A 104,897-nucleotide genomic window follows, 5' to 3' on the forward strand; every position below is an offset into this window, starting at 1 on the left:
TTCACGTGGCTATTTACGTCATGGATATATAGTGTTATATATGGAAACGCGTGGCGAGAGAATATCATTTAGATTCTATCATCTTTTTAAGCGAAATAAATATTTTTTTCTCACGATTGGCAATTGAATTATTGATGAAAATTCTTTTACTATTACCTTTGAATGACTTATTTTTCGAATTTATTTTTGATTTTTAAATTGGAATAAAATATTTCGAAAAAAAGATAATTTATTTAACAATAATTGAAATAATTGAAAATTTTTTCAATTATATTTTTAGAATATTTTTAGAATATTTTTAGAATAATGTAAATAATATAAGAAGTATGAAATTTAATGGACAATGGTGAATGAAGATTTAATGTATACAAAGATACTACTATTAATTCACGTTTTCTACCTGCGTCTGACCATAGACGGGTACGCTCTACTGTGATGGTTCTGAGCGTAAATATTCGTGTAATCTATTTTATTCGTTTCGCGGTTATTGACTTTATATACTGTTAATTACTAATGAAATAATTTAATTAAATTTACAAATCCATTTCCGTTTCTTGAAACAAAATTCTTTTGGTAACTCAAGTTAAATCTTGATTTAATACATAGTAGATTTAAATACATTAGTTCCTATATGGTCTATGAAAAATTTATAAAAAATGAAAATATTGATTATATGAGCAATTTCATACTTGCAAATTAAATATAAATTGCAAAAATGAAAAATATTATGAAAATATTATAAACTTATAAAAAAATATATGTTAATGTTATTTTTATCATAAAAAATAGATAGAATAAAATTTTATTTGTTAAATTTATTAAATTTATTAAAATTTTTTAAGATTTGACAGAATTGATATAAAATGCATACTAATATTATTACAAAAATATTATGAAATAAAAAAATATTATGTTGAAATTTCTAAAATTTTCCTTTATATTTTAATTCTATATCGTTAATTTTTAATTTGTTAATAAAGTTTATGAAAGGTTAATAAAAGAAATAAAAGAAATGAAAGAATGCCATAAATTAATATCATTAATTAATGTCATTAATTATTATTGAAGCCATTCACTTATCACTTGATTCTTAATGAAATGAGCAATAAAATTTATGAAATATTGGAATTTTTTTTTTAAAAAGAATAAAAATAGTTTATACTGGAAAGTTTTCAAATATATAATTCTATAATGTAACTATAAATATCTTAAATTTTTAAAATTCTAATTCTCTCTTTATTATATTTTTCATTAAAATCTCATCGAATTAACATTTTTTCTTTGTATCTCTGAAATATATTAAAATTATTCTTACATTAGAATATATTATTTTAATGATCTCAAATTTTTCGCATATTTATATTTTATTTATGTATAATATACATAAAACTACTAAATGAAAAAATATTATCGATAATCATATTCAAAATTTGGATTCAAATTTTTAAAAATTTTTTTATATTACCAAAATCTTATATCCTTTTTTTAAATTAGAAATAATTTTAATATAAAACATGAAAAGATAACTAATATTATATTTATTCGACCAAATTTTATCAAATAAAAGAATATTATCAATACGATTTTTCGAAACGATAAATGTTTCTTTATACTTTTAACAAGTCTATATTATTATATAATTGCAAAGTTTTATAAGCAATCTCAGGAATATTTGCTCAAAATTACTCTTCATATTAGAATACATTATTTTAATGATTTCTCGCATATTTATTTTTTATACATGTATGATATATAATACAAAACATTATCTAACAAAAAAACATAATCAAATTTAAAATTTAAGGATTCAAATTCCAAAATATTTTACTTCATTTTATTTCATTATTATTTTTTTAATATTACTATCATATATCCTAATTTTCAATTTAGGAATAATTTTTTAATATAAAATAAGAAATGATAATTAACATATCTATTTGATAAAATTTTTATTTTATTTTATCTATTTGATGAAATTGTATCAAATGAAAGAATCGTTTCCAAAATTATATATTCTTTTTTTAAACCTTTATTAAATTCATACCGTAATTGCAAAATCTTTCCTTACAATCAATCCTTACAAATTTACTTTCGCTTAAAATTACCTTCTTTATAAAATACATTGCTGTCTCAAGCTCTTCACATAATTTATTTTCATATTAATTTTTCCTAGTCTTAACTGTCTATGAAAGAAGAAAATATTCCTGTTAAAGATGCCATAATAGTTCGTTTATTTACATAAGAAAATAAGATTTGTCGAAGAAACGAGCCAAGTTGTGAAACAATTTTCGTTTCGAAGAGTTCGTTCAGGGGTTGGAACGGATAATGGAGGGAGGGTGATGGTGACATAAATATTCGGAGGTTGCGCATCGTGGTCGACGTATCAGTTGCCGAGCCGAGGGAGGCGAGCAAGTAGTGGCGAAGGAATACGAGGAAACCCGGATTCGCGTGCAAACTCAGTGTGAATCGTGCTCCGCACGAGTGTTCGTCCAGTCTGGTCGGAAGGGTGGTGGAACTTAATCGCGGGAGAACATTGGGCGGTGAGTTTAAATCGAATCAATCTCCGTGGAATAATCCGTGATTGGATCAAATCTAGAACTTGAAGGAATGGTGGTATCTACGACGAGAAAAATTTTTTTGGAGTGATTTTGTGAATTTAGTTAGATTTTAATAGAAGAATTTATATGTATAAAATATAGAGTGGATATGATCAAATTATTTTCGTTATTGATGAAGTTGCCGAAATTTTTATTATATATATAGATTTTATTGTTAATATATAAATAATATAGTTTTGAAAAAGCTTTCAGATGAACGTATAATTTTTTTTTAAATGTGCTATTAATTCCAAAAGTATTCAGTTATATTAGATATTCGGTATATTTTATAGAAAATAAAAAAAAAATAGAATTTACAATGAAGAATGATATGTTAAAATGTAAGTACGAAATATTCAGATTGAATATTTTTAAGATTATGTACATACTACGTATATATTTTCTAAAAATAAATTTTCAAAGTTATATTCTCTTTCTTTATTAAATAAGAGAAATGTTTGTTTTTAAATTTCATCTCGATATTTGTTAACTGATAAATAAGAAGAGTTATGAGCTTAAAAAAAGTAAAAAAAATAATCTTGAACATTAATTAGATAAAAAAATGTAGAAAAAATCAAATATTATCTTTAAAGATTTTTTGATTGATCCATACTATATAATTAATCCATTTTATAAAATTCATTATGGAATACAAAATTCATTGAGGATTTTTAATTCATAAAAAAATTTTGCACATAAATCATGTTTTCTTAATAGCATTTTTCCACTCTTCCGCATTTTAAATCACTATAAATTTGTCTTAAATTTTAATTCATACGTTTTTGATGATTTGTTTTGCTTTTTTGATTATTTTTTCTTTTTTGTTATTTGGTTTCCGTCGTTTCGAAGATTCAAATGAAACTTGTTGCTTTAGGTGAATGAAAGATGAAATTCGGAATAGAAAAGTAAAATGAAAGTTTTTATTTTTGATTATATTTTACTTTCAAAAAAAACTTTGGAATATATCGATCATATTTATTGTTGGTTAACAAATATAACCAGAAAAAATGAAATTTTTGAAAATTTGTTTAAAATTTTGTGACAAAAAAATATTAATTTACAAAAACTTTTTTTTCCTTGTAATATAACTAATGATCTTGAAGATTATAAAAAAAATATTAATTATGTATATTATTCAATATTATAAGAATTTTATTTATTTCAAAATCAATGAATTTGTTTTTTTTTTGTATATTAATGAATTGATATACAAAATTATATAAAGTAAAAAATTAAAAATTACATTATGTATTAATTATTAAATATTATAAAATATTCATTGTCATATTTTATTGAAAATATATTTAATTGTCATCTAAACTTTATTTATCTTATTTCTATCTTAATATTTTAGCATAGTAATAAGACAATGCTTGTTAGGTATATAATAATTTCATGTGTTAAATATAATAATTCAGAATGAATAGAGTTCTCTCTTCGTTTTCTCTCTTTGTTTTCCTTCTTTGTTTCCTCACCTTCACTTTATGATGGCTTTTGCATCTATTATTCAAAACTTGCAGATTATCTTACATCTCTAATCAATTATATAATATTTTCCTACTTTTATTTGTCCATTATATTCATTATATTTTAAATCCCATAAAAATATAAAATAAATCTGAACAAATGATATTGTTTTCTAAATTAATTACAATAAAGTTTTCTGAATTAATTATTCTTTGCATTAAAATATTTTATTATATTCAAGAAATTTCTTTTCCTATATAAAATTTTTTTTATTGATAATCGATAAAAATTTAAATTATTAAAATATAATTTGATATATATATTTGAAAAATAAGTTTTTATATATTTTGTCAATAAATAAAATATATGGTAATAATAAATTATATAAAATAAAATTTTCTTAGAAATGAGATTTTAATTATGATTTAATTTATAAATAAAAATAAAAAAAAATTTTGTTTAAAAATTATTAAAATAAATAACAAAAATATAAAAACGAAATTTTATAAATTGATTATTTCTTACAATTTTATATATTTTATTAATGAATATTTTATAGTGCTAAAATTATTTTCTTAGATTAATTATTTTCTGAGTTTTCAATTATAGCTCAACTTATTAAATTTATTAAAAAAGAAAATAATAAAAAAAAATTTTTTTATTTTAAAATTATTTAAATGAATCAAAAAAAAGTTCGATGTATAAATTAATGATTTTCAAAAATTTTATATATATATTTTAAGAATAAATATATTTATTAGAATAATAAAAATATTATTTTATTTATATTTATTAGAGTAATAAAAATATTATTTTATTATGAACTTGAGTTTTCGATCATAATTTAATTTATCAATAGGAATAAAAAAAAAATTGCTTTGTTTAAAAATTATTTAAATAAATGACAAAAAAATAAGAATGGAGATGCGATATTTCGATTAATAATTTTCTAAAATTTCTTAGAAAATTGGATAAAAATAATTAGTTCTAATATTTCACGAATTCTTCTTTTAATATTCATAGTAAAGAAAGCGAGAAGAAAAAAGTCGAAATAGGTTGATGTGTGTAGCGGCATATTTTTTATTCATGTATTCATTTCAAAGTTACGTACCTCACCGATCAGATACAAGTTGATAACCCGTTTTTCGTCCTTTTATTTCTTTCGCTTATTTTTCTTTTTCTATTTTTCCGTCTCTTACACTTTTACGTTCGTTCTTTTTCTTTGGCTTGAATATTTTTCATGCAGCTCAGGCAATGATGAATTTCCTCGTCGTGAAATTAATAATACGAGGATAATAAAAATTTATAATGGTTAACGTTTTCATCAAAAACTTGTCCAAATTTAGCCTGTAAAAAAAATTTGAAATTATATGTTATATTTGTACTATATATTTTTTTATATTGTAATTTCTTTATATATTCTAAATAATTTATATTGTAATTTCTTATATATAATAGTTTTATATTTTAGAAAAAATAATATGAATTATATAATAATATTTATATATTTGAAATTATTGTTTTTTGAAGGGAATAATGCTTTATTAATAATGAAGATTTAATAATAAAGAATAATAAAAAATAATGTAAAATAAATCTAATATATTTTTAATTACTTAAATCTAATAGTTCTAACTAATATAAAATTCTGTAATATTAACTTTTATTAAAAGTGCATATATATGATAATTTAAATCTCTAAAATATCTTTTGGAATAGAATAAAATTATCAAAAAATATATATTTATGTAAAATCTAAAGATACAAATATATAAAAATATTTTTGGAGAATTAATTTTAAAAGTAAAAATAAACATAAAAGTTAGTATACAAAATCGGAGCTCAGTTATTAAGTTATAAACAATTGAAATTTATTGGATGAAGCAATATATTAAAAGAATCAAATTATTCTATCTCTATTACTCACCATGGTATTCTATTCCAATCTCACTTCATTTAATATAAATTTAATTTGCTTATAACTTAATAAGTCTCGATTAATTTATTTTTATATATCAATTTTTTGATCTCTAGAAATTTTTTATAATATTATTGAAAATATTAATATTTTATATGAAACATACATGTATAATATAAAAAAAAAATAATATAATATAATAAAATATAAAATTATGAAAATTTTGAATATTCAAATATTATACACGAAAATTAAATATACAGTAAAAATATTAAGAAAAAAATAACGTGTTAGTATTCTTAATTATCAACAGTTTATAAAAGAGCAATTAATTTTCAATTTTTATAAAATATTCAATAATATGAAGATTTAAACAATTGACTAATTTATTGAAAAATAAAAAAAAATAAAGACAAATATATGATAGAATTCTCAGATTTTATTATATTGGGTTGGCAACTAAGTAATTGCGGATTTCACTTATCGATATGATCACTCATAATCGATTCGGATCGTCACAGTACAACTCGTGAGATTGCAGAGAAGCTTCATGTATCACATACATGCATTGAAAACCACTTAAAACAACTTGGCTATGTTCAAAAACTCGATACATGGGTTCCTCACGAACTGAAAGAAAAGCATTTAACGCAACACATTAACAGCTGCGATTTGCTAAAGAAACGTAATGATAATGATCCATTTTTAAAACGACTAATAACTGACGATGAAAAATGGGTTGTTTACAACAATATCAAGCGGAAAAGATCGTGGAGCAGGCCACGTGAACCAGCTCAAACAACATCAAAAGCTGGTATTCATCAAAAGAAGGTTTTGTTATCAGTTTGGTGGGATTACAAAGGAATTGTCTATTTTGAACTCTTACCACCCAACCGAACGATCAATTCTGTTGTCTACATTGAACAACTAACGAAATTAAACAATGCAGTTGAAAAAAAGCGGCCCGAATTGACAAATCGAAAAGTGTTGTATTCCATCATGACAATGCAAGGCCACACACATCACTCGGCAAAAATTATTGGAGCTTGGTTGGGATGTTTTGCCACATCCACCATATAGTCCTGATCTTGCACCATCTGATTACTTTTTGTTTCGATCTTTACAAAACTCCTTGAATGGTAAAAATTTCAATAATGATGATGATATCAAATCGTACCTGATTCAGTTTTTTGCTAATAAAAACCAGAAGTTTTATGAACGTGGGATTATGATGCTGCCTGAAAGATGGCAAAAGATCATTGATCAAAATGGGCAACACATTAGAGAATAAAGTTATTTAGTTCCATGAAAAAATTGTCTTTGATTTTCTAAAAAAAATCCGCAATTACTTAGTTGCCAATCCAATAGAATATAGTTTTCAGAAATATTTACGACTTGTTCTCAAAAGATGAGGAATGAAACGAACATTGAAGAATAAGATTGAACGGATGAATCCGTGAAAAGTTCTTGTAGCAATCATGAATCATCTCGAAAGAATTGAAATATAAAGATCTTTATGACTTTTCTTCCCTCCAATATTTATGAATCGAATCCCAATTCATCAGATTAAAAAGCATTTATTCAATTTATCATTATCAAAAATTACAGAAAAATCAAAATTTTATTTTTAAATTATAATAATTTATAAAACTTGAATTCGAAATTTTGTAAAATTTTTTAAAATACTTATTTTTCTTTTTATTTTTTTTTTTCCTAAGAAATTTTAATAATCTTTTCTTTTCTGTTTGAAATTCTTCAAATTCAGATTAATAGACAATAAGTTAATAGTAATAATAATATTTATTTTTTTTATAAAAGTTAAATTTTTATTTTTATTTTTTCTTTATAAAAACTTTTTTGTATATATAAAATTGAATGAATTAAAAAAAATGAATAATTTAAATACAAAGATTGATTAATTAATTTATTACTAAGTAAAAATTAAGTAAAAATAAATTGTCATCTTACATATTACTAAAAATTTTAATTATTAAAAGTTTTGAGGTTTAAACGAAACTTTTAAATTTTCAAAAAATTTCAAAAGTTTCAAAATTTCAAATATTATATATCAAAAATTTTTTTTTAAAATTAGATAATAAATTTTAAGATATAATTTATTTTAAAATTAAAAATATAATTTTATCATTTTTATCTTTTACTCGAGAATTGATATATTTAAAAATTTCGTTTTTGCATTAATTTTATTCCAATCAAGAAAGCATTACAATATAATGCAGAGATTGAAACGCAATCCAATTTTGTAGACAGTACGTGTTTGTGATCAATATTAGATAATTTATTATCGAATAATAATAGTTGAATAAACTAGTCAGTGTCTGCCATCGATGATTAGCAAATCGATAATATGATGATAATTAAAATAAATGTTTCACATTAAAACAAATCTATTAAATCGATCTATTGAACATTCAAGTATAAAATATCTCATTTCATTTCGTTTAGAATCTATAAAGCGAAACTGTGGATGCTATATGTCTAAATTAATTCATTTTGTAAAAAATTTTATACAGAACATTCCATGTAATTGAATCGAATTTTATAAAATAAGGATAAAAGATAGAAAAAAATTTCATTTATCAAACAAAATTAAATTCAGTTTTTTGAATTGTAATACATATGTTTGTAAATGATAATCTGAGCTAAAGATGGAAAAGTTAAAAAAGTTTTAAAATCATTTTATTCTAATTTTTTTAAATATTTTATATTATTCTTTTTTAACGTTCAAAATATCAAATTTGTCAAAATGACAGATTTCAGTTTTCTTTTATTATAATTATTGAAAATATATAAGTATTTTTGACAAAATTAATGTCCATTTTAACTATTTTTTTTTCAAATGAAATTGATTTTTTTTGCAATTATTAAAAATTCGTTTTAACAAAATTAATATTCATATTTACTTCTAGCATTAATTATACATATAATAATTTCTATCATTTTCTTTCAATTGTGCTTCATTTTACTATTACAAAATTTAATCTATATTTCTAAAATATGTATAAAATTATAAATATATTATTAAAATATCAATTAATTAAATATCTAAAATAAAAGAAAAGAAAATAATTTTTTGATAAATTTTCTTTAATATTTATTATTATTATATATAATATATTATACATATATATTATGTATTTCTTACAAAAAAATTATTTTTCATGCAAATATTGTATTTACAATTTTATTATGGAATAATAAATTATTATGGAATACAGGCTAAAATATATATTATTTATATAATATTAAATATCATTGTGAAAAAAATAAAAAATATGATCAAAAGTGAAAAAAATATTAAAAAAACTAATTTAATTTTTTCATTCGATAAAAAAGAAAAGAAAAGAAGAAAGAAAGAAAGAAAGAAAGAAAGAAAGGAAAGAAATAGAAATATATATTATTATGAAGTGTTTTAATTTCGATCAAAAAATATTCAGATCTATATTCTTTTTTTTACGGAATAAAACTTCGTGTTATGCAAGCAGAGAATAGGAGAAAATATTACGCTTCGTGTCTTGGCTTCAAAGAAGTGAGATAACATATTATACTTTTAAGGAAAAAACTCATATAATTAATCTTCATTAGAAAATATTAAGAAAAAAACAAAATAAATTTTGTTACACTTGAATGATCAAATTTTTCAGAAAAAGAGATAGGTGGAGAAGCAAAGTTTCCTCGAGAGATTAAAAAGTGACCGAGAGAGGAATACAGTAATACTAAGCCTTTGTATCTCGATCTGTCTGGAAATTAATATAGCATTCAGCATTGATTTTGTATACATAACATGGAATTATCTTATGTTTGTTTATTGATTATGGATTATATGATGAATTTCTATTACTTTGAAATCATGAATTCATTATTTCGTTGAAATTTTGTATGTTATCAAAATGTTAAAATTGTTGAAATTATTGATATTTATATCTACAAGTTTGTATGTATCTTTTTTTTCTTCTAGTAGTATTATATAACGCAGCAATATTTTTCTGATAGTATTATATAATTATTATTATATAATTAGTATTATTTTGAAGGAATTTTCGTTTTTAAAAATATAATAAAAAACCAAAAAGATGCAATAAATTATTTAATAAAATTTTCATTTTTTTTTCATATAATATATATTTAAGTTTTATATATATTATGTTATTTCTTTCTTAATTATGTCTGTCATCTTATATTAGAATATTAATAATTTTTTATGAATCTATTTTTTTAGTTATTTTATTTTGGTAATAATAAATTTCGCAATAATTTAAAATAATTCGCAATTGATATATAATGATACTGATGAATTGAAAAGAAAAAATCGAAAAAAAAAAGAATTTTTTTTTGAACCTATAAAAATGAACAATATAATATTTTTATAAGTTGAGATATAATAATTTAAAATTTGTATAGATATAACAATTATAGTAAAAAGAAAGCAAAAAAAAGAGATAGCGAAGCATTTGATTTGAAGACAAAAAATATGCAACGAAAAAAGACAAATATAACTTATTTTATTAATTATAATATAAATTACATATGAACGGTTCAAAATCTGTATAAGTCAATAAACATTAAAATTCAAATAATTAAGATTTTTAGAAATTAATTAAAAGATATTAAAAGATACTAGTAGTAATGAAAATATAAAAGAATCTATTATTTATATTCACATCTATAATTTGATATTTTATATATTTTAAAATATGAAAAAATGAACATTATAATTCTAATATTAGTATTAATTAGTTGTTTGTATTCTAAAGAAATAATTATGTCTTATAATTGTCTATATTAATATTGTAATTTTATTATTAATTCTATTTTTTTGGTTTAGGATCAAGCAGTTAGAAAGACAACAATTATATATTACATAAATGAAGTAAATAGTATAATCTTATTAAAAAAAATAAATTATTTAATATATTATTATATTTACGAACAAAAAATATTACAATTAGAATAATAAATAGTTCATTAGACACATTTAAGTAAAAAAAATTTTTAATATAAAGAAAAATATAAATTGTTATAAATACTTTTATTGTTTCAAATTTTACAAAATTGTACAATATATGAAATAAATGAAAAAAATTATTATAAAAATAGAATAAATAAAATTTATTTAAAAATTCATAATATAATATTAAAAAAATTAATTTTAAACGTTAATAGATGAATAATCATATATCTAAAAATGGCAACTATCTGATTGATTTAATAAGAATTTAAATGTTTTAATGAAAATTACCAAATTTTATATATAATTTAATTATATATATAATTTTATATAATTTAAAAACTATCAGTTAAAGACAATTGTTTTTAAATATTGTAAAAAAATTATTATTATGTTCATCATATTCAAAATTATTATTATATTATCATATTCATCTTTTTATATACAACTTTTTGTATAATCTTTTTACAATACTCCTTTTACAATACAATACTTTATTAATGTTGATGATCAATATTTCGAATATAATATTTAAAAAAAAATTGATGTAATCGTGCTTTCGTGAATTTGCTTAATTTTATGTTATAGATTTTTTATATTATATATATCTTAGCTATCTGTTCAACATAATAAAAATAAATAACTATATAAACTTCGAATCTGCTAAATTATTTTATCTATAAAAAACATACCTATATCGATATGACTATACAATCATTATTTTTATATTAAACAATTTTTATTCAAAAATTTTTCTTTAATTATTAATTTTTTATTTAAAATTATTAATTTATTTAAAATATTTTTCAAAAAGATAATTTTCATTATATCATCTTATGTATGAGAATTTTGAATATATGTGAAAGTAAAGTGATTTTAGTAATTCGATGATTTGTCAAATAAAATTTTAATAATAAGATTTTTTATTTATTTTTAATTATGTTGAACATGTTTCGAGAATAAATTCGACTTATATTGCTACATAATTTTGATGAAATACCATCAATGAAAACTCAATAAATTTTTATTTACTTTATTGTTAAACTGATTATAATTCTACCAATTTCTTTCAGCTCGAAAGGATTTTCACATGATCGCCATTATATTTTATTGTATTATTTATCTGAAGATTAAAAAGTACTTCTGGACAATCGTATTAATTAAGGAAATTTGATGCAATTGATTGGCAATATTATTGTCTCAAAACATTGTCAATTATTGAATTGCTCGTTACGAAGTATTATATACGAATTATACGATAAGAAATTATAATATGATTAAAAATATAAAAATATGTATATATTATTATATGTATATGTAATAACATATAACGATTATTATTGATATAAAATAAATATGAAAATAAATATTAAGTAATAATTGTTGTATTAAGTAATAATTTGAAGAATAAATAGTAGGGTAATACAAAATGAGAAGAAATTTTTTAATTACTTTTAATTATTTTATTCTTTAATAAAATTCTATAATTAATGTCTAAATTTGATTAACAAATTTTTTATAGTATGTATAAATCACTACTTAGAAATTATTATTTTCATTGATTTAAAAAATATTTATTAATAATTTATAGTAACATTGAAAAAATAAATCGGAAAAAATAAAAATAAAATTTTTTAAGAATAAAATTCGATGTTTTATTTTCAAATAAAATAAGTTCGAAAAATTTCCAACTAAAACTAAAATTGCTTATTTCCGATTACATACAAATATATTATCGATAGTAATTAAATATATACGTAAAAAATATATACGTGAAAATAAATAAAAAAGATAGAAATAGATAAAATTTTAAGTTCCTAAATTTAAGTTTCTTTAAAGTTTTTTTTTAAAAAAAAATTGAATATATTTAATCAAAGAATCATATAATCAGCAAATTTTTAAGTTTTTTTAAAAATTAATTTTTAATTGAGAAAAATATTATTTTATATTTTTTGCTTATTTTTTTGCTAATTATTGTTTTTTTGCTTATTATTTGCTAAAGTAACTATCTATTGATAATTTATTCATATCTTATCCGGAAATAACCAATTTTAATTATATTTTTCAAACTTTTCCCTGAAAATGAAGTCATAAAAAATTTTATATTTTCGATTTATTTTTTCATAGAATCATTTTCAATTTAATTATACCAGTATTTCTACATATTTTTCGTTTATTTCAACTTATTAACTTAATCTAATACTTATCTAATTTAACTTAATCTAAAATTTTTTCTGCTTTTGAATTAGAATGAAAAAATTTTAAAGTTGTTTTATTCGAAAATGAAGTTTCAAATAAAAAAATTTTATTTCATATTTATTTCATATTGTATCACAAGTTTTAGGACATTTTATATATCTGAGGAAATTTATATTTTCAATTAATATTTCTTGTAATAGAAACATATCTTTCTCAAAAATAAATTATAATCCATCCATTTTTTGTAATCCATTCGCAAGATTTCATTGAAATTATCTTTAAAATTAATTCTATGATAGCTATCAACATTTGTAACTTTGTAATTCGACTAAATTTTGTAATGTATTTTAAACAAAATTTTTTCTTTCTTAATTTTTTCAATCTTTAATGAAATCAATGAAATTTTCACGGAAGAAAATGAAATTATTTTAAATAAGAAAAAAAAAAGTTTTTATTTGCTATTTTTTCTTATGATGTTTTCTAAAAACGTTAATTGGTGTGTGTTCATAAAATCATGGATAAAAATGTTAAATCTCTTATAGCTGCACAGCTTCATCATCGTCTAGCAACGGAAGTCGGTCGTCTTTGAAACAGTAATCTAGTTATCAAAACTTTGATTTTCGATTATTTTATATGATATCAAATACAAAACGATGCAATTCATCAAATAATTTCATCATAGCCTGGGTAATCTCAAATATTGATTATTGGAGAAAAATATAATTTTTCCATTCTATTTTATTTATTGACAAACGACAAATGAATATCGTAACTAAAAATTGAAGAATATTATTGCTATTATATTGAGATATTGAAATTAAAATTATTTTTAATTATTATCATTTAATATAGAAATTTCTTATTTCTATTATGTTCTTAATACAAATGTAATTATTTTTTGTTGATTAATTTAAATCTATCGATTGAGATTTTAATCATTCGAATTGTTTTAAAAATTATGAGTAAATTATAGATTTTTATAAATATATATTATATATGTTTTATATATTTTATAATGAATAATATAAATTAATATGTTATACATTTTTCTTCTATTAATTTTATTTATATAATAATGAATTTAAATATTATAAGAAAATTTAATTATATTCTAAATAAAAAAAATAATTTTTTACATATGATATTAAAAATTGGAAAAAATTTAAATAATTTAAATTTATATAAACAATGGAAAATATACACTATTAAAATAATAATATTTTATAGAAGAATTTTTTCAGCTTAATTTATTTTAAATTTTTTTTATTTTATTTTTATTTTAAATTTAATTTATTTTAAACAATAGTAATTTATTAAAAAATCATGAAAAAACTTTTAAATAGTATTATAATTTTATATAGATAAATCTATAAAGTTATCTAATAAAATCTAATAAAATTATTAATGTTTTGCAAATATGTAGCTTGACATATATTTTTAATAACATATTTTTTACATACTAACTGAATATTTGATTTAATATATAATAATATAATTATAACATAAAAATTCGCAATTTATCATAAGGCATAAACGATTATGATAAACAAAATATTTATAAATGAAAAATTAAAAAATAAAAAATTTTGATTGAATGATAGAATTAAAAATGGGTAAGAAAAGTTCTAACTATAAATATTCATGAACAGAAATATATATTTGCTATTATATGAAAACTATATGTATTTTTTTACAAAATTTTTAATTAAACTTTTTATTTATCTTGTATATTATATATATCACTTATTATTTTATCTTGTAAATACTGAATCTTTTATTGGTTCTTATTACTTTATTATTTTATTTTGAATTTTTAGAATTATTAATGATAATTCCAAATAGAAAATTATATTTAATTCAAAATAGAAAAGTACATTTTCTTTATAAATATAATTATTTTAATTTTCATTATTGCATATTTATTGTATTGAAACATTTTTAAAATAATGTTTTTATTAATAATTATAATAATATATTAAAATGTTATGTAATATATTTACAAATAATATCCAATTAAATTTCGTGTTACGAATTTATAAAAATATAATATTATATTTAAAAATATTAATATTATATCTGAATAAAACTCATCATAATTAATCATAAAAAAAAAAATATTAAATGAAAAAAAATAATATTTTAAAAATTATAATTATATAATTTTTTCAAAATTAGAAATTGTATTTATAATGCATGACATTTTGATATAAATTAAAGATTAATATCATTCTTTATTAATACCATTTTGAAGCAAAAAGAATTCAATTTCTTTCAACAAAATACTTTTTTTATGTACCAATATCAAAGAATCAATGTGACATTTAATATCTAATCGAAATTTTCATTATTTATTGAATCTTAGTTTATAATAAACTATTTATGTAGAATAAGCAATATTAATAATTGAAACGCTTGTGAAAATTTAAGTTATTACAAATTTTTATATTATCTTTGTATCAACATTATATCAATATCACATCAGTATTATTCAGAATTGCAATATGACACAATGATTTATAATTTTATTTCAAATCATTATATCCATATCAAAATAAATATAGATATAAAATATACTATATATGTATATATTGAGCAAACATTTTCTTTTTCATATATTTTTATTTTTTTTATTAAATCTTTTTCTATATTTTATTATGAATTTAAAATTAGTATTATTTATATCAATAATAATATTACTTATTCATTCGATAAATTTTTGACGAAAAAATTTTTTAAGATATTTTATTATTTTTTAGTTTTACTTTTATAAAACATTAATGAATCCAAACTTTTGATTGGTATAAGATCAGACTAATTCTTGATTTTCTAAAAGTTTGACTATATGCAAAATATAATAGATTACATACAATTATTTTTTTTAAAAGATTTATTTTTATACATTATTTTACACATCAAATTGAAAAATTTACGGTCATAATTAATATTAATTAGCAAGATTCATGCAAAGAAGCGTTTTGCCATTTCATTTACATAATCCGATCTTGGATCGGTTTACTTATTGTCGTATTTCTAACAATGTTTATCGGAAACTTAATCTCGATTAGTAATAGTAGAGAAATATCACAAATAGATTAGGTGTTTTATATTTTGAGATCCATTATAATTAATCGGATTAATTTTATTTTCTTTAGTCTAATAATTCATGATAATAGATTTTTAATGGTTTTGATGTTTGTAAAAACTAGAGAACATGTAAATGAATATATATTTTTGAAATTAAATTTTTTGAAATTTTTTTTTATCTCTTATTAGAAATGTTTGAAAGATTATGGAATCTAATGTTTTTAGAAAAATGAAAAATAAGAAATGGGAAAAGAATTTTAAATGATTTTTAGAAAATAACTTATGTAAACTATATGTATATATTATATGTATATGTATATGTTATATGTATATATTATAATTGAAATTTATAGATTCTATTTTCATTTTTTTTCTTCTTTTAAACAAAAAAGAATATTAGATAATGATTTAAAAATTGAAGAATACTAAAAAGTGAAAAAAAGAATTTCAGATGACTTTTTAATAAATATGATATATCATAATTGAAATACATATGAATATTATTGTGTTTTTCTTTTTAGATTTGTTTTCTTTCTAATTTCTTCGAAATGTTACAAAATTTTATAAAGAATTTATGAATTTCGGATGATCTTTAAAAAATATAATGTTTATTTATTATATTATAATTTGAATATATTATATATAATATGGAATATTGTTATATATAAGGAATTTTATTACTTTAAGAAACTTAGAATGAACCTGTAATTATTATAGTATACATTATATATAATAGTAATTATTAATAATATAAATTAATTATGATTTTAAAATTTTTACTTATAATTAAAATACGAATACATTGAAATTTTTTAATTTCTATTAATTAACAATATAAAATATATGTAAATATTATTATTCATTGTTTTTTATTTTGATTTGTCCATTCATTATCAATTAATGTTCATCATTACTATTAATGTAAAATTATTTAAAGAAATCTTTTCTTCTTCTTCTTCTTGTTCTTAGAAATTATTATTATAAAGTATCATATCATTATCAAAACTTATTATCTTACGTGATCTATCTTATATTTAAGAAACGAGACCATTAAATAAATAGAATTTGAAATTCCTATTTCTTAAATGGATGTTAATTACTCAGTTATTCAATATCATTTCCTTCGTAACAAGTTATTTGAAACTTAATTGTTTGCTTTGTGATATCAATTATATTATTGTATCTCTTATTGTAAATTATTATTTTAACTTTAACCCTATAGGTGAAAATCTAATTTATGAAAATAATCATTTTATCATGATCATTAATTTATTATACATAAAATACAATTTTAATATTGAGAATTGTTAAGAATTAAATAGATTTATTTATTAATAATGGAAAAGAAGAGATTTATTTAATTTAAAATTTAATAAATAAGAATTATTGTAAATAAATAACTTAGTGCTAACATAAAAGAATATAATAATACAATAATGTATAAAATAAAATTAAAAAAATATTTACATCTAAAATCATGAAGAATTAACAGTTAACTTTATACAGTAAAAAATAAAGAGATTTAAAATATCATATAATAATTTAAAAAAAAGAGAAAAATACTTAATCAGCGTACGTATAATACGTATAGCTTCGCATCTTATGTAAAATGAATAATATAAATACTTTTTACATATCAATACTTTTGTATATACAAGTAATTAATATTATAATTATAATATTTCTAGGAAATAATTAAGAGCAAGAAAAAAAAAACAAAAAAATGAAAATTTTAATATCAAAAGAAAATATCAACATTTTTTTATATAATTTCTCAGTTAAAAGTTTAAAATCATTTTTTCAATTGTGTTTATACACATCGAGTTTATTGCTAATTTTATTATTAATTTGAATTTTATTGTTAATATTAATATCAATTTTAATCTGATTTTTTTTTAATTTCTCGAATTCTAAATAATATTTTTAATAATTCCAAACATTTGATTGAAAATGTATTTTTTCTCACAAATTTTCTCCAATAATACATATTTATTATTGTACGAATGATTTGCCATTGCATCAATACTTCTTTCTCGATATATTCCAAAGGATCGTCTTCCATTTTATCCGTGTTTCGACTCGATACTTTTACTTTTTCATGCATTATTTCAATTATCAATTTATAATCACGCACTTAATTCAAAAAATAAACATACAAAAACATAAAACACGGAAATTGGATGTGTCAAAGTTAATTTTGATTATCAGTGAACACCAGGCAATGATTTCCAACTTATCTGCTCGCACACGTATTGATATCTCGGTAATACCCTCTTTTGTACATACGTAACACGCAATCTTCTCGTTATCCTCAAAACTGACCGGTCAGAGATCTATAGATGAGATTAAAATCCAATGATTATGGTTACGAAAGCGGCTTACGAGCATGTAAATTATGAGCTAGTTTCAAATAATACAATCAAAGATTACAGATAGATTTCTATTAAAATATTTATTTATAAAAAGTATTTTTATTTTCAATTAAGAATGATTTTCTTCAAAAAAAGAATTTTATTTATTTTAGCGAAATACTTAATCTAATTTATCAGTACTCAAAGAAAATTCTTCATTTTATTGTCACTTTTTAATATGAATCGAAAATAAATAAATTATTTTAAATTTGGTATTATAAATTATAAATCTTATCATCTTATAAACAACAATTCGATATTGAAAAATTTACTTTAATATGTTCGAAATATATATATAATGCAATATATACGTTATAGAAATTTCTTATTCTATGACAATTGATATATACAGTGAATTTTTAATACAGTGAAATATGAAAGATGAAAAAATTTGTCCACATATTCAGTTTTTTTTTCGAATACGTATTCTTCATAGAAGTGTTGTTATCAATGTAAACCATTTTGAATTTCGATATATTTTCGACATTTTATATTATTTTTTGTACTCATCGGAAATCAATACCTGCCATCGGGAACTTCCTTCGATTTTCTTAAATGTCTTAATATACAATTTAAAAAGCCAAACAAATTGCTGCAACTTACTTAAAACATAAGAATTACTAAATCATACAAGGACTGAGAATTATAACAATACATAAATTACATGAAAATTATTTTAAGAAATTCAAATTAATATTTAAGAAAAAAATTTTTCTTCATTATATTTTTACATTTTCCAGTTTTTATTATTAATGGTTGACTTGTTCATTGATGATTAATTTGTAATTAATATATTGAAATAATTTGTATTATTTAACTTAATTAGTTAATCTAAAATAATATTAGTTAATCTAAAATAATAAATGAATTTTGAGTCAATAATTTTATTATTGATTGAATTTTACATCATTATTCTTAATTATCTTTATTCTTAATTCTTTATATAAGATGTAACTTTCGATATTAGTTTTTATAAAAAAAAATCAATTAACATTAAATAATAAAAATAAAAAAAAATATTTTTTAAAAACAGAAATAATGTTCTCCAATTTTCTATTTTTCTTTCTCTTCTTTTTTTTCTTTTTTTTAAATTGTATTATCAAAAACTTATGTATTTTGAGAAATTTTATTTATATATTATATATCAAGAATTTTATTGGCTGTGTTTAATAATAAATCATTGATTTACGAATGGATGGGTTTATAATTTCACTATTATTTATTTATAATAAACAGAAATTCTTATGTATCTTTGGAGTATATTTTAATTGAAACTCGAATATTTTTTTCATTTTTTGTTAATAACTTTCTTTTAATAAAAGAATCGCATTTGTTCCTCTTTTATAACAATAAAAGTTTCTTTTAAAATTAAGTTTTAAATATTATATTTATTTTCATGCGTATCGCTAATATGCTAAATTTTCAAAATCAATATTTCAAAAATTGTCATCAAGATAAACATTTTTAGATTTACATTTAAATTATTATTATTTTAAAAGAATAAAGCAAAAATTTGTTTAAATACTTTTTATAAAATATTTTCTATGAAATATTTTTATGTAATGATTATGTTGATAATAATATTCGTTATAAACAAATAAAAATATAACTTTCTTAGATTATTAAACAAAAAATGAAAATTATTGATAGTGAATGAAATATATACATTTTATTGTATAATAAAATTGTACTTTTTTTGCAAATCATTTCTACAATAAAACAGATTAGATTAGGTTCGAGTTTATAAAATGTAAATTTTTTTTAGATATTGCCAATGTCATCATTCAGTATCTTTATTCTGATAAAATATATGTTATAAAATTGTGTTATAAAATTAACAAATTTCAAATCATAAAACAATATGTGAGTATAATTGATTTCCCAATATATTTCAATGTTCTATATTCGACATGTCGGATATTGATTAAATACAAAACAAGAAATCGATAATCGACATTTCAAATGACATGTAATGATTGTAAAAGACGCATAACTCGTTTTTCCACGGGAAATCAAATAAAACTTTCCGATTGAATGGTAGAAATAGAAGCAATAAAAATCGCATTGGATAGCAATAACAGCACAATCGATAACGATTGTCACAGTTAAATTAATATCAATTCTTCTCTATTTAATCTCTTTATTTCTTAAAATTTTATATCGAATATTTTTCGATTGTGAAAAGCGATATAAAAATGAAAAATAGAAATGAAAAAAAAAAAAAGAAAAATATGATGAAAAAATCAATTTATGTTACATTATAAAAAACAAATAGCGATACTAATCTCATTTTTCCTTTCGTTTTCTTCATTCCATCTTTTATTAATTTTTGCGGAACTTTGAATTTTTTTATCAAGAATATTAAAGAATATAATTATTCATTAAATAAAATGCGACAATCATAATAGAGATATTAATTTTAACATTAATACATGATAATTAATTTTGTGTCATAAAAAACATTTTGTCAAATATTAAATTACATAATATATGGAATGAGAAAAAGAAAAAGAAAAAGATATTTTTTTGCGTAATATAATTTTTTTAATATTTAAGTAATAGAAAGAAAGAAAATACTAATGTTTTCATATATTTTATCGCTTGAAGAATGCTATTGTTTCGATTACAGACACCATTTTATTCGATTAGAAAAATTCCTTTCCTTTAAATATTTGAATAATCCCTATCGAGTCATTAAAAAAAAAAGTTAGAAAATATAAAACAGATGAAAATTTAAAAAATGATACTAATAATTAAAATAAACTCAAAAATTAATATATAAAAATCTTGGAGTTTGTCTTATTATATTATTTAAAATTTATTATTAATATTATTTTTTAAATTATATTATAATTTAATTTTGCATTACATGAAAATCAGATAGTCTTCTTTCTATCTCGTTTTATTTAATGCAAAAGAAAAAATTATTTAAATGTGCTTGATAAATTTCAAATTAATGAATTTAGCAAATATATTAACTTTTGTATTTCTTTTAATTTTTAAAATCATCCTTTAAATTTTCTATCTAGTTTATTTTTAATTATCGATTATCAAAATATTATCGATAAATTATTGATAATTTTCAATAGATTGATTATATCATTAAGATATCGTATACAAATAGGATTTTTAATTTTTCTTTAAAGTTATTATATTAAAGTATAAAAAAATAATATATTCCAATAAAAATAAATAGAGTTGAAATTATATTATACTGCATTTCAGCTATTTTTGTATATTTATATTAGCTATATTTGTATTTTATGTCATTAATATATAAGGATATTTTAAACATATCAAAAATTCAATAAAATATCATTAATTTATAGATAATCGTTATATTATATATAATATATAATATATGATATATAATATATGACATATATATAATAACATTTCTAATAATAACTTTGAATAAGAAAAAATAAAAATTTTAATTATTTTTATCTGTTATCATTTTAACACAATATTATCAATATATCGAAATATCAATAACATATTATTGATATTTATAAATATATATATAATATATATATATATATATATATATATATATATATATATATATATATAATATATATATATATATATATATATATATAATAATATATTATATATATAATATATATATATATATTATATAATAATATATAATATAATAATAATATAATAATATATTATATATAATATAATATAAATTATATATAAATATTATTGATATTTATCAATAACGATATCAATAATATCTTTATAATATAAATATTTGTATTGAATTCGAAGAAATCGCATAAAATATTATTTTCAATAGTAAATAAATAATTCTATTTATTTTGAAGAATTTTGTAAATGAAATATTTTGATGTTTTAATTAAAATATGTTTTTAAAATTATTTAAAAATAAATAAAAGTATTTGAAAATAATATTTTATTTGAAAAATAAAATTAAATCATTTCAATTGTAATATTTATTTTAAATATTATTGTTGAAAAAATAATGATACGAATTCAATATATTTATAAATAAAAATAATTTTTTATTATATTATTATGTATTGAAAATCGTAATAAATTGATTGAATAATTTTCCTAAAATAATTTTTCTATTCTAAAATATTTTTAGAATACACTTTAGTTTCTTGTAATATCTTAATAATAGAAATTCTTAAATTTTAGAATGAATTAAATCACATCAATTCATCGTATTTGTGAATTCACCGATATTTTAAGAAAAATTAAAATTATTTTTTTAGAAATTTATTTTTTTTTTTATTAGATTATTATAATAAAATATTTTAGTTTGTTATTCAAATTTTTAAAATGAAAATATTTTAATTGTTGAAATTTTACATTCTATTTAAAATATCATTTTATTTAAGTTAAATGAGATCTAAGATATTAAATAGTATTTGAAAAATTTATTTTGCCAAAAATTACTAGCTCGAAGTAATAAATCACGACATAGAAGAAAAGGGATCACGTAAAGGAGAACTAGGTAGAATGAAAAATCTTTTGAAAGAGTGAAAAGCTCACAATCACCGAATTACTTGAAATCTTTTGTTTTTAGTGCTCGATTATTCCAGGAGATAGAAATTGCGAAGTGTCGAGGTCATTGTCCAATATTTTTAAGAGTATATTATCTCAAAATTTATGAAACTGAGCCGCGTGACTTTTATGACATATTCTCGTTGTAAATTTGTGTCAAATTTTTTAATACATTTGTAAATTTATGTATTGTAGAATCAGAAATAAGTAAAGTGAGGAATATTCTATAACTCGAAATAAAATGTAAAACAAAAATTTTATAATTGCATTGAATGTTTTGTTTTCCTGAAAAATATATAGTAAGGAATAAAATATTTTTTAAAACATATATAATAACTTTTTAAATTGAATTAAAATTAAATAACTGTTTAAAATTAAATCAAATAATTTGAATTTTTTGAAATATTAAAAGAATTAATTTATTAAATTATATTATATTTTATTTTTAAAAGATTTTTTAAAAATTGCTATTGGAATTGCAAAAAAAAATAAAAATAATTTTTTAATTTTTAATATCTTTTATGTTTTTTTAATTTGAATTTATAATAAAGATTTAGAACTTTTCTAAATCTAAATAAATTATATAAATATGTAAAATTCGAATTAAAATTAATTGATGGATAAAAAAAGAAAAAACTGTAAATATCGAAAAATATATAAATTTTCAAATCTATTATCAAATTATAGAGTGAGTGTCATAAAAAAATTTGAGCATTTTCGATTATTCACAATACAATTATTTATACAATACAGCATATAATAACAGAATTAATTCTGAAATTTTATGCATATATATTATTTATTTATATCTATCTAATTATATTAATTAATTATATTATTTAGATCTATAAAAAGTATGTTTTAAATCTTTATTTCATTTTAGATAAAAAAGTTAAAAATCGTGATCTTTATTTTTTTTTCTTCACAATTTCGATTAATTCGAATAATTTTTAAAAAATATTTTACATTATTTACTAAATTAATTTTTCTAATATCTCAAATAAATTTAAATCATTAAATTTAGTTTTAAAAAAATTATTGCATTTTTTAGCATGCAAATGTTTTTATTCTTTACTATATTTGAAAATTAATTATATAATATTATAAATTAACGATTAAATGTTATATATTTAAACTAATTATTAGTATTCATTTTTGTACAATGTCGTTTTTATTTAAAATTTGCAATGGTTAATTATTAACAGTATCAAAAGAATTCAATCATTTATAATTTTTTCTTATGATGATATCATTAAAAATGTTTTTAAAAGTTCAGATTGATAAAAATGTTATTACATTTTTCTTTTTAAGTTTTCCATTTTCATATCATTTTCGATAAATTGAAAAATCATTTCAATAAAAAATTTTCTTTTATTATTTCTAATATTTTACAGATTCGTTTTAAAAAAATAAACAAAAAGAATCGAATCGCTCAAATAGAAACTTTATCCAATGTTTCATTTATAATTTTCATCATATGTATCCTATTTTCGTTCCATTATTTCAGACAAATTAAAACTTCGTTTGAAAATTCTTCAAGTGAAATATATTTAAATTAATTAAAATTTCATATTTCATTTATTAATTACTGATGTATTTTTATTTCATTTTTTTGTTATTATTTTTAAATAGAATATTAATTTATTTATATATGTTATATATTTAAAATTATAAGGTATTTAAATTATATATATTAAAATTCTATTCTACAAGATTATCAAATTTTATTTATTTTATTAAATTTTAATTATTCTAATTATATAGAATTATTATAATATTGTTTTCAGCCTACACATAAGGAAAAATGACGGAAAGACAACCGCTTTATAAATTGATCTACTTTAACGCTCGTGGTCGTGCCGAACATATCCGCTACATATTTGCATATGCTGGCATTGATTATGTCGATGAGAGAATCCTCAAAGAATGCTGGCCTGAGTTAAAAAAATGTAAGTATGATATCGATTTTTTATTTTTTATAATATTAAAATATTTATGAGAGAAATTTATTATGTAATTCTAAACAAGACAATTCTTTAATTACTTTTCTTATGAAAATACATATTTTTTCTTATAAAAAAATGTTAAAAATTTCATTTTATAATTGCTTTTAATTCTTTATATCTATTTTTGATTTTTACAATAATTTTTAAATAATTATAATATTAATTATAAGTAGGAAAATATTCAAATTAGATTCGCTATTTTATAAATAATTTCTATCATTATTAATTAAATTATAGATTATGAATATATATAATAATTTTTTTCTAGGAAAGATTATTATCTTATCTTATAATGTTATATAAAGATCTTTTTAAAATATATATTCTATCTATGAACAATTATATGAACAATATATAGTTGATATATCTATAATATGAAATAAGGAATAATTTAAGATATAATAAATTAATATTAAAACTTTAATTATTGTTCAAAATGTTCCAAATTATTATATATATAATAATTTATATATAATTTTCTTCATTCTTTTGTATTAACTCACGCAAACAATTAATGCAATTATGCATTAATGAATAAAATTATCAAAAAAATTTCATGAATGAAAACTTATGTAATAATATAATATAATTTTCCTTTCATTTAAGAAAGCTAAATATGTTAAATTAAATTTGTATATTTCTCAGTCAATTTTTAAAAAAATAACTATTCTTTTTTAGAACAGACAGAGAGAACACTTCAAATTTTGTAATGGTATATTATTTTTTTCAATCAAATGGTACTGTATAGTGATGTCAGCTTACATACATTTATACCATGCGAAAAATTCTGAAGAATCATCGATATATTTTCAAATATTTACATAAGAGATTAAAAGAAACTACATAATTAAATATTAAAAAAAAGATTATATAAGTTTACATTTCCAATTGTATTACTGAATTAATAAAGGATTTCGCTGTATCATTGCAGAGGTCAAATTATCTTTCAATCATCTTTTCAAAAGAATAATATCTAATGTATATCTAAAGAAAAATATTTGAGAAATTTTGCAAATTTTATGTATCTATTTATATCAGAGAATAAAATACTATATATCTATATTTTAGAAGTAAACAGTAAAGAAGCATCTTATAAACGTAAAAAAAATCTGAAATAAAATCTTTACGATCAAATAATATAGCACAAAAAAATTATAATTAGAAACTTCCTAAACCATTCAAGTCACGCAATATTTCTAATATTCACCAAAAAATCATAAAAAAAAAAGAAAAGAAAAAAAAAGTACTGATAATATTTCGCGTCTTATTATTAGATTACATTACATACACATCTTATTATTGATTAAAACAGAGGTGATGGTTTTTTATCTTTTCTATTCAGAAGAATACAACATTTTGAAAATCAATGATGTTGAATTTCGATTGCTTGCCGATATTTTCTTATACATAGTTTTCATACGAATCCGTATTTGTTTTTAGCAATGCCTTATGGAATGCTGCCAGTGCTGGAGATAAATGGGAAACCGATAGCGCAGAGTAACGCGGTAGCAAGATACTTGGCGAGGAAACATAATCTAACCGGTAGGGACGAATGGGAGGCAATGATGTGCGATGTACTCGTCGACACTCTTGGAGATTTAAAGCAATGTGAGTCGGTGACAAGATGACTTTATCACATGAGAGGAGATAGTTTGTAGGATTCGTCGCGAATAATGGAGGCGGATGAAATGTGACGTTAAGAAGTCATAAATGTTGCGCGATTTGAAATAATAGATTTTGTTTTGATATTTTTAAGATATTTTAGGTATTTTGAATATTGTAGAATATCTCAGATTATGAATGCAAGAGAATATATGTAAAAATTCTTTTAATGAAATGTGACGTTAAAAAATCATATTGCTCGATTTAAAGTGATTGATTTTGTTTTGAATATTTTTGAAAGTATTTTAAATATTTCAAATATTGTGATATAAAATGTCTCAAGATAAAGATATAATATATGTAAGACAGAGATATATTATATGTATAAATTATTTTAATAAAATGTAATGTTTTATGACATTAAGAAGTTATATGCTTTTGCTCAATTTAAAATAATTGATTTTATTTTGAAGATTAACATTTGAATTTGTATAAGATATCTTAAGAATACAAGAATATATATATAAATTATTAATATGTACGTATATACATACATATTTGACATTATGGAAGAGTAGAAAGATAAGATAAACATAAAAGTTAGTATAAAAATATGAATCAATGTTTATTTATTAAGTTATAAAGTATTTTAAATTTGCATTAAATGAGACAGACTTGTCTTGCTTTCATAATACCATCTCGCTCTATTTTCGTTTTTATTTAAACTAAACTAAAATGTTTTTGTCTTTAAAATTACAAATATAATAACATTCTATAAAAGATAATGCAAAAAAAAATTGAGAAAGAAGAATAAAATTAAAAATTTAATTTTTGAATAAATCGGATTTAAAAACTTTCAAATAAATTTAATTTAATAAATAAATTTACTTAATGTCTGGAAATAATAAATGAATGATAGTAATAAATCATCAGTCAAAGATTATCAAAATTATCCTATTAATATGTAAAGAAATTGTATAATAAAATATTATAATTTCGTTATTCTAGAGAAAATTTTGTTATTTTTCTTAAAAAATCGATTTTAAAAATATACAATCAAGAAATTAAATTCGATATTTTCGAAATTTGTTATTAAATTGTTCTATTTACTTATTTTCATATATAGAAAATTCTCTGTTAATAATTTATTAATATTTCATCAGAATTATATTAAGAATTATATTAAATAATATTAATAATATTAATTACATTACAATAAGTAAATACATTTTACGAAAAATTTTTATATTCAATTTCTTAATGAAATTTCATATAAATTTTTTTTTTTTTAAATTTCTTTTTTTGAAAGAAATTTCTTTTTATAACTCTTTTTAAAATCATCTTCTATTATTATATTATTTATCTTAGAAAGCAAATCCTAAAAATGTATCATTTTTATATACCATATTATGTATTATATTATTTGATATAAATTTTGAAAAAAATTTAAAATATAATTAAATATTTAAGCATTTTCTAAAGTTTTTCTAAAATTATATTTTTTTGATATTTACTATTATTAATAAATACTTCAATCAATTTCATTCAATATAAATTTAAAAATAAACTTTCTATCATATAATTTTTGTTTCATATCATATTGCTTTTTTCTTTTTTTTAATAGCAACTTTAAAAATTTATCATTTTCATAAAATTGTTTCCTATTACATTTAAAGTTTTCTATTAAATTTAATATAACAAAGATATTCAACAAAAAATTTTATAGAAAATGTTAAAAATATTAGAAAAACATAAAAAGAAATTTCAATTGAGTATCAATTAAGTGAATATAAAATTTTTAGAAATTGCACAAAAAATCAGATAATTTCACTTGAAATATATAGTTGAAATATAAAAGATTTTCTTATAGAAATTAAGAAACTTGTTCTAAAAAATTTATCATTGATGAAATTAATTTCTATATTATGTGTATTTGTTTTGCTTCTTCAAAGTAAATATAGATAATCTTATCTGAATTGATTTTTAATCATAGAATTATGTCAATTTTTTAAATGTTGATAAAAAAAATAATAAAAAGAAATATTGTATCAATATATGAAACTTTTTGTTGAATTGAAAAAATTAATAAAATAGATGTGTAGAAAAAGTTTTAGTATAAAAATATTTGAAAATACAAAATAAAAAATTACAAAAAATTACAAATGAACTTAATGAATTAGTTAAGTGAATTTAAGTTTTTAAATTTTAAGCAAGGATTTTAAGTAACTAATTAAATTCAATAATTTCTAAATTTTATATTACTAACATTAATTTTAAAAATATCATGTTTTAAAAATGTTTATGCACAATATGATTTTATTTATTTCATATTTTTTAAAATTTCTTTTTATTTTCTTTGCTTATTCTATTATTTTCTATTAAAATAAAAATCTTGTTAATTTTTATGAAAAATATTATATATACATTATAATGTAAACTGCAAATTTTATAATTTTAATATTAAAATTATCAATTGCAGTTGATACAAATTCAAATATTCAATTAATATATAATATATTATGTTATTCAAAATATATATTAAACTTTATAATATTTGCAAAGTGTTAAGTTTATTATTTAGATTTATTATATTATTATTATATTTTAAATAGATTTTTTATTTGAAATTATAATATTATATAAAAAAATAAAAAAAATTTTATCACTTTTTAATAAATTGTTTATTTAAAAAAATTGAATTAAAAGAAAAATTGAAAAAGTATCATTCATATGATATATTGTTTTAATATTATATTGGACTGCTTCTATAAATAAACTATTCAGAATTTCTTTGACCTTGAATATCATTTAATTAATTTATAGCAGAAGTTTTATTTAGAATATATTTATAATTATTAATTATTGTTTATACTTTTTTTATAATTATTGTTTATAATTGTTAATAATTTATTTATAATTATTCTATTATTTTACAAATAAAATTAATATTAAAAATATATATATATAATATACTTATTCATATCATTTATGAAAAATATGCAAAATATATGTTATATGAAAAATATGTATTTGCATAAAAAACCACAATCTATTATATATTTATAATAATGTGTTAATTAAAACTATAAGAACTAATGTATTTTTCATCATTTTCTTTTTTTAAAATTTATCTTTCATTTAAACAATCATTATAAGATATTTATATGATATTACATTTATGTTTTTAGAAATTAAAAAAATAAAAAGTAGTAAACTTATAACGTTATAACATTTTTTGTTAACAAATCAATCATGATAATAATTTTATGAATATTAATTTCAAAAATAATGATTTTCAAATTTTTTTTCGTACAAATTTTTAAAAAATTAATTCATTATTATAATTTTCATATAAATAATTTCTTTTTAGAATAAATTTTTAATGTTTTTTTTTCTTCAAAATCAATAATATTATTATTGAATAAGCGTAGAAAAAGCGAAAAAAATAATATTACTCAATAATCAAATAAAGAAAGATATTAGTATGTAATAAAATTACTAATTTCTAATTATAATATGCGTGATTGTATAATGCATTAACTATATACAGATCATATAAATTGAATCATTCAAAACTTATGCAATTTATTTGCATAAATGTGAATAAATATGTATAATTTTGTGTTTTAATGTGTTTTTACACGTCTAACATAACATTGATAAAATTGAAAAATTATCATACCACAAAAAAAAAGCAAAAAAATCCAAGAAAATAGATTATCGACTCATTGAATAATAATGTAGATTGTTCTTTTAATTTTTGTTCTTTTATTTATTTATTTATTTTTTTTAATTTGAGGATCATTCATAAAAATATCGATATTATTTATAATTAAAATTCATTCGTTGATGATTCATGATTTGATGCACCTGAATAGGATATATCGCAAATTTTTCCACACGATAATATACGTGTTTTTGTTGGTCTGTTTTAAACTATACCGATTAACATAACGATCATCAATTAACGAACGATGTTGTAACATAACGATACGCCTACGCGATTCCTTATTTTCTTATTTTATCTTTTTTTTCTCTCTCTCTTTCTTTTATATATCATTAAATGATTACGAGATATATTAAGAAAATATAGAAAGATCGTGTAGAGTTTTCGATAAGTAAAATATTAATCATTGAGTGAGATATTAAAATAAGAAGCAATTATCAAAAATTTAATTTTGTTTTTATTTTAATTTTGTTTAATATCTAATTAAATTTTGTTTTTCTTTTTTTTTAATATTAATAAATTTTTTTTAATATTTTCATAATTTTGCTTTTTATAAGTTTTCTAAAATTTATTAATTATTCAAAGTAATTTTTCATAATCTCTCTTTTTATTTTCTTTAATCCTAATAGTTTCATTAAATAACTTAATAAATTATTTATTATAAATATAGATAATAAATTATTTAATTAAAAAAAAAATAAACTTTCAAATGAAACTAAAGGAATTTTATATTTTCTATTTCTCTTAATAATGAATCATCTTAAAAGATTTTTCAAATTTCTCCACAGTAATGAAACATTACTTACATTTTATGAAATATTTTATAAATATATAAAAACATATAAGAGCAAAGTTGAAGAAAATAGTGAAAAAAAGAAAATAGTGAAAAGTATACGAAATCATTTTTCTTTTTTTAGAATTTCGCATTTTTTCTTTTTTCCCTCTTCGTTGATATCAGAAGAGACAAATAAATGATAATGGTTACCTTCATATTCTTTTCAGTTATATCTCAATATCGTATCGAGGAGGATCTCTTCAAAAAAAAGGAGAAGAAAATGAAATTGCTGAAGGAAACAATACCATTTTATTTGAACAAGTTTGAACAGATTATCAGTGAAAATGGAAGTTACACCGTTGGCACGACCGTAAGTCATTATTTAGCTAGATTGGATATTAAAATTTTTTATATTAAAATCAATGTGTATCAAAAAATTCCATAGGAGATAACAAATTGAAGAAGATCTGTGATAAGTTTTTGATATAAAATTTCTGAAATATATTGATACGAAGAAAAAAACTTTAATTCACAAATACATCTATCTTTTAAATAAATCGCTATTAAATTATAATAATATCTAATAATAATATCTAATAACCTTATTAATATTTTAAATAATATATTTTAATAATAATATACATTTTAAATAAATCTTAATATTTTAATATCTTAATAATCTTAATGTAAATTCGTTTTGTGCATTTTTTTTCATCTTAAAATTTTAAAATTAACATCATCAAATGAAATTAAAATGAACATTTTTAAAATTAGTATTATGAATATAACTTTAACTAACTGATAACTTTTTGATTCTTACTTTCGAAATATTATTTTATTGAATAAATATAATTAAATGAAAAATATCTATTATTTATTAATATCATTTCATGAGATTAATTAAAATTAAAATATTTTATTTTATATATATTATGAATTATTATTATACATTATACATACATACATATATATATATATATATATATATATATATAACATTTTACAAGATATAATTCTATAAAAATTAAATTAATTTATTGCCTTTATTGCTTTAATGAAATAAGAAAAACATATATTTAATATAATATTAAACAATTATATAATATACATAAACAATTATATAATATATTACAATTTAATATAATATTTTAAAAATTATGATTAATACAATTTATAAGATAAAAAATAAGAAATTATATAATTTCATGTATAAATTTTTTCTATCAAATTATTCAAAGTTTTTCAAATTAATCCTATATATCCTCACAATATTTATACAATTCATTTTAATATAAAATATATTTATTTTATAAATTAAAAAAATACCTAAAATAAATTATTGAATTGAAACGAAATGCAAATTGAAACTTTTAAAAACTTTAAAATTAAAAAAATATTTATCTAAAATATATGTAAATTGTTTTTAAATTATTTTCCAGACGACATGGGCAGATTTTGTCTTCGCAGTAGCCCTTGAAAATTTCGAGAATATTTTTGGAACAATGGCTTTAGAAAATTATCCAGGTCTTCGTGCATTGAAAAAGAGAGTTCACGAAATACCTAGTATTGTTAATTGGCTATCTAAACGACCACACACGGAATTTTAAAAATATTTGAAATTACGCGAGGAAAATGGTGAATGATAATATGTCTATGTATATTTTGTGTATGTTTTGTCAAGTATTATTGTGTTGGTCAATATAAAATTACAAATACTTTTAACGAGTTTATTAACAAAATCGTTTATTTACACTGAAAGTTTAATACTATAAGACTATAAAATTTCGTAATTTTTGTTTCTTTGTAATTATAATAAATTATTTAAAATAAGTTAAAAAACACAAATAATAAATGTATATATATAATATAAAATATCTCAAGATAAAAATTATATGTGTTATTAGAACAAAAATTTATATATAAATAGATAAATTGTAAATAAAGTACATAATTATCATATTTCTTATTCATTCAAACTCTCTCTATTTTATTTATATGTTATTTCAAATTATATATTTTAAAGCCATGGAATATATTTCTTTATATCATATCTATCAAGATAAAATTTATTAAAAAGAAATATATAAAATAATTAAAATATCAGTTATATGAAAAGAAAGATAAGATGTTTTTGCTCAAAAATTAAAAACAATATATTAAAAATAAAGATATTATTTTTTATAATATTATTTCTAGTTTATATATTTATTACTTGGTCACTTTTTAAATGATGCTTATATCGAAATATTTTTTTTATTTTTTCGTGATCTATTTATTAAAATTATCTGTGTGTAAAAATAATATCTTTTCAAAAATAAAAATTTTAAATATTAATGAATAAATTATTTTAATTGTATTCATAACAACATAATTTATAGACAATGAAAAAAAATTTAAGGATAAAAAATTGATTTTTAAATGTTACAATATTAATTAATGCAAGATTCTAAATTAAATGTTATCAATTAACGTTATCAATAAATGTTACAAAACAAATAAATATGTACTGAATCGTTGTGATTGCAAAACTTTCGAATGATGCAATGAAATAATAATCTCATATAAAAAAATGAGCACGTTATTTTTTTCATTAATTTCTAATATTTTAATAATAATTTTAACATTGCAACATAATAATTTAATTTCATCAATATATATATTATATTATATAAATACAATATATAATATATATATATATATATATCATTTGAAGAATTTTTTATATGTTTCTGTTATATTTTTTTGTAAAATATTACTTCAATTATAGTATACATAATATATAATATTCCGTATGAGTAATTTTCCAATTTTACTTATCGACAGAAGTATACTTAACCACTGCCGATAAGAGTGATCATGATAAGAAACATTTAATCAATGCCATATAAATATGATTATGATTGATAAAAATATTAACTTTTATATGATATTATTATTATTTTAATCATCTAAATTATTATTAAAAATAAAATATTTCATTGTATATATGTTAATAAAAATCGAAGTTTATATTGTTTTTTTGTTTTCCGATCTTCAAATTTATATATTTTTCTATTACCATATTGTTTTTTCTTTTTTTTATATTCGATAATTGCAAATTTCATATCATTTAATTATAATATTTAAAAATTATTATTTTATATTATTTCAAACTTCGCGCTTTACTATCTTGTATAGCATATAGTTTATCGTTTTATTTGATGGCGCTGTTCACATTTATAAATTTTTCCTTTTTAATATTTTGCTTTTATGATATTTTATTGAATATTTTATATTTTCACGAATAATAAAAAATTTCAATTTTTATTTAGTAAAATTTATTAACATTAAAGCATAATATTTTCAATTTCAATTTAATCTTTCTAGATGTTTCTAAATGGAGATGAACATTCATTGTAGTTCCACCAATAAGATGTTAGTGGTATGTAGGTGCGATAGGAGATGCTATATAGGTGTTTGAAGATTTGATTTCGTCATAATACTTAACTTTCCGTTGACTGGCTCGGAAGAGTCCTGCTGTTATTTCATTTTACGAATCTCATTAGAAATTGTAAGTAAATAGCAAATAATATAAATTAGGATGTTTTTTAAAATGTTTATATAACATATTTTTATATATTTTTTTTTGTGATTCAAAATGAAAGTTTATATGACTACTAAAAGTTTTCAATACATTTTTGCCGGCTAAAGGAAAATAAAAAATATTGAAAAAAATAAATATTATTAAAATTTAATATGTAAGTGTAACTGTATATAGATTTTAGTATGTTTTTAAAAAATGTGTCACTGAAAATATATCATTGAAAAAACAATTTTAAATGTTTTATGATTACGAAAATTTTATTTGACTAAGAATAGTACTAAATTACTATTGAGGGAGCTTGAGTATATAGATCTATATATGTACATACATATATATGCTCAAGTTAATAGTAGAAATTAGTCCATGAATATAACTGACATTTTGAAAATACTAGTTGCGTGAATTCGTTGATTGTAAATTTATAATTATAAGTTTGGTTATTGACATATATGGTTAGTGATATAATATATACCGTATTTTTATTCATTTATTTTATTCATATTATTATTCATCGTATTAATTTATTCATAAAAATATTTATAAAACATTTTGATACATTTTTTTTATTCGAAAATATTTTTTTTTTATATCCGAACTATACTTGAATGAATAAGAATAAAAATGAAAAAATAAATAAAAAATTAATGTAGAAAATATAAAAATATTTTATTTTTACATTTACAAATTAAACCAATTTTTCTATATGTGTCATAAAGATTTGAAATTATTAGTGCTTTTACTTAATAAATTATTTTATCTTTTAGATTATAATTTACTATGTACAATACAATCTGTCTTTTTATGTTTATTTGTTAATTTCTTCTATTTCTTTTTTTCTTTTTTTTTTTATAAATAATTCTTTTATTTGACTTTATATAGTTTATCTTTACAGCAAAATGTCTACCTACAAATTGACTTACTTCCCAGTTAAAGGATTGGGTGAACCAATTCGTTTTCTCTTAAGCTATGCTGGAATTTCATTTGAAGATGAGCGTTTTGATAGAGATGACTGGCCAAAGATAAAGCCTAGTAAGTTTAAAATTTAAGTAAATCCATGCTTTTTAACCATTATTTTTTGTGATTTATTAAATAATATGAAAGATATAATATAGATTTTGTTTACTTTTTTTATTACTCTATAAGATACCTTTGACAACAATGGGCATTGTTAAGGAGACAATACCCTTTGTTCATTGATAAACTGTCAATAAACTAAAATTGCTTCTCTAAAGCAAATGATAACAAGCAACTGTTAGATATTTAAATATTTTATAATAATTTAATAAAACAGAAAATTAATTTTTTTAATCAATTGATAGTTTTTAATTTTATCAATAAATTTGAAAAATTAAAATAATTATTAAATAAAATATTTCGTTTCATCTATTTATTTTTTAGCTACTCCTTTTGGTCAAGTTCCTGTACTTGATGTTGATGGGAAAAAAATAGCTCAGTCAGTAGCTATTTCTCGTTATTTGGCAAAAAAATCTGGTTTAGCTGGAAAAGATGATTGGGAAGCTCTAGAAATTGATAGTATTGTTGATACTATTCATGATGTTCGTGCAAGTAAGTATTAATAAAAAATATTTATATATATATTCAATTAATTGAAATTAGTTGAAATTCAATTATAATTTAAATTTTATATACTGTATGCTGTATGCAAATAACTACTAAATTTTTTAAATTTTAGGACTTGCTGCTTTCCACTATGAAGAAAATGAAGAAATCAAAGCTGCGAAACGTAAAATTGCTGATGAAGTAGTACCATATTATTTGGAACGTTTAGATGCTCAAGTGAAGAATAATGGTGGCTACTTTGTTGGTGGTGCTCTTTCTTGGGCTGATTTATCATTTGTTGCTTTGCTCGACTATTTAAATTTTATGAATGGATCCGATCTCATCGAGAAATATGATAATCTGAAGCAGTTGAAAGAAAAAGTTCTCAATCTACCTGCTATTAAGAGCTGGCTTGATAAGCGTCCACATTCTGATTTCTAAATTTTTCATTTCTTGATTACTTTCTGTTCTATAAACATTTTAAGTTTGCGATCTAAATTTCTTAAAAAAAATGGATCGCTTCAATTGCTTTCATAAAAATGTTAATTCTTGTACGGAATATATGAAGATGCTTTTTTAACAGCTTAGTTTCAGTTATGAGCAACGTTTTTGTCAGTTAATTAGAGCTTTTTTTTTAGATCGCATCGTTAATAAATGGTTGATCCATTACAATAAAAAAATATATATTTGTATCTTTACAAAAATACATTATAAACTGTTTAAACTATGTGCTTTTGTATTACAAATAATATAAATAATAAAGAAGTTATTATATATTACGAAGTTTAATATGTAATAAAAAAATTATTGTATTTTTTTTTCTTAAATTCCTAGAAATCTAAAAATCCTAATTTTGTTATTTTAATATCATGCGTGTAAAAATATCAAATCTAAAAAAAATATTAAGAGTTGGTAAAAAATATACATGTAATACTTTTTTTATTTGAATATAGATAATTTTCTTTTAAAAAAGATACAGCCAATTAAACTTGAATATTATCTATTTAAATATAAATTAATGTACATATTAATTCTTGTAAAAACAAATTTTTTATCAAAACAATTATTGTTATTCTTTAAATATCATTTGAGTCAAATACAGACTTAATCTCATAAAAGAATTTATAATAAATAAGATAGAATCATATTTAAAATAATTAATTTATTAAATTCATTGTTAACTACAAAAAATATTTTTAAAAAAAATTATTAGTTCTGATTCTTAGAACATTATTTGCACTTTGAAAAAAGATAAATTTTCTAACTCATTCTATTTATTTTAATAGAATTAAATTCTTTTGATATTCTTGCTATATATAAAGATTTTCACAATATAGATATAGATATAAATATAGATATAGATAATCTTTGGTATAAAAATAAATCGTAAATGTAAAATAAAATCTTTTTTTATATTTTCGAAAAAATTAAATCTAAAAATTCATATGTATATTTTATGTACAATTTTTATAATCTCGTTAGTTTTTGCTTTTTTTATTTATATCTATAATATTTTATTTTTTTTAAATTTTGTGGATCAAATATTATATAACAAAAATCACTAATCTAAATTAAAAATCGATAGAATTTCTTAATTTTTCCTATATCTTTATTAAAAAATAATAATAATAATTTCACTTTTATATTCTTAACTTTAATTAATTAATGATTCTTTGTATTAATATCTACTTGAAACAAAAAACAAAACAATTATCCATGCAAATTTCAATGAAAATATTATACATAATTGATATTAAAAATATCAAATTTTTATGTTTGAATTTTAATTTTATTTTATCAAATTATATAAGATTCGTACTCATACAGAAAAAAGATGAAATTTATGAATTTAATAATTATAAATTAACGATAATTGCCAAATAATTAAAATTAAAATATCAAAGCTAAATTAATTCGAAAAATTTTTACAATTCATTTCTTTAAAAAAATTATGATTTTTTTCATAAATATTATTATCATAAAAATTTGAAAATATTTTATTATTTTATTATTTACTTTCTTTTAAAGATATAGATTATTTTTTGCATTATTTATATCACATTTTGATATTTTATTCAATTGTGTATTTTTAGGAGTTAAAAAAGATAATAATTTTTTTTTATTTTTTTATATATATTTCTTAAAATATCTCGACCTTGTAATGATTCGCAAGTGCATCGAATAATTTTTGAATTATTTAAGTTTCAATACTGATTTATAAAATTGTACAATCGATATTAAGTAATTTTTGTGATATTTGTTATCATATTTGCTTAGAGTTAACATTTTGATTTATATTGATATATAAAGTATAAACGTTTAAATATATAATACTTTTCCATTAAAAAATATACTTTCTATTACTTTCGATTTGTAATATAATATCAATCATTTTAACATAACATAATTTCTTTTAAAATAGTTTGCAAATTATATTTTACTTTGTCTAAATTTTATATATAATATTAACTTCAAATATTATAGCAGAATGATAAAGTTAAAATTGGATATTGCAAGAAAATGACTGTTCAAAATTTTTTATTGTTTTGCTGACTGCTGATTTAGCTTTTATCAAAATATTTTATAACTTTTTAAAAAAATTTATATAAATTTCATGTTTTATTTATTATAATATATTTTGTATATTATTATAAAATAATATTATTATAAAATAAAATAATTTTCTAAAAATATTTATTTCTTTTTAAACTCTTACTATGTCTTAATGTAATGTAATATCATGAATTTCTATTCTTATATCCTATCAAATCATGACTTGCAGAATTTTATAAAATATTCATCATCATATGATGATCTGACATGATTAAATTAGTCAATAAAGAATCAAATTCTAATAAATTTTATTATTTGTATTATTTGTATTTATATATAAAGGAATAATATAATTTTTAATTTTCCATTAAATTTTCCATTACTTTCGATTTGTAATATAACACTATTTTAACATAACATAATTTCTTTTAAAATAGTTTGCAAATTATATTTTATTTTGTCTAAATTTTATAGCAGAAGAGAAATAATATATCGAGAAATAAAATATTTATTTTTTTAAAACAATGATTTATAGACTATTAAATAATATAGTTACAATAAATAGTACTAGTCATATCACAAATCATTTAATACCTCAAAAAGATTTTTCAATTCATAGAATTTTTTTATAATACCCATTTACGAAGTAATTTATTTATTAACAAAGTTACTACAAAGGATATTATTCTATTAAAGAATTCTACTAGTTGATTCTAGTATATATATTATTATGATTTGTCACATCAATATGAATGAGTTTAGTGGGGGAATAAGATACTCGATTAGTGCAAAAGCTATAGGCAAGTCTAGATATATAAAACTTGTTAGTAATATAAAAGCAGTAGTCTGTGAAAGACCGTCTCGTTTGTTACATTAACACGTTCCAACGCATATCTTCGTAAGTTCATTAAAAATCTATTATTTAAAAAAAAAAAATTTTCGCCAAAATTTTTAATATACTTTTTATTATTAATAAGAAATAAAATTAAATAAAATTAAATAAATTTTTGTGTAATTATTTTTGTAATTTTTTTGGAAAATTTTATAATTTTTTCTAGTATATTAATAGTAGTGCGTTTACAATATAAATTTTTGTATTCATTAGAAATTAGAAATTCATTAGAATTTTATTAAATTTTTATTATTTTATTATTTTCTACTAAAAAGAATTTTCTTTAAATTTTAATATTACTTTTTTATTTTAATATTAATAAAACTTTTACTTTAATATTTTCTTAAAATCTTAATTTTATAATTTTTTTTAATTTTTTAAATTTTTATAATTCTTTTTATAATTCTAAAAATAGCAAAATAATATTTATTAAAATAAAATATGCAAAAATGTTTTTATTATTTTATTTCATAATATTTATGATAAAAAGACATTAAAGTAAAAATAAAATATTAATTAATATATATATATTCTTATTTGATTTTATTTAATATATTGCAACAATATTATATAACAATGATATCAGTGTAATAACGTGAATTTTTTTATCAAAATAGTTATCTACGATCTATATGATTAAGAATTAATGTTAGAACCTTAGTGTTAATCAATTTTAATGCGAATGCTAAATGTGAAATTCTATATAACAACTGAATTGAAAATTAGCTGAAGCTAACAATAAATTCCGTTTGGAACATTCTTGAATGTTGTTTTGATATTAAGCATACGAATAGGTAATTGATAATATTTGGCATTAACTTGTTTGCATAACCTTGAATATAAGCTTTATTTAATTTTACTATTTTTTCTTTTCTAAAATTTAATTTGAATTTTCAACTTTTAAATTTTTAAATTTTTTAATTATTAAATTTTTGAATATTTGAATTTATATATTTTTGAATATTTATCATCACTAAACTTATTACAATATTAATCACTAAATTTACGGATTTTTGAATTAATAAATTTTCGAATTTTTAATTTATTTTAGTTCTGAATTTTTAAAATTTAAAATTTTTTAATCTATAAGTTTTTAGCTTTATTTTTTAATCTACAATTTTTAGCTTTATAAGTTTCCAAATTTTCAAATTATATTATTTATATTACTACATAAATTTTCAATTTATGCAATTTTTAAGCTTTTGAAACTTCAAATTTTCTATAAATTTCTATAAATCTATAAATTTTTTATATTTTTTAATTAAATTTTTTCAAATTTCAATATTTTTAAATATTCAAAAATTAATAATTCTATTTTCAACAACATTATTAATTTATTAATTATCAATAATTTTCTAAATTGATTTCCATCATAATATATCACAACTGTCAATAAATGTATCAATAAATTTTATCAATGAAATTATTTTATAAATACTTATAATTTTTTAAAATTATATATAAATTTGAAGATAAAACAAAAAGAAAATAGCAATAGAAAATTTATAATAGAATAGAATATTAATATATAATATATATAATATATTTATATTTATATATATTATATTTAATTTATATTTGTATACAATGTACAATATACAATATACAATATACAATATATTTAATTAATTATAGAAAATGTCCACGTATAAATTGATTTATTTCAATATTCCTGGTCTTGCCGAACCAATTAGATTTCTTCTTCATCAAAGTGGAATTAAATTTGAAGATAAAAGAATTGATATCGAAGAATGGCCCAAGATTAAATCTGGTAATAATATTTAATTTATATAAAAAATAAATTAATAATAAATAATTATTTTTATGATTTAATTTTTTCAATTTATAATTTCAAATTATAATAATATATACGATTTTATATAATAATTCATTAATTAATTTGTATAATTTCTAATAACGTATACGTTATTATATTTTATTACGTATACGTTATTATATAATAATCTATTAATTATTTATTAATTATTATAAATTTTTTAGAAATGCCACTTGGACAAGTACCTATTTTGGAAATCGATGGTAAAGTTTATTATCAATCGAAGGCTATTTCTCGCTTGATCGCTAAGAGAAATAATTTTTACGGTTCCAATGATGAAGAAGCTTTCCTTGTTGATGCTACTGTTGAGACTATAGACGATTTAAGACAACGTAAGATCTTCATTTATTTTAAAAATAAAAAAAGAAAAAAATAAAGAATTTCAGATGAAATCTTAATAAAAAAATTATTTTTTAATCTATTAATTTCTTAATAAATTCCCAAAAAATTAAAAATAAACTATATCGATAATATGTAATGTTATATAACTATTACGATAATTTATAGCAATTACTCAACATTATTGGGAAAAGGATCATGCATTCAAGGCAAAATTGAAAATCAATGTTGATACCAAAGTTCCCTTGCTTCTGAACAAATTAGAAGAACAAGTAAAGAAGAACAAAGGATATTTTGTTAATGGAAAGGTAATTTTTTTTATTTATACAATTTATAAATTATATATAATATTATATATAATAATATATTATATATAAAATTAACCTAAGTTATAAATCTAAAAAATGAAATTAAATATGATTAATAAATTAAATAATTTTAAATTTTATATATAATATTTATAATTAATAATATATTGTAAAATAATTATAAATTAAATTGTTAAATGAATTTATGTAATTAAATAGAATTTCAATAATAATATAAATATGTGAGAATCTAAAAAAAGTGAAACAAGTAGAACAATTTTCAATTTGATAAAATTACGAATAAAGTTATAAATTTTAATAAAAAAATATGTATGTTTCCATATATTAAAATATATAATAATTAAATATTTAATTAATACAATTTTTTAAATGAATATTACGGTTTCCTATATTTATTTTTATGTTTGATCTTGCAAAAAAAGCACTTGTGTCATTTTTTCACTGAGATTCCATTTGTTTTCTGATATATAATTTGAGAACAAAGAAATAATTATTTTCCATTTTTAATCAAAATTCTCTTTTAATTAAATTGTTAATTCTCTGTTATAGTTGACGTGGGCAGATCTTTTCTACGCAGCAATAGAGGAATCTTTGACCGACATGCTTGGATACGATTTGAATAAAGATCATCCTGAACTGAAGAAGTTGTCTGAAAAAATAAAATCATTACCCAACATCAAAACATATTTGAAGAATCGACCCAAATCTATGGTCATACCTTAAATGTTATGATTTTTTGCATATATTATTGCTATATGAAAAAATTATAATTAAATTATGGTATTCTTAAGGACTCACTAGGATTCATTGATTTATTTTTATTTGCACATGTTTTACATTAAATCACGTTTGATATAAATTTTGCATTATATTTTCGTAAATATAGATAAAGTAAATTCCCTGTTTTATATACGCTTATCATGTATTATGCGAGTATAAAAATAAATAATATTTATATATATTTAAAGAATTTTTCTTATGATTCGAATTCTTCAGATGTATGAAAAATTTTTGTGAAAAGAATACAGAATGTAAAGATATAAGCAATTTATTGATAATAGCATTCAAAATTATTTGTAATAAATTTTTTTCAGTTTTATAATATATTATTTTTTTTTCAATTTTTTTAAATTCAATCGTGAATCGTAGCATTCATTAATTTGAATAAATAATCATGAATAATATTGTTCATTATATATAAAAATATATAAATTTTTATATATAATGAAAAGAAAGAAAATAATATTTTAAAAATAAAGAATCATTTAAATGAAAATTACTAATATAATGATAACATTATTATAATTTTTTTACATTATCACAAATAATCACATTCACGTTGTTGCATTTTTGAAGTATTCGTTTATTTTAATAAATTCTAAACAATCTATAGTATCGAAGAAGATATAGCATTGTTTAAATAAAATGTTCTTGAAATATTTTTAACTGTTAATAAACTATTTAATTATTTAAATATTTAACTTAACTGTTAAATAATGATTTCAAATAATTTTTCTTGAGAAAAATATTATTTTAAGCATATTTAATAATTTTGATTAGTGATAATCGCATCAATTATCTTATAGATTGAGATAATTTATTATAGATCTACAAATATTTTATAGAATTAGAATCACACTATAATTTTGAAATGATTTTCTCTGTTAATAATAAAATTTGATTGATTTTAGAATAATCTCAATTATTAAGAAGATATTTTCAATCTTTTATGATCTTCAAATAATTTTAACCAGTACAATATCACTATCTCAATTAATTTTTAGTTAATATTTAAATTAAATTGAAATTATTATTTATTTATATTATTCAAATTTTATTTGTTTTTATGCCTAGATAATTTTTATCGTTTTTAGTAATTTTCTCATCATAATTATTTCATTTTTTAGAATACACGAAAAAGATATTAATAATTACAATGGTTTAGATAAATAATATTAAGATTCATGAATTTTGCTAAATATGTCTTTTTTTTTTTAATGTGAACAATATCATACAAGATGTGTAAGATAAAATAGGTTTGAATATTTCAACTATTACTGATGATAAAAAAAGATATTTCAGATCAAACTTGTATGATACTAAATGCCATATATTTTTTTCTATTACTAATAACTGTCAAGATGTTTAAATGATTTATTTTAGGTATCTTATCTTATATATTGGAAATCTATATTTTATTTAATATTATTTATATTATTTTATTTGTAGATTTCCTGTTGTTTATAATAATACATTATAAGATAAATAAATACATTTCTTTTTGAAAGATGAATATTTATTTTTTCTTTTAATTTGAATTTTTCAATTTTCTTTATTTTTTTTTTTTATATTTTTATTTATTTTTTTGAATATATAAATTCTTATATCTGAGGTTCTTAACTTTGTAAATTCTTAGTTTTTTCGAGATATTTAGTACAACAATTTTTAATTATATTAAATACTTATATTAAATATTTATTCGATGGAGGAACGTTTCATTTTGAAGCGAATTAAGCGATTAAATCACAGTTTAATTCACCCATATATCGCGCCAATTCCATGCCATTGAATTCTGTTTCATCATAATCTTGTAAACTGGAATTGCTGATAGTATTTGCACTGTCGATACTTGGATGACTTTGAAATCTAGATGGCAAGACTGGCGTTGTCTCCAATTTCATCAGATTATTCTTGGTCTTCTGCTGAGATGAAAATAATTCTTTCGTTTCCAATCTCAATTTTTCGGCAAATATTCCTATTTAGAAAAAGAATATCGATTAATTATAATTTATAAAACTATTAACTTACATAAACATTGCAGATCAAAAATTTTTCTGTTTGAAACTTTGACCAAAAATTGATTTTTAATATGCAAAAATTTTTTGTTTTTAATGAATCCAATTATAAGTATAATTATAATTATAAGTGTTATTTGCTATAATATTTACTATAATATTTATTTCCATAAATTATATAATATATCAAATATGTAATTTTTAAAATATTATACAAGAAAAATATTAAGTAATTAGTTTTATTATATTTATTAATTATATTAGTATTAATTAAAAATTCATATAAATATAAAAATATTAATTAATTGTTTACACAAATAAATAATGAAATAAATATTATGAAATACTTATTGATCTTTTTTCTCTTTTGATATATTGAAAATTTTTACATATAATTGAGATAATCATTAGTCAAATGATATAATTTTACTTTTAAATTTTACAATTTTTAAATTGTATTAATATTTGTATTAATATTGCTTATTAATATTTATAACTATGTATTTAATGTTTTATAAGTAATTTACGATCTATTTCAAGGATTCCTTTTTAAAAAACATCATTTTTAAAAAATCAAATAACCTTCTCCACCCAACAAATAAATTCTTCTCTATGTAAATTATTAAAATAAGAGTAGCATATAGAAGGTGTTATTTATATATATGTAATATATATTTATTATATATATATACATATATTATATGTATATATGAAAATATTTATTTATTAATAATTGTTAATAATTATTAATAATTATTTTTTAGACTTAATTTAATAATTATTAAAACTATATAATTATCTTAATTATTATTTTAACAATATCTTAACAATAAATAAAACAATAATTAAACAATAAATTAAAATATAAATAATTTTTAATTCTTAAATAATAATAAATAAATACTTTGTGAAATATATTTTTAAATATCTTTAAATATCTTTTTAAATATTTTTAAACTTTGAAAATATTTTAGATTAATGGAGTTAATAGAATTGTAGAGTTAACTAATTATAAATATTAGACAAACTAAATTAAAATATTAAAAAGAAATTTATTAATATGATAACATATAAGATCATATCTATATAATATATAATATAATATATGTATATAAATATTTGATATATTTTTAAATTTTGAATTTGAAAAATTATTATTATTATAATTATGTAAATAATTATTTAAATTTTCTACTAAAAATAAATAAATAATAAATTTCTATTATATTTCTTTCAATAATAATTTTATTGTCTAATATGAACTTATAATTATTAATATTATTATAATATTATATATATATATATATATATATATATATATATATATATATAATATATTTATAATAATTATAATATTATAGTATTATATTAAAAAATAAATAAATATAAGAAAAAATAATTTTGATCTTTAGAACATTTAAAATTTTTCAAATTTTTAAAATGTTAACAAATTATATAATTTTAAAATTTTACAAAAAAAATTTATAATAATCTATATTATATCTATAAAATCAATAATATTTACAAAAATATTTAAATAATCAATATAAATAAAAATGTTATATAATAATATAAGTTAATATTAATATGTTAAAAATATACTTAGATTTAATTTCTGAAATTGTTATTATAATATTATTAATATTATTAAATTATACGACAAATATTGAAATTATATCTACTTTAAATTAATTGATCATTTTGAAAAAAAATGAATCTTTAAAATTTTAATGTTTTTCTAAAATATGAATTTATAATAAAATTTATATATATATATGTATATATATTATATATATAGAAAAACATTAAAATTTTAAAGATTCATTTTTATATATATATATTTAGCATTCTCTCCTATTGTAAAAGTATTTCCAAAAATTAAATTATTAAAAACATGAAAGTTCAGAATTTTATCTTGCCTAAAAAAATTTTCCGTTGAAAAAAATTTTTTCATACATATTTCATTGTACTCAATATATATATGAATATTTTTTATATAAAAGTTAGAATTCACAGATTAAATAAATTTTATATAAAATAATATTCGATTATTTTCGCATGTATATTTTCATGTACTTATTTTAATTTTTAAATTCTATTTCTATAATTCTTTTAATTATAAATTTAATTATAAATATTTTCCTTTAATAATAAAATTTCATAAGATGAAAATTTTATATTTAAATTGAATATACATAATATGAAAAATTAAATAAATATTAAAATTCATTCCTATAATTATTCATATAAAAATCATTCTCATAATAATTTTAATAACTTTTTAATATATTAAAATTATTATTGAAAAATTGTTGTTGTTCATTAAAAAGTTATTAACAAAGATGTTTCTTCGAAATAATTTAAATTAAGTTAAATCAAATTAATTTTTTATTACAAATAATTGATGATTTCATGATAACCAGATCAAATTCATTTATTCATTTTAATTCAATGCAAAAATTAAATATTCATATAATATGCATTAATCAGCTTAAATGAATTTTTATTTAATTTTAATTTGAAATAAAATTAAATTTAGAATTAATCAATATCAAGTTTTAAAATTTTTTAATTGAATTAAGTAAAAATTTAATTTTTGATTTCATGGTTTACATTGGTTAATAAATAATGATTTAATCTAACCTAGCTTTATTTGAATTATTTTTGTTAATAAATACGAAAGAAAATTTTCACAACAGTATTGATAATTAATAGCGATTAGCGATTAATTTACAAAATATCTTTTGTAAATATATATTTTTAATTCCATCCATAAAATTAACAAATTTAAAAAATAAAATAAAAATTTATTCACTTGCCAAGCGTAAGAGTCCTTGGAGATTTTTGAATGTTTAATAGACACTCGTTCATGTAAGTGGCAGCCATATTATTGTTACCCTCATTAACAGTCGTCATCAAAATAAATTGATTGGAATTTGATTCTCTCGATACGCTTCTTTTGTATTCATGATTATTGATTTTGTTCATCGTCGAATCAGACAATTTTCGCTTATTGTCCTTCTTCGGTTCGGTTAATCCGTTATATTCAGTCATATTTGATATTTGCACGATGCCTGTCAACTTTTGATTATCATCACTGATGAATATTGACGGTGAATTCTGATGATCATCTGTTTGTCTAAATATGGATCTCGGGTAACGTAATAGGCTACTGTAGATGGACCGTCGTGGCTCTGACTTTTGAGACGACCATTTTCCACAGCAATTCGGCAGCATCAACTAAAAGTTAATTTTAGTTTATTTAATACACTCTATTCGGATTCGAATTTTTTTTTATTTTTTGTTTTAAAATTGAAATATTATTTGAAAGTTTCTTTTTAGATAGTTTTTCTAGATATTTTCTAACTTATTTTGAAGAATACTTTCAAATTATGTATTATTCATTTAAGAATTACTTTCATTTTCAAATAAACGATAGAATTATTTAAGTATGTATAATCTTTAAAAGAAAGCCTATAAGAAAGTTTGAAATGAAATGAAAACATAAGAGAAATGGAAACTTAATTTAATAAGAATTTATTTTAAAATATTGCTGAAATTTTTAAATATATTAAATTTATATTGATTCTAAAATTAATATTTGTAAATTTTATTTAATTGCAATTATGTATATTATCTTATTATTGTAATATTTTCATGTTAAATTTAAATCATTACTAATAATTATAAATATATAATTATAAAGAAAATGTAAATAATATAATAAATTAATAATTAATTTTAATTTTAATATAAACAAATTATAAATTTAATCTTAATTTCTACACATTTCTATAAAAAAGGAATATATAAAAAATTAAAATTTATTAGACATTATTGCAAAAAGTTAATTAACAAATAGGAAGATTTAAATTTTAAACTTTCGATAAAAAATTTTCAATAATAAATTCAAATAAATTTTTCGATATTCAATTATATATCATAGAAATACAAATTTAATTTCTTCATAGAAATTTATATGCGATAGATATATATATAACAATAAATTTATTACTCGTTATTCTTAAAAAGAAATTTATGATCAAAACAGAAATCGTTAACATTGAAATCTTCGATTAGAAATTCTCAAATGATAACTTACCTTGAAAGCCTCTCTAAATTTGTTGGACATGATGTTATATAGCAGTGGATTCACTGTTGTGGAAAGGTAATAAAACACTCCTGACATATACGTGAGAATAGTATAAATTATTATTAACACATCTTCCGGTTTATCCTTACTGTTCTGCGCGTAGACAGCTAATAGTCTTTGGGCGTGGAATGGTGCCCAACAGATAAAAAACGCCACCACCACTGCAACTGAAACACGATCAAATCATTTTAATTTAATAATGCAATTTTTAATACACTTCATACATTTTAATAGATTTATCAAAATGTATCACTATTGAATTAATTAATTTAAAAATAATTTATTCCATAAATTTAAAAATTAAATTAAATCAAAAATAATTTATTCCATAAATTTAAAAATTAAATTAAATCAAAAATCAAGTTAGTTACATTATATTCGTACAGATAATTTTTTCGAAAATTTATTAAAATGAATATTTTTACTATTGATATTTGTATTAATTTCAAATTAACAAAAAAATTAACAGAAAATTCATGTAAAATTCAATGTAATTATAATTAAAAAAATGATTTCAAATTTTTACATATATCGAATAAATGTGCAAATGAATAAATTAAATATTATAAATATAAAAAAAAATAGAAAATATAAATTATAATTTACTTTTTAAAATTTTTTACATTAAAAGTATTAGTTTTTGAATATTTTTAAATATTTCTAAATATTTCTGAGATTTATTAAAACTTAGATTTAAAATTAGATTTAAAATTTATTATTAATCATTAAAATAGAGATCAGTAAAAATTTTGAACATAATTACAATTACCTGTAAATTCATGTTAAAAAATAATTAGAATTGCTTATAATAATTGAAAATTTTCTTCGTAATTTATGTTAATAATTGTATATATCGTATTTAAATATTAAATTTTATGAATGAAATTATAATGAAATTATCTTCTAAGGATTTGTTCTATCAAATTTTTGAATCTTTGAAAGTACATACGAATTTATGTATTTCAATGGATTTATAAAACAGTAAATTAATGAATTTGCAAAAGTGAGATTGACAGATTATATGTAATAAAAAAAATTTTTATTAAATTTTTAAAAATTTTTATTAAATTCTTTCAAATTCCATTGTAACCATTTACTTTCATTTTTGATTTTTTGATGTTTAAATATATGATGATTATTTTACGATAAAAGAATAAATTCTTATATTTCTTTTAATTAAAATCGATATATTTCTTTTGATAAAGAAAAGAGAAAAAATTTCATTATTAATTATAATAATTGTATTATTAATAATAATTTAAAAGTATAAAATATAAAAAATAATATAAAATAATGAATAAATAAAGTTATAAAAAGAAATAAATAAAATAATTAGTTATTTTAAAATTTTATTATTTTATTAGAAAATTTAGGAGATTCTTATGGATTTCTAATTTTCATTTTACATTTTGAATATCAAATAAATTTATATCAATAAAAATTATGTTAAAATTATTTTAAAATTTGAGCTATTATTGCCATTAGTTAAGATATGGATTTACTGTTTAAAGAGAAATAGATGAAAATTTTTTTATAGGATTTTTTTATTATAAAATTGAAATGTGATTAATGTTAATATTTAAAAATCATTTATATTTTCAAAAATTTCTCTATTATTTAAAATTTCAATTGATAAATTAATTAATTAAGTATTTGAACTATTAATGTTGACATTAATTATGTATTAATTATATATATATATTAACATATCAATATGTTTACAAAAATATATGTCATATATATTTTATATTTTTTTTATAAATTTCATTTAAATTATAAGTATAATAATAATATTAAATATATTTCAATATAATAATACTTATAATAATTACATTAATATTAACATTAAATATTAATAATAATATAAATAATAATAATGCAATAATTAATAATTACATTAATAATATTAAATATAATTTTTATATATTTATAAGAATTAATTAATTAAAATCAGTAACATTTATGTACAATATAATATTTATATTAAATTTAATTAAATTATAAATTTACATAATTTATATTAAATTAAATTTATGAATTTAAATGTTAAATTTAATTTTGAATTTAATTATGTGTAATTATTTAAAAATAAATTATTCATTCTATAAATAATTAAAATAAATAATTTAAAAAATTATTATTAATTTTTTTTATTTTTCATTTTAATTTCTTCATTTTATAATAGTATAATAATTTAATAATGATAATATAATTATGTAAATTTTAAAATAAATATATATCAAGAAAATAGAACACTATATATAGCAAAATTTTTTATTTTAATCCTGGAAATAATTTTTCCTTCATTTTCTTTCTGTGCAAAGTGTCTTTTGATTCCTTTTCTAATGATAAATTATTAGTTTTGAATTTCATGAATAACCAGTATTGCTGTTCCAATATTTGCATAATCTTCTCCAAATTCTAAATTTATATTTTCAATATCTTTTATGACATGTATTTCCTAAATTTCCATTAATCTTAAAATATTATATTATTCATGATTATTTATCAATTAATAATAAAGTCTAAATATATGTCAATATATTTTCAATATATATATAATACAAAAAAATTCATTATTTTCAATGTATATTTTATTCAATGTATTCAATGTAATAATAATCATCAACTAAAATTTAATAGATAGTATTGATATAATATAATTAAGATAATTCAAAGTGAAGAAACAATCATTCACAGTAAATTACAATAAATCACATTATATTTTTATATAGAATTTATTGAAATAAAGACAATATAATTTATGATAGACTGTTTTGAATCAATGATATATTTGAAATAGCAATTTTGATATAAAAAAAATTTTAGCTAAATAAAAATTATAAATTCAAAATATAGTATGAACTAATAGTGAAAATAATAATATACGTGTATATATATTACATTTATTTGCAAATTCTACAGTAATGTTTTAAATTATTTATTAAAGTAAATTAATCATTAATAAATTATTTATAATATATTATAAAATAATGTATTTATCCCATAAATTTAGAAAATTAATATCAATCATTATCTTTGATACAAATCTTTTTCAAATAATATTATATTTGATAAGAAATGTCATTGAGGTTATATTCTTTATTTGGTTAATTAAAGAAATTTCAGATAAAATGAATATTTGGCAAAATAATAAATTAAAGAACTGATTATTTGAGGAAATAATATATATTTCTTAATAGAAAATTTGTTTCTGAAATAGAATATATATTGTGATATAGAATATATAATAGAATATATATTGAACAACAAATAACGAGTATAACAGCATTATTCAAAAATAGTAATATAAATATTTTTTATTGCTATTCAATTATTTTCATCAAAATCAAATAATAAATAATAAAAAATTTATTTTGAGAAATGTTAAATAAATCATATAATTGCAAATAAATTTTTTATTATATATTATTTATTTTTTATATGAAATGAAATATTATTTTATATGAATGCATGAAATATTTTTTTTATTTAAAAAGTAAATTAATTTTTAAACGATTTTAAAAAGTAATTTTAAAATAATATGATTTGAAAATTTTTTAAAATATCTGCTATGATTATTTTTTCATGAAATAGGAAAACAATTTCTAAATAAACCTATGGATGTAAAGTAAAAAAAAAATTAAAAGCAAGTGCTTGGAAAGTTTGAAATATGAATGGATTAAATTAGAGTCGTCCTGATATTATAATATTTGAATAATAAAAATTTTACTGTATACTTTACGAAGTGCTTGGATTTTTTAATTTTAATTTTGATAATTACGTATTTATAAAATAATTGAAAAAACTTGAAAAGTATTTAGTTATTAAAAATAAAAGATTAGTATAAATACGCTAATACATGATATAAATCATATAAATATTATAAAATTTAATGTAATTATATAAATATTATATAAACATTCATCTTAAAATAATCATCATAATCTTAAATAGTTATATCATATAAATATGTAGATCATTTGATAGAAATTATTTATAATTTATTATTACATTTCTCAATTTCTCAGAAATAGAGATTATGCTAACTTATTTAGAGATATATAGAGATATATAACTTCTTAGAATACTTCGGATTCGCATATGTAAAGACATAAAAGACGTTTTATTCCTAAAATGAGATTCCAATCGATTCCATTGACGTCTCGAAAACTTTTTCACATTCGAAACGATCATTTTTTGATGCGATTTTTCTAGTTGATTACTTTGCATGAAAAAAACTGCTTATTCATCACTTTTTGATTATTCACGAATAAAATAAATATTATAAAAAGTGATGAAAAACTATATATAATTGATAATCAAATAATATAAAATGTATATTTTAAAATATATATTTATGATTTTATAATTTATCTGGTATAATTTATAATGAACAGTTTTCTTTATTTTGAATATAAATTCATTTTTGATATATATATTTGATATATATATATATATATATATATATATATATATATATATATATATATATATATGATATATATATGATATATATATGATATATATATATATATTTTTCTTAATATCTAATAGATATGCAAATGTTTATGCATTTATGAAAAATATAAGTGCATTTAAAAAAATTATACAAGAAAAATAAAAAAAACACAAAATATTAAAAAGTATAGTATATAGTAAAATATAAAGTAAAATATAAAGTAAAATATAAAGTAATATTCAACAGTTAGTTAATTATAATATTTAAAAAAAAAATTTTTATCGAGCTATTTCTTAAATATTCTTATATTTATAAAAATTTGATTTTACATTACAAACATTCACAGTTTATTTATAATTTATCATGATTATTTAGAACAATCTTGATAAAAATCAGAAAGCTTTCTTTATATTTAATCTTTAAATTCTCAACATATGGATTATAAAGGGATTATCATTTTGAATAATTTATGTAAATATTAGAAAATAAAAGCATATTGAAGCAATAATGAATTTTATCTTTAATTGAATTTTCAATTATTATGCTAATTAAAAATAAACAAAAAAAATTTTTCGTTATCGATAGTTCTTAATCAAAGTTAATTTTTATCATTATAAAAAAATATTATTTATAATTAATCATTTATAAAAATAATTTATAAAAAAATTATTTAAAATTTTTTAAGATTATTATCAAAATTTTTTGCAAAATTGTAATATATATCATTTGAAAAAAATTCCAAAATCATTTAAAATAAAATAATTATAATAACTTTTTTATATTTTATAAGTTATAAAGTATAATATATAAAGTCTTATAAATCAAGAAATAAAAATATAGATTGTTATAAATGAAATATTTATATTCATAATAATATTTATATAATTAAATTATAATAATATTTATATAAATGAAGTTATGAGAATGAAGTTATTTATAAATGTTATATATATTATTTATAAATAATATATATAATTATATTTATATATTATATATATATAATTATATTTATATATTTTATATATATATAATTATATTTATATATTATATATATATATATATAATTATATTTATATATTATATATATATATATATATAATTATATTTATATATTATATATATATAATTATATTTATATATTATTTATAAATTATATATTTTATAAATGAAATAATAGTTTCAATCTTTTGTCAATCACTACAATTAAATTATTGATACAAATGATTTACAAAATAATTAAACCAAAAATAAATTTCGAATCAAAGACGGAAAATCGTCATGAAAAAAATATCCATTTACATTCTTAAATGGATATATCATGCAATATATTACCTACTCAACACATTATTGTTTATTTTCATGAATGATTTATCGTTGCTATTTGAACTTTAGCTATTATATATTTCTATAAATATATAGTGAACAGAAAAAATGTTTCAATTCATCATATATAATACATATATATAATACACATATAATACACATTTTTTTTTTTGCAATTTCTAAGCTGTGTAATTAATTTTGTTGTTTCGTGAAAAGATTTTTAATGTAAATTTTTTAAATAGTATATCAAATAAATAAAGAATTGTGGAAGAATACAAGTAAGCTAATATTTAAAGTGTCACAAATTTTTCAAAATTGTCTACGCGAGATGTAATAATACTGTATGAAATATATGAACTAAATATGAACATGAATTTTTGTCGAGCTTAGAAAAAATTCAAAGAAATATAAGAATGTCTCTGTATAAGAAACAATTATTATATAATTATATATATTTACGAAATATATATAAATAGTGATTTTATAAAATAAGTTAACAATTGAATAAAATTTCAAATTAAGTTTGAAAATTTTTCAAATGGAATTGAATATAAATAAATTATGGAAAAATAACAGTTATTTAAATAAATAATCATAAACGGTTATTTTATAAGTAAAAATAATAGATAAGAATAAAATTTTATTGTTTATATTTTTCTTGTTTTTAGGAAACGAAAATAAATATTTCAAATTCAATTTTCTCGAAAATTAATTTTTAAATAGAAAAAATTTATTCTGTTTTTTACTTATGTTATAAAATTATATTCATAATTCATTGGTATTTAATCAGGAATATTAATTTCATTTATAGTTGAAAATTTTTTAAATTTATTAATTTATTTAAAAACAAAACCTCAAATGAAAAAATGACTCTTTTTTCGATTCATTTTTGCATAAAACCATTATCCAATTACATATAACATAATGTCAGAGATATTTTATAGAATATCTCAGCCAAATGAGATTATTTAAATATTTTTTAAGTTCTTAATAACAATGACAATTTAATTTTGAAATTAAGAAAATTTTACGAGAATACAATTTTTCATTAAGTAGTAAAAGTATGTATTTTTTTCCATTCTATTTTGATAAAATCTAAATGAATAAAAATAATTATAAATATTTGAATATGAGTTTTAAATGAATTTTATATCACGATATTTTGCAATTAAATGATTTTATTTTTAAGTTTATTTACAAATTAAAAAATTAAAATCAAAAATAAAAAGAAACATTTTAATAGAAAAAAAATTAAAAGTTTGATAAAAAATATTAAAATTTAATAATTTTTTTAAGTTTTGAAGAGATATTTAGTATTAAAATCCAAATTTAAGATTTTTTAAATTTTAAAAAAAATTATTGAATGTTTGAATTTAACACTTTTTAAATTTTGATAAAAAATTTAAAACATTAAAATTAATAATGTTAAAATTAAAAATTTCTTTATTTTAAAAGTTACTTAATAAATTTAAATATGTAGATTACGAAGTTACAATACAAAAGTCTTTTTGTTTTGAAGATTTTCAAGATTATATGTACAATATTAGATAGATATGTAATGCAGAGAGAGATTAGAGAAGGGATGGAAGGACTTTGTTAAAGGCAAAGATTGAGTAAATAGATGAAAATATTTAGTCACGGCACGTTGAAGTTTACAATAACTCATATTCAACATAAGAATAGATTTTCATAGATATTTATTAATTATTAGGCTAAAGAATTTTTTTTTCGTTAATGAAAATATCAAGTAAAATAAAATCTCTCCTAAAAGTCAATTTATTCAAACATTTTAAAAAAATTTTGAATTATATTTTTGATTTAAATAAAATTATTTATTTAGATTAAAATATTATTATTTAGATTAAAATTATTTATTTAGATCAAATAAAATTAAAAATTTAAAAATTATTTTTTACTTCTAAATATTTATCTACCTATACTTATTTCTATCATTTCAAAATATTGCCATTTATGAAATTTAAGTTTCATTGCATTTAATAAACATTTTCGAAATAAGAACTGTTCAAAACTTAAAAGCTTTGAACAAATAACTTTTCCAAGTTTAATATTCACTATTCATCTTAAAATATCTTTGTTTAACACTAATCAAAGCACAATATAAGAAAACGAATCGATTATTCCAATTTCAAAACGAACACATCTTTCTTTCGACGAACTTTTCGAGAAAACACGTTCAATTGTTTATTTTCAAGATAAATATTTGATAGATAATGATTTATATAGTTGTTATGAATGGCACACAGTTGAATTTCAGTCGTTTTCCATTCTGCGTCGCTTGCACACAATTCATTGTATCACATGGCATTGTATTGTATTTTTAAATCGTATTCTTTATAAACATCATGTATGATAATTTTTCAGAATAAAAAAAAAAATAGTTATGTAACAATTTTTGACTTCTCGACTTGCGTTGTTTTCTATTTTTATCATTTTTATTAATAATTATCAGTTTTTTTTCTTTTAAATTTATATCTATAATGATTTATGAAAATATTTTATTTGTTTTTTAAATAAGTTATCGATATAATTATTCTATAATGTAAAAATAAACAAAAAATATAAATTAATTATTAATAATTAATAATTAAAATATTTTATTCCTTATTTTTGAAAAAATCGAAATAAAATATAATATAAAAAGTCATATAATTTCAAATTTAATTTTTTTGAAAACTAATTTTTAAATAAAAAAAAATTATTATATATTTTTTTATTTATTTTCATATATAGAATTGCTTTCAATTGATAATTCATTCACATCTAATTGATAAATTAGCTAATTTCGTTTTTATTTGAAAATTCTTTAAACTTGTCTTACTTGAAAAATTCGATATTTTCGATTTATTTTTTTTTAAATTACTTTTTCTATCATTTTTATCATTTCATATTTTACTATCATTCCATGAAATGTAGTGTTTAAAATCAAAAACTTTTTTTTTAATTCAATTTTTAGATTCAAACATCTAGAAAATAAAATAAAAAATAAAATATTTTTTATATACATTATTTGTTAATGTATATAAGATTGATATTTACTAAAATTTATATTAAAAGATTACAATAAAATTAATTATAGTAAAAATTAATTACATAAGATCTTTTAAAATCTATTTTTCATAAAAACTCTCTTATTTCTTAATGCTTTACATATAATATTATGATATCTTTTTCTTGCATTTTAATTGTTTATTGTAAAGAACAGTTAAGATATATGTTTGCAACAGAAATAAGTAAATAAATGGATAATAAAATTTCTTTTCATTCAAATTGGTTCAGAATGTTCTTAATTGAAATATTAAACTTCAAGAGCATGTAAGAAAAAAAATTTTTTTTAGAAATTTATTTTTTTTTTGTTTCATTTTACAGAAAACAAAAAAATATTTTGTTTTTCTATTTATTTATTTATTCTTGTTTAATTATTTTCTCATTTACTTAAAAATATTATATTATATTATATTATAAAATAAAATTGAATTGCGTTACAATATATTGGATTGGATAAATAGTTACTAAACTATTTCGATTATTATTTAACATGATAATTATGAATTTTTTGATATAAAAGGAAGAATTGAAAGAGAATTAAAAATTTATTTGATATTAATTTTGATTGCTAATGAAGAAAATAATTACGAGACATCACAGTCATCATAGATATCATAGTTGCAATACATCAGATTAATGTTTAACTATAATTAAAGTGATCAATGTCATGCTTACAATGTGCTTAACATTTGCATAATGATGCAAGAGATCAACATTTTGAACAATATCTTGATTAAATAAATAATATTATGAAAAAATAAATATAAATATGTGAAAAAATGAAAATTTTTTTCTTTTTTTTAAATTGGAATAAATTTTTGAAAGTCTTTTTTTTCACAATTTATCAATTTTCTATATACTTTCATTTTATAATATATACATTTTTATTTACATTTACAATTATTTACATTATTATACATTTGAAATTTATTTATTATATTTATTAACATCATTCATCGCTACCATATTATTTCATAACCAATCAAAATCTTTACAATATTACAATATTACAATATAATACAATATAATTATAATTAATACACCTATACGAATATTTTTATCACATTATTTTTGTTGATATTTCTAATTCATTTTTTTGATATGTATTAGTTTTAGGTTTCACTTTACATTATTTTGAGACAAATAATCGTGTTATAGAAGAGTTCATTCTATTAATTTTAATTTCTATGCTTACATATTTTTGTTATCATAGAATATTAGTGTGAAAAATTTAAATTATACGATTATTAAAGAAATAGATAAAAAAATTTGAAATTATCTATATCGATTTTTTTTATTAATTTTAATTTGAAATTAATTCTATAAATATCAATAGTAATTTTCTTTAAATAGAATTCTTAAATAGTTAATTAAATTTATTTAAAAAAATTTTCTTTTTTTTAATATAAAAGAAAATTCCAAACTATAACAATTAAAATATTATAATAAATTTAAAAAATCACAAAAATCTATCATAGAAAAACTACAAAAATTCTTTTATTGAATTTTAATTGAGATAAAAATTAATCGAAAATAAACAATTTTGAAGAAAATCGCGATAAAATATGATAAGATATCTAAATGCTTTATCCTTGCATAATTGTTATTGAATGGAGAAATAGTTGATATTATTTCATGAGCATCAAGGGTTCTCTATTTCACAATATCTCTATTTCGACAATAAAAATCAAATTTCAGCTTTTCATTCGAATGACGCAAAAAATTTCGCATTTATCTCGGATAAAGATAAGTAGTCTCCCAATACACTTGTAAATTTGAAAATCCTCACTTATCAGAAATTCCTCTATCTTCTGAATCGGTTTTCAATGATCGCAGGTCATATTATTCATTGTGACAATTTGGTCATTTCCATCGATGAAATAAAATTTATTTAATAAAATGTATTATTAATTTTTTATCTTTTGATTTTTTTCTTATAGCTAATTAATTATCAACTATTTCAAAAAATATCATAAATAATTTGTGTTGAATGATTATTGTTTTAGTTAGAAAAATTGAAAAGCTAAATATTCAAATTATTATTATTTTAAAAATTATTTTTATTTTAAATTAAAATTGAATATTAATTAATTATTTTATTTAATTATTGGAATTAAAATTTTTATTACAATTGGATATTAATAAAAAAAACTTTTCAAAGCTTTTAATTTAATTAATTGATTAATACTTATGATTAAAAGAAACAAGAAAAAAGTAATGATTGATTTAAATCAATCTAATTTACAAAAAGTAATTATAAATCAGAAATATATTATCATGAATGTGATTCGATATTATAAGGTAAAAAGTTAAAAAATAATTATATTAATAATTATATTAAAATATTATCAATTTAATATTAGAAATTATTTATTTTTTATTTACAATTTATTGTTTAAAGTTAAGACTTTTTGTCATTTAAAAATTATTTTTTCATCTCAATTATATTTAAAAAATCTTTAATTTTGAACAATTATAAAAATTATAATTTGTGCAATTTTTACGTTTGTTAATACTTATTTTTTCTTTTTTAAAAAAAAATACATGATTCATATTTCCGAATCTCTCAATTGCTACAATTACAATTTTTAAACGATATTTTATTTATGATTAGATTGTTTAATATTTATGTAAATTTATACATATATTTTTCTGAATATATTCTCATATTCTATAAAATTTTTAAAGATTTAATTTTTCATTTTTATATTTTTTAATTTAAATTTTTTATGATTGATCAATGATAAATTAATTCTTGTTTAATGTTATTTTTATAAAAATTACATTAATTTTACATATTAGCATTTGAGATATTAGTATTTACATAGTTCTTATACTATAAAAATTTAAATTTTTCTAAGAAAATATTTAAATTTAATATTGATCTATAATTTTTATCGATGAAAAATTTATATATAATTTATTTTTTTATATTTATATAAATAATAAATTATCGACGATTCAATTGATTTTTCAATCTTTGATATATTTCATTGATATTTCTTATCATATTTTTTTGATATATTGAACCAAAATATATTCATTAAATTTTAATTTATAAAAATATGAAATATTTTTTTTATTTATATAAAACAACAATAATATTAATATTTTATATTTCATTATTTTATTAAAGTTAAATAAATATTTCTTGATATATGATAAAGAAATAGATTTAATTATTTTCGAAAAAAATTTTTTTCACAATTAAGACTTTTAAATTTTGTTTAATTATCAGATTATAACTTGATAAAATTAGTGAAATAATTAGTGGAATAATTCTTTAAAAGATTTAATTTCAAATGCTATTAACCATAAAAATTTAAAAGATGTTAAATCTCTCAAAGATTTTTCCATGTTCTCAGAAACAATCAGTTCTTGATTATTAAAATCGAATAATCTTATATTCTCTTTCTATATTAATAATTAAATGGATAAATTCTTAATTGTTTATTAAACAATGATGTAAAAATTTTGAATTAAATAAAATTTTCTATTCGTTTTGAATTATTAAAAATCTAATTTTTGTAATATTTATAATAAAATATTATTATATGTTTCTAATTTTATTAATTATATATAATATTTTTGAGTACAAAAAGGAATATGAGATAAATTTCAAAATTGCTTTAAACATATATAAATATAATTGCTCAAATATAGTTATATTTTTTATGGAAATATTGTTTAATAATTTTATTTTTGATTTTATTTTTAAAATATATTTATATTTTCAAATTCTTATATAATAATTTATTGTTAAAATCTAAACTGTTTTTTTATATTTTTCTTTATAAAAGACAGATTTTTTTTTAATAAAAAAATCTATTACATTTCTAAAATAAAATCTTCATTGACAATCTTTAAACTTATTATTTTACAATAATTTTGAAGTCTTATTGAAAAAGCAAAAGAGACAAAAACATCTTAAAAATTTTTCAGAATTATACCAAAAATTTACATATTGTTAAGAGATTTTTGTCAATTTTCTATTAATTTTATGCCAATTTCGAATTATTATATATTATAATTATTATATTATATTCGCAAATTTATATAAAATTTTACAACAAGATTTATCGATCTACTTACGCAAACTATTTGAAAAAAATATCTTCCGTATTTCGTGAGACAGTAATTAATATAATATTCTTGTTTCATTCTCTAATGATATATTATAATACAATATATATACGTATATAAATTTTATAATAACTTCAATAAAACTTTCTTTAGAAGAAATTTATTAAATTTATTATAAATTAAATTATATAATAATAAAAAATGTCATTTTGTACGAACTCGAATTTAAATTTTTCTTAAAAAAATTTGAAATTTTATTTAAATTATGCTATTATATATAATATTCTATCACTGCATAGTATTTTTGTATTAAATTCTAATTACTAGTAAGTTTTCAAAGTATTAAATTCTAATTACTAGTAAGTTTTCAAAGAAAATGTAAGTAATGTTAATAATTAATTTTAATAAACGAAAATGATTATACATTTAATCTTAATTTCTACACATTTCACATTATTCATTGTAAGAAATTGATTAGTTTACTATAAAAAATTTTCAAATTCGATCAACAAGATTCAAATTTTTTTTCATATTATTCAATTTTCAATATTCAATTATAGATATTAAGATAATTAAGATATTAATCTATTCGTGGGATATTTTTAAAGAGTTAATTATTTTCTGAAAATAATACAATAAAATAAATACAAAAATTGATATAAAAAAATATTAAAAGGATTAAAAGATTAAAATTTATTTATTAGTTATAAATAATTTAAGTTATTGTTATGTAAAATGAAACATTCTATCTCAATCAGCTATCGGAACACCTTTGTCTCTGTTTTGTTTCTAATACAAAATAAAATTGTTTATAACTTAATAAATAAACATCAACTAATTGATCATTTAGCAAAGTATTCCACGATTATTAATAATAATAACAACATATTAATAATGATTTAACATCGTATATAAAAACTCAACTAATATTTGAAAGAAAATCAATAGAGATAATAAGAATATTAATAAAAAATAAGATAATTGAAGGAATTTTTTTATATAATTATAGGAATTCTATAATTTAAATTTAGTATTTTGTAGAAACTATTCTATAAACTAAACTATTCTATAAATTAAATTATTTCTATAAGAATATAAAAAGAATTTCAAGAAGATTCTAGCAGAATATTTAAAGAAAAATAAAAAAACTAAAAACTTCAGGAAATTTATTGTGCTTGAAAATAAAATACATTAATTTCACAATCAAGATAGTATCGTATTTAAACGAAAATCTTTTTATAAAATATATTAGGAAGCGAATAACAATAAAGTCGAGTCGAATGATGACACAGAAAGTCAAACGAAATATATTTATTTGTTTTATTGATTGCATGCATTATATCTAATATATCCGTGAGTATAAACAAAATGATTTTCGTTTAGCACAAGTATACAAAAGAAATAATAGCAATTGATGAAATGATCGAAGAATAGATATAGCTTCTAACTTAGAGAATAAGAAATTCGAGTATAGAAAGTTGATAAAGTTGATAGAAGAGGATTAAAGAGCAGATAATGAAAGTTTTAAATGGTAAACTATTGATCTTCATTCGTGATTTAAGTTTATGAATTATAATAAAGAATTATGTTTGATTAAATAGAAACATTAATCCTAATTTAAGAGAATCAATTTGAAAAATTAAATAGGATTAAAGTAGAATCAAATAGAAAGAATAAAGTAAGTTTAACTCTCCAATTATTTTCGAGTTTATGTGATTCAATTATTTTTAGATTAGTGTTTTAAATTTTACTTAAATCAAATTTTTTATTTTTTTTTAAATATATAGATATATCTTAAAATAATGATTCCTAAATGCATATTTTTGCAAAATTAAAAAATTTTAATACTATTAAGACAATATATCCTTCATAACTTTATAATATTGACAATATTAAAGAAAAAGTATTTTCTTCTTCAATTATATTTTCTGGATACAAAGTTAGAAATTTAGATAAAAATTTCAAAATTTTTAGAAAAATTTTGCCATTTTGCCTATCGATCATAATTATATTTTTCTATATTCTTCTAATACAAAATCAAAAATTTTTGTCCTAGAATTTATAGAAAAAATTTTCATTTTTTACTATATGTTAACTATATTTTTTTAATTCTAAATCAAAATTTTTATTCAAATTTATATTTTTGTAGAAAAATATAATTTGATAGAAAATGGCTCAAATAATTATGATATAAGAATTTTTATTTTAATTTTTAATTTTATAATTTTTTGGAAATTGATATTTATTTATTTTGTACTTACTTTTCAATTCTGCCATTTTATCAGAAATTTTTAATCGTTTTTTGATAATTATTTTGGCAAAATTTTAAAAAACTGAAAAATATATAGGATGTCTCATTTTATCATAATTTTATTATTTAGAAATCTTTATCTTGTTTGTTTATCATAATATTGTCAAATATGTAAAAAAATGTTAATAAAAGTGAATAAAAATTAAATAATTTTAAAAGAGGCTATATTTTAATATTAATAATTTTTTCAAAAAGAAATTTAGAAATTTTTTATTCATTCAACTTTTTTTTTCAAATAGAATTATTTTTTAATGTATGAATCGATATATCTCAATATTCTCTATATAAAATCATGTAATATTATTTAACTTTGTAATGTTTGAAAAATTATTATTTTATAAAATATTTAGTAACAATTAAATATCTTCAAAACTAATGAGTTCTTATTATAAATGGTCTAATAAGTTTTTATAGAAAATATTTAAAAAAAAATATTTATATGTGTCCATTTATACATTAAAAAATAAATGATTTTTTGAAAAAATTATTTTTAAGAAAAATGAAAATAATCTTTACATAATTTCTTTATGTTCATCTAAAAAAAAATTATATTATATTTTCCTTAAAACCATTCAATTTTATTTGAAATATTTTTTTAATATTTTCAAAACAAATAAAATATTTTAAGTGATAAAATTATCAATATATACGATTTTAGAATATAATGAATCAAATCTTTTTTTCTTAATAATTATGTCTAAAATATTTCATGCATAGAATTAATTTGAATTAATTTTAAAAAAATGTGTAAAAATATTTTGATTGATATATTTTGATTTTATAAAAGTACTTTATAAATTATTTAAATTATGATTCTTCTGAATTCAGAATTATATACAGTGATAACATTAAAAATAGATAAAAAATTAAATAAAAAAATTTTACATAATAAATTACATAAATTATCATTGTAAATCTTTGTTTATAACATGTAAATGAATTTTTTATTATGATATTTTTAAAAGAATATATATAATATAATAATTATAGAATTATGAATACAATAAAAGGATTAAAATAATTATTGTTAAAAAATATTTAAATTTTATGATAAAATTATGTGTATTTTTATAATAATAAATGGAGATTTAAAATTTTTGTCTTTAAAGTAATGTTCAATTTTTTTATAATCAATCAATTTTTTATAATTCGAAGAAATGGAATTATAGAAAATGGGATCCATATATTATGAAAAACTCTATATAATTTGAAATAGATATTTTACAATTATAAAATAAATAGACAGAAGTTTTCCATTAGATTCCATTAAATCGATTTAAACATTTATCACAAAATCTAATTCTATTGAATATCTTATTACATATAAGCTATCGTTTTAGAAAAAAATTCTCTTACATTTAAAAAAAAAAGATAAACTTTTTTGTTCTTAAATTTCTTCTTCAAAAAATTTTAAAATAAATTAACTTATTTCTGATAGATATTGAAAATAAAGTTATAAACTTACAAGAAATTTGATATAATTTCAAAAGATTAAATAATATAATAGCTTTTAAAAATATTCAAACTCTTCTCTAGATGCAAATAAAATTGTTTACAATAAAAGTATACATAGTTAGTCATATATATACTTCATAGTACTTCATGTACTTCATAGTTTTCATGTATTTTATATTTATACTTGCAAATTCAATTAATAAATTGAATTAGAAATAACAATAATACTATTATATATAAAATACTGTTTTATATTACAATTGTATTACATATGATTCATGGTATTATACATTCAAATTTTCATTAAAATCAAATTTTTTATAATAAATAAATTTTTTTATAAGATTTCACTTTTTCAATATGAAAATTTTTGTGATTGACTATATGTTAAACTGTATATTAGATATTCCAATTACTAAACTTATTCATTACTAGATATGAGTGCGATTTCTTTAAAGGAAATATTTACAGAAAAATATATATTCTAAAATGTTGAAATATATATAAATAAATATTAATTCTTAAATTAAAATAAAATGTTCAATATTCAATGTTTTGAAAATTTCAATGTTTTTTTTATTATTCAAATAATGAAAAATATAATGATATGATAATTTATAAAGAAATAGAAAAAAATTTTAAATATACAGAATTCTTCCGAATAGGAAGAATAGGAAATGATTTTATATGAAAAAATAAATCAAAAAAATCAAATAAAATCTTTTATTAATATTTTGAAGTTTTATTTTCGAGTAAAATAAGTTTGAAAAATTTTTAAATATAAATTGGTTATTTCTCGATTAGATTTGAATAAATTACAATAGATTATTTTATAAATGAAAAAAAAAAAACAGAAAATAACATTTTATCACTAAGTTTTTATTTTTAAAAAAATAGAATATGCATAAATAAAAAATATAATTGGTAAATTTTTAAATTCAATTTTTTTGAAAACTAATTTTTAATTAATAAGATTTTAATTTTATATTTTTTACTTATTTTCAGCTATCAATAATTCAAATCTAATCAGAAAATAATCAATTTCATTTGTACTTGAAATTTTTTTATTTTTTTTTTATTCCAAGCTTCAAGTAAAAAAAATTTTATTCTATATTTTTAATTTTATTTTTTAAAATAAAATTATTTTTTAAATTATATTTTACCATGTGCTAATTATAACATATCCTGTATAATATGTTTAAATTTTAATATTATATCACCGTGTTATAAAAGATATCCCTATATTAAATATGTTTAAAACACGAAATGCTGAAATTTTGAAATTTCATTTCTTTCAAAAAATTTTAATAATTATTGAAAAGTTTATATCTCTCATCGATTTTGATAATTTTAAAATATGTTATTAAAGTCATTCCAAATAATTTTTTTTTATACATGTTATCATAGCTCGATGTTAGCTAAAATATAATAAAATATTAATATTTATTAATATAATTATATATTAATATAAATATTAATATAATAAAATAAAATAAAATATTCACGAAAAACGTATGTATTTGCATATAAGATTTATGATATATATATATATATGTTCTATTTTATTTATATATTTATATAAACTTTTATCAAAATCAGGATTTTCCGATTAAATGAATTTTTTGTAAGTTAATTTTCGAATATTATGTGCATCTAAAAGAAAAATTTAAAATATAATGCTATTGTAATTATTATTATAATTAATTACAATTTTATCAATCAAACTTCTAATAATTAATTATTCTTAAATAAAATTATTTAAAATTTTATATCAATTTAATATTAAAATTTATATTTATCTTTTTTTTCAAAATAATTTAATTTCATAACTTCTGTTTAAAAACTAGTAATATTTAATAATACAAAATAAATTTAATACAAAATAAATTTGTTTATTTTAAATCATCAATATCGTTTATTTTAATGAAAACAACAAATAACAAATAATAAAAAATCGTAAAAAATTATGTTTTCGTCGAAGATCTTTCTGTAGTCTATGAAAAAAAAAACTGAATTTTTTTATTATTCAAAATGAAAAATATAATGATACGATAATTTATAAAGAAATAGAAAAAAATTTTAAATATATAGAATTCTTCCGAATAGAAAGAAAAGAAAAATTTTATTACATCAATATGATAAAAAATTTTCATTTAAAAATATATCAACTTTTATTTTAATAATGTTAATTATTTTAATAAATGTGAAAATTGCGAATATTTTAATATCTAATTTAAATAGTAATTGCGCAATTTGATGTGCCTTAATTATATAAGTTATGTTATTATTTTATGCATAATTTTATTAATATTTAAAAATTTATAAATAAAACTCATGAGAATAAAAAGAAAAGAAGTAGTTTGAAATTTTCGTTCATATTTGAATTGAGCTTGTTATTAGATTATACAATTGTTATTATCTTGAACAAAGCATCGCTACTTAAGCGAATTATTATGAAACTATTAAGAAAATCGAAAAATGAATGGAAAAAGTGCAGTTACATTAGGAAAGAAATATGGGCAAATAAATTGATTTTAGAAGAAAATCTATTAGAGAAATTCACGTAAAGAAAATTATTAGTAAAATCCATGTAAAGAAAAAAGATTTAAAAAGCAACAAATTATATTATATTTTATATAACAAATTCTTTAAAAGTTTAATTATATTATATTATATATATCTAATATAATATAATTAATCTTATATATATATATATATATATATATATATATATATATATATATATAAATATGTGTGTGTAATTCAAAAAAATATCCATTGATAGAAGATTCTTGAAATAATTTTAAGCAATATTTTTTTTATAAAAATTTTTGTTACGGCAAATTATTAACAAAAAATACTGGACAATTATATCCGTAGTCTAGTCAATCTGCGATGGTAGTGTTGACTATGTTGCTGATTGTAAACATATACAAATAATATATATAGTAATATAAGTATATTGAATATAACATATATTTTTATTGATATTATTTATTTTTTTATTGATAAAAAATTATATCTAATTATATCATGAACAATAAATAAATAATGATATTCAATACTTTCTTTGATATACTGTTTGGATTTGTTTATATTCGATTGGTAGCATACATTACCGTTACAGTTTGATGTATATTATGCGCTCCATGATTAGAATCTTTCATTAAGAAAATCGTAACGAACATTTTTATAAATGTTGTTTGAAATTATCTCAGAAATCTCTCTAATTTAGTTAACGGATATTTCTATATTTTAGGACAGTTTATACATCTATATAATAAATAGATTGTAGATTTTTAAGTAGTTAAAACAAATTCAAATATTCAATGATTATATAAAAATATATATTTTAAAATGTATGTGTATGTGTGTGTGTGTGGCGCGCGCGCATGCTGTGTGAAACTGTATAATATTTGCAAAATGTCAACGATTTATTAGATTTAACATAAAATTATAATATTAAATATTTACATATTAAATATTTATATACAAATTTTTTCACGAATTTTTTATAAATTGCTATCGTTTATTTATAAAAATTGAGCTAAAAAAGAAATCGTTCTATTAAAATTATTTAAGTAAATTCAATTATTTAGAGTAAATTTAAATAACCAAATTTAAAATGATCAGTATAATAAAAGTAAATCGTATAATAATTAGATTAGTAGATTTAATAATTATCTAAAAAAAAATTTATTCGCAATTTAAAAAAAAAAACAATTGAATTCTGTATAAATTCATTTTATTTTAAATTAATTTAAGCTTAATCTAAATGCTATTTCAGATTACGCTTTCTTAAATGAAGAAGAACGATTAGGATTCGTACAATAAAATAATAAATAACATTGGAAATCTTAATGAAATTATAAAACCAGAATCTAATACAAAAATTTTTACAATTTTTACAAAGAATACTTTATTGAATCAGATTAATTCTATTTTTAATATTTCAATGAAATTTTTCATTGAATATAAATAAAAAAAATATAAGAAACAGCAATTGTTATATTTTCTGAAAACATTAATAAAAAAAATATTGAAAAAAGAAATTCATAACTGAAAAATAAATACTCAAGTATAATAAATACTAAAATACACAAGAAAAATAATAAAATAAATGGAAAATAATTAATATGCAAAATTTATGAAAAGTGAAAATTTTTTAAACTTTTTAATAGAAGAAAATAATGATATTCCCGGAGAAAAAGATGATTTATGATTATTTTTATTTTATGATTATTATTTTTTGTTGTTTAATATTATATATATATATATATCCATATTGTATCCATATAATTCAAAAATCAGAAATGATTCAGTTATTTGTGTTTTTTGTCACCTAATAATATAATAATATTTCACATAAATATAATCTCTGAATATTATATTAATGCATTACATTCTGAAAAAATCATTATTTACATAAATATAAATCATAATTTAAAAAATATATAAAAAGATTATGGAAATATATAATTTTTTATATTATATATAATTTTGATTTGTCAACTAAAAACAAATAAAGACAATAATTAATGTATTTTTTATGCAATATTCATACTACTTATGAAACTACATACAATATACATCAAAAGAACTGAAAATTTTATAATTTTTACGAGATCGAATTATTTCATTCACAAGATTATCTCCCAAAATTACTTTATTGTTTCAATATTCTATACTGGACTATTTCATATTCTACAAATAAATTTTTCAAAAGTTTCTCAATTTTCAATATCATATCATAACCAGAAGTTTTATTTAGAATATATTTGAATTTATTTGAAATATTCAATAATCATACAAATAAAATTAATATCAGAAAAAATATATATAAAATATTCATTTATATCGTTTATGAAAAATATATAAAACATATATTATATAATGTATAAAAATATTATATAAAGTTCATAAATTAAAAATTAAATTAAGGTTAATAAATTATTAATAAATATATTCCTCAATTTATTATAATAAGTTATTATAAATTAATTTAACAAAAAAATTATACTTTTTAATTTATCAAATGAAAAGATTTACAATTTTAAAAAAAATTATACTTTTTAATTTGTCAAATGAAAAGATTTACAATTTTAAAAAAAATTATAATTTTTTTTAATACTAAACTATTCCATTTGATTAATTAAAGAAATTTTAACGAATTCGATTATATTAAATGTTAATATAATTTTTCATATGTATGAAAAATATGTTTGTATCGTTTTATTCATTTCTCAATAATATCTATCTGTACAAGGTACGAGGATTGTGGTCATGTCGTTCCATAAACTAACCGAAATTACGAGGTTATACAATTTTATGAGTCTCTTTCTCAGGCTTTCATGAAAATGTACACGCATGACCGAAAAAATCTCAAAGAATCATTGTCTGGAACGTGGATCGAATTTACGATCATCGCTATCGATTGAATCGTTGAGTTTGTTGGCCAGGTTTTGTTTTTTGGGAATGAAAATTTCGAAACAATGATCATATAACAAAAAAAATTAATAAGAAACAAGAATTAATAAGAATCTAACGAGAATTCAATAGAAACATGGAATACTCATTAAAAATATTTTTTGAAAAATTTATGAGAATTGGATAGAAATTTGATGGAATAAATTTTATCAAAATGTTATAAAAATTCTAGAGAAATTTCCTAAAACTGAATAAAATTCTAAAAGAATTTTAAAAAAATTATAAGTGAATTCTACAGAAATTTATTATTAATAAAATTATAAGAATTTTGAGGGAATTCTTAGAGGGATTCAATAAAAATTATAACAGAATTCAATCAACAAGAATTTTAAGAGAATTAAACAAATTTTACAAATGAATTTTAGAAAAAATTATAAATGAATTCTATAGCAACTTTAAAAAATCTTACAAAAATTTTAGAGAATCTATACATATTATAACTTGAAGAATATTATAAATTTTTTTAGAAAATTTAATAATATATAGTTTAATAACAAGATAAATAAGAATTTTATATTAATGTAAAAAAGATAAAATCTTTATTTTCTTAAATATAATTTCAAAATTAGAAATTTATTCTTATATTTCCAAGATAATATTTATAAATTATAATAAATCAAATAATAAAACGGTTTGTTATTTTCTTGTAACATTTATTCTATTATATTCATTCGAATGAGAAATTACATTTATGTAATTTATTCACGGATAATTTAGTGAAAAAAAAAAATAACATCGTGCACATATTTTGTAGGAAACAAATAGGATGAAATATAAATATTCTTCTCTTAAAAAATAGTTCTTTTCAAAATATATCAAGTCATCTATTTTTATCAATATATTTTGTGTCTAAAATCTCAATTTCATAGCGAATCGATTTATTATACCTTTTAAAAAATATAAAAAGTATTTCATTTATTTATATATAGGATATTTAAAAAAAATTTTAAGAAATTGAAAAATATTAATTGAAATAATAAAATGACACACAATAACATAAATACATTGTATGTTATTATATATCTGCATTGATAAAAGATTTTTTTTTTAATACTTTTTATTTTATGTATCTAAAATAATATTTATTATATTCTTTAAGCTCTTCGTTGAGAAGTGAATTAAAAAAATATTATAATGCATTACCTATTAATTAAAATAAAATAATTGAATAATTGAATAAAATAACATTCTAAATAATAAATTAATTTTATTATATATATCTTTTATATTAATACATCAATTTTAATAAATATTCTTGCATATCAATTTTTGTGTTTTTTTTATTATCAAGAATTGATTTTCCAATTAATATACCACATTTAATATTTTTTGTATAGATAATTTATAATGTTATAAATGTATTATATATATATATAAATACAATTATTCTATGTCTGTATTATTTATTTTTTTTAAAACAATTTAATGTTTTATTTCATTATTCAAATTTCTATTCGAATAACAATAATTGTAACGATTCGAAACACAATAGGAAACATTCGGAGATGATAAATTTTGCATGTCATTCGAAACTATCTCGTCGCTCGTAAAAGAATTTATTTCTAAAGAAACTATTTTTAGGAACTATATCAAGTAGGAAGATGGAACTCCTCGACACTGAATGAATTGAGTCTTTTACCTTTGCTCTAGAAAAAATTATTTCTCAACTATAAACCTAAATCTCGGAAATATTTAATCTCTCTTTTTAATCTTTCTTGCTAATCTGGTCGATTCTATTTTATATGAAATCTGGCATTTATGAACTAGTTTTATATATATATATATTATATCAAATAATTTTAATTATAACATTTTAAATTATGATTTTTAATATTACACGTTGACAAAATTATAGACAGAATTAATAACTTTAGATTTAGATGATGTTTTTATAATATATATTATTATCATGCAATAAAATTATTAATTTCAAATTATTATTTCATTTTAGATTTAATTTTTAAGTATTGTCAATTTAAATTGAGAAAGTTTTTATTAAATATTTACATAATACTTTATTATATTTTATACATTCTTATATATACTGATTATTATTTTAAAAAAAATTAAAAATTATATAAATAATTTTTATATATTGAATATAATAATATTAATAATTTTTCATAAATGCATAAATATCCAATTTACAATCTAATAATTAATTATAAATAAGAAATATAATATATTTAATTATAGTAGAAATTTCATTTAAATATAGATTTTAATATAATAATTGTATATTTTCTTTTCTTAAGGAAAAAAGATCAATCTGATTATAGAAACTGTTATTAAATGCTATAGCTTAATATTTATCAACAAATAATTAATTTTTTTTAATATTTAAAAAATAAATATAAATACTTTGATTATTCTTCCTGATTAAAATAAATAAAATAATAATTTTAATGTTTATTTAAATACAAATCTTTCAAAATATATTATCACAACATACTATTAACAAAAAGTTTACAAAAGTTTTCAAAAATATGCTCATAAATTTGAGTAAAAGATTTAGAGACAAATCTATTTATTTATTTCACATAAAATGTTCAAAAATATATATATATACTATAAATTCATGTATTTGCATTTTTAAATTATTATTATTAAGAATTATTTATTATACATATTATACATTATAAGATATGTACATTATTTGTCATATTTTTTATATCAAATTTTTAAAAATACAGAAATTTACAAATGTAAGAAAAAATTTGAAAAAAATCTCTGAGAAAAAGTTGATCTATATATCTATCTATATAAAATATTTATTTATATAAGATTTATCTAAGATTTAAGATACAGTCTATATAAAGATGAAAAAAATATTTATTATTTTTATAAATTTCCTTCATCATTATTTTTGTTTTAGTTATTTTCATTCTATTATTTATTTTCGTTTTATTATTTCTTTCTATAAATACTTATATTCTATAAGTATTTTCTCTTGTGTATCCATTTAATTCGTAAAACTGTAGTTTAGAAATATTTTTCAATTTTGAATATTTCATTATAGTTTTTTTTTAAGATTTAATTTTATTAAATCTAATTAATTTTATCGAAACAAGAAATCATTCGAAGAAATTAAAAAATAATTAATTATCATTTTTTAAAAAAAGCTATTATTATTATAAAATTTCATTTATATACATGTACATTTGATAATATGTGCATGCAATCATTTATATTTGTTAATATAAACACATGATGATAGACAACTAATAATAATAAAAAAACATTATTTTTATAATTATTCCTTTCAAAATTTTATTTCAATTTTGAATATTATTTACTTTATGTTTAAAAAGTTTTTTTTTTTGAATATTTTTCTTCATTTTTTTCAACTATCTAAAAAATGAGATTATATTAATGTAAAGAAGAATACAATAAATTATATACAAAGGAAATTTAAAAAGATCGATTATAAAATCTTTTAATATAGTTTACTTAATATCTAATCGATTGTAATATCTTTTAATATAGTTATACTTATTGTTATACTTATTATATTATAAAATAAAGATAGACTTCATTCAATACTTCATTTGTTTATGAATCAAATATTGATAATAAAAAAAATTATATTTACCATAGATAAAGAACTGTCTTTTAAATTATTTAAAATATACAGATCAACTATTATTCGAATTAGAAAATTGGCATATCTATAGTATGCTATATGTTTAAAAAAAATAGAAATCAATCTAAATTAGAATTTAAAAAAAAAATTTTTTTAAAGAATGTTATATTGTAATAGCATCATTGTAATTGTGTAATAGCATCATTTATATTGATAAAATAAATTAATAAAATAAATCAATATTATAATTTTACTATATAATAATTAAAAATACTTGAAAAAATAATAATTAATAAAATAATATTTAATATTTTCTTTTATTATATTATTCCCTTCAATACAATTAATTTATAAAAGGAACAAAATATATTTTTTTATAAAAACATAACAAAAAATAGATAAAAGAAGATTATTAATAGTATGTAAACTTATAGCTAGATAGTTTTCAATGTTATCAAAAAAATAGAATGATCTTTTTTTTATATTTTCTTCGAAACAGAAATGTTTTTTTTATGTTTCTTCACTTTTTTTTTGGATATTCCTCTATATATTCATTAAAAGCTTAAGCTATTTTTAATTATTTCTTTATTAAGTATTATTATTCAGAATGTAAAATATATATAAAATAATTCTCGAGCGATTAAAATTATAATTATAGCTATATGAGTCTGGATAAATACTAACAATAATGATAATGATTTTTACAGATGATTTTTCTTTCAATTCGAAATAGATTGCAGTTGAGATATTTCAAGTCTGTCATAATTTATTTTGTCATAGACGCAGATGGAATTCTATATATAGAATGGTAGCAATATTTTTTTTCTTAATGACAGAAAATATTGTTTTTTCGATTTTCCAGATTGATTTCTTATTTTTACTAACATAAAGTCTAAAAAATTGGGAAAAAATGAAATAATTAAAATTAAAAAAATCATTATTATTTAATTCTATTAGAAATTTATGATGAAATTTATATCACGATATTATAATTAAATATTATAATTAAATATCACATTTGTATAAAACATATTTTTATTCAGATATTTAAAAGCAAGTATATATTATCAATATATTAATAATAGAAATACATGTTATTAATAATACATAATAGGAACATAATAATAGATATTTTAATAAATATTAATAAAATGCAATAATAAATATTCATACTTAAAATAAAAATTTCAGATAAAATGTTATTTTTATTTTAGATTTACTCCTTATTTTAGATTATATCTTGAATAAATAATAAAAATTTGCTACAATATTATTATTATATATAAATCTGAGGATATATTCTGAAACGTATATGCACATACAGCTTGAGTTTTTTTATTTATCTCAATTAATATAATATAATATAATATAATATAATATAATATAATATAATATAATATAATATAATATAATATAATATTATTATCTTACATAAATGTAGATGTGATTTAATGAGATGATGATCGCTCGAATATTGTTGAATATATAACCTTTTAACAAAAATGCGTAAACATAATAAAATAATAATTTAATCAAATTTATTAATAAAAAATGAATTATTAGAGCTTTAAGTTTAAATTAAAGAATGAATAAAATTTTGTGAATTAGAGACAGTTTAGTCTCTTTCAAGTTTGTTTATGAACTTTTATGAAAGCTTCGATACAGGATTTAAAAATAAAATTATATATAAAAAAATAAATATATTCAAAATATATTTTATTAGGTAAATGAATTATAAAACAAAATTGAAAATAATAATAATTATAATAATAAAATATTAATAATAAAACAAGAACAACATTTTAACTTTAACGTTAAGAAATTACATAAGAAATTAATGTTATAAATGACAAATTTAATTAATTTCAATACAAAATTTTTTTAAAATATTTAAAAAAATATAAATAGATAAATATAAATAGCTAATATATATATATATATATATATATATATATATATATATATATATATATATATATATTATAACAATTATAAAAAAAAAATAATTTTAAAAAATTATAATAAAATCTCAAAAATATATTTGGATAATTTTAATATTTGATTTCTGAATTTTTATTTTTTTATTAAATCTAGAAAAAACATATCGAATTTGATTTTGATACAATGTATAAATTTTATAAACTTTATTTAACTTTTAAACAATTTAAAATTTTTTTGTGAATTTAAAATAAATAAATAAAAAAACAATGAAATAAAATAAGAATAATAAAAAATAAAACAAAATAAATAAATGAACTAATTTCTAATTTCGAGAAGTTTGAGTTTTTTTATTTCATATATCTTAATTAATATTTTATGGATTTCATACACATATGTTTCGCCAATATATATCAAAAAGTGCAATTTTACACAATTTCACAATTCGAGAGATTTTAAAATGAACTGTTCGAAATTGTATTTAAACTATATTGCTGCGAATTTGATCATTCGTTAATTAATATTCGTAAGCATATAAGTTCTTCTTTTATCCAACTTTATTTATCTTCTATCTATCAATGACTAACTTCTATTCTCACAATTAGTTTTCGTTACATTAAGTTACAGTTTAATGGAAAAAAAAATTATTTTTTTTGGATCAATTGAGAGACAATAAATTTTCGATAAAAAGATTCTAAATTATACATTTTAATGGATAAATTTTAATTAGTTTGTAATTAATTATTTTTATGAATTCAAAAAGAAATGTTCAGAATTTTTTACAATATTAAATTATATGGAAATTTGCTTGATGATATCAAAATAAGATGATATAATTAAATGATATGCGCAATATTAATTTTAAGAAAAGAATATGTTACAGATATTTTTAATTAATGAAAAAACATATTGCTAATGAAAAAAGAATAATCATCCTATATCATATAAACAGTCATTATATTAAATTAGTAGACTTCAATAATCGAATCGCATTTCAATTGATAGCAAAGAAAAAATATATAATAAATTTTGTTTTCAATATAATAATATATAACAATAGGATCTATCTCTAAAGCAATAAATAGTACATTTTAAAGAATTTAAATTTATATTCTCTGAATATTTTTTAATTTCAATTTTTTTTATTTCTGTAAAAAGCTATTGTGAAAATATTATAATATAAATAGATATATATTCATTGGATTAAATTAAATTATAAATCTACTTGCAATCTGCCGTAAATAATCAATATATTATAAATAATTCCAATACAAAGATTTAAATTGTATATACTCTATACTTTATATTTATATAATATATTTTTACTCACTTGACTTTTAAAATGAATGGAATGTATATTATTAAGATACTAATAACAGAAATTATAGTTCTACATATAAAATATTATTCTCATTTTAAATTATTCACATATTTTTTTCAAAAATTTTTTTTACTCTCATTCTTGAAATGAAGTATAAATTATTAAAATATTATATAATAAAAATTATAGATTTGCATATGCATAAAATGTCATTCCAAAATTTACTTATATTGCTTAAATAGCTATAAAGAAGCTATAAAGAAAATTGTACGATGTTATAATAACACTATATCTATAAAATCACCATCTATAATATCTTTATAATATTTCTACTCACCTAACATTCGAATGACATTTCTTTGCGCAGCGCTTTTTCTTCTTCCGCTATCCCAGTGATTCGTACCACCCGATAAATGATTCCTGTTCACAGTAGCTGTCAACATTCTCGATCGTCTCAGTTTAATCGCGATCAATATATAAAGAACGATGATAATTGTCATAGGTAAGACGAAAAATAACATAGTGGATATCTCGAATGCATGCTCGATCAGTGTCCATTTCATCGAGCATCGAGCTGTATCCAGAATTACCGATCCATTTTTATTTTCATAAACGACTCCGAATTGAATCGCTTGTGGCACGGCCAGGCATAGTGCCAATAGCCAAATCACTATAACGAACTTCACTGCACGAGACAACTTTGACATAGTGTGCGAGATAAAAGGATGACAGATCGCGATATATCTGAAAAAGATAACACACATAGTTAGTATATTTTTTCATCAAGTTTTTTTTTTTTTTCATTTGTAGCAGATTTTAAAAGACTCGATTATGATCGAAACGCATTAACCGAACCGAAAAATTGAGATTAATATGAGATGATGGATTTCTTGTACTGTGAACATGTTTATATGTTTTGATATATTTGTTACAATTTGTCATAGTGATTTTCGTATAAGATCAACCAGAAAATATAATAGTTATAACAAAACGAAAAGAATTGTAATAATTATTTTTTCGACTATATTTTGGGTTTATATATTTTACAAATAACGATTACATTTTTTGATTGATATTTTTTTTTTGATGCTAATAATCATTATAGATATAAGCAATAAATATATATTAATTGCTTATTATTAATATTGTTCTGATCGGGTAAAATATAAATTAAAAAATCGAAAATTTAGTTGATTGAATGTAATTGAAATAGTTTTTTATCAATTATTGATAATCGAAATAAAATTAATGCATATTGATAAATAATGCATAGAAAAAATTTTTTAGTTATAATCGTTATTTGTTATTGTAAAAATATTCATTATCAATTAATATCATGTGGCTTATAATAGTAATAAATTTTTTTTAATATTTTAATATTTATTTCATAAATATTATTCTCCATTTAAATGACTTACAAGTTTTTGTTAATGATTTATTTTCTTAAAGAATGTTTTGGGATTTATTTATAGATGTACAATCACAATTTTTAAATAATTGTCATTTATGATATAAATATTTTTTATATATTATAAAATTTATATATTTTTATGAAAATAGCTAGAGAAATGTAGAAAAAATTTTAAATATTTTTGTATAATTTTACATATTTGTATAACATTTTTTTATAGAACAAAATATATATATATATCATAGAAAACAAAGAATAGAAACTCTATCGGAATACAACTACACATAGTTAAAACAAACAAAGCACAACCAACAAATTTACAATCAAATATAATCAATCGAATATAATATTCACATATAAAAAATGTAAAATATTTAATCAGCATTTCAATTTAAAAATCATTACAATACAAATAATAATATGATAAAACATACAGCATAAGTACTGTGAAAAAATAAGAAAATATATATCATTAGATAATAGAAACATATTATATTATAATATAAAAATATATATATAGAATATAGAAATATTAACGTACAATGTAACACAAATATTTTTTATAAAACTTGAGAATATCAACCAATCACAATCTCATCAATTTAATACTTCTTAAAAAACGGAAGAGATAAATAATATAAAAATACTAATATTAATATTAATAATAATAATAACTATTATTATTATACTATTTACTACTACTATTACTACCAATAAATTATTGTATGATAAAGATAAATGAAAAATGTTTTAAAAAATTTAAACAAACAGATATTATAATTGAGATACTTGTGATATAAAAAAATAAAACTAAATAAATATTATTTATAATTTATTATTATTATTTTTATTATTAAAATTCTAAGAAACAATATAAAACTTTACTTGTCTTCTTTATGGATTAAAGAGAACTGTTCAAAATAAGTCGAGAGAGTTCTTAAATATTCGCAGATTTTTATTTAGATTTAAGAAATAAAATATTATTATGAGTAAAATGTTTGTAAAAAAAATTTAGAATATCGCTTTATAATAATATCTTTTTTTTACAAAATCTTAAGAGGAATCGCGCTTAAAAAGACAACAAAATAAATTAAGAATTTTTTAAAAATGATAATTTTTCAAAAGTGAAAAATATTCTTTTTACAATATTCTTATAACATTTCTAAAAATCTCAAAAAAAACACAAAAAATTTCTATTCTTATCATATTTCAATTCTCATTTTCATTCACTATTCTTACATTATTTCATTTTATAATAAAATTTGTACTTAAAGTATTTTAATATTGAAATATTATAAAATTTATTTTTATAAAAATATATAGCGAATGTGCATTTCTATAAAAATTATTCATTACAAGAAAACAATCTTTTCATTTAGAAACAATTCAATTTATTTTAAGAAAAACATTATTAGTAAAATTAAAATTGTTTCTTAGAGAAATAATATTATATATTTATATTTATTCACATTAATATTTAAACAGAACACAATCTTTGTATTTATAATTTTGTATATAGAATTTATTTAATTAAATATCTTATTACTTTTTTTATAAAATTACTAAAGATTTATTATATTTTAAAAATATATATGTATAATTTTTTAGCAACTATAATTAATGTTTAAATATACATAAATTATAATTGTTATTATAATTATAATTGTTATTATAATTGTTGTTATATAATTTTTGAATTATATCATAATAATATTTGTTTATATTCTGGAATTTAAAAATTTATCGTAATTAAAGTTTATTATCACTAAGAAATCTGTTATGAATTTTTAAAAGTGGCCAATACTTTCAAAGATAAAACTTTCATAAGATAAAAAACAAGATTCACTTTATATTGATACAAACCAATATAGATAATACTGTAGTTATAATTATTATTAATTAAAAAAAATTTTTTAAAAATTAAAAATTAAAATTAATAATTAGTCATAAAAAAACGTTGTTATATTTTATATAAAAAAAATTCATAAATTTGATAGTAATGAAAAAATTTCTCTATCGTCTAAACTTCAATTGTCTAACTGAAAAAGTCATTGATGATAATAATATATTCAAATGAAAAATGATAAATATTTTCAAATTCAAAAAATATTTGTTATAAATCTCAAATTATTTTACAATAATTTACATTGTACTCAACTATTCATTACGAGAGTTTACATAGAGAAATGAAAATCGAAATTTTTTGCCTAGAAGTAAGAAAAAAGAAAAGAAGAAACTTGAAAGATTCGGAGGCAGTTAATTTGCGACAAGTGGAAAGGATTACTTCTGACAGTTCTGGGAATTTCCGTGTGATAAAATAACCTTAAGTTTAATGCTTTTAGTCCAAAACGCTTTAGTCTATTGTAGTTACCAGAAAGTTAAAAGCAGAGTTATATGTAAAATATTGAGAGATCAATTTACATTTAATAATATTTACTGAAAATTTTCAAAAAAGAAATTTTATTTTCTGTTCTCTTTTTAACAAGAATAATTTTAGAAAGGAAAAATAAAAGCATTAATTCTAAATTATATCTTATTTTTTTCATTAAAATTGTAATCATTATTTTTTTACTCTGCACTATTTTACTATTTTTAAATGAAAAATAATTCACTTATAAAATAATATTTTTTTTATATTAATATTTATATATTTTTTTTATAATAACTTTTTTTAAATATTAGATAGTAAACTCTTTTTATTAACTTAAAACTTCACATATAAATAATACAAAAAAGTAATATATTTAATAATATAATCGCTGTCATTTTTATTTTCGCTGTAATTTTCTTTTATTATTCAATTAGTTTAATTTAAATTAATTTAAAATTAAATTAATTAAAAAACTCATACTATAATTATGGAAATTGAACGGTTTAAAATATAAATAAATTTTTCTCTAATAATTTTAAAAATATTTTTGTACATTAAAATAATATAAATTATTTAAATTATTAAATAAATATAAATAATAAATGTGTTATTAAATTAAAGTTAATTGCTGTTGAAATTTTTATTTTCTTTTTTTTTTATTATTTTTTAAATTAAAGATTAATTATTTTCGAAGGATTTTGAAATGTAATTAAAAGAAATTTTGGAAATAACTTAAGATTTAATTACATAAGATTACATAAGATTACAAGATGGTGGAATTATAAGATCATATTCTTTTCATATCTTAAGCATAAAAACTTTTTATATTTTTTTATAAAGCTAAAATTAGAAAAATACCGTAAATATTGCGTAAAATGTAATCAAGTGATTAAAATAACTAAAAATTCCTCTTTCATCAAACCGAACATTCGATTTCAATTTTTTCGAATGTATTTCGAAGTGAATGAATTCTTAAACAAAACTGGCTCAATCAATCACCCGTTTCGAAGAGTTAGTAAACGGAAGAATGTCTACAATCAGTTCAAATATCTTTTTAACTCTTTCAATATATATATATATATATTATTATTAGAAATGAAAGATTTGAAACATGAAATTTTTTTATATTTAATAATAATGAAGCATTGTCACTAATAAGCTAGATAGAAATATAATTTACTGTGTATATATATATAATATAGTATATATTCTAGTATAGTATAGTTTATTCAACGAAGTAAAACAATATAAATGTTTACAAGTTATTGGCTGTTAATCGAATGTTCCTTGTCGATTGTCAGAAGTAAATTATCGTTATTAATATAGTTTCTAAATATAATCAATTTTTAAAATACTCTTTAAAAATGAACAACTTTAAAATTGATTTGAATTTTTTTTAAGATGATTGAAAGATTAGTTTACTAGATAGTATATAAAAAAATTTAAAAAAATTTATAAAATTATCAAAATACATGATACATTTTCTTATACATTATTGCAATTTTACATTATTTAATTTTTCTAATATTTTGAAAAAAATTCAAATTAAAATTTAATTCAATTTTAAAAATTAAAATGGATATTTTTTAAAAGCCACTATATATGTAATATTACCGTAGTTTTAGCTAGTATAAAGCATAAAGCATAATAAAGCATTATAAAAAATAATAAGCTTAAAGCACTAAGTGAGAATACCTATCAAAATATGCATCGTAATCATTTTATGGACATCTGAAATCTGTGGGATTGTATGTACGCATAATACATAAGTATTCGTGCATCCATTACGTGTATTCTTTATATCTATTTATCTCATTAGATAGATTACAGTCAATTGAATGTTAAAAAAAAAACATAAAAAGATCTAATTAAGATGTCAAGAAAAAATTTATAAAAGTATATATAAATGTATATGTCTACACAGTAATTATATTATAAGCAATTTAATTGTGTATTTTCTATCAGATATGTATATATTTATTAAATTCTCCATAAATTATACATAAAAATTACAAGAATCTGAGAATAAATTAATACATTTACTATTATGTATCATATACATATTATAATACTTTATAATTTTATTTTATTTTTAATTTTATTTTTAATTATGTATATATATATATATATATATATATATATATATATATATATATACATAATTTTATTTTATTTTTAATTTTATTTTTAATTATGTATATATATATATATATATATATATATATATACATAATTATATATAAAAATAAATATATATATGGAATTTTTTTTATATTTTTATATAATATAAAGAATGATAAACTGTTTATTTTTTCAAAAATGATGGAGTTATTGACATGTATTTTTTATATTTTTTCATATTATGTAAACTTATTATAATAAAAATATGGATAAGTCTACATTTTTTCCCGAAAATCTTGAACTTTAATCATATTTTAAAATAAAACAACTAATTCTAAATTTAAATTTAAAACATTTCTCTAAACAGATTTCACATTTTAACTTTTCAGTTGATTAATTCATGCTAAACATAAAAATTCATTTTACTATATTCTTCTTGTTAAAAATGTTCTATCTAAAATTTTCTATTGATTGTTTCAAAATATTTTTTTCGAGAGAATTTTCGAGAGAATATTCCAGAGATTTAAAATTTTATCATTTTTCTTGTACCATTTTTTTTAAATAAATCTGATTTTTTTAAATCTTTATATAACTTATGAGTTTTTAACTTATTTAAAAGATAAAAAATATTAAATAAAATATTGTAATGTATCTTGGAAAATAAAAGAAGAATAATAAATAAAATATTTTAAATAAAAAAAATAATATATCTAAAAAATTCAAGGAATCAATTTATTTTTTCAAATAACTTCAATTTTGATTCTAATTTTGAATTTAACAGATACATTTTAAAACTATGTATAAAATTCAAAAATCTATTTATTTTCTTAAATAAGATGATTCTAATTAAATTTAAATCTGAAAAATTCATTTTAAAATTTAACAAAAAGTCAAAAATTGATTTATTTTATCACATAAATAACTAAAACATTTATCACCTTTATTGATTCGAATTAAATTTAAAATTAAAGAATTTATTTTAATTCTTTCAACACGACATTATATTTTTTATATAAATGATTAATTTTTATTTTTCATTATTATGGTGTGAATTGGAATGTTATATAAATGTTTTTTTCTTTTTTTGTCACAATTGAAATAATTTATATTCCAATGTTTTTCATTTTTATTTCAAAAATGATGTTATGATAAACTTTTTATTTTAATCAAATAATTAATTAAATATTTATATTTTATGAATATGAATGAAAATTATATTGTAATAAACAAAGAAATAAACATAGAAAATATTGTATATTAAATATCATATTATATATTGTTTTATTTATAAATAATATAATGTGATAAAACAATATTAATATAAATTAATATATTATATAAATTATAACAATTTTTGTTCACGAGAATATTGTTGTGTTAATCTAATGTAAATAGCTTATGAGAAATATTACTAATGTCACTAATAATGTATTCATATGTAATCATTACTTTATCTTATCGACATATAATATAATTTAATAAAAATCATAAATAGAAGTATTTATAGAATCTATGATAAAAATTAAATTTAAAAATAATTTTCAAAAATATATGAAATACAAATATACTCAATAATGTTAATCGTGAAGATATAAATATATTTACTCGTGTTGAAAGAATTAAAATTGGATCTAAAAAGATTCAAAAAATTAATTTACTTTATTAAATAGATCCAACTCTCGAAAATTTTTTACGCACCTCTCGACAGTGAAAGCGGTAATAGTGAGGACGGTGGCATTAGCGGACGTCTCAGCAGCGAAGCTTTGAATAATGCAAAATGCTTCGCCAAACACATACGGGAAATGTGACCAGATGTAGTATATCTCCGGCGGCAGACCAGATATCAGCAGCAGTAAATCAGACACGGCCAGGCTGAACAGATAATAGTTGGTTGCTGTGTGCATCGATTTGTTACGCGCGATCACTACACATGTGGAAACGTTACCGACTAAACCGGTGACAAAGATCACTGCATAAATCACAGTGATTGGCAGAACGATATACAATGGATCTCTTCTGATGGATGAATCTTCTTGTTGAAGAAATTCGACTATTGGACTTGTATAATTATCCAAAATATAATCGTTAGATATCAATTGTTCCTTGTGATTTTTACTTATCTCCATCGTGATATCGATCATTGGTTCCTTCATAAACTCGTTTCTTAAAATAATTCTTTCGAATGATTCCTTCTGATGAATTAAATAATAATAATTTATATAGTTTATAAACTGATTGACTAGCGAATTAACTTTAATAAATTTCAAATTATCATTTTTGTGTATATTCACTATTATAATTTAATGGCTTGATCCAACATTTTGAAAGAAGAAGAGGAATCTTTGTATCCTTTGACGATGATTAAGTAAATTTTACACTTTGAACACTTAATGATATAGATCAGATATGTATTTGTGTATCTGTCATCGATATTATCGATGTCATTGAGTTATTGAATTGTGGTTTTCTTCTCTTGATCTCCATTAATTGATTTTATTAAATTCTTGTAAAAAAAAAAAAAAAAAAAAAAGATAGAAAAAATATGGATTGTTAGATTGTTAAAATTGAGATTCATTCACTTCGAATTTATGGGTATTGATGAATCGATCTGAGATTTTAAAAATAAATCATTCGGTTATTCACTTGAAACATGGTCGGCTACTATATTTTCAGGAACAAAACGACGAATAGAAGATACTGCTTATCTCGAAGACATATTAATAGAAAATCGTTAACATTGCAGATTGGATTTATTATAGTTCTTTAGGTCTGCAAACTGGTCAAGTCACGCGTTGAAGCGAGACCATCTTCTTAAGATATTTTCGAGCGATGGGATAGATTTTCTTGGCTTTTTCAAACAAATTTTACGAATTGAATTTTTAATTAAATAATGAAATAAATTTAAGTATTTTGAATTTCTTAATTTTTTAAAAATAATTTTTCCATGATTATTATTTTAATTTTTTTAACAAATTTTTATATTTTTTTTATTATAGTTATTGGAAGATAAATATTGTAAATATTTATTTTTTTCTGAGATTTTTCTGAGATCCAAATAATTACTAATATATTAATATATTTTCAATATTTTATAAATACAAATCTAAATGATAGATTTATTTTTATTATAAGAATTTGATTAATTCTATATTCGCGCCAATTTAAAAACAATTTAGATTCTCATGTTCAATCATATTAGAACTGAATTGCATCGGTGTATAATTGAGTTCGAATTAGATATTGTTTGTGAATCAATTCTTTAATGGCGAAAATTCTTTGAAATATTAATTGAAATTTTAATTACAATTTGTATGTTACTTTATTTTTGTATCATATCATTAATATCTTTAATTTAATTAACGCGTAACTTTATAATGTGAAACGATTTAATATCATTTAATTATAAAATAAATTGTAAACATAGTAGAAAATATTTACGAATATTTGTTTTTATATGTAAATTTTGCGTTTTTTTCTCATCCTGATAATCAATTCATTAATTACAGTATTAATTACTTGATCGTCTAATTAACTTAAACTATCTTGTTTATAAATCAATTATTTTTGACTTCTTTTTAAATTATCTAAATCGTTTTTCTTTATGATTGGAAAGTAACTCTTTATTTATGGAAACAAAATGAGTATATTTAAATAAATAAATAAATAAATGAGAAGCTTGAAATATTAAAAATTCTTTCAATAATTTAAAAATTTTTTTAATTTTTAAGAAAAAATTGTGAAATATTAAAAAATATTAAATATTGTAAAACAAAAATGGTTAAATATTAAAAGATGTGAAAAATCAAAAATCAAAAAATGATTATTGTAAAATAGATGAAACAAATTAAATTATATTAAAAATTATGAAAAGAAAATTGTAGAATATCGAATCATTCGTTAGAATATATATATATATATATATATATATATATATATATTAATATAATTTCCAGATAATCTTATAGAATAGTAACTAATTTTTTTATTATCTATGATAATCTATTAATATAATTTTGATATCAATTTACCTCATATCATTATCTCATATCAATTTGCAATAATCATTAAATTTCTCAATTTATCATGAATGATTTATCATTGCAATGATTTTACATTATATTTTTGACTGATACATATATGATCATAAAAATTTATTTATTAAGTTTTCAATTATTGAAGTATTTCAAAATAATATAATCTTCTTCTCTTGTTTCTTTTCCAGACAACAATGAATTCATCATTTTTTTCTATTATTTAGAAAAATTCTTTTTTGTTTTATTTGTATTTTTTATTTGTTTTAAATTAAAAATAATTGAAGAACTTTTAATTATTTCTAATCGAATTATTTTATGTTTTAATAGTTTTATGGATTATGGAATATATTTGATTAATTCTTTTTCGTTTTTCTTATAATTCAAATGTATTTAATTAAATATGACATTTTGAATTCATATTTTCATAGTTTCTTTTTAGACAAATCTAATACATTATATTCTGAATAATCATTTCATTTTTCATACACAGATTTTCTAAATTACTGAAAAATGATATTATATTTTAAAGATATTTTAAGTTTGAAATAATTTCTTCTTTTATTTAAATTTATTCTTTTATTATTCTTTTATTCTTTTATTAAATTTATTAATAAATTTATTTAATTAATTTATTAATTGGAATCAATAGAATATTTTTTTAAATATATAGAATAATTTAAAATATTTTTTAAAATATTATGTTATATTATATTAATTCTTCTTTTAATTGTGTATTCTGTTTATTCTTTTTTTCTTATATATTATAATATATTATATATTATATATCATAACATATTATAACAATATCATTGGAAATTCTTTTCCAAAATGATCCATCAATGCAATATTTCGAAGTTTTTCTTTCAATTTTTTCAATTTATTAAATATTGTATATTATTTATTCAGATTTCCTTTTTCCTTCAAGACGTGTTTCTTCAATTATTCTTCTTCAATTTTTCAATTATATTTAATAATTAATAAATTTATATTTAAAGTTTATATTTTAGTTATATTACTTTTCATATAAAATATTAATATTAATATTTTAAAATTCTTTAAATTTTCACTTAAAAATTTATTATTAATTTATTATTAACTAATACATCACTAATACATCATTTCAATATTTTTTCTTTTTTTCATAATAAGTGAAGAAAAGTAAAAAATTTTGCATTTTTTTCATCATTAAATTATTAAAACTTTTTTTTAAATTATATATTTCTTTGGGAATCTATTTTAAATTTATATTTTAATATTAATATCAGTTCTTTAATTCGTTATAAAAATATTTATTTAATTTTATCATATATTTATTTCTTTTTTTAAAATTTTTCACTTTTTTTCCATAAAAAAAATAAAAGATTCTATTTGTTATAAATTTCTTGTTCTTTTTTGTTGTAAACCAATAAAATTCATCTTAAAAAAATCTATAAACTTCAAATTCATCGCTTCTTATTTTCCTGTTAAGTTTTTTCAATAAAAATAAACTTCTTTCCAATATCAAATTATTCATATCGCTAAATATATATCTGAATTTATATTTCAATTCAGAACGATCGAATTTCTTTCATTATAATTTTAATCCTCATCGATTAACAAATTATTCAAAATCAAATCAAATATTAAATTCAGTTATCTACAATAATTAATCACATTTTATAATTATATTCCTTTTCACGATATCATTTTAATATTATCGTAATTAATTTATCTTTTTCAATTATGAAAAAATTTGAAGATCGATCTCCGTTTTTATACTATTTTTTTCTTCAAACTTTAATCCAAATAAATTCTGTGATATATTTCCATCATATATCTTATATCTGATCACCATCATATATCTAATTTTAATTTTTTTATACTTAACATATATAAACGGCATATTTGATCTATACTACGAAAAATCAATATTTTTATGATACATTCATAGAACGTTTTTCAGAAGTTTAATTTTTCTTTTTTTCAAATTATTATTAATTATTGTCAATTGTATTCGTTTTTTATATATTTTTGTATTTTTTACATCAAACTTTGCCTGTAATGTAAATGTTTTTCACTCACATGATTCTATCGAAAACGCGATTAGTGCGCGGTTTGCTCATAACTGAACGATTAATTTGCATAGTTAAAAATGATTCTTCTAATCTTCTTTTGGAAGAGCGAATTGATTTATCCATTCAATACATTATTTCGAACGCGAAATGAATCTCCGCACGAATATGATATACGAGCATTCGATTATCTTACAAATATGAGTCTCGTGAGTAATGTAAATCGTGAGTTGTCATAATATTTCTGTTTTAGAAATAGATCACTGATATTTCGAAACGAAAGTTCTTATCAGCTTAACAGTAATTAACATTTAACATTTACACATCATTTATCGTTAATAGAATATTATTCTTCTTAATAATTGTCAGCATTGAATATAGTTTCTAGATACTTCAAGAAACTAAATAATTCGAGTTTTGATTCAATGGAAATATGAAAATGATTTGAGATTATTATAAATTAAATTATAAAAGAATTAAAACAGTTGATAGGTACTTTCTTTAGATATTTCATTAATTTATTAATATCAATTAATTAAAATGTTAATAATGTTATTAATTATGAATATAATCAATCGGCAATTGAATATTAATGGAATTCAATTCAATTCAATAATTGTTTATTAAAATATTAATTAAAAATTTTAAATAAATTATTTATCAATATTAATTAAATAGTAATAAAATAATATTCATAATCAATTACGTTAATTGAAAGTAATGAATATTAGTTGAAAATATGAATTAATTGAATATTGTAGATAATAGATTCTTGATTCTAATTAAATTTGAATAATAAAAGTTAATGACTAATTTTTTTTTAGAAATATTTTTATAAAAATAATTTTGAATTACTTAAATAGATTTTTATTTGGAATATATATATATAGTATTACATAACTTCTATATATATATTTTAATATTCATTTTTAATATTCAATCTCATTTCACAATTTTTTAAAATTTTCTTTGTTTTTAATAATTGTTTTTAATAAATTTTCTTATTTTAATATTTATTTTCTTTGCTTTATATAATTTTATTTATTAAAGTCATTTATTAATTAATCGTTTAGAATATTCATTTTAAAATATCTTCTTGTTTTTTTACAATTTTAATATTACAATCAATTTTTTTTTTTACAAGATTTTTTTACAAAATTAAAAAATATTGTGAGTATAAGAGAAAATTAGTGTAGTTAATTGTCATTATTTATAAAAAAATATTTTTAAAAAATCTATTAATAATTTAGTATTTTCCAATATTTATGAAATAAATTGATATTTTATTTTTTATGTAAATAAAATGTTTTTCACTTTTCATCATTTTAATGTATTTCTTCTCTTTTTTTTTTTGTTTTTGTTTTATATACATATGTATAAATATAAAAACATTTATATAGATATAGAAATAAGAAACAGAAATTATTCGCATTTATTCGTATACTTTTCATAATTTTATATATTTCGTTATTTATTTATTCAAGAAACAAGAGCTCTCTCAATTGCACAAAAGCAAGTTTTTTTACAAAAATGTTAAAAGCTGTTTCATAACATGAATATTATTCTTTATCCAGATGATATTTATACAAATATCAAGACAAAAATAGAATTCATTTTACCAATATAAGATACGGAATTAGAAAATCTATTTAAAAAGAAATGTAATTTTTTCCTTCGTTTATTTTACTTATTTATGAATATAATAATTTAAATAAAATATATTTTAGCATAAATATAATCTTTTATTATTATTTTTTTTTTAATTTATTTTTAAATCTAAAAAAAACTTTATATTAAAAATAAAGATATTTCATATACTAGAAGTTGAATAAAATATCTTTCATATGTTATTTATTAATTTCTAAAAATTTTAAAATATATTGAAAAAATCCGTTATGAAAATTTCATTAATAAAAATAATTTGGATTCAAGCGTTCTTTACTCGTTAGTAAGAAATGTTGTCTTAAATTGAAAAATTGTTTTTTATTCAAATTAGTAATGATACTTTTTTTTTAAGAGAATAATTTTAAGAGAATTCCGTTCACACATCTTTCAAAAAGAAAAAGAAAAAACGGAAACCATTCTCAAGATATTTTATTAAACACTCATTTATGAGACTATTAATTTTATATTAAATTTTCCAATTATTCATTGAATATTAACAACGAATATAATCATCATTAAGAAAATTTTATAAAACTTTTTTATAAAACTAATGATTTATCACTCACATTATGTTTCGTATTTTATTTTAGAATAGATATAATAGAATAGATATTAAGTAAAAAAAAAAAAAAAAAAAATAGAAGAAAATGAAATAGACTTTCATTTAATATAATTGCATTCACAAGAAATTTGTAAGATATTAAAATAACCTAAAAAAATAAAAAATAAAAATTATGAATAAAACTCTCATTCAATCTATATATACGATTTTCAATAACACTCACATAAAACATGAAAATTTCAAAGATCACTAAAATTTATCACACTTAGTTATTCACTAAAAAACTATTCACGAAAGGATTTTTTCGATTTGTCGAAGACTTTCCGTTTGCTTTTTAAACATTTATGTTTATTAGTTAACTTTGTTAATCGAGAAGTCGAGAAGGAAGAATATTGCGGAATATTTCGAAAGATAAAGTTTATCCAATGATTTTCACCAATGTTGACATGTCTCGACTATTTTCGACCGATGCTCACGAGATTCGAACGCGTTGTGAGCGTGGAGCTTTGATGCCGAGAGTTTGAAAGAAGCATCACGTCGTTAAGCAGTTCTCACAACAAAACACGCGCCACCTTCGCACCTGCGTCTTTCGTCTTCGGCTGGCTCGATATCTCTGAAACATCATGTTTTACAATGAAAGAATATACATTAGGAAATTGATCAGTTGAAAGTAAAATATATGTATAAATAGAATTGTATGTAAACAAAATATTTATTCTATTAAATAATTTCTATTTTCCAATCCAACTCCTTTTTAGATAATATATTATTTAAATATATTATATTATAATTATAATGCTATAATAAAAATAAAAATTAAAGAGATTTTTTTTAGTAATTATTAAAATAAAATTTTTATTTTATTTGCATTTGGTTTAGTGGTTTTTTTTTACAATAATAATTTTGTTTAAATAGTAATATAATATTTAGAATAGAATTTGCTACATTATTAATTATTTATTTATTTAAATAAAAATTAAATAATTATTTGATTTACAATATATTATTTAATTTTTTTTATTTATGTAAATAAAATTTAATGAATATTTATTTGGAATAAAATTAAATATATTAATGATAAAAATTTAGATTAAGTTAAATAATTTTATTTTAATAATAATGATTTAAAAAGAGATGATATATTATTGAAGTAAAAATTTAAATTTTTATTTTAATATAAATTTCTTTAAATGAAAATTGAATAATTATTTGAATAAAATTTGTATCGATATCTATTTTATTATTTTATAAATTCATCTATTCAAATAATAATACTATTATTTGGAATCTTAACGAAATATTAATATATTATTCATATCGCGAGATATGAATAATTAATATTTGAATAATTTTATTTAAGTAATAATAAGATATTTGAAAAATAAATTACTTTAACATATTTAACGTATTTTTTTGATAATTATTATCATATATATAATATATAAATATCATATATATCACATTATCATATATAAATATATTTATTATTTGATTATACCAGAAAAATATGGAAATATTTTTTTACGATACGTATTATTTTTATTCTGAAGACATAAGCTTTTGATAATATTTGACATCGATAATGTCAACTTCTACCATTCTATTTTCTACCATAATATTTATACATATAATACATCTATCAATAAAACTTAATAAATTTATTTTTGTATTTCTTCAGATCTATATATTTTGATATCTATAAAATATTGTTATAATAATAAATAATTCATGTTTGTAATATTTATTATTTTTAGTAAAAATATTTTAAATTTATTAAATTGAAATAAAAAGAAAATAGAATTTAGATGATTCGGTCAAGAAAATATGATAAATATTTAAAAAATACATTGTTTATGATTGCGTATGTGAATTTTTTTCCAAGTAAATATTTATTTAGAAATTCGTATCGATTATAAATTGCTTTATTTATTATAAAAACAAATAGAATGGAATTTGTAAATATAATTATATGATTTTAGATATTAGAATGAATTAGATATAAAATATTTATACTGTAATAATTCTATTAAAAAGAACTCAATAAATATTTTATTTTAAAATTCTCATAATTTTGATAATAGTATTTTATTTTTTTATAAAACTATTTATTTATAATATTATTTATAATATACTCTCAATATTTATTTTATAATAATTCTCTAAATTTCAATTTCTTCATTTATTTCTTTAAAATAAACTTAAATCTAAATAGATCTTAAATCTCTCTAAACATTCATAAACAAAAATAATCTAAAAATCAAAATTGAAATAACATCTGTAATTCAAAGGAAACATTCAACAAATTTCATGGAAGAACTGGAAAATTTATATTTGAAATAAGTGAAAGAGGTTGAAATAAGAAAAATTGCATTTTACCTGTTGCACTTGTCTATTATGACTTCATTTCTTCTCAACATCATATTTCGCGAATACGATAATCTATGAAACATTTTTCTCATATACTAACATTTACATACTAACATACAACACTTTGTCAACTAATGTCAAATAACTGACCTTATTGATTATTTTCATTAGATAAACTATATTTATTTCCATTATCTTCTGAATTTTTATTTTAGATTTTTTCATTTTGGATTTTTTCATTGGAAAAAAAAATCTGTATCTTTTTGCATTTGACATATAGCAGAGTTATTGCATAAATGAAGTAAATGGCGGGTGAAAATCATAACGATATAGGCAATATTTTAAAAATTTCATTTCAATTATGATTATGATTCGGAAGAATCAATGAGACGATTTTGCAATTTTTCGAATTAAATATATTATCGATCTTGATATAAAATATATGATCCTTCCAATCGAGATATAAAGATTTTTATTATGTGTAAATATTTAAATATAAGTATAAATTATATTAAGTATAAATATTAAGTATATATAATAAATATTAAGTATAAATATTATACATACATAATATATTTACATGTACATAAATCAATCAAAAAATTAATTATGTCTTCATAATTTTTTTCTAAAGAAATATGTATTTATACTTTTTATTAAATATTTAATTAAATGTTACATAAATGCAACATTATGATGTGAAATAAATATTAACTTAATTGCATTAAATCACATATTATATATGATATATTATATAGAATATTATATAATATTAAATAATATTATATAATATTAAATAAAAAATAATTAAATGGATCCAAGTAATATATAAATAATATGTTTAAATATGCTATATAAAATTCTCATTTCTAACATTTCTTTAACATTTAAATATAAATAATATTCGAAAATATTCTTTCATTTAATTTTTAAATTATAGATTAATACTTATAGATTCACTATTTACACTTAAATTCGATCGAAATTAAAAAACAAAAATATTTATTTTTCATTTAATAAAAATAATTTTCTATTTCTAATTTTTTATTCTTCAAATATTGAAAATAGATTTAGTCTTTTATATAAAATTATTTTATACAAAGTTAATATATTCATGAAATATTTTTAAAAGTTAATTCTAGAAATCAAAACAAAGACAAAAATTCATATGTTAGTTGATTAAATGATAAATAATTTGTTAGTTGAGTTTATTAAATGATAAACAATTTAAGTTTGCATTAGATAAAGCGAAACAAAAAGAGAGTACGATGATAAAGTAACAGAGAAATCTCACATCTCGCTTCATTAAATAGTTTTTCTTATAATTTCTTATAATTTAATAAATAAACATTTTTATATATTAAGTTTTATATTTAATTTACTTCCTATGATTTTTCTTTCGATTCTTTAATGTAATTTGACCCCTAAATATGATATTCTATATTTATTATAACTTTAATGTAGCACAGTAATGTTACTTAAATTATTTATTTTAAATAATATTATTTAAAATTATTTTTTTATATTTATATAAAATACTTACAAAAATATTTATTATATTTTTGAAATTTTGAAATATTTTTTAAAATGTTATACCATTCGAAAAAAAAATTTTGTTTCAAAAATAAATGTTTGCTTTAACTCGATCTATTAAAATTTTCAATGATATTATTTTTATTATAATAAATATATGCATCTAATAAAAAATAATATTTATTTTTTAATATTAAAATTAATATTGAAATAATATAGAAATAAAATTTCTAACCATTTTATTTCAATCAAAGATAATCATTATAATGAATAAATTATTATTATATGGAGAACTAATAAGTAAATATATATAAGATTTTAATTTACGACTAATATCGTCTAAAATATGTGAAACTTATTGGAAATTATGTAAGAGGAATTCAAAAGTTTAAAAGAATCATAAAAGAAGTTTTGAAAAATCTATAAATAGAGGCCAATTCATCTCTCAAGAATTTAATTACATTTTTTTATCAGGTATTTTCAAATATTATAATATTAAGTTAATAATATTAATAATAAGAATTTTTTTAAAGTTTTCTAGTACATAATATTTATCATTTCTTTTATTGGAAATATAAGAAAGGATCGAGTACTCAAGATTAAAAGTTATGCGAAAGAGAAATGGTCATTTCTGGTAGATGTGACCCAATGTGTTCTAGAAATGCTGAGCGCCTGAATGAAGTGAAAAAAATCATAAAATAAAAAAGAGAAGAGCATATGAGTGTATAGGTCGTAATATCATATGGAAAAATGTATGAAGAGATAGTTATTCAGAACGAGGTGAGAACGAATATCAAATTGTATTGTCCTATCTATATATACATATAATAATAATAAACAACAACAATAATAATAATAATAAAAAATATATATTTTATTTTTTTATTTATATGAATTTTTATATATTTACTTTTGTGAAGTTTTCTTATGGAAATTCTATTTTCTTATTATAGAGATAATTAAAAATAAAATTTTTTTCATTAATAATAAAAATAATAATAATAATTAATAAAAATTGTACATATATATATTTCTTTCAAAAGAGCTTATAATTGATTCTTTTCAGAATTCCATAAAATATAAATATAATATAAATCAAAATTATTTGAATGAAAGTAAAAGGATTGAATTTCATTTTTTCATATTATATTTTTTCTTCCACTATTATATTCTATATTATGAAATTTTATAATTATGCTAAAATCTGTTTGAAATTATAGTAAATAAATAAATAAAATGATAATAAAATGACAATGTGAACAAAAGCATTTATCGATTTACATATGTTAAAATTAAAAAAAGGTATTTTATTAATTTATATTTCAAAATGAATTGTCATTAATAATAAACTGTCATTAAAAATGTCATTAAAAATAAATTTCATATTTTCATAAAACATTCTATATTAGATAAAATGAAATTGAAATTGAAGGGGACTTTTCTTTTCATTCTTTTCATTTAATTAATAAGAACAAAATTTGAGATGTGATTTGACTTCTGAGAAAATATCGAGATCAATAACGTCAAAGATGACCTTTCTTTAAACGTACAATACTATTCGTTGAATTCTCGATCGATCATTGTCGAGCTTGAAATAAAGAAAGTAAAAAAAAATTTTTTTTTCTTATAATTTCCTCAATCTTTTAGTAAACAAGTGCATATCTCATTCTCTGAAGTCATTCTAATAAATAAGCAACTTTAAGGGTAATGATCTGTATGACGTACACGTCATATTTATTCTATTGCACATACATTTAACATGCAATAGTAATTAAAATTACAATTATAATGAACACTATTCGAACATTAATGTATATTTAACTTTAACAATTTTTGTAAAGTATAGAAAAAATGAACTCCATTTTTTTTTTTTTTAGTAAAATATTTATTATGTTTTATAAATATGAACAATTTATTTCATTAATTTACAATAAACTGATACAATAGAATAATATCAAAAATTGCAACTATTTTTATAAAAAATATAGATATTTTGAAAAATTTATTGTAAAATAATAAAATAATTAGAAATAGCAATTTTTTATAAAAATTAAATAATTTGATTATATAATATGTTTTAAACAACTTAAAGTATTAAAATTATTTTTTATTAACGATATATTTTATATTTTATTTCTATTTTAAATAAATTTATCATTTTTCTTTAATATATATTGTTGTTTTATTACTTATTCGATACACCATATAATTACATGAGAATATTTATATGACTGCATATGATTTATAATATAATTTGGTAATTTGCAAAATTTGAAAAGTTTTGTAAAATAATATTTTTGTTAAATATTTAAATATAATATATACATATTATATATAAATATAATATAATAAATATAAATATAATAAATATGTAATAAAATTTTTGTTTGAAAATTTAATTATAAATTCTTTAAGAATTTTATTAATAAAATCATGTCTTTATGTGTTTTTAGAATTATCATTATAATTATATTTTATTTTATAAATATTTATATAACTTTATTAAAATTTATAATATATCGTTCATTCTATTTCATGTATTACATACTAAAGATTTTATGGTAATCAAATAAATAAATACAAAATTGAACAAATTCTATTCATACGATATTTTATTATAGATTTCAATACTGAATTTATTTATTTAATATAATTTTGATTTTATTAAAATAAAATTTATAAAAACAAAAATATACAAATATCATAATTGATTAAAACTTAATTAATCAATAAATGTGGTAAATTTTTATTTAATATATCATAGATTTCTCACAATTCAAAATTCCAAATGAAAGAAATGTTAATTTAAAAAGTTATAATAAAAATAAATATATAAAATCATGTACATGTATGTCTTGATAAATTTAATTTTTTATTTGAATAATTTTCATTGTGACAATAATTTATCAAATAAATTTGACTTTACTTTCTAATTTTTCAAACAAATAACATAGATACTTTGGAAAGTAATTATAAAGAATCTATGGAAAGAGTAATATATTATTACCTTTTTCAAGACATATTAAATCTTCGAGCAATTTTTCGAACAGAAGAAGAAGAATAACTTAGATTAAAAATGTGAAAATCCAGTGAATCAAAAATGACATTCCAGAATGTACTTTAATGACATTGAATAATATAGAAGAAATTTATTTAACCCAAAAATGAATCCATTAGACAATTTATGTAAGTACATTATATAAGTACATAGAGTTTATATATCTCTTTGAATAAGTTTTTCTCATAAAAAAAAAGTAGAAAGAAATCTGGGACGAAGATATAAGAATAACTGTAAAACTTCCAATGATATGGATCAATTGAAATGTTTTGATTAAATTAAAAAAATTTGATTTTGTCTCAATTACCATTATAATATATTTATTTTTCCATTATAAATTTATTTTTAAAATAATTTTTTTTTTTTAGAATTATTTTGTATATCTTTTGAAAAAAGAAAAAATACAATTGAATAAAAACAGATTTTTCAATACTTTTGCTTTCTTATAATTTCGAAAAGATTGATTAGAAAATAATTATTACGAAAAACTGTTGATAGTTGATAGTAGAAAGTAGTAAGAATTTCGAAATTTAAAGTAATATTTTTTATTTTGAGTTTTCAAATTTTAATAAAAAAAAGGAAAACATTCAAAATATACAGATAGATAATATTTTTTCTAGATTTCAATTTCAATGTTTTGGTGATAGAAAAAGCTTAAAAACTAAATCGATAGTAAACATATCATTATCTCGATATTATTATATTGAGAATTTTTGGATTATATTAGAATATTTTTAAATTTTTTAATTTAGTTAAAAATTTTAAAAAAAGTAACAAATTATTAAATTTTATACTAATTATTTAAGCGTTATCATGAGGATGAACTAATATTGGATCTTTAAATATCATATTATTATAATTAATTTGTTATAAATGCTCCAAATTTCTCTATATAAAATAAATAAAAACTTAAATAATTTAAAAAACTATATAAAAACGTATTTACACAAACGAAATATTCAATAAATTCATTAAAAATCACGGAATTAAAAAATTATAAACTTTGGAGCAAAAAAAATTGAATACTTAATATATGAACATCATATTATAAATATTCAGATTGATTTATGTTTAACTTGAATATATCTTTAGAAAAATATAATTCACATTATCGGTTCATTCTCGGTTCGCTCACGTTTCATTCTCGGTTCACATACTATCGATTCGATAACTTTGCTTTCCATTTCTTTAAAAATCATTATTCTTCATTGTCATACTATCAAATGGATAATTCTTTCTTTCTATATAGTAGTAGTATATTTAAATAAAAAATTAATCTTAATTGTTATCATCTTAAATTTCGTTTCGTTCTAGTTTAATAAATAGAAAAATCGATAATATTTTACATTATATTCCATTTAATGAATGATAAAGACAAATTTATTAAATATTTTTGAATGATCTCGAAAATATAATATTTTTTTTTCAATTTATTTATTTATTTTGTAATATTATCGAAAAATGAAAAGAGATACGATAATTCAATAATTTAGATTTCGCAACTTAAGATAAAAAAAGTTTTCTTTTCAATATTAAAATATTAAGTTTATTAATACTATATTTATTATAAAATTAATGGAGATTTATTATTAATATGATATTTTTTATATAATAATATAAAATAATTTGTTCCATTACATATTTGTTTATAAATATTGTTCAGTATGAATATTTTCAGTTGAAAATTATGTTCTGATTATGGATGATTAAGCTGATTAGATGAATAAACAGAAGATATATCTATATGCATATGGATTATCGAATCGCTTTTAAGAATTTATACTTTATATTTATATTGATTAATATATTGATTATATAAATACAATAGATGATATTTGAAAAAAAAAAAATATTAATAATTAAATAAAATATTAAAATATTAATAATTTGCTTTAATTATATAGCAATATGTTTTCTAAAATCCTATTTTTTTAATTTTTTCTAGAATTAATTTTTTCTTAAATTTATAAAATTCTAATACTTTTTTAAATATATTTTATTTCATTGTTTTTCATATTGTTTTTACATTTAAAAATTCAATGGATTGATTGGTGGTAGAAGAATATGTTCACTATCGGATAATTCTAGACAATTTAGTTCAAAATTTTTATTATTATTTTTAACAATTCTTATTAGAATTGAATCGAACCAAGATTATATTGTAATGTAAATATGTATGATTTAAACAATTAAATAATATTTGTAGATATTTGTGAATGTTTGATTGAAGAAATCAAAGTCAACTGTTTCAATGTGAATCAAGCTTAAAAGTTCGTTGACCAATATTGACAAACATATTAACTTTGTTTTAAAAATATAAGATATATAATAATAATATAAGATATATAAGATAATAATGAAATTTGCATCTATAAAAAAACAAAAGTAGAATCTAAATATTTTATTAAAAAAGAAAATCCTGATCCTTTTTACAGTATAATTATTGATTTATATGAATATTATTTTTGTTTTATTTCCAAAAGTTTCTCAATTATTATCAAAAATTTATCTTTCAAATTATTATGCATAATATGTATATACATTATCATCTATAACATGCATGGAAATTTTTATTATTTTTCGATTGGTTATAATTATTGAATATAAATTTTATGTAATTCACAATATTTGTTCGAAAATATGACAAAATGAAATTATCTTATTCTGTGTATTAGTATTGTTACTTGTACAAATATTCGACTTTTTGAAAATGATTCATATGGAAAATATGCATTTTTTGCAAATATTACTCTTTTATAAATATGTAGAGTTGATATTTGAAGGTTACTTAAGATCATTCATTTATTTGTATTTATTTTGTAAAAATCATATAAGGACATTTCAAAGTCATTAAAAAAACATGATAAAAAGATTATGAATAACTTCATAATTCACTTTTTATTATAGATTTTATAAAAAGATTATTAAAAGTCAGATCAAATTTGAAGTCTTATTAAAAATCATTTTAAATTAATTAAAATAATCTAGGATTATCCTAAAGTCATGAAAAATCATTTTTATGTTATTTAAAAATTGCAGGAAAAGATTGTTAGAAAAGTAATGAAGACATTATAATTTCTAAAATATTTTATTTCTACAATATTATATGTTAAAATAGATACAAAAAATATTTATCTATTATTTCTAAAAAGAAGTTTTCGATTAAATATAATATTATAATGTATTAATATGTAAAATTAATTAATAATATAAAATTTTTTTAAATTATTGTAACTCACATGTAAAATCTTATAGTATAAATATAAGATAATATAAGATAATATAAATATAAGATATAAGAAATATGGAAATATTAAATTGATATAAAGTAAATAAATAAAAAAATAATTTAAATTTTTGTTTACTATGTAGGAAAAGAGACTGAAAAAATAAAAAATAAAATTGGTAGAAATCTTAAAAATAATTATTCATTGTTATAAATTTATAAAAAAAATAAATATTATTAATTTAAATTTTAATTTATTATTATTTATTTTATGATTTCTGCATTTCTCTAATTAGTTTTAACACTATGTATATAGAAGAAAGAATATATATATAAATGAGATATCTATTTTATATTTTAATATAAAAATAATAATATATCTTTTAAAATAATAATGAATAAAAAATCAAATGAAAAAAGGAATTTGAGGAATTATATGGAATATATTGCATAAATATAAATATCATAAATCTTAAAAATTTTGAGATTAATATAAAATAATGTTTTAATTTTTTAAAATAACATTAAATTAAGAAATAAATTATAAAATTGTATTAAGTTAAAAAATGAAAAGATTTTGATGTACAAAATATATAATAGATAGCATTAAATATTATAAATCCATATCAATTAAAACAGTTAATTTAATTTTTTTTGTAATATTTATATATACAAATAGATTTTTTGGATTCGCATTATAACAAATAATTAATATAATTAATATAATAATATTAACAATAACCACTCAATAATTCATTTTTAAATATTCTAAAAATTAGAATTATATTTTAATCAATCAAATATCTCATATTTTTATCAATTTGTCATTAGTACATTATTTATTTATATCATATTAAATCAAATTTGATTATATTATAATATATTATAATAAATCATAATCAAAAATACAAATATTATATATAGTATACTAAAACTACGATTATTATACTATAATTTATTTTTTCTGTTTCTTTTAAATCACAAAATAAACTTCATTTTGTGATTTAATAAATAAATTTCATTTTGATAAGCACACAAAAATTTTTATTATAGCCAAAATGTAAAACATCCAGTAAAAGAAACAAAAATAATTATCAACAACAATTGCTATTTCAATTATACTTAGTATTATTATTATTAAATTATCAATATGTAAAAATTAATATTTTATATTTCTATTCTATTTTATATTTGTATCGTTTTTTCTATATGTATATTTACATATTTATATTTGCATTATATATCCAGTTATATATATCCATCTTTCTTTTATTGTTTCTTTTTTCTTTGATAATAAATATTCATAAAACTCTAAAAGTTTAAATATAGAATATAAAATAAGAAAATAAAATATAAATAGAAAATAAAGAAATATCTCTCATTAAATTCACAAAATCATGAATATTGAATAATGAATATATCGTAAAAAGTTTAAAATGACTCTATACAATATAGATTATTATAATAGGATTATGTAAATAATTAATTTGTGAAACTAAACTATTTATACACATATATATGCACAAATTGAAACAAATTCGAATATCTTCAATTTTATTATATAAATTTTTTTTAAATATTTTAAAAAATTTGCAAATATAAATACATACATATAATTATAAAGTTATAAAAAAAATAAAAAGTTAAACGTTAAATATTTGTATATTGTATATAAACGTTAAAAAGTTAAATATTTGATAAAAAATCTATGCTTATAAAAATATTTAACTAAATGGAACATATTTTATAAAAAATTTTATATTTTATATTTTTTTAAAGAAAAAATTAATTTAAAAATAAAGGATTATAATTTAAAAGAAAAATAATGAAAAATTATGTATTAAAACTAAATAAAGAAACACAAACAATCATTTATTTTATTAATCGACCGTATGACTAATTTTAATTCTTATTTGAAAAAAACAATTAATAGAATTATTTTCTATTAATATAATTATTTTTCTTTACTATTTTATAAAATATTACACAATAAAACGGAAAATATTAGTCCATATTGAATATATATGGCATAAATAACATGTCCATATGTTCACATTAATAAAAGGAAAGGAATATAATGTGGAAACAAGAACTTCATCGATCGAATATGACAAATAAATCAATTATATATTAT

The 104,897-nt window shown here is 17.6% G+C and overlaps 3 protein-coding genes across 9 annotated transcripts; 2 read left to right on the plus strand and 1 right to left on the minus strand.

Annotated features, from left to right (window-relative positions):
• The first annotated feature begins 2,411 nt into the window (after nucleotides 1-2,411).
• On the plus strand, nucleotides 2,412-37,216 carry LOC552283. The gene is made up of 9 exons (XM_026440020.1): nucleotides 2,412-2,540; nucleotides 24,972-25,133; nucleotides 26,631-26,798; nucleotides 31,522-31,664; nucleotides 32,734-32,898; nucleotides 34,799-34,844; nucleotides 35,757-35,906; nucleotides 36,276-36,443; nucleotides 36,571-37,216. Exons 2-9 carry the CDS (start codon nucleotides 24,989-24,991, stop codon nucleotides 36,876-36,878), a joined length of 1,293 nt encoding a protein of 430 aa, XP_026295805.1. The 5' UTR covers nucleotides 2,412-2,540; nucleotides 24,972-24,988; the 3' UTR covers nucleotides 36,879-37,216.
• A 2,602-nt stretch (nucleotides 37,217-39,818) lies between these two features.
• GstS1 (glutathione S-transferase S1) lies at nucleotides 39,819-43,189 on the plus strand. Of its 2 annotated transcripts, XM_026439971.1 has the most exons (5): nucleotides 39,819-39,888; nucleotides 41,518-41,653; nucleotides 41,884-42,051; nucleotides 42,227-42,366; nucleotides 42,937-43,136. In XM_026439971.1, the coding sequence occupies exons 2-5, from the start codon at nucleotides 41,521-41,523 to the stop codon at nucleotides 43,108-43,110; spliced, it is 615 nt and encodes a 204-aa protein (XP_026295756.1). In that variant the 5' UTR covers nucleotides 39,819-39,888; nucleotides 41,518-41,520; the 3' UTR covers nucleotides 43,111-43,136. The 2 variants fall into 2 exon arrangements, with proteins under 2 accessions (XP_026295756.1, NP_001153742.1); NM_001160270.1 differs by lacking the exon at nucleotides 39,819-39,888 and having other exon boundaries at nucleotides 41,517-41,653; nucleotides 42,937-43,189.
• A 1,476-nt stretch (nucleotides 43,190-44,665) lies between these two features.
• On the minus strand, nucleotides 44,666-93,068 carry LOC726755 (pyrokinin-like receptor 2). 6 transcript variants are annotated; one of them, XM_026439975.1, is made up of 6 exons: nucleotides 92,803-93,056; nucleotides 85,966-86,459; nucleotides 78,702-79,108; nucleotides 49,285-49,502; nucleotides 48,002-48,422; nucleotides 44,666-45,142 (listed from the first exon to the last, which is right to left on the minus strand). In XM_026439975.1, exons 1-6 carry the CDS (start codon nucleotides 92,809-92,811, stop codon nucleotides 44,898-44,900), a joined length of 1,794 nt encoding a protein of 597 aa, XP_026295760.1. In that variant the 5' UTR covers nucleotides 92,812-93,056; the 3' UTR covers nucleotides 44,666-44,897.
• Nucleotides 93,069-104,897: the final 11,829 nt, after the last annotated feature.

Source organism: Apis mellifera, linkage group LG4 (genome assembly GCF_003254395.2).
Source record: "Apis mellifera strain DH4 linkage group LG4, Amel_HAv3.1, whole genome shotgun sequence".
In the NCBI taxonomy this organism is placed as follows: domain Eukaryota; kingdom Metazoa; phylum Arthropoda; class Insecta; order Hymenoptera; family Apidae; genus Apis; species Apis mellifera.

Excerpts from the sequence above, each read along its gene's own strand:
- GstS1 (XM_026439971.1), top strand. The coding sequence starts at position 41,521 with ATGTCCACGTATAAATTGATTTATTTCAATATTCCTGGTCTTGCCGAA. Across the intron at positions 41,654-41,883 it reads ATGGCCCAAGATTAAATCTG|AAATGCCACTTGGACAAGTA; the intron begins GTAATAATATTT and ends TAAATTTTTTAG. Across the intron at positions 42,367-42,936 it reads GATATTTTGTTAATGGAAAG|TTGACGTGGGCAGATCTTTT; the intron begins GTAATTTTTTTT and ends TCTCTGTTATAG.
- LOC726755 (XM_026439975.1), bottom strand. Across the intron at positions 79,109-85,965 it reads ACCGCTTTCACTGTCGAGAG|ATATATCGCGATCTGTCATC; the intron begins GTGCGTAAAAAA and ends TATCTTTTTCAG. Across the intron at positions 45,143-48,001 it reads TCCAAGGACTCTTACGCTTG|GAATATTTGCCGAAAAATTG; the intron begins GCAAGTGAATAA and ends TTTTCTAAATAG.
- LOC552283 (XM_026440020.1), top strand. The coding sequence starts at position 24,989 with ATGACGGAAAGACAACCGCTTTATAAATTGATCTACTTTAACGCTCGT. Across the intron at positions 32,899-34,798 it reads AACGACCACACACGGAATTT|GGAAGAGTCCTGCTGTTATT; the intron begins TAAAAATATTTG and ends GTTGACTGGCTC. Across the intron at positions 34,845-35,756 it reads TACGAATCTCATTAGAAATT|TTTATCTTTACAGCAAAATG; the intron begins GTAAGTAAATAG and ends GACTTTATATAG.